At 51.9% G+C, this 142,870-nt stretch overlaps 1 protein-coding gene across 2 annotated transcripts; it reads right to left on the reverse strand.

Moving 5' to 3' along the window:
* Window positions 1–14,409: 14,409 nt before the first annotated feature.
* Window positions 14,410–109,082, reverse strand: ZFHX3 (zinc finger homeobox 3). 2 transcript variants are annotated; one of them, XM_063141447.1, is made up of 10 exons: window positions 106,306–109,082; window positions 101,180–101,676; window positions 81,662–81,736; window positions 69,269–69,500; window positions 43,679–43,786; window positions 33,910–34,040; window positions 33,433–33,633; window positions 26,538–26,640; window positions 19,423–25,023; window positions 14,410–18,165 (listed from the first exon to the last, which is right to left on the reverse strand). In XM_063141447.1, exons 1-10 carry the CDS (start codon window positions 109,046–109,048, stop codon window positions 16,523–16,525), a joined length of 11,334 nt encoding a protein of 3,777 aa, XP_062997517.1. In that variant the 5' UTR covers window positions 109,049–109,082; the 3' UTR covers window positions 14,410–16,522. The 2 variants fall into 2 exon arrangements, with proteins under 2 accessions (XP_062997517.1, XP_062997518.1); XM_063141448.1 differs by lacking the exon at window positions 81,662–81,736.
* Window positions 109,083–142,870: the final 33,788 nt, after the last annotated feature.

Here is a 142,870-nt window from a genome sequence, read left to right on the forward strand (position 1 = left end):
GTCCACCCAGTGTGTAAAGAAGGCAAACTCCATGTTAGGCAGTATAAGAAAAGGAATTGAGAATAAACCTGCAAGTATCACACTGCCCTTATACAAATCTATGATGTGACCACACTTAGAGTACTGTGTACAGCTCTGGTCACCACACCTGAAAAAAGATATTATAGGGCTGGAAAAAGTGCAGAAAAGGGCACTAAAACGGCACTCCAGCTGCTAAAATGATTAAGGGGCTGGAGCATCTCCGCTATGAGGAAAGGTTACATACTTATTTATTTAAATTTATTATTACATTTATATACTGCCCTATAGCTGAAGCTCTCTTAAAAACGTTTACATCAACTGGGATTGTTAAGCCTGGAAAAAAGGAGGCTAAGGGGAGACATGGCAGAGGTGTACGGAATTTTGCATGGTATGGAGAATGTGGATAGGGAGACATTTTCCCCCTTCTCTCAAAATACTAGAACCCAAAGAAGGACGTCTTCACACAGTGCACAGTTAAATTATGGAACTCACTACCACAAGAGGTAGTGACGGCCACGCATTTGGATGGCTGTCAAAGGGAGTTGGATAAATTCTTGGAGGCGAAGGCTCTCCATGGCTACTAGCCGTGATGGTCGTGTAAGCCCGGGTGCAGCAGATGCTGGGGAACATGGGTGGGAGGGTGCTGTTGCACCACGTGCTGCTTGTTCATCCCTGGCCATGGCTGGCTGGCTGGCCCCTGTGCGCGCAGAGCGCTGGGCGAGACGGGCCCTGGGCCCGGGCCAGCCTCAGGGGCCTCCTGGGGCTCTTCGGGGGGAATCCGCGCTCGCGCGCTCTCGGCCTCCTCCGCCTGCTCTCAGGGGCTCCGCCGAGGCATCTCCCCGCCGCCGCCGCCGCGGGCCCTTCCGTGGCCCCTTGCTGGCCCGAGGGGTGCGGGGCGGGCGCGGCCTTGTGCCAGGGGCCTTCGCAGCGGCGGGAGAAGAGCTGCCTTGAGGGCTCTGGCCTCCGGGCCCTCGCCCTCCTCGCCCTCCGCGGCGTCCGAGCGGCGCAGGCGCGCCCGCTGCAGCTCCGCCAACGGCAGCTTCAGTTCGGAAGACGCAGCCGGGCGCTGGGCGGGCGAGGCTGCGGGCAAGAGCGGGACTTCAGGCGGCGGCGGCGGCGGCGGCGGAAGCGAGCGGCCCGCGGGGGCTGCGAGGAGGGGAGGGGGAGGGGGCTCCACCCCCCCACCCCCGGGCTCAGGCGCCCCCTGCGTCGCGCCCCCGGGGCTGGCGGCGGGGCAGGGGCGGAACGCGGCGAGGGGCCCGAGGGACACCGAGCGGGAGGGGGGTCCGCCTCTCCCCCCTCGGCCCAGCGAGGGCCCCCTCGCCCGCCGCCCTCCGCAGTGCCCGTGGGGAACGCGGCGGGGCCTGCCGGGCGCTCCCGCCCGCCTCCGCCCCCCCCGCGAGGGTCGCCCCCCCCCCCCAGCAGCTCTCACCGGGAGCCGCCTCCATCTTCGCCTCTCGCAGGCGCTTCAAACGAGGCCGCCGCCGGCGTACGCCCCGCCCACTGCGTGAGCGACTCGCCCTTCGTCCAGCGGCGGCCGGCGTTGGAACCCGGCCCCGCCTCCTTGCTCGCTGCCGGCCAATCAGCGCGGCCTGAGGCGGGGAGCCGCTCAACGGCCCTTGCGCGACCGCGACCGCGCCGGCGCCTCGGTGGGCAGAGCCGGAGCGAACCATTGGCTGCTCCGGTCGTCGTCCGCGACCAATCAGGAGCGCCACCTCCTCCGCAAGCAAGCGCGGCCCAGGTCGCCATGGCGACCGTCCTGACGGGGCTCTGCGGGAAGGTACCCCTCCTGCCCCGGCTAGCCGGGGATGATGGCAGTTGCAGTCCAGCCCGTCCGGAGGGCGGCGTCGCAGGCCCCCAGCCTGCCCCCCCCCCCCGCGCTCGGCGAGGTGTCGAGCTGGAACGACCCTTCCTCCTCCCCCCCACCCCCGAGGTGAGGGAGCTGCGGCCCTGCAGGGGTTCCGGCCTACGATTCCCATCATCCCCGATCACCGGCTGCGCTGATGGGAATTGTGGGCCCAAACCAGCTGCCCCCTCCCCAGCCCTGCCTCCCGCGACCTCGACGGGGTGGGGGTGGCTTCGCCCGGGGCCCCTTTCCGGGAAGGCGGTTCTGATGATGCCCAGCAGCGCCCGTCGCTTCCGCCCCCGGGCTCTTGGGCGGCGCCCTGGCGGGGGCAATTGCTGGGGAACTTGCCCCCGGCCACGGCCCGGCCTTCTGCCCCAGGCCCCGCCCAAGGTCTCCGGGGCCGCGCGGCGTCGCTTGCCCCCCCCCCCCCGGGATCCAGTAGCCCTCTGGGCTCTCATCCGCTGACTGTTCAAGCTGCTGCTGTCCAATAGGGACCGCTTGGACCCACATGCACGTGTCATCTGGCCCTTGGCCATGGGGTGGGAGTGTGCGTGTGCGCGTGTATAAGCCTACAACATGGGAACTGATCTTGCTGGATTAAGACAAATTCAGACTTTAATGCCCAGCTTTGCTGCAGACTCCTAGAGTTCAAGGGTCAATATAGTAGATTGCAGGAAAGGGTTAGGTTAGCCGGGTCTCAACATTTTATCATCATAAACCAGATGTGAACAAAACACCAAGTTGTAGCCCATAAATCTATTACAGTGAACTGTCAATGTTCCCTGTAGCAGGGTAATTTGTTAATTCAGAGCTGGGTCTCTTTTTTCAGCAGACCTTGTAAACTCTTTTCTGAAACATCAATAAACCATCTGCTTTGACTAGTTAATCAAACGACTTTATTCAGGCCAAAGCCATTTTTTCCTAATAAAAACAGAGTATTTATCTCCATGGCTATAAAGGCGGATTGTTTTCAACTGTTCACTTATAGTTAAGAAGCGCATTTAGTCTGGATTGATTTCCAATGCCTTGGTCATATCCTGTCACTTTCCATTTCTTGCACACAGCATCTCAGTTTAGCTGCTTAGCAGGGGAAGAAAGAGCCCGACTTGGGCCTGGAGACCAGTGCAGGGAGGCAGAGAAGTTTCATTGGGGAGGGGGGGAATTAAAACCCACCATTGCCTTGGCAAACCGCAGGGCATCTCCTGCCTGCCTGCCTGCCTCCGCCGCTGCGCTCTCCCGCGCCCTTGGCATCCTCTGGTGGCCAACAATCCTCTTCCTCCAAGAACGGCCTCCTTCAGGGAGGACTTGTACCCTAGCATTGACTCAGTTGCGAAGCTGCCAGACGACTCCCAATTCCTAGGAAGCTACCATCTCACCCACCCCGAGCCTCATCCCAAGGAATTGCCTTTGCTTGATCTGCCTGCCTTTGACTGGGCCGAGCTGTGGACTCCCTCAGCCTACCATGGTTCCATGGTAGGCTGAGGGCTCCATCTCCTGAGCTCCTTGGAGACCGAATGCAAGAAATGCAAGCCAGCTTCGTCTGGATGAAGCGGGACACAGACTAACCATCCAGCCCACCCAAGTGTGTGTTTTGGGGCTGGCTGTCTACTTCCGGCACGGGCTGGCCATCCCTGGCAGGTCTGCCTTGTACTAAGGACCCGGGCAGCCATTCGTCCACTGGCAGCCCCATCAATCCATCAGAAGGCTGCCCTGGAGACCTCCCAGGCACCAGCATTTCAAGAGGGGCAGATGGCACATGCCCCTGGCCAGGTGACCCAGGCAGTCTCTCATGTCCCACACACCCACCGCAGACAGAGAGGTAGAGAAGGCAGAGTCATTTCTTTCATGTGCCTCCCTGCTGTTGAGCCTTGAGGTGGGTGGCTGGGTGGCTGCCCATAACACGCAGGAAGCTGCCCCCTCCCTCAATTCCACAGCTTCCACCAGGGAGAAGCTCTTCTGCTCTCCTTGCAGTGAAATGGCAGCTTGGGCCTCAGGGCTGCTCAAAGAGCCCCTCTTGCCTTCCAGGAATCTCCATCCTGCCTCCCACCCCACCATCTTAGGGCTCCAGCCTAGACACACATACACCCAGGCCAGGAAAGCTCAGCAGTGCCAAGGCAGCTCCTGCCGGCCTTCTCTGAAGGCGCTTGACACATAGGGAGTTTGGGCCACCCTCTCATTGTCAATTCAAAGCCCCCAGTGGAAGCATTTGCACAGAGAAATGGGCAGCTCTTCAAGATCCATGACCCCAAAAGCTGTGGAGGGTGATCTGCTCAGCATCCCCAAGAACACGCAGGGAGGGAGGGGAGGACTCCCTGCCGCTGAATGGCACTCCGGTGCCTCAGCCCCTGAAGCCCTTTGCCTCAGGATAACTCTCCACGTGGTGCTCCATCACGACCACCTGTGTCCCGACCCTTGCCAAAGCGGGATGGTGGCAGCGGTTTCCATCTGTACAGCTTTCAGAGGCTCAGGCGATGCTCATTTAAAGAACTTGTGTTTGGCTGCCTTTCAGTCATTTAAACGGGAGGCTAGAACACCAGCCACACCGGATGCACACAGAGCAAGCTGGCTCCTTTGAGTCGCCGCAGAGGAACAGGCGAATCCAGACACGTAACGCTGAAGACCTCCAGGGCAGAAACTGACCAAGGCCTGATCCCCTGGCAAAGACCCTCCCAACGAGCCCACACGTTCCCAGGCACCCCATGGCTTTCTGTGGCCATGAATGCTCCCCGGGGAGCCCGGGTGCTGAGCAGGCTCGGCTCCTGAGCATCCCAGCACAACAGCAACGCTTTGGTCACCCCTGCTCCACTGATATTGTGCAATAAGGAACAGAGGAGCCATGTCTCCATGGCGACGGAATAAACGCCATAGATCACACTTCATTACAAACGAGGAGGCAGGTTTCAAAAACGGTGCAGAGACACCCCACCCCCACCGACACACACGTCATGCAACGCTCTCCTTCCCAATAACCGCTCGCCTTCTCCTGCCAGAGTCAGAGATTGGCAGTGAGTGAACAGCTGGGCAAGGCAGAACAAAAGGCAAATGGGGCGACGGGGAGGGGGGGGAGAGCCTGGGCAACAGAATACGGAGCCCTGTGGAATTTTAAAACTCACAGATTTGTTGGGTTTTCATGTGCTAGAACCCATTTCACGACAGACCTGCAACTTCAATTCCTTTTAAAAACCATTTCTGGAGAATTCCCTGGCCAAACAAGCCCCCAGGCCCTCCTGAGGGCAGCACTTGGATTGGGTGGGTCTGGGAAACAGCTTAAAACCTCTTGATTTAATCCCACAAGCATCCTGTTCCCTCCACCATGCAAGCACAGCTGCTCCAGGGTGCGAGAAGAGCCCACCCCACCCCACCCCACCCCCCGCCAGGAGTATTGCAGCAACTGCCCCCCACCCCCTGAAGCTACTCCTATCAGCAGCATCCGTTCCAGAAGCAGGCAGAGGATTCGCCGAGACATTGGCAAGAAAAGCTGGGGGTTGATGCTGCGTCGTCTGTAAGAATATTAGTCCTGTCTGGAAAATAAGCAGCAACAGCAATATTCTGGAAGTACATCATCTTGAATGGCTGTCGCTCAAGGTATCCACCCATTCACTGCAACATCTCTGAAGAGAAGGATGCCTGTTCCAGGGAATTGCTGACCACGGATCAGGATTTGGCCTCATCTGGTCGCTGGTGTGGCATGCCTGAGGCTCGAGCCTTAGAGTACCTTCACACTAAGTGGGCTCCAGTCCACAAAAGCCTCTGCTTTTGTAGACTGGAGCCACCTGGGCCACCTTAACCATTAAGGTGGCCGAGGAATTATTTGTCCTTGTATCTCACTGCCAGAGTAGTCAGGGCTGTAAGGAGCAGAAAGCCAACACAAACCACTAGAATTCTCCTCTCAGGTTGGAAAGCAAGGACGCTGGGCCCAGGGCAGGGAGCGTGGAGTTTCCAAGAGCTACATAATACGCCCGTGTGTGAGGGGAGCTTGCAGAACATATCTGAAGAGGAAGGGGAAAGGACAGGTCATATTGCATGTGTTTTCAGAGCAATACAGAACAAGTTTCACTACTCTGGTCACCATCACATGGTTGGGTAGGATGGACTTTGGCCAAGGGAAACGGAGGACGGAGATCTTCCTGGCTGCACTTCTTGCACCTTCAGGCCCGGTCGTTCCTAGCTGTGACCTGAATCCCTTCTTCCCTTTGCCCATCCCCATCCATGCCTCAACAGGTCTGGCAACATACCATTAGTCTTTTCAAGATCAGGCCCAGTTTTCCAATGAGAAATGGCAGCCGCCTCTTTCACATATCCCATGTGTGTGCCTGGACAAGCGTGATGCTTCTGCCATCTTCCAAGCCCGGGAGTGAGAAAGAGAAGCTGAATCCAGGATTTCTGCCTTGGTCCCCACTAACTCTGCCGGCCCAGCGGAAAGAACAAGGTAATTTAGAGGCAGCTAAATTACTCCGCATTCCTGCCTCAGCCATCTGGTTCCCGTTCAGCAACAACGCAGCAGAGGCTTCCTCCTCTCCTGGCCAGTCCGAAGGGGTGGGCGGGAATCATACCGCCCGCCGCCTGGCAAGGAGGGAACAGAAGCTGGGATGGACTCAGGGCCCCGGTGGAATCTGGCGTGGAACATGCTGACCCAAAGCCACCCTTCCCCAGCCACACGGCCTTGTGGGGTGAGCCACTGAGCCATTCATGGCTCCTCCACCGTTGATCCAACGCTGCTCTGGATCAACGGAAGTGTCAGAGGAACTGGGACTCACCTTAAAAAGCCCCTCCCCCAAACTCTTGACTGGGGAGGGAGGGGGGCACTTTCCCATCCTGCGTCTGGCTGGGCAGCTATTCACAACTCTAACGCCTGCAGTTGTCCCGTTTGGAAACATGAAATTGAGGGGGAATGGGCTGCTGGGTCTGCATAAAATTACGGGTTTGCAAAGAAAGGAGCCGGTAAGCTGCTGCTTCTCCCCCACCCCTCCCCACGCCCCCAACACACCTTCAGCCCATACCCCTGAGAGGGGCCGGGGCTCCACGTCAGAGCCCTGGGCACTGCAGGCGGAAGGCCCAACATCCAACCCCCAACAGCATCTCCAGGTGGGGTTGGGGAAGCCCTCGGTCTGATCCGACAGTACTGGGCTCGAGGGACCAATTGGGGTGGGGAGAGGGGCTGGCGCAGGAGAAGTCCCCTACAGATGCTCCTACAGATGCAGGAGGGCAGCTGTGCTCCTTCTCCTCCTCCCAAAGGCAGAAATGCTGCTGACCCACTTCCTGATGGCTAAAGCAAAGGAAGCACAGCAGGGTCAAGAGCCAATCTTTTCTGATGTTGGGGGGGGGGCACACTTAAAAGCAGCTGCTGGGGGAGGGGCTGCTCTGGATTTGAGAGCAGCAATTTCCCTCATGCCATTTCCTCAGTTTAACCCACCACCACCACCACCACAAGGGAACACAGGCAGCCCCTGCAACGTGCCTCCCTTCTCTCTAGCAAGGTTTTGGCTAGGATTTGGGGTGTGTGGGGGTGTCAGTGAGGAAAAATGCAAGGGAAAAGAGCTAAATACCCTCCCCTCGGCTGTTTTTAGTGTCATAGGACCATAGAATAGTAGCGTTGGAAGGGGGCTATAAGGCCATGGAGTCCAACCCCTGCTCAGTGCAGGAATCCACCTTAAAGCATCCCTGACAGGTGGCTCTTGAAGGTCTCTAGGGTGGGAGAGCTCATGACCTCCCTAGGTCATTGGTTCCATTGTTGTACTGCTCTAACCGTCAGGAAGTTTTTCCTGATGTCCAGCTGGAATCTGGCTTCCTGTAACTTGAGCCCATAAGTCTGTGTCCTGCACTCTGGGATGATTGAGAAGAGATCCTGGCCCTCCTCTGTGAGACAACTTTTCAATTACTTTAAGAGTGCTACCATGTCTACCCTCAGTCTTCTCTTCTCTTCTCCAGTTGTTTCAGTCTCTCTTCATAGGGCTTTGTTTCCAGACCCCTGATCATCCTGGTTGCCCTCCTCTGAACCCCTTCCAGCTTGTCTGTGTCCTTCTTGAAGTGTGGTGCCCAGAACTGGACGCAGTACCCAAGATGAGGCCTAACCAGGGCCAAATAGAGGGGAACCAGTCCTTTGCACAATTAAGAAGCTATACTTCTATGAATGCAGCCCAAAATAGCATTTGCTTTTTTTGCAGCCACATCACACTGTTGGCTCATATTCAGCTTGTGATCAACAATTCCAAGATCCTTCTCGCTTGTAGTATTGCTGAGCCAAGTATCCCCCATCTTGTAACTGTGCATTTGGTTTCTTTTTCCTAGGTGTAGAATTTGGCATTTATCCCTATTAAATTTCATTCTGTTGTTTTCAGCCCAGCGATCCAGCCTATCAAGACCACTTGCTTCTGTCTTCCAGGGTTTTGTATTTTCACAAGAGTTTGGGGAGGGGATGGTTTAAACTGGGTTGAGGCCTTTTAATGGATTGAGGATGAGGGTTTTTAATGGAATTGTCTTAATGTGGGTTGAGGGTTTTTAATGGAATTGTTTTTTGTGATTGTAAAGTGCCACAATACCAGAAATGGTGAGGTGGTGCTATAAAAATGTTTTAAATAAAATAAATATTAGCTATCCTACCAAATTTTGTGTCATCTGTAAATTTGATACGCATTCCCTGCACCTCCTCATCCAAATCCAGATGTTTTGGCCGTTGGCTCTCATCAGTACAAGCCATCATAGCCAGTTGTGAAGGATAATGGGAGTTGAAAGCCAAAACCTTCAGGAGGGCCGCAAGTTGCCCACCCGGAGCATCCAAGTCATTAATAAAAATGTCGAAGTGCACTGGGCCCAGGACTGAGCCCTGGGGTACCCTGCTCGTTACCTCCCCCCAGTTTGAGTCCGATTCTGTAGCCAACTGTGGATCCACCTAATAGTTGTTCCAACTAGCCCACTTTTAATTAGTTTGCTGATCAGAATGTCAAAAGCTTTGCTCCAGTCAAGATATATTATGTCTACAGCATTCCCACAGTCCACAAGGAAGGTTACCTGATCAAAGAATGAGATCAGATTAGTCTGGCAGGATTTGTTCTTGACAAATCCATGCTGGCTTCTTGTAATCACTGCATTGTTTTCAAGGTGTTTACAGACTGACTTCTTTATAATCTGCTCCAGAATTTTCCAAAGGATTGATGTCAGACTAACTGGTCTGTAGTTCCCAGGTGCCTCCTTTTTGAAGATAGGGACATTATCTCTCCTCCAGTCGTCTGGCACTTCACCCGTCTTCCATGGTTTTGCAAAGATAATAGACAGTGGTTCTGAGAGTTCTTCTGCCAGTATTACTCTGGGATGCAGTTCATCAGGCCCTGGAGATTTGAACTCGTGTTAGGTGTTCCTTGACCATTTGTTTATCAATCTCAAGCAGCAATCCTGCCCCTTTTGGTAGAAGACTCAGCCAATGTAGGAATTGAGCACTTTGGCCTTATCTTTGTCATCTGTTATCATTTTGCCACACTCATTGAATAGTTGGACCACCATTTCTTTCCTCTTGACTTTTACTATGCATGTACCTGAAGAAAGCTTTTTTGTTGCTTTTAGCATCCCTCGCTAGCCTCAGCTCATTCTTAGCTTTAGCCTTCCTGATGCCATTCCTGCACTTCTGTGCTACCTGTCTGTGCTCTGGCCTTTCTTCCACTTCCTCTATGTGTTGGGAGACAAGATTGTGGTTCTCCTGAGTCACCTCTGCTTTGACATGAAGCTGCAGACAAAAGAATAGGTGTGTGGGTGGGTGTATGCTTGCACACACAATACAGCCTGTCCAACAGAGAGGACCTTGCATTGCCATACTTCCTCTCTGGTAAGATGTGGGCACACAGGGCTCCCCACTGAACGTCAGAGCTCAGGTTGGCCCTCAGGAATCAAGGTGCTCAGGCTGTCCTCCCAACCCAGACAGGCTAGCATGTTAATGGGTTGAAACATGCTTGGGGCGAAGAGGCTTGCAGCAAGGCTGGGTAGCGTGCTCCCCTCATCCCTACGTCCTGAAGCAAGTCTCAGGGCCACAAAGAGGCACAATAGCAACGCGGACACCATGAGAGGGGAACTCTAGGCCGGGGAAATGAGACTTGTCTCCAGCTTCTGGGCAGGAGGAGTGAGAAGAAGCAAAGTCAGCCCCTGGAGGCCTGGGGAAGAGGGGGCTGGAATGCCAAAATCAAGCAGTGGCATGTGCTTGAGGGAAAGGGTTAAAAGGAAGGGTTGCAGAGCACCACGAATGAATGAGGATTCATCTTAATGACGCGTCCAGGATGGAGAGGGTGACAAATCCGTTATTTTAGAGTGCCAGGAGACAGAGCAGACAGAATTCAAGCAAATACCCAAAGGCCATCGGCTGCTCAGATCGGAACATGTTTTCAACGCACTTGGTGAGTAAATAAAGGTGCCTGGGAAAACAAGCTAAGTGAAAAGGTGGAGTGAGGAAATTGGCAATTTGACAATAGGGATCTCTCGAATCACCTGAAAACCAAAGGAGACTCCTAATGAAAACAGAAGGAAGATGAGGCCACATCCAAGAGATGTACAAGTGGGTGGGGCAAAACCAGGCCGGCCGGCAGCCCAGGAGCCACTGAGCCTGTGCGGCACACAAGAGCATGAGGCGGCCGCCTGCAGGTGCTTTACAAGCAGGAGACCCAGAGCACGCGGACGACGATGCTGGAAAGCTCTTCACCTCGGTGGATCAGAGCCCTCTGCCCCAGTACTAACAAAGCAACAAGGAGCCCCCGACCCAACCAGACCAGGTCAGAAGGAACCTTTCCTTGCTGGCTGTACCCACGGAGACTTAGGCGTAGAGATGGGCGATGACGGTGACCCGGAGGATGACCCCCTGGCAAGGTCAGGCACCGAAGGAACGGCCTCTTCCAGAAAAGTCTGAATGGTGTCGCCTGGCCGGGGATGCTTCCCCTGCCTGGTCAACTGCTCAGCCGCGTCCACCTTGTCTTGAGGCAAGCACAGCCCTCATCCTTCCGGCTTCTGCCAGACCCCACGAACACTGGTGAGGAAAAGGAGGCGGCTTCTTCTTGCTCCTGTGGCTCGGCGCAAGAGCGGCCTGGGCAAGCCAGCGGCCTGCGCTCCAGCCGGTGGTTCTGTGAGCTTGCTGTGCAACTCGGGGCTTGCACGCCGCTCCTCCTGGCCCCCTCCAGCCTGACTGACATGGCAGCTCTTGGCTTTCCCTGCGCTCTTTATTCAATGCTGAGCACATTTCCCCCTATTTTCACAACATCACGAACTGCAAAAGGCCAGGGAGGGGAGGGGAGGGGAGGGGAGGGGAGGAGGGGGAAAGCTACAGGGAGGGGAGGGAGGAGGGGGCAACATGTTCCCCCCTTCTTCATATTCTGTAGGGGATCCATTTACTTTGGGATTGATAAATTCCACAAACTCCCCTCCCCCCATTGCTTGGACAAACCAAACGCTGTCCTTTGCAAATTAAAAAAATGCCTGTTGTGAATCAGCACCATGTACATTGATGGTGCTATATAAATAAATAATAATAATAATAATAGATGCAGGTCAGCAAGATGCCAGTTTGGGAGACGTTCATACCTGTGGATGTCTCTGGACAGAAGCCGGTCCCCTCCCACCTCTTCCAGGAAATGTCTGCACTTTTTGAAAACACTGCTTAAAAATCAAACAATTTACATTAGAAAGGCACCTGCACAAATCACATTACTGCACTTTCAAGCAGACCTGGTTCACGGTACTTTGGTGCTGGAAGTAGAAAGCCCAATGGGGCAGCCCCTCCCAGACTAAAAGCAAGTGAACAAATTAAACACTTACCCTTTAATTGCATCCAAAATCTGTCAAAAAAGATGGACACCTCACTCCACTCCGTGACAAGGGTTTTGGGAAAGCACCGGCTAGCCTTAATGGCAGCTGTTCCAGAAGAACGCCCTTTTCTGGACTTGGCTGGCCCTCCCCCAAACAGGCAGGCCCCTTGGGTTGCTGGCTGCTTCTAGCCCCCACCCATGCTGCATTCCACAACTTTCTGGCCTCCTCTTGTACTCGAGGGGATTTCGGATCCAGGGCTGCAAGAGGGCCGCCCACCCCCTAAAATGGTGCCCAGCAGCCTCTTCGCTTTCAGCACTGGGGCGATTCCAGATTCTGCAATAGGCCCCTTGGAGAGACATTCCTCGACTTAAAAGTCCAGCGAAGCCCCAGCTGCTCATGTTTGCCCAACTCTCCCCCCCACAGTGGGCGGTTTCCAAAAGACGCCTTCCAACGGCGCCCAAGAGCAAGGCGGGAAGCCAGCAAGCTGGTCCTCATTTTAGGAGGGAGACTGCATCCACCCGGATCGCGAAATCTGGTTTCGTCAGTGTGCTTCCAGGTCTCTTGACATTTCTGGCTCAGGCACTTGGTAAATTCCGAGTTTGGAACACTCCACTTCTCAAGCAATGGCGTTAATTCCAGTGCTGCCCCCCCCAAAAAAAAATTCAGGTGGCAAAGCACCACCTTTCTGGGAGCACGCGGGCGGGCCTGAGCACCAGCACCCCTTCCCTCCCCCCGAGCACAAGAGGAGGCCGCCCTGCCCTCCTCCGGGGTTTTCGCTGCCCCAGAGCTGCCTGCCCCGTCTCGCCCCCGCCCAACACCCCCCCCCCCCGGTGCTCCTTCCGGAGGAGAGAAGGGGGCACATGCATTCACACACACCCGGGGACAGCAGCAGAGACAAGAGCTTTGGCTCATTTTTTTAATGTATCACAATGAGCAGGAAACATACTTGATGAAATATTTTCAAAGGAGTATATTCAATTACCATCTACAATCAACTTAACTATGACAACAAAGTGTTTTGTGACAAAAATCTGGTTTTTTTTTTAGAGTTCCGTGTGGTTTGGTTTTGTCCGTCTCCAATGTATTTTGGTACAGTTCGAGATCAGCATCATTACAGTAACAAAAAAGCTAACAAGACCTTTACATTATAGAAAAACACCAAGAACATCATTTTTGGTTTCACTTGCTCTAGTCTTTGTACATTGCAAAGGCTGCTCATATATCCCTCTTCTTCACCTCAGTTATGCTTTCTGTTTTATCCAGACTTGCCGCTCCCCCCTCACCCCCAAGTCAGACAGACGAAAAATAGTCCAAAACTTTGTGTTTCACAGTGGGCAGGAATTTCAGCGCCATCAAACTAGCCAGGCGACTCTCAGGAGTTCTGCTTCTCTTTCAGAGGGCCCCAATCTGCCACCCCGCCCCCACCCCCCCGCGTTGTGCCGGCTTGCCCAGGGGCCTTGCTACACCTGCCTGCCTGCCTGCCTGGAGTGGCTTCCGTTGGGGTCGCCGCCTGCATCACGCCGCTGGTCCAGAGTGCTCTGGGCCGTGGAAACCACCCTCTGCTCATGAGTGCCCTGAAGGCCTCTCCCCATCTCTCTCTCGGCTTGGAGTTGCATCGGCATACAAGGACAACAGAGACTCGGGCAGAAGGCCAGCTCAGCAGGGGCGAGGCAGGGAGGGTTTCAAAACCGGCACAGAGGCCTCACGGTGCCCCCCCCCCGGCACCCCGCACAGCTTGGGAGGCGGCTTAGCCCAACCCCTCCTCTCACATGGAGGCTTCTGTGGAGCTCAACTGCCAGGCCACGAGGCCCAACACGGCGGGAGGCATGGGTCCTCAGGAATTCCAGGAAAGGGGGCGGAGGAGGGGGAGTGAAGAGGGGAAGAAGGGGAGGGAGGGAGGGAGGGAGGGAGGGGGCCGAAGAAGCTGCTCTGCCTTTGTGGGGTGCAGGCACCTTCCATCTGAGACTGCACATGCACACGCAGGGGGATAGGTCAGGCAATGCACAGAAACACCACTGGCAGGCGGGCGCCAGGAGGGGGGAATCTGTGCCTGTACTTAAGTGATGGGGGGGAGGAGAGGGGAAGGGGGGGGACAAACAGAATGACTTCAAAGCAGACCACCAAACCCGACAGGTAAAGCTAGTGTTAAACTGGCAACTGATACCACACAGAGAACCAAAAACAAACAAACAAAAAAACCTTCTATATGGTACAGAGTAACATACAACAGTTAAATGGCAATATATATATATCTATATATCTTCCATAGAATTACAAACAAGTTAAAATAATGAAAACCAAAACTGTACAACTTTAAAATTCAAAAAATGTTCATCTCAAGCAAGGGAGAAATACAAGGATCTTTGATAATGGGAAACGGCAACGCTTTGCCCACTGGCGCCCTGCTCTTGACACCTTTTGCTACAACCGGATACTGGCAGTAATATTCAGCGGTGCTCTTTTTAGTACGGCCTACTTAAACAACCCAAGAAGGGGCTAGCATTGTGCATCAGTCTAGATAGAAATGTGTACAACAGTTCGAGGTGGAGTCTTCCATCAAACTAAAGTCAAAAAGGGTGTGAGAAGAAAAGTCCCGGCTGAGGAGAGGGGCGGGAGGTGGGGGGGGGCGGGAGGTGGTCGGTCATTCCTCTCTCAGGACACAGCAGTTCCTTGCAGAATCCCTGGCACCTTACATGGTGGGAGGGGGGGTGGGGGGGTGGGAGCAGCCAGGAGGTGAAAGGGCAGCCCAGCCCAGCCTTCACAGTTGAGGTTCCCTTTTGAAACACAAGGATGACGGGGGTGGGTGGGGTGGAGGGAGGGGGAGATTCCATTCCTGGGACAGGTGGGGTGGGGTGAGTGGGAAGAAGGGATTGCTGACAGTTGGCTGGGACAGGCCAAGGCCACACCTGCTTGCCTCCAAACTCTACATCGTAGCAGCACAAAGTTTTCCTTCCAACGTCCGGACCAGAGAAGATGTCACAAAAGAGGAGCAGAGAGATTCACACCAGACCCCAGCCCTTGGGGGCGGGGGGGGGGGGCACACAGCACTCGCACTGCCTGGCACACAGAGACACGTCTGTGACACACACAAACACATCTTTTGGTTTGTCGAAGCTGCAGGAAGCACTTCTCGGCTTGCCGGAGAAGCACAGAGGACAACCTACGTGCTTTAGTCGTTTATGAGTTCCTTTATTTAAACTGAGTCTTGTGGCTGAAATCAGAAACAAATCCTCAAGTCAAAAGAAGAATCCTTTTTGCTCATTCTGCACCAGTGGTGAAAAGGGGTTGTCTTTGGATTTTATTTAAAGCATGAATTTCTTTTTGAGGAAACAAAACAAAAATAGAAAAACAAACCTGCCACCCGCCACCCGCCACGTAACAAAAAGTCCTTGGAAAACGAACAAGTGCACCCTAATCATTACCCAAAGAGGAAACAGAGGCCGACACTTCCAAAATGGAGCCTTCAAAACATTTACAAAATGAGGAAAGGAAGCCAAAAGAAGAAGAAGAAGAAGAAGAAGAAGAAGAAGAAGAAGAAGAAGAAGAAGAAGAAGAAGAAGAAGAAGAAGAAGAAGAAGAAGAAGAAAGAGTTAAGTGCACAAGGGTAACAGACATGTATACACCTTAAAAAGTTTTGAACCCCCAACAAAAATATTCTGCAAGGGATCCTACTGACCCCCTTTGAAACCCTTTGAATTTTTTTCTTTAGTTTTTATAAAATAATTCTGCAACCACCCTCTAAGAAATGAAGGCAGTGACCGTAAGTGGAAGATTACAGGATGGAGAAGGGAATCAGGGCACAAGGGGGTGGGCGGGGGGAGAGCTTCAGCGAATCCATGGGGCTGTAATCTACCTGGCTAGGAATGAACAAGACAACATCCAATGAGAAGCTGCCAGCTGACCATACAAAAGCTAAATGTACACAAAAGGAGGGGAGGGGAGGGGAGGGGAGGGGAGGGGAGGGGGGTTTCTTTTAAATCTACCATTACTGCTTCAGTTCATTTCCAATGCAACAATCTACTCAACACCAAAAATGGTCATATCTATCATAAATACAGAAAGTCAGTTGTTTAAAACTTATTTTTAAGCTCCAAGTCCTTAACACTCTTTGCGTTGATGTTTTTTCTCCTTTCCTTTTCTGAAAAGTGGGAGTGCTGAACTTTTCCCATTGAAATTGCCTTCAGCAGAAAAGCTACCCTTAAAATTCCCAGAAAGCTTAACTCAGTTCACATTGTTTGTCTCTTGAACACTTTCTGCCCTTTTTTAAATTAACAAAAAAATTCCTTTTCTTGGAAAAAAAATCAAAACCAAAAAAGAAATTATATATATATATATATTTATATAAAACAATGATTCCGAAAACTGAACAAAGTGTGAGCGATTGACCTGAGAATAAAAAGACGTTACACTTCTTCCTTCCTTCCTTTTTTTTCCTTTTAGCAAGCCATTGGTATCTGAATGCTAAGACAGCAAGAAATGTAAAACCGTAGCAAGGTGGTCCTGCTTTCCCATACAGTCATGCCGGCCTCTGCTGTGCTCTCAAGGGGGCGGTGGGGCGGTGGGGGGCATTATTGAGGGGGGGCTGGAGCTCCACAGACAGACAGACAGACGGACGGACAGGCAGACGGACGCTGGAGAGAGGCGCCTTTGAGATCCACACAGTGTCCCTCTCAACGGCCAAAATGCAAAAAGAAAGCCATGGAAAATCTGCCGGCATCAGTATATGGGAAAACAACCCACACTTCTCTCTTCTTTTTTCTTTTTCTTTTTTGGTTAGAAGCTTTGGAATTGCAGTTAGTCTATTTTTGAAATGGGTTTGTTAATTTTTTTAAAATTCTTTTTTTTTATTATTATTTTTTAATTGTTCATCTTCAAAGCTTACAATCTAAAGGTGTCCATTTCTATGCTCGCGAGGAGACCACCGCTGTCCTTGGGGCAGCTCGGCTCCTCAGGCCTCTGCGCCGGGCTCACCGGTCCCTCGGACTTTTGGCTAAGATCCGAGTCAGACTCCTCCAAATAGTCATCTGTTGGCATCGAGGGCTGAACCCCTGAGGTGCTGCACGAACTTGAGGTAACCGTTGAAGATGAGGAGAGAGGAGGAGGAGGAGGAGGAGGAGGAGGAGGAGGCGGTGGCGGCGGAGGCGGAGGCGGCTTCTTCCCTGGGGGAGTCCCCTGGGGGCCCGCGTGAGGCCAAGACTTCCTGGAGGCGTGGGGGGAGGCTGCAGACGGGGGCGAGGGGCTGTCATTTGAGTGAGCGGCAGGCTGCGAGGTAGATGCGGTGCTCGGGTCGGGGAGGCAGGCGGAGTGAGGTAATCGAGTGGGGTGCTCTTTGGCGTTTCTTGCTGCTCTTGGGATTGTTCGATGTTTGTGCGCGGCGGACTCGAGGTGCTGCCGGAGGGCTTCTTCCCCGCACACCGTGCTCTCGCACGCCACACACTGGTACGAGCCGCTGCCGCTGCCGCCGGCGGGCACGTGAAGCACCATCTCTTGCAGATTCACCACAGGCTGGCCAAAGCCGCAGAGGGACTTCAGGTGGTCGCTGGCCGCCTCCTGGCTGCTGAAGCCTGCCTGGCACGTCCGGCAGACCAGCCGGCACTGCGCCTTTGGGACAATGAAGGGGTCGCAGAGGGAGTCCACAGCACTCCTGCCGTCTGCTTCGGGCTCTTCGCGGGGTTTGGGCAGGTGGGGGGGCACCACGTGGGGTGCCGTTTTCTGCTCTTCCTGTTTGGGGGATTCTTTGGCAGGATCTTTTTCTGGGGTAGCAGCCCCCGAGGGGACTGGGGTTTGGCTTCCTTTGGGCTGCAGCTGTTGCTGCTGCTGCTGCTGCAACAATTTCTGCTGCTGCTGCGCTTGTCGCTGCTGCTGTTGCTGCTGCTGTTGCTGCTGCTGCTGCTGCTGCTGCTGTTGCTGCTGCTGCTGCTGCTGCTGCAAGGCTTCCTGCAGGCTCTGTTGATATTGCTGGTACTGCTGCAACAGGGAGCCAGGGGACAAGCCCAGCAGGGCTTGCGACAGTGCCGGACTGTAGGGAAACAGCCCTTCCATGCCGTACATGGGCTGAAGGTACCCGCTCTGCAAGGCCCCTGGGATCTGAGGGGCATAGTAGGGGGAAAAGCCAGGGACGAAGTAGGGGAGGAACTGGCTCGTCAACAAAGCCGTGGGGTCCGAATTCAGAGCCGCCTGCAGTGCCTGGAGCTGCGAGGCCTCCACAGAGTACTCCAGGGCAGGCAGGCTGGCCGAGAGGGCCGAGGGGGCCTCTGCTTTGTCCTTCTTGGGGGCCGGCAGGGCGTCGCCTTTGCCCTTGGCCCCCCTCTCCTTCTCTTTCAGCTTCTCGCTGTCCTTGTCCTTCCGAGGCGGGGGCGGGGGCTGCGGGGGGACGGGGGCCACGGTGGCTTGTGCTGGGCTAGGGGAGCTCAGGGAGGCCGACGAAGGCTGCTTATTTGGTAATCCAGAGGTGGGGAGGCCAGGCGAGGGGATGCTTGTGCCGGGGAGGCCCATCAGGCTGGGCTTTGGAGACGTTAAAGCTGGAAAGGAAAGAGAAGGGAGAAGGCGTCACGTGGGGGGATCAGAGCCCAGCCCGGGCCTCAGCCAGGCAATGGAGCTGAAGGGCCCTGGGAAGGGCAAAGGGCCCTCGCCTGCCTCAGGATGGGGGGGGGGCAGGCCCGGGGGGGGGACGACAATGGCAACGTGGCGGCGACAGCGGCGGAGGAGACGGAAAGCTCTCCCCTCCACCCCTGCCCTCACGGGGAAGCCGGGCTCCAGTTCCTGCCCTCTGCCACTCAGGACCTAGCAGAAGCCACTTGGAGGGAAGAGGCGGCGGCGGCAGCACGCAGAGCCTCCTGGGCCAGAGCGAGGGGACGTGATGTCCCCCGGTGGGGATGCTGGGGCTGGGGGACGTCAGGGGATTTGGCAGGCACTGAGAGAACGCCAAGCCAGCATCTGAGACCACCCAGCCCAGAGAAAGGCCAAACGCTCCCAGGCGGTGGGGGCTGTGATGCCGGGATGTGTGACCATGGACACAGGCTTCATGCGGCTCATGAAGGGCCTGGCGGGGGACAATCCGGTCCCCCCCACACACATACACACACCCCACAGCCCCGTTCTGCAGCCCTGTCCGGAAAGGCTGCCTAGGAGCCAGCAAGTGAGGCTGGCTAAAGATGGGCAGCGCCGGGAGCGGAGGGGCTGGTCCATCAGCGAGGGCCAGGTGGGGGGCTGGCTGGAGCTCTGCAGGCTGCCCCTCCCACACCAGCCAGACCCATCCTGGCCTAACGAGCCTGGGTCAGAGCTCTCCCCCACCTCACGATCATTCCATGAGAGAAGGGCTGGGGGGCTGGCCTAAGACCGTTGGCTGCCGGAGGCGGAGCAGCCGCAGCCGCCCACCTCCAGGCGCACAGGGTGCAGAGCCAGGCGCGCCACGCAAGCACGGGAGGCAAAAGCCCCCACAGGCGCCTTTCCTCGTCTCTAGCAGTACAAATCGCATATGAACCAACTGAGCAGGTAGCGATCTGCCGCCCTTCCAAGCCTGCTGCTGCCGCCTTGCGGTGGGGCCGGCCCCAGGTGGAGCAGCGGCACCCCTCAGCAGAGACTCTCCTGCCGTCCGAGTCCCAACGAGGCCGGCTGCCACTGAGGGCCTTGGAGCTGCCCGCCAAGGGCCTGTCCCCCTTCCTCCAGTTGGCTCAGAGGAGCCAACCACGAACAGGGTCTGGTGGGGTGGGGGATGCCTGCCCGCTGCCCCCTCGCTGCTCAGCCACACGGAAGGAAAGGGGACGGAAGCTGCTCACCTGTGTTGGAGGGCGTGTAGCCAGGCAGGGACGGGCTGTTGAGGCCCGGCAGCAGGACGGGAGGGATGCCCTGGAGGGAGGCTGGGTAGGCGGCCGGGAGGTTCAGCGCCTGCAGCGGGGGGCCATCGAACACGCCTTGCTGCTGAGCCGCCAGGCCGAGGACCTCGTTGGCCTTCTTGATCCGGTCCAGCTCCTGCTGCGCCATCAGCTGGCGGACTGTGGCCGGGTCAAAGTACTCCTTCTCCTTGTCCAGCTGGCTTCCGATGGTGTCCTTCACTTTGGAGATGTGCTGCTGGGAGAAGATGTGGTCCCGTACCGACAGGCGGGCGCTGTACTTGACGCCGCACAAGGCGCACTCCGTCTTGGGCCCCTCGTAGCTCGCTTGGTTGATGCCGAAGTGCTTGGCCATGCTCAGCTTGGACTTCTTCTCCTTGGCCCGAGCGTTCTGGAACCAGACCTGAACCACCCGCTTGGGCAGCCCAATGTCGTTGCCCAGGACTTCGCACTCCAGCATGGTGGGCGTCCGGTAGTCGTTGAAGCAGGACTTCAAGACCTTCAGCTGCAGGTTGGTCATCTGCGTGCGGAAGCGCTTCTGCCCGGGCCGATCGCCGCCCTCTCCGGACTTGCCCGTGGAGCCGCTGGTGCCGGGGCTGGGCGAACACGGGTCCGCCAGGCTGGAAGTCTCGCTGTAGTCCACGGTCCCCTCGTTGTCGTACTCCTTGCTGTAGAAGCTGGGGGCCGGGCTGACCAGCCCCGAAGAGAGCCGGTCTTCGTACTCGGCCATGGCCATCATGGCAGCCTTGGTCAGGCCCTCGCCGGCCCCCAAGGAGCACTTGGCTTCCGAGGCGAGCCCCATGGCACTGTCGTTGTCCGCGTTGCCCTCGTCGCCGGTGGTGGTGTCCGTGAGGGCCGTGTTGACGGAGGAGCAGTCGTCGTTGTCCAGCTTGGCTTGGTCAAAGCTCAGGTGGACGGAGGCCATGGAGGGGCTCTCGCCGTAATCCTCGAGCCCCTCGACTTTGATGGAGGACGGGCTCAGCAGGGCCCGTGGGGAGAGCTCGAGCGACTTGCTCGCCGGCGAGAGGGGGACGCCCTGGCTGTCGCTGCTGCTGCTGGGGGGAGGCAGGTGGGAAAAGCCGGCCCCGTCAAAGAGGTCCCCCTTCACCTGGAGCCCCCCGTCGCAATCCAGAAGCATGGCCGACAAGGTCAGGTTGTACCCTGCCCGCTTGGCTTCGTGCCAGTGCCGGGACCGGATGTGCGCTTCCAGGGCCGTCTTGGCTTTGAAGAGGGCCCGGCAGAACGGGCAGCGCCGGTGGGCCTGGGCGGGCCCCACCGCCCTGAACTGCCCCTTCCGCTCCCGGGCCCGAGTGTTCTGGAACCACACCTGCACCACGCGCTTCTTCAAGCCCACCTCGTGAGCGATGTGGTCGAGCATCTTCCGGGTGGGGTTGGAGTCCAGCAGGTATTTCTGGTACAGCACTTCCAGCTGCTCCGGAGTGATGGTGGTCCGGAGGCGCTTGTCCCGCTGGGGCTCCTCTCCGCCCGTGCTGCTGTCGTTCTCCCCAGGGCTGGCGCTGGCCTTCTCCTCCAGCTTCCGCTTCAGGGTGCTCATGGTGGACGTTGGGGTGGAGGGCGAAGTGGCCGAGCTCATGGGCAGCTGGGGGAGCGCCCCGGACAGCAGCTGGCTGGCCAGCAAGGGGTTGCTGGGGTCAAAGAGCATGAAGGGCATCTCAAGCGTCCTGTCCAGGAACTGGGGGTGGATGAACTGGTTCTGGGCACTCAAGAAGTGGAGCTGCTGATGCTCCTGCCAGTGCTCAAAGGAGGGAAAGGCCAGCTTGCACTGGTCACACTGGTACGGGATGAGCTGCGGAGGCAGGCTGGCCAGCTGCTGGGGGGTGGAGGTGTGGAGGGGCTTGAGGGTCAGGTGAGAGAGCTGGGAGGGGGGAGCAGGGCTCGACCGGGGCAGGGCGCACGGCAGGGGCTCGACCGGCGGCGTAGGGGGGGAGGCGGCCTTTGGGTGCACGGAGCCGGTCTTTGGCTCTCCCAGGTCCGGCGGCAGTGCCGCCGCTGCCGCCTCTGGCTTTGGTTGCGCCTGCTTCTCGGGAGTTTGGTTTTGCTGCGTGCCTGGAGGCTCAGGTTGCTTTGGTTTCTCGTCTGCAGCTTCTGCTCTAGAGCTGTAGGCGCAGGAGGAGGAGGAGTCGCCGTCCGCCTCGGCCACAGCGCCGTGTGGCAGGAAAGCGGAGGCGGAGCAGGCGGCTGCATTGGCAGAAGATGGGGGGGTGCCGTGGGCCTGGGAAGGCATCGGGGTGCTGCAGGAGGAGCTGGTGGGGGTCAGGAGCTCAGCGGCATCCATGGAGTCCTCGTTCTGGCTGTCCTCCTGCCCCTCTTCGTCCTCATCCTTGTAGCACAGCTTCTTCTGGTGCTTGATCAGGTCAAAGATGCGCTGGAAGACAAGGCTGCACTTCTTGCACTGGTAGTTCAGGTTGCTCGTCCGGATGTACCTGTCGTTCGTCAGCTCCCGCCGCTCCCCGTCTTTGCCGTCGCCCTGGTTCTCGTAATTCTTCCTGGCCTTCTGCCGGGCGTTCTGGAACCAGACCACGATCACGCGGGTCGGGAGGTTGAGCAAATTGGAGAGCTGCTCGAACTCGTCATCCTTCGGGTAGGCGTTGGCGTCGAAGAAGTCCTGCAGGACCCGGAGCTGGTAGTCGGTGAAGCGCGTCCTGGAGGACCGCTTGCTCCCCCAGTACTCGTGCTTCTGAGGCTCCGGCGAGGCCGGGCGGGAGTCCACCTTCAGGTCCTCCAGGCTGGTGATGGGGGGGTTGCTGAAATTGTACGGAGAGTCCTTGTTGCGCTGGCGCTCCTTGAAGAGCGTGTTCCGGAACCAGTGCTTGATCACCTTCTGGGGCAGGCCGGACTTGTCCGCCATCTCCTTGATCTGCTCCTCGCTTGGGGAATTGTTGATGTCGAAATACTGCCTCAGGACCCGCAGCTGGTCGTCGGTGATCCGCGTGCGCGGCCTCTTGTTCTGCTGCTGCTGCTGCTGCTGCTGCTGCTGCTGCTGGAGGAGGAGGCCTGGGTTGAGCTGGTGCTGGTACAGCTGGGCCAGGTCCGCGGGCAGAGTGTCCGCGGGGCCGAGCTGGGCCGGGAGCTGGGCGGGCAGGCTCTGCAGGGGCAGGCTCTGCATCATCAGAGGAGAGAAGATGGGCAGCTCCATGGGCATGGAGAGCTGGGCCAGGGGCAGCGAGGGCTGGGCGGGCGCCAGCGTGGAGGAGGGAGAGGAGATGAGGGGCGGGGCCGGGGGGGCGGCAATGGCGGGAGCGGAGGCGGCGGGCTGCTGGGGGGAGGCGGCGGGCAGGGGCGGGGGCGGGGGCGGCGGGGGCTCTGGCGTCTGGGGCCGCAGCGGGTAGAGCTTGTCGTAGTGCTCGCGGTATTGCTTGGCAAAGCTTTCCAGCCGCTGGAAGGGGAAGTAGTGCTGGTGAACGTGCTCCTGGTGGCTCTTCAGGATGAGGACGTTGGAGAAGAACTTGCCGCACGCCTCGCATTCCAGCTTCTCCGGGCTCTCGCCCTGCTCCGCCTTCCCGGCCTTCTTCTGCACCTTCTGCTTGTTCTCGTTGTACTGGATGACCAGCTCAAAGCCAAAGTTTTCCAGCAAGGCTTTCGTGGCGTTCCCACGGGCGTCGGACGCAATCCGGGGAGGGAGCAGAGACGGCTCTGCAGGGCCTGCCGCCGCCGCCGCCGCCGCTGCCGCCGCCTCGGGCTTGTCTCTGGGCTTCAGCGGGTCAGGCAAGGGCTCTCTCGAGGCGGAGCTGCCCTCCAGCTTCTCCAAGCTCTCCCGCTCCCTCTGCGCCTCCTTCTCCTTCCCCGTGGATTTGCTCCTCTTGTCCGGATGCTGGCCCTGCTGGAGGAGGATGCAGTGGGGCTGGGGCAGCTGCCCGTGAGGCAGCGGCGCCGGGGGCGCCTGCTGCAGGAGCTGCGGGTGGCTCGGCTGGGGGAGCTGCACCTTCAAGTCGTCCAGCAGGCTGGGGCCCGTCCCCGTCAGCGTCAGGGTGCCGCTGGTCACAGGCAAGCTCACTTCGGGGTTCAGCTGGAACTCGGCGCTGGGAATATAGAACGGGAAGAGGAGCTGCTGCTGCTGCTGCTGCTGCTGCAGCTGGAGGAGGGTCTCTGTGGTCATCGGGAAGTGAGGCAGGAGAGCGGGGTTGAAGAGCTGCGACTGCAGCAGGGCCGCTTGCTGCTGCAGCTCTTGCTGCAGCTGGGCCTGCACTTGGGCCTGAGCCTGCGCCAGGGTGTGGGCTGCTGCCTGCTGCTGCTGCTGCTGCTGCTGCTGCTGCTGCTGCCGGGAGGCAATCATGTCGGCCAGTTTCTTACGGTTGACCTCTTTGGGCTCAGAGGGGCTTGAGGTGGCCACAGGGCTGGCACTGGTACTGATGGGGATGTTGAGAGGAGGGATCCCGGTGCCCTCGCAGGAGACCTGGCTGAGCAGGCTGGGGACCGGGGCTGTGCTGGCAGCGCTTGTGTTGGTCATGACAAAGGAGGCGGCAGAGGCGGAGGCGGAGGCGGAGGCGGAGGCAGTGGCGGCAGCACTCACAGGACTGGGTGTGGAGGAGCAGCCCAGGGAGACAGTGCTGCCGCTGCCGCCGCTGCCGCTGCCGCCCCCTCCACCGCCGCTGCCGCCCACCGCCTCCAGCTTGGCTGCCCGTGCCTTGGTCTGGTGCAGGACGGAGCGCATGTGGATCTCCAGGGTGGAGCTCTGGCTGTAGGCCACGCTGCAGGTGCCGCACTTGAAAGGCTTGTTGTCGGGGCTGCTGGTGGGCTCCGGCTGGCCCGTGGTGGACTCCTGGAGGGCTCGTTTCAGCTTGTGCAGGTGGGAAACCGAATTGTAGTGGACCAAAAGGATGTTCTTCTGCGTGAAGGACTCCTTGCAGACGGTGCACTTGTACGGGCGCGACGGGTCCAGGAACTTCTCCATGGTGAAGTTGGGGCCCTTGCGGAAGGGCAGCGCCCGCTTGGGCTCCGGGCCCGAGTCCTCCTGCACGGACCCGGAGTCGCTCCCAACGGGGCTCTGCTTGTCCTCCGGGTCACTCTCCTCCTCTTTGTCTTCCTCGACAAGGAGGGTGTGGTCTTCGGCCAGCGAGGGGTCCCCCATGGCTAAGAGGTCTCCGTTGACCAGGAGCCCCCCGTAGAGCTGCTGGATGTCAGCTTCGCTCAGCTCCAGGTGGCTCGTCTCCAGGTGCTTCTTGAGGGCTTGGAAGGTGCGGAAACTGCGCTGGCAAAGGCAGCACATGGTGGCGGCCCGGATGACGTGGTACTGGGAGTGCAGCTGGAGCTTCTCGATGGTTTTGAAGGCCAGGCTGCACTGATTGCACCGGTATTTGTAGACGTGCCGGTCGGAGACAGGCAACTGGGGCCGCTTCGTGTGTGCCTCGTTGAAATGGGCCTGGAGGGCAGTGGAGCTTTTGAAGCCCTGGCTGCAGCCCTTCTTCCAGCAGAGAAAGCCGGCGTCCTCTCTGGCAGAGGCCTGGTCCGGTGGAGCAGCCTTCGCCTCTCCCCCGCGCTCCAGGTTCTCCGCAGACAGCAGCCCTTTCCCCAAGTCCTCCGAGAACCCTGCGGAGAGGGAGCCAAAGAGGAGGAGGTGAGACTGGCTGCCACCCAGGGCCCCCCGCTCAGGCGAATCCAGGACCTGTCCGTCATCGCCTGCTATTTTCATTCGGAGCTGCCCTCCTGCCCCTTTGGAGCCCTCCCTGGGACCTTCTCAGATGCCTCCAGGACGAGGGACGCCTGAGAAATCACCAAGGACTTTGGATTTCGAGGAATCCAACGTGGGGACCAACTTTTTCCAAGTCATGACGATTCTGCAGACTTATGGATCTTTCTGTTTTTTAAAACTTTCCAGAACTGTACACAAATTTAGTTGTACAAAAATACAAATACACTAATATATATGGCATTTTTAAAAACAAGGACATTTTACACATCCCTGATCTCCCTTTCAGCCTCTGCTGTGTGTAGCCATCTTTTTCTGCCTGCTCATTGATTGTACGCTGAGCTAAGAAAAATGTGGGAAATGTTACATGCGGGCAGAAGTTCTGTCATCTGTGGCAGACTTCTCCAAAGGAGGGGAAATCCAAATCCATCCATGAGTGGACGGTGGAGCAAAAGGCTCCTGGCCATCCGCGAAAGAGACGGAACCCATTCCACAAAATCTGCACACCCCTCCCTGGGTCAAGACCTCTGTCCTTCCGGCCGGCCGGCCGGCCGGCTCTCCACTCCCTCACTGCTCCCCCCTCCCCTCAGGGAGGAATGCCCCCCCTCCTTCATGCCTGCATCGGTCTCAGGCCTGAGGCTGCCTGAGCCTCTCTCAGGCCGCCGTCACCCTTATGGCGAACGTGCTGTGAGTATTGGGCCCCCTTCACGCTTCCCGGTCGCTGGGCCGGCTTCCTGGCTTTGCTTCAACTGCCCTCTTTAATGAGGGGTTAAAAACAGTCACAATACGGAATATTGTGATAGGTCAGCCATGTTGCTATTCCATTTGTAAAAGGACTGTGATCAGGAGGGGGGAGAGAACAGAAGGACTGAGGGAGAGTAAGCAAAGGCATTTCAGGCTACTCCATCTTGTGGAGGCAAACATGTCCCCGGTTGTTTGTTGGAGACAAGAGTGCGTGAAGCCACCCCGACCCGGATCAGGCCCCAAGTGGTCACAGCTCCCCAGTCACTGGAGACCACGGAAAGTGTCTCTCACACTCCACAGCTCCCACGTGGACCACAGGCCTGGGACAGGCTCTGTGTAAATGCTGACCAGTTGCTTCATGGCCCCTCAACAACCAAGGGGCCGCGCTCCTGAGAACGGCTGTGCCGTGGCGGAACAGCAGTTGCTCAAGGGCCCCGTGGCGAGCGGCCACCCCCAAGCCCCCGTGGGTGGCGAGTAAATACTCTTCCTACGCACCCTCAAAGCAAACGCAGGCCCAGGCTAGGTTTTGGGCCCCCTAAAAGTGACGTCTCACCCACCCACCCCCGCCCCCTGCCCCCTGCCCCAGAGGGCAGTGCAGAATCGCAAGAACTTGCCATGGGACCATTCTAGACTGGGAACCCTGGAGAAAATCTGCCTGAAAGAGACTGACCAGGCTGTTTGGCTGGTTGATCAGTGCTGGCATTCCCATCTCGATCTGGTGTTGAAGCTGGGATAAACATACTGCTAGGCATCATCACCTCTGGCGTGGTCACCTGTGGATGCCCAGGAGAGAAGAGGGAGGGAGACAGCCACGTCTGTGAAACCATTTGTTAGGGGGAGAACTTTTCAGCATCAGCAGAATGCAGTGTGTGTGTGTGTGTGTGTGTGCGTGCGAGAGAGTGTCTTTAGCCCCCTCCACAGACAAGGCTCAAATCAGTCAAGCATGTTTCTGCACTGACACTGTAGACATAATCAGGGGCATGTGCTCTTACAGAAAAAATATTATTAATATTTCCCCTTTATGCTCAATTCAGACTCTGATCATTGACCCCTTGTGCAAGCCTGTCGTTGAAAGGCCCGTCGTAAGGCGGCCCTCCATGAAACAGCATCTCAGAAAGCACACGCCAGCCTTGAGCCCTGTCCAAAGGAGCGGCCAGCCAAAGGAAGGCCAAAGCAAGGAGAGAGCTGACAAGGGGTCGGAGGGGGGGAGAGGCAGGAGGGACAGCGGGGCATGCTGGAAAGGCGAAGAAGGAGCCTCAGTGGCAGGAAAAGCAGCAGCAGCAGCAGCAGCTCCCCTGCCCCCCACCCCCCCACACACTGGAGCTCTAAGAACAAACAGCCTCTCTGGAGAGCCCAGGCCGGAGGTCAATGTGGAGGACACCCAGGCACCCCGAACCCTTTGTCATAGCTAAAAAGAATAATCAGAGAGCTCGCCCCCCCCACCGCCACTGGAATCTAAATCAGGCGGCCATGCAAAGGTCATCAAGCCCTCTTGGAAACATTGGCCTCGCAGCCAAAGAGAGTCAGATTCAATGCCGGAACAGCCCTGGCCGCTTCCCAAAGGACACGCATCTGCACCAGAGCCGTGGCGCCCCTTGCCAGCTGCAAGAGACCCCGAAGCGCCGTGGCGGCACCTCAGCTGAGCCTTCCCCGGCTTCTCACGGCACGTGGAGCCAGCAGCGTCATTTCTCCAACGCTCACAGTGAGCTGAAGCGGCAGCAGACGTTCAAGCAGACAGCCATGTTGGAAAGGCAACACAGGCAGCCATTTTGCTGCCAGAGGAAAGCTCACTAAGAGAAGAAGGGCTCAGAACGCTGAAGCAATGAAAAAATCAAACCCAGTGTCCGGAAATCATCATCATCATCATCATCAGAAGTAGTAGTGGTAGTAGTAGTAGTAGTAGTATCCCGTTTCCTCCCCCCCCCCAATGCTGGGACTCAAGGCAGCTTTACAAAATTAAAACATAGACAATTAAAATAAATAAATACAAATATACAAAAGTTAAAAATATAATTAAATCATCTATAGTACTAAAACATTTAAAAGATTAAAAAGCAAATGATAAATAATTTGTTTAAAATCCAGCACATTAACAGACATCCAGACTATTCCTGAAAGGCCTGCCAGAACAGAAAAAGGGAGTCCCAGAGCCCCGGGGCAGCCACCGAGAAGGCCCTCTGCCACGTTCCCACCAGGCATGCCTGGGATGGTGGACGGTGGGGGAGGGGTTCCTGCCTAAAAGAATTTCGGCTAGAGAAGTTTCCGAACCTGGCCCTGCGCAGGCGCAGAGCCCATATGTGTGATGCACAGACACCACGAAGAAGAACAAGACCGGGAGACGGTGGAGCTGCCGTAACAGGGGAGTTGTGTGCTGCCTGTAACCAGCCCTGGTCATCAGTCTGGCTGCAGCTCTTTGGACCGGCTGAAGTTTCCAAACACTCTTCAAAGGCAGCCCCACATAGAGCGGGTTACAGGCATCCACTCGGGATGTAACTAAGGCATGTGTCACCGTGGCCAGGTCCGACATCTCCAGGGACGGGCGCACCTGGCGCACCAGCTTTAACTGTGCAAATGCACTGCTGGCCACCGCTGAAACCTGGGCTTCCAGGCTCAGGGCTGAATCCAGAAGCAGGCCCAAGCTGCGGACCTGCGTCTTCACGGGGAGCATAACCCCATCCAGCACAAGCTGAATCCCTACTCCTGCCTTTCAACTACGCTATAGGAATTACTATAAAAGGGTATTTAAGAAAAATCATCTTAAAAAGTAGGCGGAGCAATGCCCCTGACCATGCCTGTGTTGGCTGTGCGGCCTGCTTCTCGCTGCGCCCAGCCCCAAACGGGTATCGCAGAGCTGGGAAAGGGCTACTCCAGCCATCCAGGGGCATCCAGAGAGCACCTCCGCCAAGAGGAGAGGCTCAAACACTCGGGCCTGTTGAGTCTAGGGGGCGAATGATGGCTGATTGGGTCACAGGACAGAGGTTAATCCAACTACCAATGGTGCCGAGACATATTTTTTCCTCCAGATACTTGAAATGTGGGTCATCCACTAAAACTAACTGACAATACTGTAGGTTGAGAATTGACAAACAGAAGCATTTTTTTATCCATTGCACACGTATCTTAGGGAATTCAAGACGCTGTGACAGCTGAGAGCTGCGGAGGACTTTAAAAAAAGAAGAAGCTTTAAACCAATTCATGGAAGGCTTGTCCAAGGTGCCAGGCCTGTCTGTCCATGGAAGCTCCACATTCACAGGCAGAACTCATCTGAAAAGCAGCAGACGGTGCGGAGAACGGGGGTGGAGGTGGGGTCTGTGTCCCCCCCCCTTCTCTACTTGTGAGTTTCCGCAAACACTCAGCTGGTGGAAGCTGCTGGAAACAGAATGCGGGCGAGAGGAAGTGGGCAGTTTCCTGCATGCAAAATCCCATTCTTGTGTTACTTTCTGAAACACGGGCGCAAACACACGCAGACAAAGAAGCGAGAATGAAAGCCACCGAGGACATGGAAACCCCCATCTGCCTGAGGCCCCAGGTGGGGCGGGTTCCTTTGGGAGAGGCTGGTTGATGTGTTCGGGTCCCTGCTTGGCCTGAGGCAGGAAGTGCACAGCCAGGAGGCCACAGAGAGGCAGGCTGCAGTCTCCAAGGCACCACAGCACTTCCCATTGCCTGCCGCTACAGACCACTTGGGCGGCGTTTCTGGAATTTTACCTTTCGGAAGAAGGAAACACGCTCTAACCCTTCTCCACCCGTTTTCCTGTTCAAGTACAGTGACCCTGCAGGTGGAACCCCGCTGCCCCGGTTCCTGTACGTTTCCATTGCAAGCGTTGTGTCTGTGGCCACATTGGGCCTTGGCCGCCACTGAACGGCACCCTCAGGCTCCACTGCGGGAGGGCGCTGGCCACCAATGCCCACAGGCAAACGCCCAACAGCAGCAAAAGCACGCGGAGGCCTGGCGCCCCCGCCTTGGAAAGGGTGCTCGGTGCAGAGGCCACTCAGGAAGGAGCCTGTCCTGCCTTCAGGTGGGGACGGAGCTAGGAACTTCCCAACCCGCCCCTCCCCAGCTCTGCCGTAGGTTTCATGGCACTAACGTCTCCGTCCCCCCACCGAGAGAAGAGGCTTTGGGCAGTTTCCAGGGTGGGGAAATGACGGAAGTGGCAGGCATTCAGGCAGGCAGGCGGGCGGGCATAAACAAATGCCCCACTTGGTACCTTGGTACCAGAGCACTTTCTCTGCCTCTACAGAAATTATGAAAACAATTCAAGAGAAAGTAAAAAAAGAAAAAGAAAAAAGGCCCAGTGGAGTAGACAAAGAACAATATTATCTAACCTCTGAATTGCACATTATGATAGCAAAGCATGGTCTTTTCCCAGAAATCCAGCAAGGTAGCCATCCCCACTAACAGATCCAGTACGATGGATCCGTAATTGTTTTCATACACTTTAATTAGAAAAACTCAGATGGCTACGAATAATAATGGAAAGAGAGGCTTTTGCACTTGAAAGGTTGAAGTCAATCAAGTGTGAATGACGGCAAAACCAAAGAGAGAGAGAGAGAGAGAGAGAGACACCAATTCATCAGGCGTCTGTTGTCTTGCCACGTCTTTAATCATAATTCCTGATTGGGATTCAAGAAGGCAGTAAGCAGCGATTCTTTGTCTGCCTTCACCTTCCGTCAATTAACTCTCCCTGAAATATAATCATCAAGCTCACGTGCTTCTCTGCATCTCAATTTGCTGCTGCTGTTGCTGCTGCTGCAAGCCCTCCCTCCCTCCGGTGTGCTTAACTCATCCCCTTTCTCTCCTGGCATCTTCCTGCGCGCTGCAAGACGGATAGAGGCGGCAGCAGGAGAGGGGCAGGGGCAGCGCCAGAGCCCAGGGAGACCCCAGCCGAACGGCCACTGTCCGGCTGCTGTCCGTTCAGCTCCCTCAAGGGCATGCTGCTCCCCCAAAAGAAATCAAGGGATTCGCACCCGGGGGACTGGGGTGTGGACTGAGAGGCAAGCCATCGGAATGGCTGCATGCAAGGGCTTTCATCATGCCCCCCTCCCCCCCGCTCCCCCGGATGCTGCAGGCGAAGCCACTGGGCTGCTCCTGAGCCTGGGCAGGCTTCAGGCTGCAGGGGCAGCTCCGTCTCCTTTGAGTGCCCCCCTTCCACCAATGGGATCCTGGTACCAAAGAATGGAAGAATTCCGAGGCCAGGAATGGCTCGGAGTGGGGGGTTCCCACCCTAGGACGCGGACTGAAGCACACAGCTCTTCCACACACACACACACACACACACACTCCTGGGAGGAGGAGGAGGGGAGGAGGACACCCCGCCATCTTTCTCATTTCAGCAGTATAATTCAGGGCAGGTCATTTTTCAGGGAGTCATTTTGCTGCTGCTGCTGCTGTTGTTGAACAACCCCCTCCCCTCCCCTCCCCTCCCCTCCCCATAGAGCTGAAACCTAATTGGCCCAAAATGAAATCTCTAGCAAGAGTCTGAGGAGGCACATTAACATCTCCTCTGTCCGTGCAGGGGGGTGGGGAGGAGGGGGGAGATGAGGTTCCAGAGCCAGACAAAGGAGGCGATTTCCATGACAAAGCCCGAGAGGGAGAGCGGGGCAGGCAGGCAGGCAGGCAGGCAGGCAGGCGCGCGTTGCGTGCGTGTGCGTGTGCGCGTGCGCGTGCGCGGGAGAGAAGAGCTTCATTAGGCGCAGAGAGGCAAAGCGATGGCACCTTACCAAGGTCACTTCTAATTTAGACCACCTAATTGGCAAACAGGGCTCCAAATGGCTATCATCTCACAGGGCTCAGAATTAATGAAGGCCGATTATTTTCATTACCTTCATCCGAGATGGGGAATGAAACGGGGGGTAGCGGTGGGGGGAAGGCGAGGGAGGGAGGGAAAAGAGAAAGGCTGAATGACAGTAGGAGGGAGGGGGCAACCAGGAGAGGGGGGGAGGCCGGTGGGGGAGGCGTGGGAAGCAGCACCTCGCCTGCAACCAAGGAGCCGGAGAAGAAGGAGCAGGGTGTGTGTGTGTGTGTGTGTGTGTGTGGGGAGAACAGGGCCCGGCAGCCGGGGCTCCTCTGCCCTCCTCCTTGGACCAAAAGCAAAGCAACACGGTCCTGCCGGCAGTGAAGCGGCCCAAAGCGAGCCCAAAGCGGGGAGGGGGCTCGGAGCCACGCCAGGAGGAGCCTTTGGCCTGCGCAGCCCCCCCCCCGCCTGCCCACCTGCACTTGGGGAGAGGAGCAGGCGCCCGGCCACAGCAAGGCCCCCCACTCAGCCACCCCGTGGGTAGAGCAACAGCCCAGGATCCTGGCTGTTCCCAGCAGGCCTCACGGGGAATGGGGTCCTCGGGCTATTGTTGATCAGGAAAGGAAAGGGGGGGCTGTGGGACACACAGATACGAGGCGCAGGGTATAAGCAAGCAGCCGTTGCTATAGCAACAGCCCTATGAAACATAGCAGGCTCCTGAAAGGCCTGCCGTGAGCAGAAAGGCCTCCTCCTCCTCCTCCTCCTCCTCCCCACCCGCAGCCTCAGAAAGGCCCTGGCTGGTGTGTGGGGGTGTGGGTGTGGATGGGTGGGTGTTTCCTAGGGGCTCCACCGGGAACTGCCCTCCCGCCCACCGGCCTTGGCCTTCCTCTCACCAGTATCTCAGGGCAGGCTGGTTTAAGGAGAGCAAAGCAGACAAGCGCTCCATGAAGCAGCTGGCCTGAAGGCCAGAAGACGTTTTCGAGCAACAGCCCTAGAAGCAAAGCACAGAAAGGGGAACGAGAGTGCCGGAGACGGAGGGCGCAAGAGTTGGGGGGCTGGGTGGGTGGAGAAGCAGGGATCTACTGGGTGGGGCAAAGTGTTGGAAAGCCAGGGCTGGACATGGAGCCACCAGGCGCGCATGAGGAGGGGCGGCCCACGGCTTCAATGGCCAGAGAGGAGAAGGAGTTTTGCAGCAGCATTCTGGATGGCGGCGGGCCATGGGCCCCCCAGGGAACATAGCACCGGGTCAAGGTCAGAGACGCTCAAAGCGGGGACCAACGAACCCCAGTAAAAAGGACCTGAAGAGAAGGGTCAAAATTGTCCAAAGGAGAAACTGTATGATTTGGCAACAGACTATGGGGACGCTCATTTGCAGGACGTGCAGAAAAAACAAGAGGACAACACAAATTTAGCTTGTGGGATTCGCTGCCCCAAGATGTGGTGACAGCCACCAGCTGAGGCCGCTTTCAAGAGGGCTCAGACCAATGCCTGGAGGAGAAGCCTATCAACAGCTTTCAGGCAGGGGAGCTAAGCCTCCATGCTCAGGGGCAGTCTGCCTCTGGAATGCCAGATCTGGGGGCAGAGGAAGGCAGCAGGAGCCTTCAGGTCCTCCCAGACCACCACTGTTCTCCGTTTCCTACGGCTGGCAGAAGTTAGTTATTGCCCCAGTCTGCCTCTCATGCATTTCAGCAGCTACTGGCACCTCTTGGCATACAGGCAGGAGTGCTGAACATGGGCAGTTCATGGAGGGGAGGAGCAGTTATCGCAGGTGGAAACGGAAGCCTCCTCCTCCTCCTCCTCCTCCTCCTGCTGCGGTGGAGAGCAGGGACTCACCGTCAAGATGAGCTTCTCGACGCAGTCCGGAGACACACTGTGGAGATGCGTCAGGTGCAGCTGCAGGTGGATCTTGTTGCTCAGCATGTCCTGGCAGAGGGGGCACCGGAGCATGGGCTGGACGGAATGCTGGGTCATGGCATGGACCCGCAGCCGGTTCACGTCTGTGTTACTGTACTTGCAGTACGGGCACTGATACACCTGCAGGGCAAGGAGAAACCACAGGCTTTGGTGCCCTCGAGGCCTTGATGCAGCCAGACCGTAGAAGGGGCGCCTTCCTCCAGCCCCTCGCAACACCTAGCCCGCTCCTCTAGGAACAGGCTCTCCGCTTCGTGGTCAGTTGTGCGTCCCACCATTTGACAGGGAGCTACCTCAAAGGCCCAAGTGGACTGAAAAGCAGACCAGATGGTTTTAAGAGTACAACGTGAGTGAGCCATGGCTACACACGAGCAAGTGGCAGCCACTGCGGTGTCTCACCTGCTCCAGCTTAGTCTCATCTGATGTTTTTGGCCATTTGGTGACAGGCGACTCTGAGCTTCTTGGAAATGAAAGACGTTTGGAGGATGCAGGGGTCTCAGAAAGCTCCTTCTCAGCCTGGGTAGCTTGTGCTGCAACAAAGGGGAAAGACACAACTATGTGTGAGCAGCGTGTGAGAAGCCGGCTCTGGGAGGGCTTATGTGGAAGACAGACATAAACGTGGAAGACAGACATAAATGGATCCCCCAGAGAGGAGAAGATCTCAGATTCTGGACTGCCCCTTGGGTCACTGCCATCACTCCACCCAAACATTTGTTGAACCCTCCCTCTGAACTAGCTTTCTTTGCCTTCCATGATGCCATCACATAGCCAAATCTGATTGGTTGCATGGCACTGCTGTTACTAAGACGGGCAATTTGGGAGGGAAAATGAGGCTGAAGCTGCAGCCAATTGGGGCTGTAAAGAGGGTCACAATGGAGCCACTGTCTGTGGGAGGCCGCAATAGATGCTGGTTGGTGCCCTTTCTCTGCAGGGCCCCTGAAAAAAGGGCGCCCCCCCCAGCACACCAAAAGGGCCATGCTTTGTTTAGAGAAGGAAAAATGTTGCAAACCACACCATCTCTCTCTCATACACCCACGGCTCAGTTCTATGGACCACGTTCTTTCCACGCAGCCCATATACCCAGCCTTCAGCAAGCAAGAGTGTACTTCATTTGGGGGTGAACCCAGATGAGTGAGACATTGTAAACTTCTGCTCTCAGGACAGCCCTGCTGCCTATGGCATTGTGCTTCGGAAGTAATTCCAGGAAAAGGACACAGGTGGAAAACATGCAAAATTGGGACACGGCACAGATGTCGTAAGCGGCCCCGGTCAACCAAAGGCAAACCCAGGCAGGGCTCTCTCAGAGCCAGGGGCTCTCCGCCCCCCCCCCCCCAAGGTCAGTCACATCATCCAGCTCACGTTGCATCACATCCCCCACGGTAGTTTAGAGGTGGGGATGCAGCTTTATGCTCAGATGCCAGGAGGACCTCCCAGACCTTCAGAAACGGGGAGGGAGGCAGAACGAACTGCAGAGAAGGTTCCAGGAAGTGGCGGTTCTTCCCAGAATGCCTACTTTGTGACCTCTGAACTCTGTACCCTGGAGCACATAAATTTGTAGGGCATCTATTATTTAAAAACTACAAGGACAAGCATATTATGCACAGCCCCCACCGGAACGCACACATTCAGAACAGTACTTTAATCTGTCTCGAATCGACTTCAAACCCATTTCACCCTTAATGGGAGTTATTCATTTTCACTTGGAAGGTAATATATGACAGCTGGATATTTAACATGATGGATTGGCTGCCGATTAACTAGGGCGGTTTAACGCTCGCGGCTTGTTCTCCCCCATCTCCCCCCTCCACTCATCCCCCTTAAAGATGCAAGGAGGCTTGCGGGGGGGGGGCGTGTTCAAAAATCACAAAAGAGGGCCCTGCATGAGGCGAAAGGATAGGAGGAATAACCAGGCCTGACTCCCAGCGGTAGTCCGCAGATCGCCTCCACCCAGGAGAATGGGACACCCGGCCGGGAGAAGGGAGCTGGGGCTCTCGCACAGCTCTGCTGACGTTTTATCCCTCGCCCCACAAACAGGCTCACTTACCATTTTGCCAAGGAGGCCGCAGGGGCAGGGCAGGCAAGGAGCATAAAGTGGGATCGGGGGAGTGGCATGCACTCAGACTTAGCGGCAGTGGGGTCAAGAGAGGAGGGGCGTCTGCCGAAGGCTTCCTGGAAAAGTTGAGTTTTGAGGAGGCCTTTGAAGGATGTGAGAAGCAGCACAGTAAGTTAACACCCTGGGAGGCAGTTCCAGGCAGAAGGGGCAGCCAGGGAGAAGGAGGGGAGCCCTTTACAGAAAAAGAGCGTGCCAGCCCTGGAAGGATGGGCGAGGGCCAGGAGCACGTGTCGAGCGGAGGGAGGCACCAGGACCAAAGAATGGAGAAATGAAAGCAGGGGCAAGGAGCTGGCGCTGGGCCCAAAGCAGAGAGGGGGCGGCCTGGGGGTTTAAGGAGCGGGGCGGGTGGGTCATGTGGTGAGACCCACCATGAGAGTGGCGAACCATTCTGGCATCCGGTGAGGGGACAAGGAGGAGAAGGCTGCCCTAAACAAGATCACCGGTTCTTGCCGAGGGGCCAGAGAGGACCGGGGGCATTTTTGCAATGTTGTCGAGGGAGAAGAGACATGACAGAGAGGAGGCCAGAGGTGGGTGGTGACATTGCCAATGGATATGGAGAACATGCGAGGAGGAGGAGAAGGAGGCTTGGGAGGTTAGAGCAGTTTAGCTTCGCACGTATGGAGAAGGAGGCAGCCACAAAGCCTTCAAACAGAAGTATCAGGCGGGCGACTAGACAGAGGGATGTGGGCAGAGGGAGAGAGGGAGGGAGAGAGGGGGGGGCTGTTATCCACCTGCAGGGGGTGCTGAAAGTGATGGGAGTTTATGACGGCCAGTGAGCATCACAGAGTGCCAAAGACGGATCCCCCACGGAGGGGGAAGGCAAAGAATAGCTTCTTGCCCTGTGGGAAATGGAAATACTGGAGGGTGATGGGACTGGTAGGATGAGGCAGACTCTGGAAACCAAGAGCAGGATAGGAGACAAGCAGAGGCGGCGATCAAGCGCCCCAAAGGGGACAGAGTGGATGAGGAGGAAGAGGAGGAGGTTTTAAGCCACAAATAGCCTCAATCTGTGCAGAAATCTCAAGAGTCACCAGTAATAAATTGAAGAAGTCAGAGGTATGTACGTAAGGAGGGAGAAGGACTGGCTGCATTCGGATGCCATGGTAGCCCAGGATGGGTTAACAAGCTACACACAGTCGCTTATTTTTTAAATAGCCAATGAACTACCACCACATGAACGGGCTAATAAGCTACTGTGAGCAGCTTATTAAGCTTCTGTATGTAATTTGACTCTCTCACACACACACACCCCTGCCCTGCTGCAGTCCTGCCGCCCGAACAGAGGCTGTTTCACCTCTAAAACGCTGGAAGTTTGCAATCAGGAAGCACCTGATCCAACATCAAAACCCCACAAGACCAGTCACCATGGAACAAAAATCCTGAATGCACCAAAAAGGGGGTGATGGCTATAAAACCTTGGGGCTTTGCAGGATCCAGGCAACACTTCACACACAGCCTCTCCGAATCAGGAGGCCCCCAACCCCGCAAGGAGACCCTGCGCAATTATACCTGGAGGAAGGAAAATCCCAGGTGCAGCAAAAAGGGGGTGGGGCACTAATAAACCTTTGAAACTTTGCAAGATCAGAACCAAACTTCATACACAGTCTCCCCTAGTGGGGACGCACCTGATCCACCTTCAAAATCCTGCGCAGTTACCCCCAGGAAGGGAAAACCAAATAGGGAGTGGCACAAATAAACCTTTGGAAAGCAAGCAAAAACAAAGAAAACAGCCAAAATTTGCAATTCCCCCATAGCCTGAAGTGCACAGTTGTGCAGGTATGAATTCACGCAAATTTGCATTTGCACAAATTCGTACTTTGTGCAATTTCACTGGGTGAAATTGTGCAGGGTTTTGAAGGCAGATCCCCACTAGAGGAGGTTGTGCATGAGGTCTGGTCCTAATCCTGTAAAGCTTCAAGGATTTATAGAGCGGCGGCCGCTACGTGATCCCATCTTGCAATGGGGCTCCACAGGCCACCAGAGTAAGCCACGGTGGGTTAAATAAACCCTACAGCAGACAATGGGCTATTTCAGGCAAATAATCCACCGTGGGTTAAAAAATCCCTAACAGATGACCCGATAACCCACGACGGATTAAATCATCCACGATGGGTCATTTAAGGCATCATGCATGGGTTAGCGTCTCGTCCAAACCCAGTCACAGCAGCTGCCACCAAAGGGCCATAGGTTCTCTTCACATGTAGTTGGCCTCCATCACGACCAGCCTCCTCATCTGACTTCTACCCTCAGCACAAAGCCGTGAGCCTGTCAGGCTGTAGAGGACAATGGGGGCCCTCAGCACACCTGGAGCTGGCCTTCTGCACAACTGCCCACGTGGGGACGAAGAGAGAAACGCGGAACACCAGAAACTCACGGCGGGCTCTCAACAAGGGCACAAAGCACAGCTGCTGCTGCCCCCGCCAAGGCTGACTGATTTGCCATCGAGCACGACCGAGAGCCCTGGTGGCTGACCAAGGTTTAAAGCCATTCTACAGACATCCAAACGTGCAGCCTTTAGTCAGCAGTTTCATTTACTGGCAATGCATTTGGGAAGTCACAGGTCTTCTCACGAGTAGCTCTCAGGGAAAGCAGCCGAGGAGGAACTGCTAGAGCAGGGGCAAGCGGCCAGCTGACTCCTCAACTGCAAAGGGAAACCTTTTGCTGAGAACATCTCCCATGCGGGGCATCAGGAGAAGCAAAGGCTGCCCTGCCTGCTTTGCAGCCATGAAAAGCACGCACCACCAACACACAGTCTCTGGCAGCCCCACCTTAAATACCTGGTGGGCAGGGACAGAAACAAACACACAGGCTCAGGCCCCAGCTCCACAGGTGAAGCTCCACTGGCAGCTCCTTGCCCACCAACTCTTCCCAAGCCCGGGAAGGAGGAGAGAGTGGCTCGAGAGAGGAAAGGCTTTGTGGGAAGGCCCACGGCAGACAGCATCCCAGGGGCTTCTCCAGGACAAAGGTGAAGCCCCCGACCTGCCCGCCGAGTTTCTCTGGAAGCTCCTCTGAAGGACCAAGACCTGCCACAACTCTACTGTTCCATCTACAGGTGTCAAGTGAGCATCTGGGGAGAGCAGAGTGTAAATAGTTCAGTCAAGAGAGAGAGGCACACAGGCTTCCCTCCAATGGAAGGCTGCGCTCACAAAAGGCAGTGACCCGACCCTAGACATTCAAAAAAGGTCGGTTTGGTGGCTCGCATCGTTTGCCTAAATGTGAAGGGAACTGTGAACCTTTCCCTCAGAAAGGAAACAGCACGCCCCCCCCCCCCAGACCATTTGCTGCCCGAAGGGTTTACTGATGGTCTTGGCTTCTCAGCCTTGGCAAAAGGACCTCCCTCTCCTGCCCGTGTGCTGGGAAAAGAGGCGCACAGGAGGAGCTCACACAGGCCAGAGCCAGAGTGGTTGGGGGGGGGAAGAGGGCTGACTTCACCTGGCCCAAGACAGCCCCACCCCACCCCGCCATCGGCTGCCCTCAGCTAGAGCACCAGGGACCTCAACCGACTGGCCCAGTAGCAGAACGGAGGAATCAATGGAATGATGATTCATTCATGCGTCTTTCCGTGAGCCGGGGGTCTCGGCTCTTGGCATTCCGAAAACCAACCCGCCACCCGGCCCAGAAATTCACAGCAGGACTCATGACGTTGGATCTTCTCTATCGATTCCGTCGGCTCAGCCGCTCCAAGGGGAAAGACAGCACTCCCACGAGGCAGCTGCTTCCGCTCCACCCAGTGGGAGGTCAGGGGCCCTGGCTGGCTGGCAAGGGGTGACATTTCCGGAAATTTTGAGGCTGGGGGGATTCCCACCCACCCCCACCGTGGTTTTTCCAGAAAAAAAATAATTTTTGGAAAAATGGAAAAATAAGCAATGTTTGCTTGGTTTTTTTTTTACCACTCTTTACAGATCTGAAGTCACTTTGTTGCTGTAAGATAGCATTCCCCAACCCAATGGCCTCCAGATATTTTGGAGTTCAGCTCCCACCAGCCTCAGGCAGCAGGTCAGGAATGCTGGACACTGTAGTCCAAAACACCTGGAAGGCACCAAGTTGGAGAGGACTGCTTTAGGGACATAACACAGTCTTTCAGGTCCTAAAGTTATTTAATGTATAACTTAGTTTGCTCATAAAATTATCATTATATTTTAATTTTGTTTAAAGGTAAACTCATTAAATTTGTAATTATTATCTGAATAGATCAGAACTACATTAAATGACTGCTACAGCATCAGAACCATGAGACTCTATAGAACAAAACCCAGACTGTCAAGAATGCACATTTAATGCCAAGCCTGAGCAATGGTGGACATGTTGGGAAATGGAGCCTAAATGTGGGTGAAATATACTTTAGATCAATAATTTTTCGTAAGGAATGAAAGAACGAACTATGCTGGGAATCTTACAGAGAGGAGGCTTTAAAAACAAAACAAAAACGTCCCCCCCCCCCATGGCTCCATTATTTCCAGACATTTTACATCTCTGTTCTTTCTATAAAAATGTTCTTATATTACATGGTTTTTAGGAATCATTTCGGGGGGAGTAAAGGCTGGCTAACAATATATTAATAATTTCTCTTAAATTCTAAAAGGAAATATTTCATATTCCAAAGTGGTTCAATTTTTCGGAGAAAAACAAACACCATCCTCATCATTCCCCCCCCCCTCGGGGGCTTCACATCTCTAGCCTGGGGGCGACGGGGAGCTGCTGGCAAGATGCCCTTCCGCCCAGAACTGGGGCCCTGGAAGAGGGCAGGGCCCTTTGGGGCAAAGGTGGGCCTCTCCGCTTCTCCGCAGAGCAGCTGCTGCCACGAGGAACAGCCGAAGCTCCCTTGTACCGGCCCCATCTAGCCCAGTGTGGTCAACACTGGCTGGCAGCAAGGGCTCTCCCGCCTTCCAGCAGCCCTGGGACCATGTGGCACCACGGAAACTTGATCAATATCTCTGCCAGGTGATGGCCCGTGGACCCAGGAAGGCAAGAGGCCGGCTGGAGGGGGGCTCAGTCTGAAGGACACACCAAGTGACCCGAAAACGGATTCAGGAGGGAGACTGATCTATGCCCCATGAATATATTGTGCTCGGACCGGTTTTGTAAAGGAACATGGGCAAGGAGGGACAACCGTCACTCCTGAGAAGCTGAAACCCAAGAGTTGCCCAACCCGTACAGCACCAAAAGCAGGGTCAGCAAGATATTGCAGAGGCAGGCTGGTTCAGAGCGGTGAATAGTCTTTTTAAACACACACACACACACACACACACACGTGCCTTCTCTGCCTCCGCCTGTCACCACTGACCGCTTTTATGTCAAAGAGCAGGAGCTCGTGTGGAAGCATCACACCGGGGGGGGGGGGACACGTTGGGTCCAGCCCATCTTCACCAATTCCCTGGACCACGTGTTGGCTGTTTGCCAAGGAGGCAAAATATGCAAATGACGTTTCATGTAATGGGCTAAACATCCCGAAGATTGATCTTGGTAAGCTGAGAAAATGGGCCAACCTGTCCATTCGGGAAAGGGCGACACTGGGAAAGCCTCACCCCAAGCCTGGCAGCCATCCACCACTGGCCCAGAGGGGGCGTCATCCCAAAAGGAGAATGCCGACAGAACCGCAAGGGATGCAGGAGCCCGAGGAGAGAAGGGGGCAGAGCCGGCCCCCACCGAAGCAGATGCCAGGAAGGAAGGCCGGTGCTAGACAGGCCTCTGTGAAGCACGGATGCTGAAGGGTGTGTATGGCAGGGTGTGTGTGTGTGCGTGCGTGCGTGCCTGGTACCCATCACAGAGGATGAAGAAGCAGGAAAAGACACTGGGCAACCCACACTTGTGGGTTTCAACACACAGACCCCCACTCCAAACACATGTCTCTGTTGAACTGCACTCAGCCTTTCAGAGGAGGGGGCAGTAAGACAGCCCAGTCAGGAACGGCCGGGTCCATTTAGGCATGCCTTGCTTTGTAACTAGCAAGGCAGGGGACCTGCAGGAATCATTCCTAAATGGCAAAAACTATGCCGCAGCCCTTCATGCCAAACACGCCACGCCCACCTGCGAGCCCTGCCCGACAGCGCTGCCCTCCATAAATGTGCTTCTCGGCTAAAATTTCCAAGCCCTTGGCAGCCCACAAAGACCTCCGTTAACGGCCATCAGCCACGGGCGGGAATTGCGAGAGCTCTCCCGCATTGACGGCTGCGTTAGGCGAGCCCTGACAAGGGTTACATGTGGGAGCGCTGAAAAGGCTGTCTGAGCTGGTCCACCGCAACTACAGCTCAGTTTGTGACAACCCACCCTATTGTGAGGGCTCAGGGTAGTTTCAGTGCTGGCATACAAATGAAATGCTTCTGCATCAGGCTGGTTTTTAATCGTTTATACCTCAAAGTTGTATGCAATTCCCAAGCATTTTAACTTCCTTCATCAAAAAATAAATATTCCTCCTCCTCCCCAGGAAAAGAGAGTTTGGGGAGAAATTTTCTAGGGCTCATTTTTATCATGGAGGAAGCATGCAAAGTCCACGCCACTTTTGGTCTTTCTGATGCAGCCCACGTTATACAAGCAAATAACAGTTGTATAACGTGGCCCACGGTTTGATAGCCCACGGTTTGATAGACGGTTACAGTGATTACAACTGGTTATACATGCTGGACGCCAGATGCTCTCCTGTTGCAGCCGGACACAGACCTCAGCTGAGAGACGGAGGCGCTGCCTGAGCCATCCCGAGTGCTGTACCTTCAGAGGCTTGGCTGGACGGAGACCTAGAACCGGGAGGTCTACTCGTTCTCAGGGCTACGTGCCACACCTCCAGCACCAGAGGCAGGAAGCCTCTGTCCAGCAGTTGCTGGGGGACCGAGCAGGCAGGTGCTAGCCACTGTGCTCACGGCCTGCTTGTGGGCTTCCCAGAGGCAACCAGCTGGCCACGAGGAAACAGGAGGCTAAGCTAGCTGGACCGTTGCTCTGATCCAACAGGCCTATTCCCACGTTCTTTTCGCCCTGGATCAGCCAGGGAGGCAGGTGTGCTACAGAAATGTGCCCACCTCGTTTTACGGTCCATGGGGACCTGCTTCTGCCTGACCCACTTTCTCTTCCTTTTTACAGCAAGGTTTTTTGTTTTGTTTTGACTGTAGATTTCCTCTATTAGGCCACAGCTGTTCAAGGCAGGCCCTCCTTGCAAATGGGATATTTATTAATGAAATGAAATGAGATGAAACAATGATGAACGGTGGGGGGAACCCTTCTTCTGTCCTTCTAGAAATTCATCCAGGATAGGCTACCAATGGCTACTATTCACCATGGCTATAAAGCCACCTCCAGCATCAAAGGCAGTAGCGCAAGGGCCGTACTTCACAGACTTGCCTGGATAAACCATCTAGAATATGGAAGTCATGATGGCTGCATGGCTTCTCCAGGGTTAGAGGCAGCATGCTTTGGAATGCCAGTTACTGGGGAACATGGGCAGGAGGGTGCTATTGCACTCAGGCCCTGTTTGTGGGCTTCTGGCAGGCAGGCAGCTGTTGGCCCATGCGGGGACAGAAAGGTGGGCTAGAGAGGCCTTTGGCCTGATCCAGCTGCAGGGCTCTTCGAATATTCTGATGTCAGCCGCCAGGACTGGCCCTGGCCCTAATGCCCACCGCCCTGGTTCAGCGCCAGGTGTCCCTGGCAGACCTGCTCCTTTTTCTCTGTAGCAACTCGGGTTTTCTTGTTACTTTCTGTGACTTCTTAGTAGGTAAAACATCTTCCTGAACGGTACGGTTTAAGAATTATTTCTGGGTTTTACACCATGTCACAAAAACCTTTTCAGCTTCAAAGTTTTCTTTCGTTTTCTTTAAACAGAATTCGAGTTCACTTTACGTGCCACTTATTTCCCGACACAAATCTGAACTACGGGCTTCAAAAAGGAGTCTGTTGCGGAGAAACAGCCAGCAGAGTGACTGAAGACCACCTGGACCAAGAGTTCGAGCGCGGCCACTTGGAGGACAGGCACCAAACGCACAGTAGGAGAACATGGGAACCAAGCAGCGCATGTGCACGCGCACACGCAGAACCCCGGCCGCCTCCCGCCCTGGCCCCCGGCTGCTCTACCTGTCCATCTGACGTGTTCCTTGTCAGCGGCGCCCTCTGGGTCTTTCGCAGGCTCTTCTGGATCGGCAGCCGCCTCGCTGGGGCCTTCTGCATCTTCAATCAGCTCCTCTGAAATGTAAGGAGGGAAAAGGCAAAGTCAAGCCACATTCGGCTCCTGCAGCTCCACTCTGCAAAGGGTTCCCTCTCCCCAAGATGGGCTCCCATACACGTGCGACTCGCAAGGGGCCTGGGGCCAAATCCCTGCCGGCCTGGGAATCCTCAGGGGGCCCACGAGGCATCCTGCCTGGGCCTCCCAAGCCCTTGCATGAGGCGGGTAGCCAAAAGGGCCTCCAAAACGGCTCCACAGTGCCTTGGCAGCTGCACAGTAGGGAAGCCAACCCGATCACAAGAAACTGTATCAAGCCGCTGCGAGGAGTTCAGATGGATAAAAAGGTCAGGCCAGGAGTTCATTGACCACACTGAAAATCCCAGGACATGATCCCCCAATGTCCTGGGATTTTGTTTTCCCTCTGGCCATCCAAAGCTAGCCCCAGCAGGGAGGTCACACAGTGCTCTGACCACCAATCTTTGGGCTCAGGCGTCAACGCTTGCCATGCCAAAGAAAGGGAGAAGTTGTTCTCTGTTGCTCTAGGGGGCAGGACTAGAAGCAGGCTCTGGCTTCATGCTAGGAGGAATCCCCTCCCCACGGAATCTGCCCAGCAGAGGAGCAGGCTGCCTCAGGAGGTGGAGGCGGAGGCGGGTTCCCCTTTGCTGGAGGCATTTAAACGGAGGCAGGAGGGCCGCCTGGCAGAGATGCTGTAGCTGCTGAGCAGGGGGGTTGGACGCAATAACCTCCAAGCTCCTTCTAACTCTATGAAATAAAACCTCCCTCTTTCCCTCCCAGTCTCTATGACTTTGGGCCCCAAGGGTGCAGCAACCTGGGCACAATTTAGGGGTACTCAGTGGGCAGGTAGCCGTTCAGGCAAACAGAGTGGTCTGTGCAGCTGAGCACCACCACCTTTCAGCAAGAGGAAAATGTGGACCTCCTGAGCACCAGCATCCCTCCTCCCCTTCCTGGGAAGCACCAGAAAAGGGCAACCTGGCGCCCCCAGAGAGGGGGATCCCGTGACGGAGCCCCTTCTGTGCCAGCTGTGCTGGCAGCTCCTGCAGTCCCAGCAGCCACCTAGAGGTGGCACTCTCTACATGGCGAGCCATGGGCCGCTGGCCCCGTGACTGGGCTGTCTGGGCTCCTCTCCGAAGCATGTGGAAATAATATACGTCTTCCAGCAAACTGTCTGGTTCAGAGGAAATAAAATAGGACATTCATAAGCAGTTACACCATCTGTCTTTATACCATCATCATCAACAACAAGGGGGGGAAAATAGCTCTTTAAAATGGATGAAAGCCCAGACTGACAGTAACCAGGAAAATGTGAGCTATGAATACCAATAAAGGTAGAAAAATTACTTAAAAAAAAAAAAAAAAACCACCAGAAGGAGACACTGCAAAATTCTCTCCTCTGCTCAGAAGCCTTGTTTTATTGGCAAAAGGTTCTTTTTGTAAACCGCCCAGAGAGCTTTGGCTATGGGGCGGTATAGAAATGTGGTGATGATGATGATGATGATGGAGCTGCTGTCTCTCAGGAAGCCATCAATGTGGAGAAGGGCACTGGCTTCAAGAGTGTATGGCGGGGGGAACTCACTCCTTGGGGGATCTGGACCCGCTCAGTATTGGCTTCAACCACTCTTTCAAGGGCTCCCAACATGCTTAACCAGCGGTGGCAGCTCGCCCGGCCAGGGCGGGACGCCCCTCCCCTGGCAAGGCCCCACTGCAGTTTCTTCCAGGGCATCTCTCCAGCCTAAAACCCACCAATCACTAGCGCAACAACACAGGCAACAACGGGCAGCATGTGTGAGCGGGTGTGTGTGTCCCCGTGACCAGAGGGAAAGAGACTTGGCCCTCAGCCAGCCGACCTAGCAGGCCTTGCCTCGGCCTTAGACGTGCCTGACTCCAAAGGGATTCCCTGGCACATATGGGCCTCGTCATTGTGGCGGCCTAGCTCCTCACGTCCTGAGGCAGTTAATGGGCACATCAGCCAGCCGTTCCCCAGGAACACAGTGGGGTGTGTGGCAGAAGACTGACCCACATGAAAATGCCCCCTGCCCCCGACTCCCATGGCTCAGCCCACACCTCCGTGCCAGCCCCTAGCGCTAGGACACCACCGCTGCCTTCCACCAGCCCCCCTCCCTGCCCCCGTTGGCTGCGCTGGGCAGAGCTGCCGACGGAACGCTCCCCCTTTGGCTAAGCCACGCTCACAAACCACAAAGGCCCCTGAAGGGGAGCCAAGGGGCACCCCTTGTGCACAGGCGACGGGATCCCACTCGCCTGCCTACGTCGGCTCTTGGAGCCAGAGCACGGAGGGCAGAACGTGGAGCGGCACACGGGGAGCAGCCACCGGGCGGGGGCGGGGGGAGGCCAAGGCAGCCATGCTGAACAGCGCCCACCCGGAAGAGCAGTGCCAGGGCATCTGCCAGAGCCAGCCGCCGGAATCGCCCTCGGAAGTGCCCCAAGGCCGGATCAGACACCACGGGTCCACCTAGACCAGCATTCCGTTCCCACATTGGCCACACAGATGCCCACAGGGAGACCCCCCCAGTGCAACAGCACCCTCCTGCCCATGTTCCCCAGCAGCTGGTGTACATAGGCGTACCGCCTTGGATACCAGAGGTAGCATACAGCCATTGGGACCAGTAGCCTTATCTATGGGGCTCGGAAATCCAAGGTCACTGAAAGTGCCCCACAAGGAAGCGGCTCAGTAGAATTTCAGCCCTGGAGAAAAAGACACCGCAGACAAACCCTCTTTCTCAAGAGGAGGCATCTCCTGGGCTTGGGCGGAGCACACAGAACCAGTCTGAGCTTAGGCAAGGAAAGGTGCCCAGGACCACTCACAGACCACAGGACTATGGGCCCCACAGCGCCTGCCCCTTCATGTATCATGACGGACAGCCCCAAAGCAGGGCACGCCCCACGGCCCCACACCCATTTGGAAAACAGCCAGGCGAGAGGAGCAGCGTTCCTCCGAGGTCCTCCCCCGGCCCCCCTCCCGGAACAGAAGAGCAGCCCAGATCCAAATGCTGCCGGGGTGGCGGCGGGGGGGGGGGGAGGGAGGCTTGCAGCAGGGGCGGGAAAGGGACCAGAGAGAGGTGGGGAGTAGAGCCGGTTCCCCCCTCCCCATTCCACTAGACTCAAGAGCGGAGGAGCAGGAGCTGTCACGAACCACAATCAAATCGGGTTTGAAATATTTAGCAGTGGCTTGGAAAATGCGCTGGTGCAGCTCTGACAGGCGAGATGGGCACAGACACCCATTTTCCATTATAATGGAAATATCCAGCCTGTTCTGAATATGTATAACCCAGAAAAATGTATTGATTTTTCATTCGACATTAAAAAAAAAAATTGAAATACCCTGCAGCTGTCAAAAGCCTTTTGTTAAAAGCTCATCTTCCTGGAATGAGGTTTACCAGAAACAAGTTTTAATTGTACACAGGCTGCTTCTCTGAAACACAAAAGGATCCCCCACCCCCAACTAGCCAGAAATACCCCAGCCACGACCTCCTCCCACCCCCATCCCTCCCACCACAAACGAGGCTGCTCTTTTCAGCAGACCGCTTGGCATGGCAGTAAGCAGGCTGCGGACCCAGGAGAGGAAGCCGAAATGCCACTGGGAAGCCTAGCTGGGTTGCGGCCAGGGCAGAGAGCCTTTTACACGCACCCCAATCCTTGGAGAGGCCCCGCCGTCAGCGGCATTTGGGCGCACCTTGCGTAACAAGCAGGGTAGAAATGAAGCGGAATGCAGAAATGCATAAAAGCAGCAGCAGAGCCAACAGAGACGCTGAGCGAGGGGGGCTCCATCGACTCCCCAGGACACACATCCGCGCCGGAGAGACGCCGTGTTGTGGGCCCGGCCGGAGGCAGGGCCCTAGAGAAGGGAGCCTGACGGGCCTGAAGCTCCTCCGTTCCCAGCCACGCTGCAAGGTCTGGCTCTTAACAGTCTTGAGAAGGGCTCAGATAGGTTAGGAACAGTTCTGGAGCACCGAGCAAAATCAGCAGTGCCCCGGAAAGCAGGCACCAGGCATCACTTCTCACAGCCGTTCATTTGTATGGTACTGAATTTATTAAATGCCTCATTAAATGAAATTCTCTTGGCATTGTACGGTATCACAGAAAATCACAATGAAAAATAACACCATATAAAGCCAACAGACATACCAGCACAGCACAATCGAAAGGACAGAGGCAGAAACTCAAACCACCGCCCGGCACAAGAGTGAAGCCCCCGGCGCTCCCCACCCCCGGGTCATCTGTGGGTGGTGCGCACTGCTCTGCGAACGCTGCCGGCACGCACAGCCGCCTTTGTGGCGCTGCCCTTCTGAGCACCTCCGGCAGCACCTGCAGGGCTCCCGGGGCAAAACCCGCCCCCTGCCCTAGGAGGGGCACACGCCAGGCACGGAAGAGGGGGAAGCAGGGCTGCCCAGGCGGCAAGCCTGGCCGCCGTTGCAAAGGGTTGCCCGAGCGCAGCGCACCCAGGCGCCCCCGCTCCCACTTTTCTGGGCAACCCCTCCCACATTTTTTTTTTAAAAAAAAAGGATGAACACATTTTCTTACCAGCCGAGCGCCTGGATTCTGAAATTTTGAGCTTGTCTGAAAAGCTGAGCTAGTCCAGAACCAGCTGGAGAAGGTCGTCCACATGCCCCAAAGCTGCCCTGACCGAGGCATCTCCACCCTGCGCCTCGGGGCGCTTGGGCTTTCATCAGCCAAGGTGCCACGTGGCAGCATCCTTGCATCCCGCAGATTCACCAGCCCCAAGCTTTCCTCACAGGGCAGGAAAAGCAGTTCGTGGGCCACTCCCCACCCCACGGACAGGGAGAGTGGTGCGCTCCGTAAGGGGAATCGGCGCGGTTATCTCCGGGGCAGCTGTTATCTCCAACGAGCAATGGGAAGGAATCAGTGGACTCCCCTCCCTAGCCTTCCGGGGCACAGCTGTGGGAGGGAAGAGGCCCGGTGGGCTGGACGGGCCCCAATCCCCCTGCGGGCCAGAGGCTCTCTCTCTACTTCCCCATTCTGTTGTCATTTGGGCACAAGTTAAGAACGTATTTGTGCAAGCTGTAGAGGTATGGGCAAGTGCTCCAATTGCTTTTCCTGTAGATTTTGCTGATAGTTTTATTGCATTGTACTTTATTATCTATTGTGATTATCTATTTCCAGAACATTTGAGAACTACAACTTCAATCACAGCTTTTAAAGCTCAACTAAAAACTTTTCTTTTTCCTAAAGCTTTTAAAACTTGATGTTGTGCAGACTTTATACTGTTAGTTTTACCCTACCCTGTGCCTGCTTACCCTACCCTGTGCCTGTTTGCATTCTCTTCCCCTCCTTATTGTTTTACTATGATTTTATTAGATTGTAAGCCTATGCGGCAGAGTCTTGCTATTTACTGTTTTACTCTGTACAGCACCATGTACATTGATGGTGCTATATAAATAAATAAATAAATAAATAAATAAAAATAATAATAATTTTAGAATTATGATTATAATGGTATCTGTGTGGTTGCATTGCGTCTTATGTAGGTTGTTAGCTGTTGTGGGCTCTTTGTGAGGAAGGGCAGGACAGAAAGCAAAGAAAGGAACAAAATTAATCAAATCTTAAAAGCAATTTTAGAATGGACTAGTAACAAAAGCAACATATATAATAAAAAACTTTCTATTAAAATTCAGTGGTTTTTTTAAACCCTCTTAAAAACAACAGACGGAGGCCTCCACCTCTCTCTTGGGAGGGAGTTCAAAGGGCAGGGGCCAGCACCGAGAAGGCCCTTCTTCTATCGCCCGCCAAACTTACAGAGCTTAATGGAAGGCAGTAAGTAGGATCTCCACCAATACTCTTATCGCATGCGGAAGTTCACAGGTCTGCACTCACTTGATAAAGATGAAAAGCAGAAGTAGAGCCACGTGTCATCAACACACTCCAAAACTCTGGATGACCACACTCAGCAGACTCATGTAGGTGTTGAACAGCGCGGGCGACAAAACCGACCCCTGCAGAACCCCACACTGGAGAATCCTTGGAGCCGAGCGATATCCCCCAAGCACCACTTTCGAGAGCCCAGCTTCCAAGCAGGGGCAAAGTCACTGCAATGCAGTGCCTCCCACTCCTAACTCAGGCAATCGTCCCAGAAGGGAGCCACGGCTGACGATATCGGAAGCCGCCAAGAGAGCAAAGAGAATCAGCCAGGTCGCACTCTCCCGGCCTCTCTCCCGACAGAGGTCATCCTACAGGCACCAAGGCTGTTTTCGTGCCCAAATCTGGCCTGAACTCCCAACTGAAATGGATCCAGATAACTGGTCTCATCCAAGAGAGCCTGGAGCTCGTTGGCCTTCACCCGTTCAAGGACCTTGCCCAGGAAAGGAACATTTCCCCCCAGCCTAAAATTATTATGCTCTTCCAGGTCCAGGGAGGGTTTCTTCAGGAGTGGTCTCACCGTGGCCTCACTACTGTCTTTCATAAGCCAAGAGGGGCAATGGTCCAATACAGAAGTGTTTGCACAAACCTGTCCAAGCACCTTGTCAATGTCCTCAAGCTGTACCAACTGAAACTCATCCGAGAAAACTGGACAAGGTTGTGCTCGAGTTACTTCACCTGAAGTAACACTGGAGCCTAAGACCCGGCGGTTGCAGGAGATGTTCTCTTGGAAGTGTATTAGAGCGGGACTCAGGCAGACCCACAGCGTCCGTACAGCCAGCATGCAATGAAAAAACCCCAGGTAACTCCGAAGAGGCTCCACCGGGCAAGTGGGCCTCCGTGTGAATGTTGATATCCTCAGAACCAAGTCAGGGGCACCTCAACACACCTGAGGCCAACTCATTTAGGGAGTAAGCTAAGGAGCAGAGTGGGGGGGGCGCTACCCACAGAATCCCCTGCCTGTTCTGCTGGACCAACACAAGGTGCAAACACTCTAGGCCAGAAGTCAGATGGACAGGGAGCCTGCAGAGGGAGGGGGAACTCCCATCGCCCACAGCAAAAAACAACAACACCAATCGCTGAATTATGACTCTCTTCAACGCCTGCTTCAAGACTGCATCTGGCATACCAGGGCCACGAGAAAGACACTTTGTGAACCAGCATGCAAAATTGTGATGCCTCCACTGGCAGAGTCCTCCTCTTCCTCAGAGGAAGAGCTAGAGGCACCAGAAGCCCAGGACACCCAGACCCCGGACCGCCGCCAGAGCCAGAGCCCTCAGGGGAGATGGTTGCAGGGCCACCCCAGTCAGGAGAAGGGGATTCCACCTCTGAGGCAAAGGCTGAGCAAACCCCCTCACCCCCGGCAGCATCGTTGACTCAAGCGACAGGCAAGTAGGGCGCCTGTGCGGAGGAGGCACGCTCGCCACCACAAAAAGGTCTCCTTGGGAGAAAGTGGCTCCTCAGGAGGAAGACTCTGGAAAGGGTGCTCCAGCTACTGCAGTTGAACTCTGGGTGGGATCCAGCAGCCTTTGAGCTTGAAAGCCTTCCCTAGAAACCCAGCCAGCATTGGAACAACTTCCAGCCAGCCAGCCGTTGTGCCCTCAACCTGGACTCCTGTAATGGATGTTCTGCTCCCTGACCTTTCGGACTGCCTAACGCCCCTGCTCCTGGGCAGTGTGAATAACCCCACTGATTTACTGTGTTTGACCTCTTGCTTGTTACCTTGACTATTCCTGCTCTTGCCTGATCCGCGTTGCCTGCCTGCCTGCCTGCCTGGGTTCTGACTTCTGCCTCAGTTGCAGCCTGAACCCCACTGGCTAGCCACCTCTGGGCCTGAGCGTTTGCTGATCCCACTGTGTTTAGAGTTCACATCCCTTCTTGCTGGCTGTCCTGGGTCTCCTTTGCCTAAATCTCCGAATCTGTTTTGAGAGATCCAAAGAGAGCTGGTTGGCAGCGTTGGCTCAAGTCTTCAGAGGGCACAAATGATTAAGGAAATGTAAGCCAGCAGAGACTGGCTGCCTTTGCTTCCTGCTATTTTCAGACATGAAACGCAAGAGACAGACTCTCGGAACAGGTTTCCAGTTGTGTGTGATGCAACTGTGTCTGACTTGAAGGAAAGGGCAATAACCACAGCCATGCAAGTTGGGCTTTAACATCAGGAGGGCAGCACAGGATGGACTGGGCGGCTCTTCGGGGTTTGTCCCTCTGGGACACCAAAACACTCCATCCTATTTCAGTGTAAGGCGGAGTTATGAAGTTGGAAGGAGCTGCAGCTCATTCGAGAGCCCCTGCTTTGCAAACAGAAGGTCCTGGGATCAATCCCCGGTCTCTCCAGGTAGGGTCCGAAGCCCTGGAAGGAGGAGAGCCACGGCCCCCATCCAGTGCCGAGTTTAGATGAACCAATGGTCTCGCTTGGAATAAGGCTGCTTCTGGTATCCTAATGTTCCTATTCCCCTTTCAGTAGGAACGGCCAACTGGGCGTCATCATTTCTCTGTACCCACGAGAGACTAGAAGCTTGTTCTGCAGAAGAAATACAAGCCAGAAGACTTTGCACCAACGGCCCCATGTGCTCACAGCCCCCTTCGGAGAGGCTGCGAATCGTCCCACCTGCTTTCAAGCAAAGGAGGGTGAGTTGCTGCCTATGGCTTGAAATGCCTATGCTGGCTCCTTTCGCTCTGAGCAGAGGAAGAGCTCAGCTTTTAGAAGGCCCCGTTCCGGAGCACCAAACAGACCAGTGTGGCAAGTCCAAGCCCACACAGAGAAGGAACCCTGCTTTACCTTCCCCCTGAGACACAGAGCGGCACGACTGGGAAGGCAGGTGGGCAGGTGGGCAGAAGGAAGGGCCACAAAACTGGCCAACACGGCCTTCAGAACGCAAGGCAGGCACAGGGCGCTGCGTCCATGGCAAAGGCTGGCCCTTGAGCAGCTGGGTCTGTGACTCCACAGGCCGGATGTCCCCCCATCCCAAGAATGGCCCCTCAGCCCTTCTGAAGCCCTGTGCAGGATGCAGTCACTAAAGCACCACAACGAGGAGGCAGCAGGGCAATCAGCCAAAGGAGCATCCCTCCTGGGCAACCGTGACATCACCGGGGGGGGGGGGGGCGCTGCTGTCCTTCGATGATGGGCCCTGGCAGCTCAGGCGGCAGCTCAGAGGGCAGCTCCACCGCCTGAGCCTGCTGATCAGCCGCCCAAGCCCAGGCGCTGACTCCAGAGGGGTCTGTGCCGAGAATCCCGCTCTCTCAATTACCGGCTCTTGCGGCCGGTGGCAGTTCATCAGCACAACACAGCCAAGTTAATGAAAGGCCCTCTAATGAAGCAATCAGATGCGCACGGGCTTTCCTGAACTTTGCTGGCTACTTACGCGAGGGGCAGCTGCCGCCGCCGCCGCCAGGCTCCTACTGATGGGAGCCCCCTGGGCTTGCTGTGTGTGCGTGCAGTAGCGCACACATCTACGGCCCCCTCCTGCTGGCCCAGAACCTCTAACTTCCACAGCCAAGGAGAGGCACGCATCTCTCCACGGCAACAACCCCGTCTTGAGCTGCTGGACGTCCCGTGGCCCCCCTCTGCCCCCAGACATCCAGCCGGCTCCCCTTTCTCCCCCTCCTGCACTTAGAGGTTTTCTCAAACCATCCGGTGCGCGTGGAGTGCAGACTGAGACGAGGACAAGCGCACCCACCGCAGCCTGCAGAGAGCCCTATTGATCCGACACACACTTGGTGCCTTCAAAGTTGTTTATGATCAATATGCAAATTGCTCGTGGCATTGATCTGGTATTAATTTTCAATTAGGGAATCCACAAGGGGTCCCCCAGGGTCAATACCTAACAATGCAAAGGAAATGCCGCCACGAAGCGTTGGCCTCGGCCTCTGGAGGCACCGCTGCCACTTCCTGCGCGTTTCTGCCTAGCAAGAGCCCCCCCTTGGGCCTTCTCAGACCCGACACCCTCCCGAGAAGCCAGCCACTGAAACGCCCCCCGCCAAACCCCAGCGATGCGGCATGGCCGCCCCTTTGCAGCGTCACTCTCCTCCTTCTTGTAAAGGGCCCAGAAGGTGCTGGTGCCTGCCCGCCCCTTGACAGAGTGATCTTTTAAGGAAGGCAGATGGGCTGTGGAGCAGTGGGCACACAGTCCAGGGCGGGGGGGGGGCACCAGGTTAGCAGCCTCAGCCCTACCCCAGGACAACGGCTAGGAACACATTTGGAGGGCACCAGGCTGGGGAAGGCAGTCCTAAGCGACCACAGGGGCCCTCAAGGATGAGGACGGGTGTCTTAACGGTGGACTCTGGCAGGAAGAGTGCCGAGGCAAGCAGCACGCTGCAGGCGGCGGCTCCATTGGGGTTTCATCGCAGCCCCTCAGCTTCCTGTTCCATGTGCCCAGGAGGCTGCAGGGGGAGATGATGCCACGGCCTGGAGCTCAGCATCTTCACTCCACCCTTCTGCCTCTGACCCGAGTCCCGCAGCGAGCGCGCACGCGAGCCAACTGGGCAATGCGCACAGCTCCCCGCGGAGGGCCGAGGGGAAGGTTGGCCGCGTGCAGGAGCAGGCCTGAAGGGACGGGCCAGCCGGGCGTGGGATGCCTCCATGGCATCCCTGCTTCCCAGAAGCACGGCGAGGGCCTCCTGCGGCTGCAGCACCCCCACCCCCCACCCCGCCTGCCATTCACGGAGCTAACCAGCACATTAGCTACCCAGGCTAATTGGTTTATGGATAACATTAATTACTATGTTGCTCATTAATGGATGAAATCTTTATTGGTTTCATTGATCACCAGGACTTGTTAGCTGGCCTAACCAATGGCAGATGTAACAAGCTCTCTTATTGGCATAGCAATTAATGTAATCAATTTCTGGCCAGCGGCTGCCATGTGCTCCCCTGCTTGTTGGAAGGTGGGAGCAAAGGAGCCGTTCTTTCAAGGGGTTCTCCTTTTCCACGCGCCAGTTTCCCCACAAACCCGTTTATTGCCATGTGTGGGTCCTCAGGCCCCAAACCATCCTGTCTGCCCAATAACAAGGCAAAACGGGCGTTTATCAGTCTACCAGACAAGGCTGGCTCTCCCACAGAGGATGCAACCCTCACCGCCTGCGGATCCATGCACACTTTCTGTGGATGTCTGGGGACAACCACCTATTCTTGAAATGTGGGGGCACCCTGCTGAGAAATGGGGGGGAAGGAGGGGAGGGGGAGACGGGCGCTGCTGCATTTACCCACAAGGAAGGGAGGGGTCCACCAAGGGAGCCATTCCAGTGGAGGGGGCGAGCAGAGAGGGTCTTCCTCTGGGGGGGGTCAGGCTGCCCTCCACCCCCACGGCTTTGCTTAGCAAGAGTGATGATGACATTGCGCTGGGACTGGAGAACAAGACGCCGTGAGACAGGGAGGGGGGAGGCGAGAGAAACATGGAGGCACTGATCTCAGAGAGGGAAGGCGCATCCCTGCTGAAGGACGGAATTGCCAAGGATTTTCCTTCGGAGGCTGGAAGTCGCTCAGAGCTCCTCTGCTACACTAACCACACGAGCGGCACCAATACTTCTAGCAACGCAGGACTGCCGGTATGTGACCTGTGGTTAATGCTCGTTTCGCTACGCACAGTTATGTGTTTCCACCATCACCATGGGCATTTTCAGCCTGTCCTTCAGCTAAAAAGGCTCCCAGCGCAGCTTACATATGATCAATAAAACGAGACCATCCCTTCTTGCAGGCTTACAATCTAAAAGGCATGACACAAAAGGAAAGAGGGATGGGGAGGGAAGAGGCAATAAAGCAACCAGAGGCATCGGCTCTTTCTTCATAGCAGCAACACGCTGGCACTGGGGCCAAGGTGGCTGAAGGGGAAAGGGCCCGGAAAACCTGCAAGCCAAGCTTAGGGCCTCCTTCCCCCTTTCCTTTCTGCCCTCCAGGAAGGACGAGTATCCACTCTGTACGTCAACGAAGGTACGGTGTCAAGCAAATTAAAACTGCAAAAGGGGCCGGCTCCACAGAAGCACTGTGGGTGACAATACAACTCCCCCCCCCAAGTCATTTAGTACTGGGGACACACTGGCATTCCCTGACCACCAAGCTCAGGTTGATCTTGAGCTGGAGTATGAAATCAGAGAGGCCCCCACAGGAGAAAGGGGTTGCAGTGGTGTCAATGCTTTAGACCAGGGGCAGGCAACTCTAGTGCCCTCCAGATGCTTTGGACTACAACTCCCATAAGGCTCAGCCAGCATGGCCAAACCCCAGCCATTATGGCCAGTTGGAGCTCTTTGGCTTAGCAAGAAGGCAAGTAAGAGGGGATATGATAGAGGTGCACAAAGGCATGTGCGGTGTGCAGAACATGGAGAAGGCGTGGTTTCTCTTGCGCTCTCCTAATACTAGAAACCAATCCATTATCCAATAAAGCCGATTGTTGGGGGATTCAGAACAGATAAAGGGAAGGACTTCTTCATATTGCATAATGTTAAACTATGCAATTCACTTCCAAAAGACGCAGTGGTGGCCACCAGTGTTGATGGCTTTACAGAGGGAAATCCATGGAAGATAAGGCTACCAATGGCTACTAGTCCAGACGGCTCTATGAAACCTGTAGGATCAGAGGCAGTATGCCTATGTACACCAGTTGCTGGGGAACATGGGCGGGAGGGTGCTCTTGCACTCATGTCCTGCTCATAAACTTCCCCAGGCATCAGGCTGGCCATTGCGTGAACAGAGTGCTGGGCTAGAGAGGCTTGGGGCCTGATCCAGCACGGCTCCTCTGATGATCTTTTTTGTTTTAGTTCCAGTGTTTTGCTTTGCATAGTTTTCGTGACAGTAGTGCCACTCAGTTCCTCTGCTTTACTGCCTACAGGCTTCAAAGCCTATGCGAGAGTAAGTCTTTTGCCACTCTGGGAGGTAAGCCGGATGCTCCTTTCGTCCCCTTTTATCTTTAAGGGAAGCTCCAGCGAGCCGGCCGGATTCCTCGGCTCGATTCAGCAGGCTCCAACCCTTTTGAGGCCAGGCCAGGCCAGGCCAGGCCAGCGGAGGCGAGAGGCTGGGCTCTTCCTGCTCCGGAATTCCCTCCGCCAGGAGGCTCATGCAGCCTGATCTTTAGCTGCCTTGAAGGCACTTCTTTTGGAAGGAATCCAGATGTCATTGTATTTCATGTGGTTTATTTATTTATTTATATGTCACCCTATAACAAAACTTTTAAATGGGCTACAGTATGGACTCCTAAATGATCACTTAGATATGCATTATTGTCCTTTGGTATTGGTTTGCTTGATAAATTTGTAACTTGCCAGGGCTCTCTTTGAGAGAAAGACAGGCAAGAGGTATTGAACCAACCAGCGAAGTCCACTGCACACCTGGCAGAAATGGGCCCTAGGGAGCCCTGGCACTTGGGGGCTGCCCAGCCCATGGGTCGACTTGGAAGAACAATGATTGGTGAGAAGTTCTAGCCGGTCTCTCTCTGGACAAGGCAGAGTGGACGGCAGGCAGGCGATTGCATTGCATGGGTTTGTGGGCCTTGGCACTGAGGCAGGCTCCAGAGAAGCGGCCCCAGCCATTCCCCAATAGCTCAGCCCAAGGAAACGGAGGCTTTTCTGTAGGTGGAGAAAGGATGTGTGGAGGATTTGGGCCCTTGAGCCATGAAAATGGGCCTCCCCACCCGCTGCTGGAAGTCACACCACCCTCCAGCGGCACTCTGCTCTCCCACGACCCCCGGACCTTCAGAGATCTACGACTCACCTACCCGTCAATACATCAAATCTGACCAGGGCTGGGAAGACTCCAGTCATTTCAACTCAGGGAATAACATCACAAAAGTACTTTTTAAACTAATTACTCGGATTCCAAATTGCTGCCCTTAATGAGCCTTCTTTCTGCCCAGAACTTATGAGAGAAAAAGCTACCTTTGGAGCACAGTAATTACCGCTTTCCCTTTCAAACTTCTAACTGGAGATCAATGCTGCATTTTAAGACTCATTGATTTACAATTAGCCTGGCTTTCCTGCTAAAGTGTTTTCAAGCAGAGTTTACTTTTATTTTATTCTGAAATCTCAGAGATCTGGTTCTTGGATTTCACATCCTCCTGAGACACAAGCTGGAAACTCAAAAAGGAAGAAACACATCCGAGAGAGGGAGGGGTGGGACAAGGATGTGGGTTATATTAAGACAGGAGGGGAAGAAAAGAACGAAGCAGCTAGGAGAGGAATCCGGGGAGGCCACGGAGCCAGGCAGAGCAGCCACAAATACCTGGCAGAAGCCAGAGCTGCAGCCTCTCAGGCTCACAGCGCTCGCTGCGCGGGCTTCCTTCCCACCTGCTCTTTTGTTGCATCCAGTGGAGGGAAGCTCCGTGCATCCTTGCAAAACAAGGCACCAGTTAAAAATAGTGTGGCGGCCATGAGGGCAAACCCTGCATTTGCACAACCCCACAAGGGGAATAGAAGCAAGCAAAGCAATTAAGCATTTCATGCTGATTGCTTCAAGCATTTTCTTCTTTGACATAAAAGAGCAAAGAGATGAGAGCCTCTCCGGCCTACCTCCACCTGGAGGCCTGCTCTCCATATAGACAGATGCGGGGTGGGGGGCCACGACGACGAAACGCACACCAGCTGATACGTATTGATCCTTGGCCCCACCCATGGCATTTGCCGGTACCCTACTAAGTCAGCGCGTAGGGTGGCATTCTCTGCAAAGAGACACTGTCAAGTGGCAGAGGGCACAAACCCGAGTCCCCTGAGCTGCATGAAGGCAGGCTGACGGACTTGCGTGGTGGGAAAACCAGGTTCCGTTTGTAGGTCTTTTGTGTGTGGAGATGCACCTGGACAGGTGTAAGTCGTCGTCGTCGTCAAGAGATCCCAGGGGCTAGGAAGGCAAGCAGCTCTTGTGCCCCGGCCAGCTCTACCGTTCCCCTCGCCTTTGTCCTCAGGCACTTCCCTCCCATCACTTACAGCATTGTAGAAGAGTAGAGCTGGCCGGGGCCTCCAAGGCCATCGAGTCCAACCCTCCCTGCTCAGTGCAGGAATCCATCTTCAAACCTCCCTGACGGGTGGCTGACCAGCTGCTTCTTGAAGGCCTCCAGGGTGGGAGAGCCCACCACCTCCCTACGCCATTGCTTCTGTTGTCATATTGCTCTAACAGTCAGGAAGTTTTTCCTGATGTCCAGCCGGAATCGGGCTTCCTGCTGCTTGAGCCCATTATTCTGGGTCCTGCACTTATATTAACCCTACTCACTCCTATCCCACTGCTCTCAACAAGAAATCTAAACAGGCTGAATTCTATTTTTTTTAAAAGACTTACGTAAGGGATTTGGAAGCATTCACACAGAGAACAGAGATGCAAAATGTATACCACATAAACTCATTGGAATAATTTATTCTGGACATAGAACCTGAGTGTTCTTTGGTGCAAAATATTCCATTCCAATGCAAAAATTAAACTGCATCTGTGCAACTGTCTCCTTCACTCAGATGCATTCACACATTCAGACGCACAGACACTCACATGCAAGATGTAGATTCACTTTAATGGTCTTCATATTTTAATGCAAGGAGTTTTACTGTAGTATCAGGAAGCCATGAATTATATATTCTCAAAATATACCTATCAGAAATACTGCATAAAATTGCACAATTTAGTATTAATTGGATTAATGCATCTACTTAGCATACCTTTGGCACAGAACACTCTCAGCCACTGCCCGGGTGATCGAGCTCAAGGACAAGCAGAAAGCAGATCAGGGTCTACGGGCAGAGCTCTAGGCGATCGCCAGTGGATTGGTAAAGTTTTATGTAATGTTTTATAATGTTTATAATGTTGTAGTTCGTAATTTTTGTGTGTAAATTGTTGTAATCTGCCCAGAGAGATTTGCCTACCAGGCGGTATAGAAATGAAATACATAAAATAAAATAATAGGAGCAACTCAACAGCTCCACCCGCCCCAAAGAAAACTTAGGTCCCTGAAAAAGAACACTTGGTGGAAAACTGGGAGTTGGACTCTCGTGAGAAAGGACTGCTGGGCTTGGTTCTTGTACCCATCATCACGCACTCCTGGGCAAAGCTGTTTGTTCACACTTCGCCCACATCTCCTTGCGCTGCGGTTTTACACTGGGCTTCAGTTGGGGAGATCTAGTAAACAACAAAGTAGATCCCACAGGCATGAAGCTTTAGGCCCATCCCTGATCCTGCGATGGACATGCTCTCCCAGGGCACGTTGGTGGGCACTAGTGGCCGGAAGCGAACATGAAGAGCTAGAGCCCCAGCTACAAAGGGGAGCCAGGACAAATACTTGAGGGACAAATCCTGAAAAGAGTCATTGCATCCTGAGAAAATGGCAAGCACTGGGTGGACAGCTCGCTCAGGTCTAACAAAGAAAGTGCTCGATCTGATCTAAAAACCTATTTTAGCAGGATCCCTCTCAGCAGCAAGTGATCCTCACATGCTTGGCTTAATTAGGGGGCAACAAATTACCATAGGTCCAAATCCAAAGGGGGAGAAGCCCCCCCCTCACAGAGGCACACAGTGCATGCGCGAGGGAGGGAGGGAGGGAGGTGCCAATGGCGGGGGGGGGCTTGCCTTGGTCAGGCTTCTCCCCACCCCCACCCACCCACAACCGTTTTCTCTGCCATGCTTCCATTTTTCCTCCCCCACCCCGGCCAGGAAAATGGGCTCCTGGCAGAGCAGCTGCGCCATCCACCCACTCCCATCACTAGCTCTGGCACGGAATACAGTGGGAGGCTGTGACAGGCGCGCTGCCCTGCCCAGCCCACCTGGGGGGGGGGGGGGAATCGGTGTTTTCGTTTCAGGAACGCCAGGCCAGGCCAGCCTGTCCTAGCAAAGGCTGATGGAATCCCTGAGCTCGGGCTGAGTGGGAACGGTGGCGGAGGGACGGGGAGGGGGCAGGGAGCCATTCCATTAGGCCAGGCAAATGCCAATTCATTCGGCAGAGAGGGGAGATGAGAAAATGGATTTGTGCTCAGCGGGGGGTAGGGGGGTTCTTGGCTTTTAGACCCCAAGACAACGGAGAGCAGTTGCTGGGCTTTGCTCTGCTAAGGTCCGAATCCGTGGCTGCCCTCAGCGGTACATCTGTGGGTTAATGCGGAGCCAAAACCCACCCCAAGGGCCCCTTCCCTGTTGCCCCTGGTGTTGCGCATGGCACAGGTGGTGCTGGGCCAATGAGCTTTCGGGGTGTGTGTGTGGAGAGGTCTGTGCTGCTCCCACAGGCAGGAGGAGGGAGGGCGGCAGCAGCAACGGCAAGGGAAAGGTCCAGGTGCCGAGGGGGGCACCAGGCCCCTTCACACGAGCCACAAGGGTGCACCGGAGCCCCTACCAGGACAGCCAATCCCCTGCCACCCCCGAAGGGAAGGGTCACGAGGGTGGCAGACCTGGGGGCGTGGCTGGTTGGAGGATTCCCCAGCAACGGCAAGGAGCTCTGCGGGGACTGTGGCGAGCGCTCCTCCTCCGCCCCCAGTGTCACAGAGTGGTGAAAGGAATGCAGCCGGCCAGGAGTCACCCCTGTTTGGGACTGGGAGAGAAAGCCCCTCTCCGCTGGCAGACGAGGCCCGGGATGGCCCAAGAGTAGGGTCAAGCTCTCGAGCAGAGATGCTCCGGTGCGCAAGCAAGGAAGCCCAACGGTCTGCAGGAGGCCAGATTTGCCGTTTGGCAGGGCGAAAGCAGCCATCTTACGGGGCGGGGTGGGCGCAGCGCCATTTGCAGCCATCAGCAGCAGAGGCAAGACCTCTTCTGCAAGTGGTTCCAAGAAGAGAGTCGGAGCTAATTGTGTGTCTTAGTTCACCTTTGACGAAGAGAAGGGTTAATGTAAGAACCACTTCTTCGCAAGGGTAACTCAAGCGACACTGATGTGAATCAATGTTCCTTTTGTGAACGCATTACTTGGCAGAAACTGGCTTTTTGTATTCCCCTTAAACGAAGCCAGGAAAACAAAACAAAAGAAAAAAGGGGGAAAAAGAGGGGGGGGTGAGGAGAAACGTCCTTCAAACAAAAGGATGAGGTGAAAATAAAGAGAGACTCGCCTGCACTTTATTCTCTTTCATAGAAGCAAATGCATTTGGTGCTTTTTATACATTAATCAATCAATATCACTGACTGTACATCAGCAGTGCAGCCAAGTTATGAACGACCTTTCTGGCAAAGAGGACACTTTTAATGCTCACAAGGCTGCTCGGAGCTTTGCAACTTTCCGAATTCATGCCTGCCTGATTACCCCTCGGAGGCCGGAGCCTGTGAGCAGCACACCGAGGAGGAGCGGATTAGAACTTGCCCAGTTCCACCGTCGGGGCCAGGGGAGTCACCGCCCACGCGTGTGCGCACAGCCGCCAAGCGGTCTGTGAAGGCTCCCGCCGCATCCCACGAAGCCTCATCCCACTGACCACGTTCACGTGCCAGAGGGAGCAGCAGCAGCCACGCCTGACCTGGCCAAGGAGAGCCCTGAGGCCGGATCAGGCCAAGGCTCCGTCCAGTCCAGTGGCCGACCAGCTGCTGACCAGGAACCCACAAGCAGAACATTGCGAGGAAAGCATGGCTCTGCCTCTGTGGCTAACTAAAGCCAAAAACGTGGCTGGCGGTGCCTCCCATCCCCCCCGCCCCGCCCGCCCCAAAGGCAAGATCTGCAAAACATGCTCCTGTCCCCTGGCCTGGGGCCGCCCCTGAGGAGCAGCAGCAGCAGCAGCAGCAGCAACAGAAGCCAGCCTCCTCTTTGGCCACCACTTAAATCCACGTGGGCAGCGGTCCACACGGCAGCCTGCATCAGCAGTGAGCAATCTTAATGCATCTAACAATCCACCCTCTTAACCGGCTCTGAAATCATCGGCAGAAATGGCTTCTGTACAGCCCATGAAGATCACTGCCAGGGTTTGCTAACGATACACCACCCAAAAATGGAGCAAAAATAGAGGGAAACCCAGAGTGTGCCTTTTAATTTCTTGTAAGACAGTGATAACATGGACAGATTTTATTAACAAATGACAACAAAACACTGGCATTTCTACTACTATTACAAAGAAAAGGATTTTCAACATGGTAATGTAGGTTTCCTAGAAACCTTTTAAAAAGCAACGCTACCTGAAAATATTCCAGCAACTTCAATGGATTGGGATCTTATTTACTATGTTTCACTTCTATTCAGTAAACAAAACTAAAAATATATACTTTCTTGATTTTACATGCTGAATAAATATCGCAAAACATTTTTCCCAATTTGAATTGAAAAATTTGATTACAGGAAAAACTTGATCCAGCACCACTCCAGCTATAATCCCAAACACACTTTGGAAGTGAGTCCCGTTGAATCTTCGTTGTGAGAGAGCCAGAAGGGGCCTAAATGTGCTAGTCAAAGAAATCCAGGGCTTTACTTTGAAATTACTCTTTTCAAAGGTGCCGTAGCTGAGTGGTCGATCACCTGCTTGGCATGCAGAGGGTTTCAGGTTCATACCTGGCATCTCCAGGTAAGACTAGGGGGAAAAAACCCTGCCTGAAACACCGGCCAGTCAGTGTCGACAGTATTGGACTAGATGGACCAAGGGCCTGACTCACTGTAGGGCAGCTTCCAATGTTCCTAGATTTTGACTGGAAATGTTTTAAATCATGCAATTCTTTTCGATTTTTAAGTTTTAACCCCCCAAAATGAGGCCACTAAAAACTGTTAGCATTCTAATTTTAGCATCCCCTGAAGAGATTTCCCAAGTACAAGCTCCTCTTCTCACATTCTGCGTCCACGTGTAAGGGGGGGGCAGGATCGTACCCGGCGTCTCTGTCCCCAACCTCCACCCGCTCAGCAAGAAGCGAGAAGAACAGGCTCTACGTGCATCTGCTGTTGATGCTGGGGGAGGGGAGGCCAACCCGGGGGAGGGGAGGGGAGGGGCCATGGCCACAATCCTGCTCCTCCTCCGTGCAATGCTTGAATACATAGATAGAACTTGAGAAGGGGACTCAAGTCATCTGAAGGAATGTTAATTGCAAACTCAAGGCTGCTCCGTTTGGCTGCTATCCTATCCATTCATCATGCTAGTAATCCCTATTACGAAACAATGCATTTTTAGAAACAAAAATTCCAGCCAAAAACACAGCAGTGAATTATTGCCTACCCCACACCACCGTTGTCCTGCCATTTTATGGCTCCCAGACAGCCTGGAGAGTGCTGGGGAGTCTTCTCCCACTGCGCCTCAGCAGACAGGGGCCAAAGCCACCCAAGTGCAAAGGAGGCGGCCACCCCACCCCACCCCCTGCCGCAAAAGCCAGCTCTGGCCTACACCAACCTCCCTGCCCTCCATCCCAAGGCACCAGGAGAAGACCCCCACCGCCGCCGCCGCTCTCCTCACTTCGAGGCGCCTTGAACTGGCCTGCACCAGCCCCCCCCAGCCCCCTGCACACAGCGGCCTTCCCCGGCATCCTGACACCACTCCAGGGGGAGAAGGGAACTCCTGGGAGGCGGCCTGGAAAGCAGAGGCAGCTGCACCAGTGAAGTGGAACAGACCGGCGCTGCCTGCCGGCCTGCCTGCCAGGGCTGGAACTAATGCTATTGTCCCGGCACAAAGGCGGCAGCAAAGCCAGCAGCGGAGGGCAGAGGACAAGCCCAGCCCAGCAGCAAGCCAAAGGACGGAGGAGGCCAGGGCCAAGAAATCGGGGCCAGCTCTTCCGGGCAGGCAGGCAGGCGCACGGGGTGGGGGTGGGGAGCTCTAGCAAATCAGAGGCAGTACAACGACGGCCCTCACCCGGGAGGCCCAGCGGTCAGGGCCGAACTACACGTGACACATACCAGGCGCACTGGAGGTGTGTGTGTGTGTGTGGCATGCTCGTCAGCATTGCAGCGTGAGGGGGGGGCGGTGCTAGAGCCTTCCCTCCCCAGTCCTAACGCCTCCTCCCACACAGGGAAAATCTTCCATTGGTGCCACGTGTGCCAAGTTGCACATGTTTCCTATGCATCTGCTGACGTGCCGGGAGGGAAGGTGAAGGAAGCTCACGGGATGGCGCGTCGGCTACTGAAGAATCCCAGGAGGCGCAGGAGTGGCTACCACATGTGCTCAGAGGCTAGCAGGCAAAGCCAGCCAGCCTGCTCAGTTCAAGAGCCAGCCCAGGCCTCTACAGGTTGGGCCGGGTGCAACTGGCAGGACACTCATCAGCCATCAGAAAGGCCAGGGCCCACATGGGCCCAAACAGGCTCCTGGATGCTCCCAGGCTCAAGGAGACCTAGCTCAAAAGGAGCTGCAAGCAGGTAGGGTCTAGCAGCCCAAGGCAACTGGCTGAAAGAGAAACCTCAGCGCAGGAGACTGGCAGGCTAGATCGGAGGCGAATGCATCCTCCCACTGCCTGCTGGCAGCCTGAGAACTGGGTGTGTGGGTGTGGGTGTGCGCACACGCATGTCTCCCTGCCTGGCTATGAAGCACAGGTGGAAGTGAGAACCTATGGCAAGCCTCCCCCTCCCACACCCCTCCGTCCACTCTGTCTGGCAGTGGCTTTCCAGAGACTCAAGCAGAGAAAGGTCTTTCCCACAGATCCTTGGGGACCTTCTGCATATGAGGCAGGGAGCTCAGTCCCTCCCCGTAGTAATGAATTCACTTTCTAGGGGGACGGAGCAGAGGCAGGCTGGCAGTGGGCTGAAGAGGCCCGTGGTTCTGGGTCTCGGCATCTCTGACGAGTGAGGGGCGGACGCACCCAGGCGGGGCTGGGAAGTCGACTGGCTGCCCGTGGCGGCAGCCTCCGGTTCGTGCCGCAGGGGTGGGGCGAGGCTGCCAGGCCAGCTTGCACCCCTCCCTCCCTTGGGCCGGAGAGCTGGCCTCGCCCGAGCCCAAAGGGAGGAGGTACAGGCTGGGCAGCCTCTGCGTTGGGGCTGACTAGCAGGGCCTCCTTGCCCACCGAGCCAGGCCAGCAGCAGCAGCGGCAGGGAGGCCTTCCATGTGGAGAAGCAGCCAGCAGAGGGAACCCAACTCCCTGCCAAGCCTGCTGACTCCACGGTCTGGCAGCTGGCGGCTCCTCCTGGGTTTAGGATGCAGCCGAACAAGGAAAACATTCTGGAACAAGTCAGCAGCTGGGGCTTCCTCTCTTGCTGCTTAATGAAAGCCATGAGCTGCCGATGATGACAAGTGTCTGGTGGAGCGAGCCGGGGGCTGATGAGATGCCTGCCACGTTTCGGAGTGGCGGCGGCGGCGGCCCTGCACTCCGCCTGCCACGATCCCGCTAACCACTTCCTTCCTGCCAGAGACTCGCATTCAACCAGCGCTTTGGGGAAAGGGCCCTGGGGGCGCTTGGGCTCCCTCCGCAGCGCCCTCTCCTGCTTCGGCAGAGGGGCACATGGAAAGGTTGCCCCGAATGGTAACAAACAGAGAAGGAAAACCACCCGCGATCCTCCTCTACCTGCAATCCTCCTCTGCCCGCTGGGCCCAGCTTACGGCACACAAGGCAAAGAGGAAGGAACCGCTCCAGGCGCCACAGCTCCAGGGCACGAGGCCTGTCCAGCGACGGCTCGTCCCGGCAGGCAAGAGGCACCGTGGAAAGGGCCCAAACGGCAGCCCGGAGCTCCGGGCCTTTTGCCCTCTCCTGGGCACGATCCTGAAGCCACAACTAGAAACCTGGCCGCGATTCAGCCAGGCACAAGCGAGGCAGACTGGCACCTTCTGATTCTGAACTCCACAAGGATCACATAATGCCACAAGGGATTTTGCCACACGCTGCAGGCAAAACATACTCAACCCCCACAGGAGGACAAGGCTCTTTCCACCTTATGCAATCCTGGCTCTTGCTTTAGCACGAAACTGGGAGGAAGGAAGCACCTTGGAAAAGAGGGAGTGCATTGCGACGGAAGACCCCACACACCACCAGTAGTAGAGCCTGCTGCCTCTCTCTACCTGCTCCCAATTATAACAGACAGAAAAGGGACATGCAGGGGCCAACATGGCTGCCCAGCAGCTTACAGAGACTACAGCTGCTGCACAAGTCCACCACCACACGCAATACGCCACGGAGACGCCCCCTGGCCGGCAGTGTTCCAACGGGTGGGGGCTGGGCGATGCCAGGGGAAAGAGGCAGGATGAAGACCTTCTCCATGATCCCCGGCCAAAGGAAGTGAGGCAGGTGGCTACCAGGAGGTGCAGGGCCTTCTCTGCTGTGGCACTCCGGTTGTGGAATGAGCTGCCCAGAGAGGTTCGCCTGGCACCAATGTTATACTCTTTTCGATGCCAGGTGAAGACTTTTTTTTTATTTTCCCAGTGTTTTAACAATTTACCTTCCTAGTTTTTTTTAACTTTGCTGTTTTAAATCTGTATTTTACATCTGTATAAATCCCTGCATTGCTGCTACGTTTTATCCTGGTTGTGCTTTTATATTGTACTTTTATATGTGGTGTATTTTATACCTTGAACTGTGCTTGACGGTTTTAATTTTTGTGAACCGCCCAGAGAGCTTTGGGAAGTATAGAAATGCAATAAATTAGTAAACCTGGGGGCTACTGGAACGGCTGCATCCCTGCTCTGCCCTGGTCCTCCACCCTCTGCTCACCAGCTTCCCTGGAGCAACTCTTCTGCTGAGCACACCCTAACCAGGGACCTAAGCTCATCAAGGCCCACCAGATTCAGGCAGATCCGTTTCTGAGTCAGATTGCAAGCTTCACCTTTTCTTCCTTTTCTTTTCATGCATTTCCCCACACATTTCCCCAAATTGTGCACATCAATTGTGCACATTTTTGGAAGTGTACCTGTGCGTCTGCGTCAGATGCACATGTTTTTCAAACACATTTCTATTGCAACCGAAGCTCAAAAATGCCCAAACTTTGACTGGGACTGTGTTTAGGTCCACGTCCTGTTCTGGAACATGCAGACTGGGCAAATTCTCATAAAAAATGGACTGACATGGATTTCTCATACATCTCTGCACACACACACAGCCACAAAGGCCAGGGAAGCCCCAAACCCCAACTCCGCTGCTCATCCCAGGGTTTCCAGCCCTGCCACCTCTCCCCTCCAAAGTGGCACTAGAACGGAGGGGGGGATTCCTGCACCAGAACCCCCCTCCCAATTCGGAAGCCGCAGCAGGAGCCACAGGGTATCGCAGTGCCGTCCGCATGAAAAGAACTGCTCCGCTGACACGGCGAGGGAGACGAGCACTGGCTAAGAGCAAGGCCAGGGCAGGACGCCAGCGCAGGCCATTCCAGCAACGAGCCCCCCCCCGCCCCCGCACATCTGACAAAGTGGACTGGGCTCTTCTCTTCTCATGAGCCCTGCTTGGCTAGCCCTCGTGTCAGTCACACCACCACCACCACCACCACCACCACCACCACCACCTCAGAGCAGTTTTCAAACAAAAGAGCAAAAAAAGATTTCCAAAAATAAAGTGTCAAAGGTTAGAGCAGAGAAACAAAGGGGTTGGTTGCGGTAAATGGCCCCCAAATAGAGCAGGCTGCCTGCCCAAAGCGTGGGGTGCAGAGCTGCCCACATGCTGGTTGGTGGAGGAGCTCTTTGAAGGCCTCTCGGGGTACACGGAGAGACTGTGCCGTCTGCCAACGCACGGTGAAAAAGCAGGGAGGTGGCTCTCGTCTCTGGCCTCCTGGGGGTGGGGGTGGGGGGCGGGTTCTAGCCCAAAAGCAACGCAATTCACCTGCTGCACCACATTCACTAGGTTCCACAAGGATCAACCGCGTGCATGAAGTCAGAGGAGGGCTGCCCATAAGAAAGGGGAAGGGGCTTGATGGCCAGGCAAATTCTGAAGGAAGCAGCAGCCCAAACCAGGGGTGGAACCTGAAGGGGAAGCCCAGTGAGGCCGTTCCTCACTCGTTATTGGACTCCGGGTTGCAGGTTGGTGGAGACAAGGTCTCTCTCCCACGCCCTGACAGCGGCACAGGGCTCCACCGGGGCCTACCTCTCTCCTCAGTGACCCCTCTACAAAGCACACTACGACAACCAGGCTTTGCTGTTGGCTTAAGTGCTGGGCTATTCCCTAAATAACCCAGCAGCCCGGGTTCACACGTCACGCCGCACACCTACGAAGGTGCCGATTGTGGGCTGGTGCTAAAGCCGTCAGCGCAGCCGCGCAACCCACTAGTTTTTAAAATGATGGGTTGACATTCTGCACAAGCAGCCCCTAAAGCAACGCTTGACTACCTCTGCCAAGTTGGGCAGATGGTAGGTCTGGGGTCAGTGTATTGCCCCTGCAGCCCCACTGCAGCACGTAACCCCCAGCCCCTTCTCTTAGTGGAATCTGCCAGAGCAACGCAGAAAACTGGAGCTGCCGATGCAATCGCAAGGAAAGCAAGCGGGCAACAGTCACCCATCTCCACGGGTAAGAGACGACTCACGAAGGTGCCTTCGGCACGCCAGGAGAATGATGCCGGTGTGCCTGCGAAGCCAATGCAGGAGACCGCCATATCCCAAAGTCCTCTAGCCAGACACAAACATGGCTGATCTGGGTCCCAGAAAGCAACTAGCAGGCCAGGGCAACCCACCTCCTTCCTCTTGGCAAGGGTGTGAGTGCTGGCCCAAACATAGCCACCATCCCAGCTAGCCTTCCCACCAAGCAAGGGAAGCCAACTTGCTCCTCACCTTCTGAACTGGACGGGGCAAAACACACACGCACCCACCCTGCAAAGGAACGGGGCAGCACCACGCTTTGCCCCCGTTAGAGAAATGCCACTCACCCGCCTCAGGCGCAGGGCACTTCTGGATGGTGAAGATCTGGCCCAGGTCCTCCTCTTCTTCCGGAAGGCCCTTCTGCAGGCGCTGCAGCTTACGCAAACTCTCGCTCCGCTGGTGCTTCATGGAGCGCACGTGCTGGATGAGGTTCAGCTTGGCTTTGGTGGAGTAGTTGCAGAGAACGCAGTGGTAGTAGCAGCTTTCCCCCTCCACTCCACTCTCATGATGCTGAAGGTGCTGCAGAGGGCAAGCGGAGCAGGGGATGAGAAACACAGACCTGCTTGGGCAGGAAGCGCACGCGGGGGCACGGCTGGCACCCTGCCAAGATCCTGGGTGCCTTCCACAGCCCACAGGGGCTTGGTGTGCTGGCAGCCACAAAGGCGCGCGTGGGGGAAAGAGGGACCTATCGGCAGCAGACCTCTTTTTTGAACCATTTCTATCATGGCAGGCATCTCTTAGGGAACTGGGCTTTGAAAAGCAAACACAAAGCCCCGTTGGCACCTGAAAGGCAAGCAACGAGCTGGGTTTTCCTTTACTCTTTCAAGGTACCGCAGGACCAAGTTTTTACTGACTTTCTGGAGAGTGTGTGTGTGTGTGTGTGTGTATACACACATATACATATATATATACCCCCACCCATAATATGTGATTGATGACAGATAGATGCAATTTATATATATAAATAGTGTCTCAAACGGCTAGTAGGGCATTCCAGAGGGGCAGCCATGTCAGCCTGCTGCAGCATGGAGAGCATTTTGGAACCCTACAGGCTAAGTGAGCGTGGCAGATGTTTCCGTGGCCCAGAGCTCACTTTGGGTGTCTGAGGAAGCAAGCAATTTGTACACACTTTGGTTTGGGGACTCTGAGGGATTAGTGGGAAACTTGGTATAAATCCGCCCGCCTGCCAAGCAGCCCGCCTCCTTTGGAACTGGCAGCCCCTGCTTGCCAGCCAGACAATCCAGGCCACATGCCCAGCCTCAGGCTCTTGAGGCACAAGAGGAGGGGGCGGGCCTGAAAGCCCACCTCAAAGCCTGGGGGGAGAGGAGTGGAAGGAGTGGGGAATAGCCACAGGAAGACGCTTTCGTGTTCTGAGCCTCCAGCCACCCTGCTACGGCCCTCACCGAGCACACCTGCCTGAATCTGTCCGGGAGCGCATGGCTGAGGAAGCAGCGCATCTGCCCACAGCTCCACTGGATCCAGACCAAGACTTCCCAGAGAGGCTCTTCTGCCTTGCAGGCAGCTCTCCGGCTCTTCAGCACCTGCTGGTGATCCAGAGCACCCACCAGCAGGTAAGGCAGCCCACAAGCAACGCTCAAGGCGCACCACCTGAGATCTTGGCCCGTGGGCTGCCATCACCACTGGCGCTTCCCTGCAACAGCCTGCTGAAGCGAAGCTGGCAAGGAACAGGCCTGCTGGTCACTACATGCCAGTTCCGTGAGGGGCACAGGCGTGCGCGCGCACACAGTGCAGCTGCCCCTCATGGGAGATGAGGTGGCCCGAAGAAGAGACCTGCACTTCTCAGCAGGTCCCTTAGGAAGACAGGCAGCTCGACAAAGAATATTCTCCTAACTCATCTGGACAGAATACCAAAAGGAAAAGAGTAAACAAGAAGTCTCATCAGGAAGGCATTCCTCCGAAGGAATAGATGCCTTTTACTAGTTACTAAGAAAGCCAACCAACTTCTGAGAGGGCACACTGATTAATCCCATCAACCTGAGAGGGGCACGGCAGCTGCACCCCTCCCACACGCACAACAATTGGAAGCTTCTAGCATCTGGTTCTTCGCACATGGAATGCAAAAGATTGGCCATGGTTAGTCAAGGCCTCACTTTTACAGCAGAAAGACACAGAAAGACACTCTGATAAAAACCCTCCCAGAGGACTTGGCTTGCTCCTTGATGCAGATGGTGCAGCACGAGGGGGCTTTTGGACCTCTCAGCGGCTTTCGATACCATCGACCATGGTATACTTCTGGAATGCCCGAGGGGATTGGGAAGGGGGGGCACTGTGCTTCAGTGGTTCCGGTCCTACCTCTCGGGCAGGTTCCAGGTGGTGATGCTTGGGTACAGCTGCTCTTCCAAAAAGGAGCTGCTGTGTGGCGTACCACAAGGTGCCATCCGTTCCCCAATGCTATGTAGTATTTACATGAAACCGCTGGGAGAGATCATCCGGAGGCATGGGGCGGGGTGCTATCAGTATGCTGATGACACCCAAATGTATTTCTCTCTGCCTTCGACAACAGCGTCAGCTAAGGATAGAGTGTCTCCTCTGAATGAATGCTTGGAGGCGGTAATGGGCTGGATGAGGAAAAACAAACTGAAGCTGAATCCAGACAAGACGGAGGTGCTTGCTGTCAAAGGCTGCAGCCTGGGTTTGGAGGGGTGTCAACCGCTTCTGGATGGGGTTACACTTCCCCTGAAAGACTGTGTTTGCAGCTTGGGGGTGCTTCTGGATCTGTCGCTCCAAATGACAGCCCAGATACATGCGACGGCCAGGGGTGCCTACTATCAGCTTCGGCTGATACGCCAGCTGCGCCCTTTCCTAGAGTTGGGAGACCTAAAGACGGTAGTGCACGCACTGGTAACTTTGAGGCTCGACTTCTGCAATGCGCTCAACATGGGGCTACCTCTGTCCAAAATATGGCAGCCAGGCTGGTCACTGGTACACCTAAGGGTGACCACATTACACCAGTCTTAAAATCTCATCAGTGGCTGCCAATTAGTTTCTGGGTGACGTACAAAGTGTTGGTTATTACCTTTAAAACCCTACATGGTTTGGGTCCAGGCCACCTGTGAGATCGCCTTCTCTCGTACAATCCGCCCCGCATACTCAGGTCCTCTGGGAAGAATCTATTTCAGCTAGCAAAAACTAGATTAACAACTGTTACCCAGAGGACCTTCTCTTCTGCTGCTCCCAGACTGTGGAATAGCCTGCCGGAGGAGATTCATCAACTTGACAGTCTTTTAGGATTTAAAAAAGCAATAAAGACTGATCTATTCCGGCAGGCCTATCCAGTGAAATTTTAGAAAGTTTTTAGGGTGTTTTAAAGATGATTTAATCACGTATGGTATGTTTTTAATCAGTTTTTAATGTGTATTTTATATCATGTTTTTATACTGTTTGTTTTATACTTTGAATGGTTTTAGTTTTTGTGAACCGCCCAGGGAGCTTTGGCTGTTGGGGGGAATAAAAATGCAATACATCATCATCATCATCATTCCTTGGCCCCACCAGGACCACTTGCTGCCCAAGAGAGGAACTCAGCACCGGAAGCGAGGAGAGCGTCAAACAGCCCCGCCAAAGCGCCGTCCTCGCCACAAAGACCTTCAGCGATGGGCCTCCAAGACGGACTGATGGGGGAGTACATGCTTTGCACTGATGAGGCCTCACACCTTCCAGAAAGGAGAATGGAGAAGGTTCTACCCAAAGGATAAGCGAGAGCCAAACTCATGCAAAGGTCTAGATTGCATGGTGGTGGCAGAGCTCGAGACTCCAACACAGGCTGGCAGGGGTGGCGTGGTGGTGGCTCAGGCACACGAAACAGTCATAGACAAATGACTGAGAAAGAGGAACTTTTAAGGAGGCTCAAGTGGGGAATCAGGCTTGCGGAAAGGTCAGAGAAGAAAGGAGGTGAACAAATGACACAGAAAAAAACACTGCTTAAGACGAGGCGAGGAAGGAGAGAAGAGGGCCAGGGAGACTGACCAAGAGGCAGGAACTGGGGCAACGTGGGGACGGAAGGGAGCAACGGGGGGTGGAGACATGGGACTGATGCCAACTTCGCCGGGCCAGCCCTACCATTAGGCAGGCTGAGATAGCTGCCTCAAGCAACTGATTTTGAGTGTCATGAAAGGGCAGCAAATTGGTAGTTACTTAATTTATTGTTGATCCCCCCCTTTTTTTTTACTGCTGGGGGTGAGGTGGGGGAGGCATTATTCTGCTTCCAGTACTCAAGCAACTTGAGTGGTCTTGGGAGGGGGCATTTCCTACTCCACCTCAGACCAGTCTTAGCTAGTAATGAAGCCACGAAGAAAGCAGAAGTAGGAAGGACGGGGTGCGGATGAAGTGATGGGCCAAGACCTGCCAGGCTGCTGGGCCTGGGGCAGAGAGGAATTCTGCCAGGGGCAGCCTGGTGCATGTTATATTTACTGTTGTTCCCACTTCAATCAAAATGGAGAGGTGGGTAAGGAATAATAATAATGATAAAATAATAATAATAATAATAATAATAATAATAATAATAATAATCCTCCTCTATGGCCCCTGCCAACTGTGAGATAGTAACCCTAAGGGAGGGAGGGAGGGAGTGTGTTTGTGTGTGTGTGAATTTCACAGACTGATTTTTGAATTCTGATTTTGGCTTACTGATGATATTCTGATATTCTGATACCCATGACATTCTAATTAACAAACTAGCTAAAAGTGGGGTAGATGGAACAACTATTAGGTGAATTCACAGTTGGCTACAGAATCGGACTCAAAGAGTGTTTATCAATGGAACCTTCTCAAACTGGGGAGAGGCAGCGAGTGGGGTAGCACAAGGCTCAGTCCTGAACCCAGTGCTCTTCAACATTTTTATTAATGATTTGGACGAGGAGGTGCAGGGAATGCTTATCAAATTTGAAGATGACACAAAATTGGGTGGGATTGCTACCCTGGAAGACAGAAACAAACTTCAAAGTGATCTTGATAGTCTGAAGTGCTGGGCTGAAAACAACAGAATGAAATTTAATAGGGATAAATGCCAAGTTCTACATTTAGGAAATAGAAACCAAATGCAGTTACAAGATGGGGGATACTTGGCTCAGCAATACTACAAACGAGAAAGATCTTGGAGTTGTTGTAGATCACAAGCTGAATATGAGCCAACAGTGCGATATGGCTGCAAGAAAGGCAAATGCTATTTTGGGCTGCATTAATAGAAGCATAGCTTCCAAATCATGTGAGGTACTGGTTCCTCTCTATTCGGCCCTGGTTAGGCCTCATCTAGAGTATTTCGTCCAGTTCTGGGCTCCACAGTTCAAGAAAGATGCAGACAAGCTGGAGCGTGTTCAGAGGAGGGCAACCAGGATGATCAGGGGTCTGGAAACAAAGCCCTATGAAGAGTGACTGAAAGAACTGGGCATGTTTAGCCTGGAGAAGAGAAGATTGAGGGGAGACATGATAGCACTCTTCAAATACTTGAAAGGTTGTCACACAGAGGAGGGCCAGGATCTCTTCTCGATCCTCCCAGAATGCAGGACACGGAATAACGGGCTCAAGTTAAAGGAAGCCAGATTCCAGCTGGACATCAGGAAAAACTTCCTGACTGTTAGAGCAGTATGACAATGGAATCAGTTACCTAGGGAGGTTGTGGGCTCTCCCGCACTAGAGGCCTTCAAGAGGCAGCTGGACAACCATCTGTCAGGGATGCTTTAGGGTGGATTCCTGCACTGAGCAGGGGGTTGGACTCGATGGCCTTGTAGGCCCCTTCCAGCTCTGCTATTCTATGATTCTATGAAAAAGGAAGACAGGCAAGTGCACCATGTATGAAGCTGCGGGTTCAGCCGATAGCAGTCAAGTCACTAACTGCTTCTGTAAGGGTCTCTCTCTTCGTGACAGAGGGGCCTTAACTCTGCAGACGTTTTAGGATGACCCAGAAAGAAATCCATGCTGATTCAATGCATGAGCTCACCTAGTTATGACCTGATTGATAGGTCCATTTAAGGACTTCAGTCAGTCAGTCCAGTTTTATTGTATATAACCATACGTTTTTACAATCTTGGTGCAACAACAACAGAAGGAAAACAACCATAAAGGGGGGGGGGAAAGCTGAACAGGCCACTCAAATCAATTCATCATGTGCCCAATCTATGGGATGGTAGCCACCTGAATTTCAGAATGGTCACACTTCAGCGTAAAAGGAAAACAGCAGCCATTTAGAAGTAGCAGCCTCATGCCTACCTGCAACATCCATCCATCTATCTAAACTTCTTCCTTGGCCGCCTCTAAGGGTGAGACGCTCAGGCCCTCTCTCAACTGCAACTCCTAGAGCGCAGGACTCTAAGCGCCCTCCGCTCGCTACGTGTGTGGTCACTGTCAGGGCACTGTGCTGAACGGGCTCCTTGGCCCCACGTGACGGGATGGCCTGTGGCGAATGCTCCCTTAATGGCACCACGGGAGAGCCAGTACAAAGGCCCTCGAGAAAGGCAGTGCCACTCAGAACACGGCGGCGGCGGTGGCTGCCGGAGGCATAGAGGCCTCCCGGGCCAGACAGCACTCATTAACCGAACACCACAGTTAAGACAGACAAAACCACCGCTTAAAAATGAACAGATCCCTCCGCCCCAACAGTGGTTGTGCAGATTGTAGCTGACCTCAGCATGCACCACGTGTGCATTTGCATTACGGTTAGGCGAGGGCCTGCGATCAACCCTTTTATACACCAGGGCTGGTATAAAGTCGCATCTGCCACGGGAGCAGCCAGAAGGGAAACCTCTCCCCTCCACCCACCGCCCTGGAAAGACACCGAGCGAGGGCGAGGCAGCGACCGAGGCCACGATGACACCTGCTGGGGCCTTCCGCAGGACCAGAAGTCACATCCGCCATGGGTCAGGCTCGGCCACGTCTCTTCCCTGCTCCCCTGCATCATGGGAGCGGCCAGCCAACCCAGAGGCGATTCCTCCTCCCACACCCTCATGCAAAGGAGGCCTCCAGTCCTGCTGGCTGCTCTGAAGCTCTATCAAATTCCCCCATAAATAACAAACCGAAAACAAAACAGCCGGCAGGTGGGTTTCTGCTCCACCCTTGAAGCCTCATTAAAAGCCAATATTGCTCAGCCTAAAGATGGAAAGCTCAGCATAGATTTCACTGAACGTTAAATCAACCAGCAAGCACAGCCAGCAAACTCTGTGGCACTTTAACTTTAAATAATGCAATAATTATTGAATTTCCTTTTTATAACTGAAGTGCTGGAATGTAAACAATGGGGCTGTAATTGCAGGAAGGGGGGATCAATAGAGGCAATCGTTTTCAGCCATGTTAATTGTAAATACAATTGCTCCAAGATGTCAGCCTTGTTCCTCTCGCTCCCAGAATCACCCTAACGGATGACAGAGTCCAACTTTCCCATTACAGCTGTTCGTTCCTTTAAGAGGTTCTCAATCAGGTCTGATCAATCTGTCAAGATAATGCATGGAGTAAGTAAGACTCTTCCAAACACAAATGTCCAATCAATAGCCCCAACCAGCTTAATGAGGAGGGGCTAAAGCCCAGAGGGAGGCAAGAGCTCGACTTCAGCAGGCCAGCTAAACAGATCAGTCCTTAACGAGCCTGCTCTGCCGGCAGGGCTCAGCAGCCGCACAGACCCCTCCCCGGGGACAGGTGGACCAGGCGGCCCGGGATGCTCCAGGCGCGACTCCTCCGACTGCACAACAGGCCAAAACGCACTCATTAATCATTCACGGTGACCGTCCCGAAAGACAAAAGCCTCCCCGGCCTTATTGCGAGCACAAGGCCCCTGGTGCTGCGCCGAGTCAAGACCCGGGCCCTGCAACAAACACGGCTTTCCAGCAGCCGAAAGACCACGTTCCCCGAAGAGTGCAGAAGCTCCACCAGCAAAGGAGCAGCTATACCTGCAGGCATGCTGGGCTGCCTTCCAACTCCTTGCTCAGAAAAAGGGTGGAGCTGGGAACAAGCTCAGAGGAGGAGGAGGAGGAGGAGCGATAGATACAGAAGGGCCCTCCATGCCCTTGACGTGCACCACTGGGGGCTCCTCTACAGCTCTTGGGCCCCAGCAGAGAGGGCAAGGGAACAGGCTTTTGCATGGCTTCCCCAAACTCCTGAGCATCAAGGACTGGTCCCCTCCTCAGGAATCACCAACGAATCCTGGCAATGGACCCACCCAACTGACCACACCATGTATTTATTTATTTATTGCATTTATATACTGCCCCATAGCTGAAGCTCTCTGGGCGGTTTACAAAAGTTAAAAACAGTGAACATTAAAAACAAATATACCATGTTTAAAAACATAAAAAGCATAAAAACCACAGTATCCTTATAATGCTGTTTGACCAAGATGAAGCCCCACGCAGTCACTTTTGCTTCCAAAAGAGGAAACTTTGTAAAAATGAGGGGATCGGTAAAATACAGTTGAAAAGTCAAATGGGTCAAATCGCTCTAGAACATTTGCCATTTACTCAAAACTACAATAGTAGAGAATGGATACCGTGGGTAAGGAACGCTACCGCCAAGTCCAGCAGGTCACCAGAGTGGTTAATGAGAAATGCATAAAGGAAGCCATTAGAGACAAAAAGGCTGGCTTCCTTCAGAAAATGGAAGTGTTGCCCAAATGAGAACAAAAAGGAACTCATACTTGCAAAAGAGAAATTCAAGCAGACAATAAGCAACACAAAGAAGGGGTTTTAAGGAGCAGGTAGCTAATAATATTAAGACCAACAATAAACAAATCTTTAGAGACATCAGAAGCAGGAAACCAGCTAGGGAGGCAGTTGGACCATTGGATGACAAAGGAATTAAAGGACTACTAAAAGAGGATAAGGAGATTGCAGAGAAGCTGAATGAATTCTTTTTGTATGTCTTCACTACAAGAGATGTAAGGCAGATATCCATGCCTGAACTAATATTTTCAGGAAGGGAGTCTAACGAACTGGGGCAAATAGCTGTAATGAGAGATGAAGTCCTAGAATGTATAGAAATATGGAAAACAAAGAAATCGACTCTGAAATTGCTGATCTTCTAAGAAAAATATCTTAACACATTTCTAAGATCAACTTCTGTATCAGCCTACTTGGAAGTGGCCAGTGTAATACTGGTTTTAAAAAAAATGATCCAGAGAGGATTTAGGAAATTACAGGCCGATTAACTTACAGACCATTAATTTATGGTCTGTTCCAAGTAAATTGGTGGAAAGAGTTATTAAAGATAAAATTATCAAGTGTCTAGAAGCTAGCATGGTGCAGTGACTAGAGTGTTAGACTGGGAGTCGGGAGAACTGGGTTCTAGTCCCCACTCGATCATGGGTGACTTTGGGACAATTACACCCAGCCCAACCTACCTCATAGGGCTGTTGTTGTGATAACATAGAGAGGAGGAATAAATATAAATAAATCAATAGAAGGACAAGTCTTGCTGAAGAAGAATCAACATGGCTTCTCCAAAGGTAAGTCCTGTCCCACTAACCTTTTAGAATTCCTTGAGTGTCAACAAGTATGTGGATTGGCATTTTTTTACTTGCACTTTCAAAAGGCTTTTGACAAAGTCCCTCACCAGATTCCTGTGCAACCTTAGCAATCCTGGAATAAGAGGAGAGGTCCTCTTGTGGATCAGTAACTAGTTAGAGAACAGAAAGCAGAGAGTAGGAAGAAATAGTCAGTTCTCTCAATAGAGGGATGTAAACAGTGAGATACCACAGGGATCTGTATTGGGACCAGTGCTTTTTAACTTGTTCATAAATGATGTGGAATTAAGGGTGAGCAGCGGGGTGGCCATATTTGCTGGTAATAGGGACAGCAAAGAACTCCCAAAGAATCTCTCCAAACTGAGGGAATGGACATTCAAATGGCAAGTGTGGTTCAGCGTGAGTGCAATGCGATGCCTCTTCACTCTAATCCGCTCAGGGGTTATGTTGTGTGAAACCAGTGAGTGTGGATTATGTGCGGGTTGTTTAACCCATGCCCTAAATGGAAGTTGGATATGCAAAATGGTGCTTGCAGACACCGTGGTTCATTATGGGTTATATAACCTACGATGAGCAGTGCCATGTTGTGCAAACCAGGTCACTGAACCTTACACAAGAAAAGCCCTGCTAGATCAGAGCAAAGACCTATTGAGTCTTGCATTTTATTCCCACAATGATCAACTAGAAGTCTATGGGAAGTTCACTGGAATATATATATATATATATATATATATATATATATATATATATATACACACACACACACACACACACACACACACACACACACACACATATATATATATATATATATATATATATATATATATGAGAGAGAGGGGGAGGAGGAGAAAGAGACCAGGCTAGTAGTCATTGATAGCCTAATTTCCATAAATTTGTCTAATCCCCTTTTAAAGTTGTACAAGTTGGCAGCCATCACTACATCTTGTAGTGGCAAATTCCATAGTTTAACTATGTGCTGTGTGAGGTACTTCAAAGCATAAGAACTTCTCCGTGTGAAGTAGTACTTAAGAACCTAAGAACTTTATCAGTTCAAGCATATAATGTGCATTTTATCACCACTGTCTACATGTTTGCTGACAAAGTATTTTAAAAGAACGTAAGACTTCCTTTTCCAGAACCAAGCTGATTCTCCCTCAGCAAGGCTTGTTCTTCTATGTTTGGCTATTCCAGCCTTACTAATGCTTTCCACCAATTTACTTGGGAGAGAGGTTAGACCAATGGGTGTAATTCCCTGCATTCCCTGGAGTATCTTCCAGTCTTCAGAAGGGAAAGTAATTTCAGAGATACTGCATATTTGATATTGCATATCAAATCTGCAGTTTACACAAAGCTGGAAATGATAGCTGACACCACAGATGATGGAATCAAGATTCAAAATGATCTTGCCAGGCTGGAATACTGGACGGCATTTAGATACAAAACCAAAAAGGTGAAGAAGGCACAAGTACAGGTTTGGGGAGATCTGGCTTAGCAGAGCCTGTGACAAGATCGAAGTGTCCTAGTTGATCACAAGCTGAACACGAGTCAGTGGTGTGATACGGCTGCTAACGCAGCTAAGGGAATCTTAGGCTACATTAACAGAGGCATAGACTCCAGATCACAGGAAGTAACGATTCTATTCTTTTCTGCACTGAACAGGCCACATTCCAGTTCCGGGTGCCATGACTGAAGGAGGACATTGGCAAACTGGAATGTATTTATTTTATTTGAAACATTTATATCCCGCCCGATATCATTAAGATCTCAGAGCGGCGTACATGTGTCCAGAGTCGGGCAACCAGGATGGTTAGAGATCTGGAAACCATCCTGTGAATAATTTTTGAAAGAGGTGGGTCTGTTTAGCCTGGAGAAGAGAGGTCTATGGGGAGACATGACAGCGGTCTTCAAAATATCTGAAGGCTACCATGCAGAAAATGGAGCCGACTTGTTCTTTGTTGTTCCAGAGGACAGGAATAGAACCAATGACATTGCAGGGAAGCAGGTTTTGGTTATACTGGATTAGACCAAAAGTTTATTAATCCAGCATTCTGTCCCCACAGGGTCCAAACCGATGCTTGTGGAAACAGCACCCTCCTGCTTGTGCTACCCAACAACTGGCATACAGAGGCACACTGCCTCTAATACTACAGGTGACATATAGCCATCAGGACTAATGGCCATCAATAGACATCCTCCAAGAATTTGTATAATCACCTTTTAAAGCTGTTCTAAGAACCCTCCTAGTGGAAAGAGTTGTTCAACAATGGAACAGACAGCCTCTGAAAGTGGGAGGCAGTCCTTGGCTCAAGGTTGGGTGGCCCTCCCTCAGAAATGCAGAGTAGATCTTGCATTAAGCAGGGGGTGGGACTAGATGACCTTTCCAGGACCCCCTTCCAATTCTAAAATTCCATATTTTTGTTAAAAGATGAGCAATCCACAATTCTACTCTTTCATGCCAATTTATGTGTGATGTGTATGAAAATAGCACGCAACCTCTCTGCCTTCTGCTCTTCCAAGCATTTTTTCCTCACGTGTTCACATACATTGCTCCCTTGATCTTTTTAACCCCTTTATCCCTCCCCAAACAGTAGCAACACATCAGATAAACTAGACACACCATGCTGTGCTGGCGATTTCATTGCCCACTAACGCAATGAAATCGCCAGCCCAGCAGAAGCAGAAAGTGGATGAAAACACATCCACAGTCCACGTTGCGCCCCCAATAGCAAGAGCACGCATAAATGGCTCAAGGTGAGGAAGGGTCAGCCCAGTTGCCTTGGGAACAGGATGCGTCCTCCCATGCTGAAGCCAAAGGCCCAGGGCCGAGGGGGGGGGGGAGAGAGAGGCCCCACAATGACACAGGTTTGTGAATCCTTATCCCCATTTGGCTCAGCACTAATCCAGCCCAGTTGAAATGTCAGTATTCCATCAGCTTCTTCTACTATGTCAACAATTTGTTCTTTAGATACCTCCTCCAAAAATTATGGCTCAGGTGTGGTTGTTTCTCCAACACCTGCACTGAAGACTGAGGTAAAGAGTTTATTTTGCTTCTTGACAGTTCCTTTTTAATTCAATCCCATATTGTGTGTTTTTTTTAGAAATCCCATCTTTGAAAACTGACTGTTTTAAGACTTTGGGGCAATTCACATGTATGCAGGTAAGAATATATGATAGCATTGCGGTCATTGTTTTCAAACAGTTTAGCAAAACTTACATCTTGCACCAGATCCAGGGCATCACATAGGATTAAATCAAGAGTTGCCTCTTCTCTTGTCGGTTCCATGGCTAACTGTTAAGACATAATCATTTATCATGTCTAGAAATTTTGACACATTATTAGGCCCAAATGTACATTTAGCTGGTCAATGTGAGGATATGTGAGGAAATCACCCAGTACGAGTCCTAGTTTGGAGGCCTCCCCAATTTCCTTCTGCATCAGTCCTGTTTAGAGAGAGAGGCTACATCCCCAGAGCTACTCTGCGGTGGGTACAAGAACGTAACAAGAGCCCTGCTAGGCCGAACGGTAATGCCCAGCCTGCTGCTCACACGGGGGCCCACGGGAAACCCACAAGACCGGCGTGAGTGCAGTCGTGAGTGCAGTCGTGCCCTCCCAGTCACGATCCTGGGAAAATCCGAGGCCCCAACACAGGCTGTGTGTGTTCCCTCTCCCCAAAGCAACGGTGTCAGAACATTTCCAGTAGGCAGCGGCTGCAGCATCTGCTCAGTCCAGCTGTGCACACGAGTGGCCTAATGCTGCCCAGGCCCTTTCAGAAAGAATTTGGGGGGAACTACTGGTAGCATCAGCCCTCTCTGGCCTTACATGGAGGCACAAGTTCTTAACAAGAATGCAGCCCAGCTACGAGGAGGAACGTGGAAAGCAAAACTTCTCTCTTCCAACCTTTTTGGCAGAGTGACTGCTATTTGCTCTACCTGGGCTGCCTTTGAAGAGTCTTCAGAAATTGCAGTTTGTCCAGAACGCAGCAGTGAGAAGGATGGTGGGGGCGCTTGAGCGCAAGCAGGAATGGGGAACATGTGGCCCTCCAGGCATCATTGGGACTGCAGGTCCTATCACCCTTCACTCCTGGCTCTGCTAGCTAAGGGCTGATGGGAGCTGCAGTCTACCAACCTCCAGAGGGCCGCACTTTCCACACCCTTGGCTTACAAGGGCCCGTCGCACCGTCCTGCAAGTCAGCCGCACTGACCACCCATTGTTCCTAGGCTCAACCCAAAGTGTTCGCGATGACCTTTGAAGTCCTAGAGGGCGGAGGTCCAGGACACCTTTAAGACCGCCTCCTGCTGTACCAGTGTTTCCGTGTCCTCAAATCTGAGAGAGAGGCCCCTCCTGATGCCCCAACTATGGGGGAGGCACAGCTGATGGGGACAAGAGAAAAAGAGCCCTGTCTGCAGCTACACCTCTGCTGTTCCTTATTTACTTTATTTACATCATTTATATACTGCTCGGTTATCTAACACAGTTATCTTCACAGAGCAGTGAACATAGGTATAAACAGTCAAAGAAAGAAGATTAAAACTCTTCCATTTAAAAACAAAGGAGCCAGCCAAACAGGAGCTAGTCAGTTGGTGAAGGGGCTTCTCGAAACAAAGTGGCTTCCAGGAGGAGCCGGAAGCAGCCTTGTGTTGGCGCCTGCCTGACCTCCAGGGGCAGGGAGTTCCACAGGGAAGCGCCTTGCCCTGGTAGACGCAGCTGGCACCTGCTTTTGCAGCATCCCACCATTTGGCAATGGTCTTGTTTAAACAGGCGTTTGTCTTATCGGATGGTCAGTTTTATCCCGGGTCTCCATTTTATCTGTTGTATTTGTTTGATTTTACTCTGTTTTCTCGCTTTTGGAATGTTGTTGTATTTTATGATTGATTTGAATTGCTGCTATCTGCCCCAAGTCATGCATAAGCACCAGAAGGATGAGATATACATTTTCATATAAATAAAATCTCATCATAACACTGGAGATCAGTGAAGTGGAGTTCCCAAACAATTTGAATTGTGTTTTTCCCCACTGCTCTAAGTCAACTGAGAACTTACTTGGGCAGAGTCATTTGAGTTACATTTACCACGCAATGTTCTATAAGTATCTGTAAAGATTCTTTCCAATAGCCCAAAGCGATTGAACTGAAATAACTGGTTAGGAAGAAATAGTGCACTTAGGCTGCAGTGCTATACCCACTTATCTTGGAGTAAGCCCTATTGAACTTAGTGGGACTTGCTTCTAAGTAGAGATGTGTAGGATTGCACTATTACTCTGAGTTCCACAATCTGGGAGCAGCCACCAAAAAGGTCCTGTCTGGGGTTGCCATCAATCACACTCCTGAAGGCAGCGCACTATTCGTGTGGTTTAAATGCTATATTCAAATACAGTCAAAACTTTACTTAGAAATGATTTTTAGTGGAATATTTTAAAGTATTTTAAAATATAACAGCTCAATAGTACACACTTCCCTTACATTTTAAGGAAAACATGAAAGCACTAAAACTATTAACATACTAACTTTTGCATGCCTAACAATGACACACATAAATATCTGTACTACCTAGGAAGATTAACCTGAAAAGTGTGTGGCAACTTTGCTTTTAGATTTGATTGGTATTGTTTCCAGTCCAATTGCTCAATTTGATTTGTACGGCGTTCACTTGTTCTGTTATTAATTAATTTAAAGTGGAACACTTTCTGCAGAAAAAAATCAGAAGCGAAAAAATGTCCGTTTTGAAAACATTTCTGCCCTACATCACTGCTGGCCACACTCCTACAAGGGTAATCAAGCCCTGATCTCCAAGGGCTTGTCTAGGAGTCAGTGAAGACATAGCCATGACTATAAAGATGCCACCATTAAAAAACTGTGAACATACACTGATGGTGCTGTATAAATAATAGAAATAATCATAATCATCATCATCATAATAATGCAGACTCATGCCCTTTCTCCTAAGCCTGGAGCAAATCTGCCCACCACCACCCTGTCCAAAGTCTTACACTGGCAGCAACATTTATTTAATGTTGATCGTATTATTTATTATTTGATTTTTTTTCTACCAACAAAATGGGACTGAAGGCAACTTACAGGGACAATTAAAAGATTTAAACAATAAAACAATACATCAAAATATAGTAAAACATAACAATGGAATAACCTGTTTTAACCTGTTGGGTGTTTTACTGTGGTTTTAATTTTTGTGAACTGCCCAGAGAGCTTCGGCTATTGGGCGGTATAAAAATGTAATAAATAAATAAATAAATGTCACAGTAAAAGTCTAAGAACCCTCACCTGACCCAACAGACCCACTAATAGGCCAAAGTCCGTTTTGAAGGCAGCCGTCCTTGCCTGTCAGTGAAGGGACAGCAGGGAGGGAGCAGACGGGGCCTCCTTTGGGAGGGTAATTCCACAGCCTGGGAGCAGCCACCGAAAAGGATGACACCAAATACGCCCCTGAAAGCAGTGGTCTCAAAAGAAGGACCTCTCCACCTAAAAAGCCTCCATGCAATGGTGGAGGAGAAGTACAATTCCTTCACTGCTCTCATTGCCACAGAGTAGACTTTCACATGAGCTCTAGCCCGTACTCGATCAGAGTTGTCCCAAGTTTTCCGCCGAAGTCGCTAGTCAGGGTTGCCCTTTAACCATGATTTTAATATCTCAAGTAGGAGGCTGATAAACAGCCAACTGCTGAGACCACACCAGGCTAGAACCAGCCCCTGCCTTTGACGCCCAGTTTGGCAAAAAGGGGAAGTCAAACAAATGCCACTAACCTGCCTGGAATACAATGAGGTCTCTTTGCTAACATCCTCATGGGGAGGGCTGTTAAACGTGTTCAAGAAGGAAGCGATGCCATGTATGGAACTAGCCACACTCAAGAGGGATTTGATAAAAATGCACAGAGATCAAACCAGAACACAGCAATAAAGGTCAGCGCTGAATCTGGTGGTCTTCAATTTGTTCATTAATAACTTGGATGAAGTGTCAGAAGGATAAAACCCTTATCCGGTCTACAGATTATGCAGAAGTAGGAGGGTTTAAATACACAGCAGAAGATGGGGGCTCTAGTGTTTGTAGCTAAAAAAAATAACTTGGTAGATAAGGGACACACAGATGTAAAGTCTTATACCAGAAAAATAAACCCATATTATTAGGGGAAAAGATCTCAGTTCTTTTAAAGCAATTGTTTTAAAGCAATTCTCCCTAGGACATTTTAAAGACTGGGATACGTCTGAGTCTCTTTATAAATGACTACATTATTAGAACAGTGTTGCATCTTGCCATTACATTTACTCTGTTTTAAATTCCAGCTGCTAATTTTGTATTATGCATCTTGCAAATAATAAAAGAAATGCTCAGAAACGTTGGGAGGGCTTCAAGTATAGGACATCCCAACTCAGTGCTGAAGTTGGCTTCAATGATTCAACCGCTTTCCTTCCAAGCCTTGCAGGACTTATTCCTTGGCCCTGACCTGCATCACTTCAGCGTGTGATGTTTCACGCCCTGTCTGCTTGAAAAGCTGCCCCTTGTGTCCACTCCCCACCACCGACACACACAGAGCACCTTGTCAGAATCTTACAAAGCTCCACGCCTTAGGGACCTTCAGGAAACAAGCTGCACACGCTGACAAGTCAGCCTCCGCAGCAACTGGGAAGTTGTGCTGGAAGACGCAGCTGGCTGGGCCTCTTGCTCTGCAGGTATCTCCCCTCTCCAGCCTAGAGCAGCCCTCCGGGGGCGGGGGGGGGAGCAGCCCTACTCCCTCACCTCATCTTAGGAGAGGTGCAGCAGCAGGCGAACCTGTGTCGGAAGGCCTTGCTCCGAGAGAGGCTTTGACCAGGAAACACAGCCCAGAGGCCCTCCAAAAAGGAGCAGCTTCTGGGTGCAGGCACAACTCCAAGCAGCCAAGCAAAGGAGGTTCACTAGACACCCAACTGGGGCCTTTCTGCTCAGGCCCTAACAAAAGTGGCCTTGAGAGCCATGTTCTGATAGGAAAGCAGAGCACAAGTTGAAGGAATGAATGAACAAACTAACTAACTAACGAAGGTCTCTCTTGAGATCCAGCTGGTTATAAGAGTCACTACTTCATGGGAAAGGGACGGTCCCAACATTTGCAAGAATATCATTCATTCAGGCTCGCTCAAACAGGTCCAAATGAAAGGAGGTGGAGGGGACACAACAATGCTGCGAACCGACCCGAGAAAGCAAAGGCCGCTTGACCTGCCATCACTTGAACTTTCAAACACCAACTACAGAATCGGACTCAAAGAGTGCTTATCAACGGAACCTTCTCAAACTGGGGGGAGGTAACGAGTGGGGTACCGCAGGGCTCAGGGCTCTTCAACATTTTTATTAATGATTTGGACGAGGAGGTGCAGGGAATGCTTATCAAATTTGAAGATGACACAAAATTGGGTGGAATAGCTAACACCCGGGAAGACAGAAACAAACTTCAAAGTGGTCTTGATAGGCTGGAGTGCTGGGCTGAAAACAACAGGATGAAATTTAATAGGGATAAATGCCAAGTTCTACATCTAGGAAATAGAAACCAAATGCACAGTTACAAGATGGGGGATACTTGGCTCAGCAATACTACAAACGAGAAAGATCTTGGAATTGTTGTAGATCACGAACTGAATATGAGCCAACAGTGCGATATGGCTGCAAGAAAGGCAAATGATATTTTGGGCTGCATTAATAGAAGTATAGCTTCCAAATCACATGAAGTACTGGTTCCTTTCTATTCGGCCCTGGTTAGGCCTCATCTAGAGTATTGTGTCTAGTTCTGAGCTCCACAATTCAAGAAGGATGCTGACAAGCTAGAGCGTGTTCAGAGGAGGGCAACCAGGATGATCAGGGGTCTGGAAACAAGGCCCTATGAAGAGAGACTGAAAGCACTGGGCATGTTTAGACTGGAGAAGAGAAGATTGAGGGGAGACATGAGAGCACTCTTCAAATACTTGAAAGGTTGTCACACAGAGGAGGGCCAGGATCTCTTCTCGATCCTCCCAGAGTGCAGGACACGGAATAACGGGCTCAAGTTAAAGGAAGCCAGATTCCAGCTGGACATCAGGAAAAACTTTGACTGTTAGAGCAGTATGACAATGGAACCAGTTAGGTGTTCCTTGACCATTTGTTTAATATTTGTTTATCCGTCTCACACTGCAATCTTTCCCTTTCAGCTTGAACTTCACTTTTGCCAGGGGTGTCATAGACTGGCTTTTGGGAGAAGACTGAGCCAAAGTAGGAATTCCGCATTTCAGCTTTTTCTTTGTCATTTGTTATTAATTTGCCATCTTCATTAAACAGTTGAAACACCATTTCTTCCCTCTGTCTTTTACTATGCACATACCTGAAGAAAGCTTTTTTTTAATAGCTTTTAGCATTCCTCGATAGCCTCAGCTCATTCTCTGCTTCTTGATGCCATTCCTGCACTTCTGTGCTACCTGTCTGTACTCTTCTTTTGTAGCCTGGCCTTCCTTCCATTTCCTATGTGTGTCTTCTTTGTTTTCAGGTCATCTCTAAGCCTTTTGTGGAGCCACACTGGTTTCTTCTTTTGTCTTCCATCGTTTTTTCCTTGTTGGAATTGTTTGTAATTATGCCTTTAAAATTTCCTTTTTTAAAAAAAACTCCCACCCATCTTGAACTCCTTTTCTCATTAGGGCCACTTGCCATGGGACCGTACTTATCATAATTCTGAGTTTATTAAATTTAGCTTTCCTAAAACACAGAGTACGTGTATGGCTATACTCAGCTTTTCCTTCTTTTAAAATCAAGAATTCAAGTATGACGTGGTCTCTTTCTCCCAGAGCTCACATAACTGCCACTTTATCCACTAATTCATTCCTATTGGCCAGTATTAAGTCAAGGATAGCTGATCCTCTAGTTCCTTCCTCCACTTTCTGTGGGAGAAAGTTATCAGCCACACATGTCAGGAATTTCTTGGAAGGGTCACTTTTGTCAGAAAACAGATATCGCGGTAATTGAAGTCCTCCATCACTACTACATCGCACTTCCTTGAAACACTGGCAATTTGCTTTTCAAAAGTTTCATCCTCATCTTCTCCTTGATTGGGTGGTCAGTAGTAGACTCCAACTATCATGCTCCTTTTATTCCTTGCCCCATTTATTTTAATCCAGGTGCTGTCGATGGGGCTCCCAGGCTCATCCTGCTATATTTCTGTGCAGGGATAAGTATTTTTAACATATAGTGTGACTCCACCACTCATGGAAGTCGTCCCACCAAGTTTCAGTTATTCCTATCAAGTCAGATTTGTCTTCATGTGTTAAGAGTTCAAGTTCGTTCTGTTTGTTGCCCGTACTCTGGACATTAGTATATAGAGATTGAAGACCACGTGCTTTATGGTCTGGCTTCTTTCCTATACTATTGTGAAGACTATTCTGGGGCGCTGTTAGAGCTGTTCTCTCTACTATGGTGCATAAGCCTTCGTCCTTTGTTCAAGTTTACGTCCATTACTGATACTACTGCTTTCTCTGGATCAACTGTTTCCATATCCAAACATAGTTTTACACATCACTATCATGTCCTCCCTTACTTGCCTTTATTCTGTGCTATGAAGCCCCAAACTTTATGACATCTCCTTATGGGAAAGTTGCAATCATTTTGCTTGTCCTATGTAAACCGCCCAGAGCGCCCCGGCTATGGGGTGTTATACAATGTAATAAATAACAACAACAACAACAACAACTCAACCCTTTTCCAGTTCTGTAACATCCTTTCTGAGCTGTGATGACTAGAACTGCACACAATAGAGTTGCACCATATATTTGCATAAAGACAATACAATATTGGCAGTTTTATTTTTTTTCATTCCTTCTGAATAATCCCTAACACGGAATTTGCCTTTTTTACAGCAGCCACACACACATTGAGTCACCAAACCCCAAAGATCCCTCCCTTGGCCAGTCACTGCCACCTCAGACTCCAATCCACATATATGTGAAGCAAGGATTTTTTGCTCCAACGTGCATCATTTACACTTGCTAACTTACACAGAACTGCACTTGCCGTTTTAATGTCCATTCTCCCACTTTGGAGAGGTCCTTGTGAATTCCTTAGCTTTCCCTAAATAATTTGGTGTTGCCAGAAAATATGGCCACTTCACTGCTCACCCCTAACTCCACATCATTTATGAAGAAGTTAAAAAGCACTGGTCCCAGTACCGATCCCTGTGGGGACCCACTATTTACATCTCTCCATTGGGAAGATGTACCATTTCTTCCTACTCTCTTTCTGTTCTCTAATCAGTTACTGATCCACAAGTTATCGCCCCTTATTCCAGGATTGTGAAGGTTGCACAGGAATCTGTGGTGAGGGACTCTGGCGAAAGTCTTTTGAAAGTCCAAGTAAACAACATCTACCATATCACTCTAATCCACATGCTTGCTGACGCTCTCAAAGAATTCTAAAGGGTTAGTGAGAGAGGACTTACCTTTGCGGAAGCCATGATTATTCTTTTCAGCAAAATGTGTTCTTCTATATGTATGATAATTTTATATTTAATAACACTTTCCACAAATTTACCTGGAACAGACATTAAGCTAATTGGCTTGTAATTTCATGGCTCCCATTTTAAAACCACATTACACTGGCCACTTTCCAGTCCCCCAGTACAAAGGAAAATCCTACATTAGATATTTTTGTTAGAAGATAAGCAATTTCACATTTGCCTTAGGACTTCTCAGATGAATAATATCTGGATCTGGCGACTTGTTTTCATTTTGTCAATAAAGCCTAGAATTTAATCCCTTGTTACCACTATTTGCCTCAGTTCCTCAGACTCCTTCCCAGAAGATATTACTTCAGGCATGGGTATTGGCCCTACTTCTTCTGTAGTGAAGACAGACGAATTAATTCAGCTTCTCTGCAATCTCCTAATCTCAAGTACCCCTTTCATTTCCTTGTCATTCAATAGTGCAACTGCGTCCCTCGCTCATTTCACCTTCTGATGTATTTACAGTATTTCTTACTGTCCTTTCTAATAGTATTAGGAATGTGCTCCTCAACATCCTTTTGGCATCTCTTACTGGTTACTTGCATTTCCTTTTGCAAGATTGTGTTCCTTTTTGTTCTCCTCATTTGAGCAACACTTACATTTTCGGAAGGAACCCTTCTTTTCTCTAATAGCTTCCTTGACACTGCTCATTAACCATGCTAGTAACCTCTTGGGCTTACTGCTACCTTTCCTGACCTGAGGTATATATACTAGCTGAGCTTCTATTATTGTAGTTTTGAGTAAAGCACAAGTGTTGTGGAGTGATTTGACCCTCTTGACTTCCCCTTTCAATGCCCTTTTCCCCATCTCCTCTATTTTACGAAGTTTCCTCTTTGAAGTCAAATGTGACTCTATGTTGGATTTTCCGCTAATATATAAATCAAACTGTGATAGCACTGCACACACTATTTCTAAGCCACATGTTAGAAAAAGAGGGCTGCAGCGCATCACCATTAGCCCATCTGACTTTGGGGGGGGGGGGAATATCTTTGTCAGCCCATCTACCACCCACCCAAAAAAGAAAAATATGAGAAGCATCTCCAATACTGTCCTCTGCTGGCTATGGTGGTTTGTTTTGCAAGAGAGGAAAATATCCGCTTTGTTGAGCCCAGAGAACCACCACTGAAGCATCCTTTATAATGGGATCTACATCAGTTTCAAGCATAGAAAATTTGTCTGGCTTTCACCAGTTTTCCATGGAGAATATTCCAGAATTATAAATACCTGCTGCTTATTAATGCCCTTCTACATGGTCTTGCAACCACAACTTCCAATGTACAGGATAGGGAAAACTACCAAAAACGACATGCAGTTTTCAGAAGCCTACTTTCCTGTTGCAGCAGCAGAAAAATGCAGACGAGAAAGCAGGAGACCAACGAGTGCACTGAAGAGAGCATCTCCCCTTCTTTGGTAAGGGAGCTTCCTACATACATCTGGCCCCAGCTGTTTCTGCTCTACTCTGGTGACGCCAAAAGGGGAGCTGCCTGACACAAAGCCATTCCACAGCACGCATTTGCCTGGGAACCTCCACGTTTGGCAAAGCCCCACGAATGCCGCCACAGCCACAGAACAGCACCGCAGGAACGCTGCCAAGCTGAGAGTGGGGACTGGGCGACTCCCTGCTTGCCCTCCAACCTCCCTTCATCACATGCTCAGCCAGTACGCGTGCTTCCATGCCAGGCACTCTGCCTGCCGAAAGAGGAAAGCCTGGCGCTTGCTCCCCACCCAGCACCCCAAGGCTAACCACAATCCTTTGAGCGGCTCATGTATTTACAAACGGAGGCATGTCAAAATCAAAGGGGTTACCATATGACATAATTCACAGTAAATGCAAACAGGCTGACAATTTATAGCACCAATCCACAGAAGGTGGGGAGAGCTAAGACTTGGTAATTATTTAATTCCTGCTTAAACCAACAGCAGCTTTGCCTTCAGGAGCGCTGAAAGAGGCAGGCCTCAGGGGCTGTGCTGGCAGCCAGCTGATGCCAGGCCCAGCTGGCACGAGGCCAGGACTTAGATAACAGGCAGCTTAACTATTTATAGGCACTTCACACCAGAATGTTGAAGAGAGGAGGGGGCGCCCCGTCCACCTGCACGCAGCGGCTGCTCAGGAAGAGGGCAGCGCCAGGGGAAGGCAAGCCCCTACCCAAGCAGCTTTTAAGGGCGACAACTCCGAGCACCCCCCCACCCCCCGGGCTCTGGCATGGGGAAGCCTCAGCCGGTCAGAGACCCCCACATCCCAGGACCCTGGACCCTTCCCACCAGCACCCCCTCCTCCTCTCAACAGATGCACGCTTGCCCAGTGAAGAGGAATCGGGGCCTTCCCACGCCACTTCTGGCTGGAAGCAAGGCAGAGACCCTCAGACGACGAGGCCTTCTGCCTCCAGCCACAAAGCATCGCGTCCGAGGCGTCCCTCTCCGAAGGCCACCGGAGCACCTCGCCCCCAGGAACGCGTCGCCTTGCACACAGCATGGGTGGGGCCTGAACCCGAACCCGCCCTGCGCAAGCATGAGCCGGAAGAAGGAGAGCCGAGGCGGTGCAATGCCCAAGAGCGGCTGTATCCATGCCGGTGGAGCCGTCATCCCAACTCTGGCTGTGTATAAATGGTAACACCTCGTCCTCTCTTCTACCTCATTAACTGAAACACATTAAAACAAGGGTGCACTGGGAGTAGAAAATGAGACTGTTAAACCAAGCTGATATAATCCTCATCAGCTGTGGGCAACGAGGCCACATCAATTATGCACTTGATTCAGCAACCGTGATTTACGGGAGGTTGTAAGACCCCAGCAGCACTCTGGCGCGCCTTGGAACGTATTTCTCTCACTCTCCCAGCTCCTGTCAAGTGCCACACACCAGCTCTCCTGCTCCTAACACCTGCTGGGTGCTTCCAAAACCTTCCCTTCTCCACTATGGACACCGGGACCTCCAGGCCAAATCCACCTCCAGGCACAGGTCTTGCCATCAGGATAAAAACTCAGTGAAAAGAGGGGTCTTGTCCTCCGTCCAGAGTGCAGCAGAGTTGCCCCTCTCGCTCCCTCGCCAGCACAGAGGCAGGCAAACCCGCCGCCGGGACAACAGCAACGGGGCTGGCCGGGGCAACATAGGCGTTCTCTGGTGTGGGAAGTCACCACAAAAAGACTACGCCACCACCGACCGCTGCAGCTCCCTTAGGCGTTGACGGCACCGGTGGGAGTTTTATTTTCCCTATCCCTAACCGCCGAGAAAATAATTAAACTTCCCCTTCCTGCGCACTACAGTCTCAATCCAGATCAGAGGACCCACCCTTACTTTGGAATAAGAAGAAAGCACAGGCATAGCTGCAGGCTGCGTATGAAAAGCAATGCGCAAATGCTGCCTTGAACGTCTCCCTATCTTGGCAGCCGATCCAGTCGAAGCCTTGGCAAATCTCTGGAATGAGACCTGTGGAGACCATCTGGAGGATTGGACACGCTTACTCCAGCCTACACTCTCCCACTTAGTGAACCCAAGTCAGCACCTTGGTTTACTGGGAGGCTGAAGGCAATGAAACGGCTAGAGCTTTGTTAGCAGAAGGGTTGTGATGAAACTGACCAGGCTTGCGCTAGAGGCCATTTTAGGGATGATGCTGTGGCAAATAAGCCTTACTTTGCCACCACTATTGTGTCCACACACGAGTCATCCAGTGGAGCTATTTCATGTGGTCAAACACCTATTACATCATGGCCCTCAAGGTGGAGGAGGATCACTCTGTAGCTCACTGTGTAGATTAAATCACTCACAATGCCTATTTCAATGCCTTGCTGACTTAGCATGGGTCCTGTGCAGGTACCTCGGGCAGATGTTCTGCCACTTTGTGGGTACTTTTCTAGTTGGGCAACCTGAGAATCCTTGGGGAGGGGAGGCCTGATGCGTATGGCAGGGTGGGGAAGCTGAGGCCCATTGGCCATCTTGGCTGGAGCTGATGGGCGTTTGAGTCCAGCATCATCTGGAGGGCACAGATGCCACACCTCTGATGTCTGTGGAGAACTGGCCAGTGGGCAGGGAGAGTGGAAAATGCCTCCTTATGGGATGATGTAGTTCCACAGACCCCAAGAGCGGTGATGGAAAGAACATTATTAAAACACACTCTTCCTAAATTCCGCCATATTTGATCATTTTCAGCCTGCCCCCTATTTTGGCATGGTTCTCAAGTGCATGGTGCTCCCTCAGCATCAACATTTTCTGGGTGGAATTGATTATCTAGATCAGGAGTAGGCAGCCTAGTGCCTTCTAGATGTTTTGGACTACAATGCTCATCAGTTCCAGCTGGCATGGCCAATGGTCAGGAATTATGGGAGTTGTAATCCAAAACATTGAGAGGGCATCAGGCTGCCTGCCACTGATCTAGATTCAGTTCGGTTCAGTTTAAGGCCTGGTTATGGGAGAAGATCAATGACCTACACCTGCTGGACCTTTCAACAGCTGTCAATACCATCAACCACAGTATCCTTTTGGATTACCTGACTGGGATGAACCTAGGGGGACACACTGTTTTATGTGGGTTCAGGTAATACCTGAAGGGCTGTTTCCAGAATGGGGTGCTTGGGGATCCCTGTTCAGTACCTTGGCCATTGTCCTATGGTATTTGATAGGCTTCTTCTATTCTGTTCCCCATGTTGTTTAACCTCTACTGAAAACCAATGGGAGAAATTGTACAGAGATTGGTACCAATATGCTGACACCCAATTCTTTCTCACTATTTGCCTTCACATTTCAAGGAAGCTGTATAGGTCCTAAATCAGTATCTGAGGTCGGTAATGGATTGAATTAAGACGAACAAATTGAAACTTAAACCAGACAAGGCAGAGGTGATCACAGTCTAGAAGACTCTGGATCGGAAAATGGGTGTTCAACCTGTTTTAGACTGGGTTAGCCCTACCCTTGAAGAATCAGGCTTGCAGTTTGGGAATACCCTGAACTGTCATCAATCTTTAGTGATAACAAAAGATGAAGTCCTCAACTTTATTGATAAATTGAAAGTAAATAAATCACCAGGCCCAGATGATATCCATCCTAGGATTCTCAAAGAACTCAAATATGAAATTGCTGATCTTCTAACCAAAATATACAACATGTCCCTAAGATTAGCTTCTGTATCAGAGGACTGGAAGATGGCCAATGTAACACCATTTTAAAAAAAGGAATCGAGGGGGATCTGGGAAATTACAGGCCGATTACCTTAACATCTGTTCCAGGTAAATTGGTTGAAAGCATTATTAAAGATAAAATTAGTAAGCTTATAAAAGGTCAAGCCCTGCTGAAAAAGAATCAACATGGCTTCTGCAAAGATAAGCCCTGTCTCACTAACCTTTTACAGTTCTTTGAGAGTGTCAATAAACTTTTAGACAGGGGTGATCCATTAGACATAGTTTCCTTGGACTACTAAAAGGCTTTCGACAAAGTCCCTCACCCAAAGACTCCCGAGCAAATTTAGCAGCCATGGAATAAAAGGAGAGGTCCTCTTATGGAGCAGCAACTGATTAAAGAACAGAAAATAGAGAGTAGGTAAATGGTAAATTCTCCCAATGGAGGGAAGTAAGTAGTGGAATCCTACAGGTATAACCTGATGAGATCTTAGCTAGTGCTGCTTGACCAAGAAAGAGATCTTGGGGTTGTGGTGGACAGCTTGACCAAAATGTCAACCCAGTGAGCAGCTGCTGTAAAGAAAAGGCAAACTCCATGTTAGGCATAATTAGAAAAGGAATTGAGAATAAAACTTCCAATATCATACTGCTTTTATTCAAATCTATGGTGCGACTACACTTAAAATACTGCATACAGTTCTGGTCACCACACCTAAAACAAAATATATTGTAGAGTTGGAAAAGGTACAGAAAAGGGCAACTAAAATGATCAAGGGGCTGGAGCATCTTCCTTATGAGGGAAAGTTACAATAGCTGGGATTGTTTAGTTTGAGGAAAAAATGAGGCTAAGGGAGACATGATTGATGGGTACAAAATCATGCACAGTGCAGAGAGTGTGGAGAGGGAGACATTCTTCTCCCTCTCTCAAAATACTAGAACCCGGGGTCATCAGGTGAAGCTGATTGGTGGGAGATTCAGGAGAGATTAAAGAAAGTACTTCTTTACACAGTGCATAGTTATACTATGGAATTTGCTACTACAAGATGGCTACCAATTTGGATGAATTTAAAAGGGGGTTAGATAAATTCCTGGAGGAGAAAGGCTGTCAATGGCTACTAGTCCTGAGAGCTATATGCTACTTCCAGTAGCAGAGGCTGTAGGCCTATGTCCACCAGTTGCTGGGGAACATGGGCAGGTGGGTGCTGTTACACTCGTGTCCTGCTTGTGGGTTCCTGGTCGACAGCTAGTTGGCCGCTGTGTAAACAGAATGCTGGACTAGAGGGACCCTTGGTCTGATCCAGTATCAGGGCTCTTCTGATGTTCTATGCTCTAGACCCCAGGCACAAGGGACAGTTTTGCCTTGAGTGAATTTGCACAGATTTGGCTAGCATGCCAAATGCATCCTTTCCTTGAGAGGAAAGGATTAGACTTGGCCATGATAACACAAACTGTAGTTACTTCTCACTTGGACTACTGAGAAACACTCTATGCGAAGCGTCCTTCAAAAGGTGTTTGGAAACTGCAGTCGGTTCAAAATGCTGTGGCCAGACTGCTGACTGGGCAAGGTTAGAGGAAGCCAGTGACTCCCTTGTTGCAAGAATTGCACTGGCTGCTAGTCCTATTTCTGAGCCCAATTCAAAGTTCTGGTTTTAACCTTTAAAGCCCTAAATCACTTAGGACCAGAGTCCTTGAAGGACTACCCAGGCATTAAAATCTGCAGGGGAGACTCGCCTACGTCCCAATGATATCCAAGGAGCATTTGGCACAAACACGAGGGGACGTTTCCGTGGCCACATCCAGACTGTGGAATTCCCTCCCTCTGGAGGCTTGCCACACACCCTCCTTTCACGGCATTCAGCCAGGGGTGAAACTTCCCTTTGTCAGCTGGCTCTCAGCCTATCAGTGGATTTTAATCAGCGGTTTTGAATTCCTGCTGCTTGTAGAAATCGTGAGTGCCGTCTTTGTTTTCAGTGCTAATTCTTTGGTGTGTGGTATTTGTGACGTATTTTAATTGTTTTGATGAATTTGATGAGTTTGTATTTTGATGAATTTTCTTTCCATTATTAGCTACCTTTGGCAACATTCTGTTGGAAAGCTGGGATATAAATGTTCTTAATAAATAAGTAAATAATAAACGCTACCACACCAAACTGAGCACATTAGTAATGGCATCGTTAATGAGATGCGGAGTACTTGTGCCTCTATGGAATTTAAGAGCGAGAAGAGAAATGGATTTCTACTATGCTGGGTGCAAACGCCTGACACGTGTCGGCTCACGCTTGCCCCTGCAAACAAGGGAGCCAGAAAAAGACCTCTCTTGTAGATGGAGAAGGGGTGGGTGGGGTGGGCGGGGGCAAGGGCTGCTGCCCCCAGCTCTCAAGGCCGTAACCTCAATGGGGTCCCCGGCGCTCTTGCTCTTAAAACGATACGCACAGAATGTGTGCTGAGGCACTCTGAGCAGGGCGCTGGAAGCTTGCTTAAGTAGCATGGTCGGTACCAACAGAGAGCAACATCTGTTGGATTAATTAGCTGTGTAATTAGCATCCCCTCAGTTGAGAGGATGCACTTTCTGCTTCCTGAAATGTTCCCAGTGTTTTTATCATCTTCATTCTGCACTCCAGACAAAACCAAAGTGTCTTTGGAGCATCTTCTTACCCCCTGCATCACCAGGCACAGCAGGGAATGTCTGGTCACTGCAAAACCATCCAGGTCCCAGGGAGCATCGTGGGAGCACAGGTCAAGCAGGAGGCTGGTAGGACAGAAACAGCATCGTAGCTCAACCTCTCAAGTGGAGAGCCCCTAGTAAAGGAGTGGCAACAGAGGAGGAAGAAGAAGAAGAGGTGGGGCACAAGAGAAGAATCCAAAGGCAACCTCCAGAGAGTGGGGCAATAGCCCAGTCACAAACCCTCCAAGCAGAGTCGACGTGCAGACGGCATGCACAGAACAACACAGATCAACCCTGTCTGGAGTGGTGTGGCAGCTGGACCCAGCCCCACATCCCCCAGTGACAAGGAGCTGAAGGACCATACAGCTGCTTATGAACAGACCTCAGAAGGAGCACAATGCCACCTGCCAAGCCAGATCAGGACAAGCAAGAACAAATTCTTGCTGACCCAAGTCTTCCGGAAAAAATTCAAGAGTACCCAGACTGTTGGCAGCCCTAAGGAGGAAAAGGAAAGCCAGCTTTTCAGTAACCAAGGGTGGGAAACTATGCCAGCAGAAAGACTGCTGGGCTGAGAAACGTGCACAGAGTACTCAAACATACTGGGGCTCCCGTTTTACCTGCTGGAGACCATTAGCACGGAGAAGCAAGAAACAGGCTGCTCCAGAAAAGCCAACACACCCTTGCAGGCTGTGCCAGAGCCAGCATGCCTGTTCAGCATCAAAGAGGCAGCAAGAACCAGTTTTCTGAATCCCAGGTCTGGCTGAAAAGGTTTTATCTGTAGATCCAGGAGACCAGAACCATGCACTGAGAGCACTAGGAAGAAATTAGAGAGAAGGGCACGGAAGCCGTTCCAGAGAGTGACCACTCTGAGGAAGCCAGACAAGAGGAAAGGTGCAAGCCATCCCTTCTCTCAACCTGACCCTGCAGTGCAACATCAGGAGGCTCAACCTCATGCCCGACCCATCTGGTATGGGGCACCTAGATCACTTGAAGCCATGCAGTTGACAGGTTGTGGAGCAAACATCACAAGCTGACACTTTTAACCTATGATTTTATTTACTTACGTTGGGGGGCGGGGACTAACTGCAGTGCTCAATGATTCCCTCGTCTTGGGGATTAGCTGGAGGGGCCTTTCTTTCCTCAGCCGTGCAAGGACTGCTCAATCTCGCATCCCGCTCCCTTTGGGCATCCAGGGCTTCCAACACGCCTGCCTTAACTTAACTGGCCCTGTTTGTCAGCTGCTGGTGCTTGCAGGTTTCACATCAGCGCCACAATGGCCACCTTGATAGCATGAAGCCCCACCAGGCCACCTGCCCAAGGAGGGAGAGCTCAAGGTTCCTTGCGCTGCTGCTTGACAGCTGCACACACACGTTTCAGGCCCCTTTTGCACCACACGTGGACGCCAAGGAGGAGCCATTCGGAAGGAAAGTGGCAAAAAGGCAGAGTAAGGAGGATTGCAGGCCTGATAAGCTTTGCGCTCTCTCACCCAGGCAGCATCTGGAGAGGATTTTCTCCAGCAGAGAGGCAAGAACTCGATTACATCCAGTTAACTGCACTCTAAACTGATTATGCATGTGCCAGGCTAATGGATTACATTAGCAAGAGGAAAAATAACAGCCCTCCAAGCTCCATTTTAGAATATAACACATGAGGTCCTGAGAGGAGAGGAGAAAAGTGAAGGCAGCCCTTGGACACAGGAAGAGCCAGAGTAAGGGCGAGCTCCAGCACCTGTGGATCTGACCCACACACTCGAGGCCCGCTAGGCCAACTCACACAGTGACTAGGTTCGTACGACACGGCGGGTCAGTAGTGGGGTTATGCGGGGGTTGTTAACCCTCAAACGACCCACGGTGGCTGGTTCCGCACGACACAGCACAACCCCGATCGCCCGAATTGGGGTCTGCGTATTCAAAATGGTGGCTGCACAGCCCGGCACATGCCGCATCTCATCATGGATTAAATGATGGCTCGGCTGTGTTGTGCGAACCGGTACAACGTCTTATGCATGCCACGCCGCTACCTCCCCCAAGTCAAGCCTCTTTGAAAATTGGAACACAGCCCAAGGCAGGATGCAAGCTGGGAGGGGCTACACCTGCTAGCTGACACCCTCTGACTACACACATCAGTTGAACATGGAACTTGCTTTCAGACTTCCTTTCCTGGTGATCTGGAAGCCTCAGAGATGGTATTTTATACCTGGGTGACATTCATGACACGCAGAGCACCAGCTGCCTCCCTACCAGTTCACTGCACTGCCAAGGAGATCTATCACCCACCCTGTCTGTCTGCCTGACTTCTTTCCCATCCATTCTAGCAGGAGGCCGTCCAATACTCATTGCTTATACCATTGTACAGGCAGACTGTGGTTCCGAGCAAGCCAACCGACCAGTTCGTCATGCAACACATGTATCAGCAAAATCTCTTGTCACAGTTGCTTACTGGGGAACTTCCACATTCTCACTTAGCTCAGGTCCACGAACGCTTCCTGAGCTTCATTTTCAGAACCAGGCTAGGCTGTGCCTGCTCTACTAGCTAGCAAGGCCTACTTGGAAGAGCTCAGAGTCTCATCAGCACAGGTGTGACAGGCCCTATACTTGGCAGCAGGTTACTCTCCTCCCTTGAAACCTCAGAGGAAGCTTATTCTGGGCCCCATTGTAAAGAACCAGCTAAAGAAAGCAAGGTGGGGAGAGACGCAGACCTGCCCCCAGCACCAATGCCTGGAACCCATCTCAAGAGGAGGACAAACCCCTTTAGGGGATGAGGGAGGCAAATGGGCAGCAAGCAAAGGAAGGAGGCAAGAAAGACAGCAGAGGAGGGAAGTGAGTGGACGGTCCATGAAGTGAAGCTGCTTAGATTTATGGCAATTTGTACCTGATTGTTCATACTAAAGCCATTATGGGATGATTAGAGAAAAAGGTGAAGCTTTAAGTCCAGGGAAAATCAATAGAAACGTCTGGAGCGATTCTGCCGCGCAAGTGAAAGGACTATTTACTGTATGCAGAGCTTCTCGATTTCCAGGCTACATAGGAGGAGGGCTGGGGTGGGGGAGGAGCAGAAATCTGCAGCCAGAGGCAGCAGCCAGAGAGGCAGGGCAGGGGCCGTGAGGGCCTGCAAGAGAAAGAGAATCGCCCCCTTGGCAGCCGGCCCCCAAGAAGCACAGCCCCACTGGTGTGATCTGCAACCCCCTGTGTACCTCAGGGCCCATCTGGAGAAAGGGCGTTCAAGGAGGCCGGTGCCGCCTGCAGCCAACGCCGGCAAAACAGGCGCCAGTCCATTTGTGCCAACCCAAAGTGTGGGTAGTGGGGAGAGGAGCAGCTCTGTGGGGGCTGCACGACTTGCCTCACTCGGGCAGCCGGGATCGGGACCCCCCCCTCTGAAAAGGCGGCCCCTCCCTGGGAGCCACGAGCGCACCTCGGCCGCCTGCCCCCGCCCCCAAAAGAGGCGAGAAGCCGGGACTGCCTTACCTTGTAGAGTTTCAGGCTGGCCTCGTGCCTGGCGTTCACTGTGTGGAGGCGCAGCTTCTCCAGGCTGTTGGTGTAGTAGTCGCAGGCATTGCACTTCAGGTGCACGGGATTCCCGATGGCCACACACTTGAGCCGCCACTCGTTGGCCTTGCCCCCCTCCTTGATGTGGGCCACCAGCTGGAACTTCTGCACGTGTTTGTCCGTCTTGCAGTGCAGCTGGAAGTTGGCCTTGAGCTGCGTGTTGTAGCGGCACAGCTTGCACTGATACGAGTCCCCCATCGAGGCTTTCCATTCCTCCTCCGGCAGGCTGCGCTCCACGTTCATGTGCAGCCCCAGCAGGTCCAAATTGTCCGTGGTGAACTTGTTGCACACGGCACACTGGAAGAGCTTCAGCGAGGGGTCATTGGTCTGCGTGAAGGTCTCCCCCAGGTTCATGAGCTCCTCAGACACCAGCTGCCCACCCCCAAGCCGCATGTCCAGAGGGATCTCTCCACCCACTGCACAGAGAAAGAAGAAAGTCAGTCAGAAACGCTAAAAGTCGCTGGGGGGCAGCCCGGCAGCCCTGCTCCCGGGCCAGCAGGGGCACCTAGGAGAGGCCTGGCGGGCCAAGCAAGATCCCCAGGACCTCGAGACGTGAAGCGGGAGAAGGGCAGGGCTGGAAACGCAAGCCCAGCTCCTCCTCCCCCTTTATGCCGTGAGGCCTGAAATGGACACGCTGGTCGTTGAAAAGAAACGCTCACGAAACAGTTGTCTTTCACAGTGAAATACAGCATTTAAAAACCAAACCAACAAATGCTGCTTAAAAAAGTTACAGGTAGTTCACGCAGCTGCAAGTCTCTTAGATTACTACACAAAGAACAGGGAGACGATGTCCGAAAAGTACTTTCAGGCACTGCAGAAATACCGGGACATCTTCAGGGCTTTGCTCTAATCTGGGAGTCTTGCCAAACACATTGCTCCAGCAGCACGGGGGCAAAAAGGCCTCTGCCCCACCCAGCCTCCAAGTTCTCTTTCCCCACTTGCCTGAGATTCCTCCATCTGCTACATCAAGTGAAGTAGTGAAGCTGAAGAAATGCTTGAAAATACACACTCAAATCAAGGAACAAACATACAGAAATCTTGAGCTTGTTTCAATCCAGGCTTACAATCCTTACATTTTCTGAAATCCACAAAGCTCAAGGTAAAGGTTTGGGTTCAGAAATTATGGATCATGCACACATTGAATCTAATGAAAATAAACAAGTAAGTTATGGCAGTATTTTCAAGGATGTATTTATGGAGATGGACCAGGATATAAATTAAACAAAGATGAGATCAAGACGGCTAATGTTATCTACAGTTACTACGTCACTTGCAAATTGCAATCCAATGGTATGCATGTTTACTCAGAAAAAAAAGGTCCCTGAGTTCAACGGGACTTACTCCCATGTAAGCGTGCAGAGGATTATAGCTTTAGCATGCATGATGATATACTCCTGAAGAGTTCAATCTTGTTGTAAAGATTAACTGAATATCCAGACTTATTGTCACTGCTTAATTATTACATTACAGGGATGATTATTTCCTGAGCGCGCTCTCATAGTTATAAGTTCCTTCTGTTTTGGCATGATGACACTAAAGGTCTACATACTTTCTAAGCCCAGCTAATAAACCCTTTCTTTTGTTGACTACAATGTTAATGGCTTCCGCTTTCAGCTTTTATTTTATTCCTATTTTCCCCACCTGGCAAAATTAAAATACATTTAGTACATGATGGTTTGTCAGTTTGTAGTTTCATCTGTGACCTTAGGTACGTTTGTAATTATTGTTTGAATGAAAATCAAAGCATTTTACTATTATATTTCATATACTAAGCTACAATTTAATGTGCTACATTATACAAAATACATTTCACATTTGCAAAGTAAACTCAGAAAACAAATGCTGCATATATTTAATTTCTCCCCAAATCCCCCCAAATCCCACAGTTTTCTTCCATGGCATCAAGGTTTCCAGCAATTTTGCGACTCTATTCACCACCTGAATCTTCTGCCCTCTTGAGTACTTCAAACTGAGGATAGAAAGCCCCAGTACTCCTCACCAGGCCAGAACACCTCACACCAAGCCATGTTTAAGAAAGTGTTACTACAGTTTGGTAGGATGTCTGAATTGACAAACCACAGGCTTAATTAACCAGTGCCCGGCCTCCACAGACTGCTGCATCATGGAAATAATAATAATAATAATAACAACAACAACAACAACAACAACAACAACCTGCCTCTCCATTTGGATCGAGGCGGGGAACAACATTAAGTATAAAATACATAAAACTGAATTAAAAACATAGTACACATTATTAAAACATTCTAAAAACATCCTAAAATTCCACTAGATAGGCCTGCCGGAATAGATCAGTCTTTATAGCTTTCTTAAATGCTAAAAGACTATTAAGTTGACGAGAAATGGCAGCACACCTATGAAGTCGAGCACTGAGAGAAGAGAAAACAGAAGCAGACACAGGCAGGCAGCTCTAAACCATGACTTGCGAGCTGTACAGTTGGACCACCAAACTATGTTTCAGACTCTAAGCCAACATGAGTGCAAGCCAAGCTTCGGCACAGGGCCCGAACTGCATGGGTGTCACCCTTCCTAGCCCATTTGTCAAAGCAGGAGCAAGATCAGTGCGTTGCCTTCTCAGGCAAGGGGCCCAGGCCAGCAGGACCAGTCTAGCGCAGAGAGCTATTGGGTGGGCAAGCAAACAGAAAAGAGCCAAGAGCGCTCCAAGCACAATGGCCTAACTCCGGGTTCAAATGCTAGTTCAGCCATGGGTAATTCTCCATCTCAGCTCCCCATCTTTAAAGTGGAAACAGGCACCCGACCTGCACATAGATATGATGAGGGCTTATACAGCACATTAAAAGGGCAGCAGAAACAGGAGCAACTGAGTGGGAATTCAACGGGAGAGATGGTTCATAAAGTCTCATACGTGCAATACTTTCCCTCACCCGTCCCCCATGTGCACAGTTTGTCATTTTCCTACACAATAATTATAACATATCAGAGTGTTAAATGAGCATGTACGTACACCATGCAAGTGAAATATTGCTTGGACTATTGGGCATGAGAACTTCATTGCTGTCACAATTTCAAACACAATGAGATACAAAGGAAAAGCCTTTCTCGTCTGTATCTGATGCTCCTTCGATCAGTGGTAGAAATCTTGTATGCATTACTTATCGCTCTTCCTCCCGCCCAGCCCAATATTTTTACAGCAGGTTATACTAACAGTCATTGCTTTATATCGGACAAGGAAAGTTCTTTGTCCCCTAAAGAACTCCTGATATGAAGACGTCTGCAGGCAGGCAACGGAAAAGGGAAAGCCGCGGCAGCCAGCCTCTGCCACTCCTACCTCTTTCCCCCCATCAAACTGAGGGCAATGCTCTTACAGAGCCCAAAACAGCCCTTTCCGGACCCCTTCCCCCCTCTCCGTCCAAATGCAACCCCAGGCTGGCCTTTTTCACATTAGACCCATTCACAGAGAGGGGCAGAAACTGCTTTGCTTACCAGAGGGGTCATGCGGAGGTAAGACCTCCATGGTCTGGAGCTCTCCATCTCAGCTGGCCAGCTGTTCAGATTGGAGGTCAGGAGGCAGATTGACAATTACATCCAACAAAGAGCACCTTGCTGGTCTGCAATGCTCAGAATTGCAGTATTTCACAATTTACATAAAATACTGACTTAGGCATTCAAGTGATGTTCAAATCTTCTCCGAAGAAGGAGCAAAGACCATTAAGAAGCTATATATTTCTCAGCCCAAATTTCAACAAAAGTCCTCCCTACAAAAGCATAGATCTGATTTTTCATGAACATCCAAATAGGTAGCAAGCTAGCCAAGGGGAACCCTTCCATTCAAGCCTACTGAAAGCCCTCCACCTAAGTACATTTAACACTGGAAAAAGCAATGCCTAAGCCATTAATGTCAAGACTTAATTACAGAATTAAACACAGGCATTCCGAACAATGAGGTTGCTCTAAGCAGCTACCGTTATTATAATCTGGGAGAAGAGTATGATAATAAGCACACAAAAGGTGGTGCTACAATAAGCCCTCCTGACTCGAATGCATCACGCTAGTTTCCCCAGAAATCCACTTGTAGAAATGCAACCCTTTTTTTTGCCGACGCGTCTGAAGCGCCAACCTGCTTGGGCAAATTCCCCATTCAGAAGCAATCGCCTCACCTCTCTGACTTTCTCTCACCACCACTCAGGTAGACAATGGAGATGGATACGGACTCTGCCAATAGGGCCACGAGCAGGATTTGGGCAATGGTTCACATTTATAAACTGAAGGTTAGACTTCAGCGGAGTTGCTCCCTTGACAACTGCTACCCAAAGAAGGGGGTATCCCTTCATATTTCAGGTCTCCAGCCAGTGCCAAAGATCCACCTCATCTATCACTTCACATGTACAACCAGGGCTGACGCACTGCACGTGCACAAGGAACAAACCTGAACCTGCATGCTGCCCTTTCCCTTTCTGAGCGCACATCCAGCCCTCCTGGCGACAGAAACGTTCAGGGCAGCTGTCGGAGGTACCCCACTCAAGAGGAAAGCTTCCAGGAGGGAGGAGGCCAGGACTCTGCCCTGAGCAAAGCTCTCCCTGCCCTCAAAGGCCGAGAACCACTTCCACCCCCTTGCTGAAGAAAGGAAAGGTTGCAAATCCCAAACCTTCCTCAAAAGCAAGCATGCGCATATATGTATACATGAATGTGTGTGCCTGTATACAGGTCTACAAATGTGTGTGTGTAAAATGCACAATGCATGACTGACACACTCACAGATATGGCGTGCTGACTGACAGAGAGATACAACGTGACACTTCTCTAACACATCCATGTCTGGAGGGCCCCCGGGGGCATTCTGTGCTCATCACCCCCTCACTGACAGCACTGAGACCCACAACATGTGTGCAAAGTCACAAACACTCTGTCTACGGAAGAGAAGAATCTTGGGCACCACGGCATGCCTTTCATTCATGGCGGCTCTCTAGCAAACGAATGCTGGCCCCTCCTCATGGCAGACCCTGATGGAGAGCGCCCCGGTGCAACCCCACAGAGAATCACCGCCCACACACCGTTCATCTCACCTAGAGATGGGGCCATGGATGCTATTGTGTTGGTGGGGTCCAGCTGGAAGCCGCTCATCATGAACTGAGCCTCAGAGGCAGCGCTGTCCATCTTCAGGTTGGGTAGGGTCATATTCTGTGCCAGGTAGTACTGGTACAGCTCAGCCTCGGCAGGCAGGCTGCCCAGGCCCAAGTGGCGGTTGTGCTGCATTTGGCTCATGTTCTGCTGAAGCAGCATCATGTTGTGCATGTGCTTCTCACTGGTCATGTGGATGCGCAGGTTCCTGGCGACATTGGTCTCATAGTCACACACTTCACATCGCCAGGTAGGTTTGCTTTTTGGTTTGGTGGGGGAGGGGGCCCCACAGCTGCTACCCATGTTGGCTGCGGCCGCTGCGGCTGCGGCCGCTGCAGCTGCAGCCGCAGCGGCGCCAGCCGTGTGGCTGAAAACTTGCTCCCCGCCTCCATTCTGCAGGTTCTGCATGTTGTTGAGGTGCTTGTCGGACTGCATGTGAATACTGAGGTTGCCTTTGGTAGTAGTGGAGTAGTTACAAACCTCACAGCGGAAAGGCTTGTAACCACACGTGTAGCTCTCGCCCCGTGCCAGCCGCGGGTGGGGCTGCCCGCTTTTGCAGTAGGCACACGCACCCCCCGGCTCCGGATGTTTCTCCTTCATGTGAGCCTCCAGCGTCTGCTGGTACTTGTAGTGCCAATTACACTTGGGGCACTTGAGCGTCTTACAGGAGTTCCGCGAATGCATCATGGTCATGTGGCCGCCAAGCGACCGTGAGGAGCCCAGGATGGTATCGCATTTGGGGCATTCCACGCCACTCCCCGAGGGGCACTCCCCACCCCCGAGTTCGCAGAGGGGCCCCACGTGCTGGTGATGGGAGAGGCAGATGCCCTCCTCGCCCTCCACGCTCTCATTTGGTTCTGGTACTGTAGCATTGTCTTTATTGGCACTTTCATCGCTGAAGTCCAGCCGCCTGCCGCCGCCGCCCTCGCTGCCTTCACTGTTAAAGCTTAAACAATTCCTCCTGTTTGCACCATCAAAGACAAAGGAAGAAGCAGAACTAGAACTAGAAGAAGCCGTGCCCCTGGACATCGTCTGAAGCACGGCAGGCATTAAGGGAGAAAAGCTTTGGTTTGAGAGAGCAAGGTCCTTTTGGTTGCTGCTGCTGCTGCTGCCGCCACTGCCTGCCACAGCCCCGGACTCCTCGGGAGGCCTTTCCTCCAGTTCATCCTCCAGCTCGCTTGGGAACAGCCCTTTGCACCCCTCCATGTCCTCCTCCTCCTCCTCTTCCTCCTCCTCCTCCTCCTCCTCCTCCTCGTCTTCTTCTTCCTCCTCCTCCTCCTCCTCCTCCTCCTCGTCCTCCTCAGCTGGCTCTGCTTTCTCTGAGAGGCTGTCCGGGTCAGCCTGTTCTTGACGCTCACACTCTAATACCCCGGGGTCCTTCCCCTCAGAGGATATGGTAGGACTGGAAGCCAGTGGGCCCAGGGGAACTGAGGTAATTGGTGTCTTCAAAGCTGAGCTCGTTAGCCCTCCGAGGTTCAAAAGGCCCCCAGGTGCTAAGAGGCCCGACTGGGGCGGTTCCGCTCCGCTGGCAGCCCCCACTTGGGTGCCCTCTTCCCCTTCCATGCGAATCCCGCTGAATTTGCCATAGAAACTGTGTCCAGGGCCTATGAGGTTAGGTGTGGAAACTAAAGGGTGTGGAAAGTTTTTGTTTTTTGGTTCCAAAAAGCTTACAAGGGGTTCCTTGTCTTTGCCTATCCCTTGAATGATAGCGGAGATGTTCTTATTGCTAAGAATTTTCCGCTCCTCTTCGCTCAGAGTCATTCGATGATCATGCACCGCGTGGGTCACAAAAGAGCGGACATACCCAAAAGACAGCTTGCACAAGAAGCACATCAGGATGGGCTTCCGCTTCCCATAGAGCACAAAGCTGTCAAATTTGGACAGGTCCACATTGTTGGGAACATCTTTGGAGACACAGGAACTTTTGGCAGAACCGTCGCTGTTCAGGTAATCCTTGTTGCTTTTGTGGCGCACATCAAAAACACGGAAGCTGTGCAAGACAGGGCTGACCCCTGTCAGGGCTGAGGTATTCGGGAAGGCCTGGTCTGAGCCCTCAAACCACTTCCCAAAGGATGAGGCTATGTGGAAAGTGTTGATGATCTGTGGGTACACAGGGGCAGCTGACGTGGCCTCGCCTTGCTTGCCCCCCGTGCTGGCGGGGGAGCTCATAAAGAGCGGCGGGAGTGCCCCGCCGCTGCCGGAACCGTTGCCAGCCCCACAGCCCCCCCCACTTTGGATCAGCTGACCGATGCTTTCGACAATGTACGCCGAGCCATCCGGCTGGTAGACAATCTCCCCGGCCAGATTCTCCACATCGCTTTCCTCATCCCCCTCCTCGCCAGTGTCACTCCCACAGTCCTCCTGCAGCGGGAGGAGCGGACGGGCACTGGGGCAGTGGTGCTCCATGTAGGTCTGCAAGCTGGCGAAGGAGGCGGAGCATTCGTTGCAGCAGACCTCCTTGCTGCCTGGCTCAGCTTGGGAGCCAGAGGGGAGGGCACTTTCCGGAGAGTGCTCACTGAAGGAGGCCCGCCGGTTGTCTAGGGCTCCATGGTGCGGCACGGCAGGCGGTTCCATGTGACAAGGTTTGCTGGGGAGGCGGGGGCTACCAAATTCAGTCCATTGCTGGTGCTGAGGGATAGCGCACCCATTGTCCTTCCCCAAGATGACAGGTGGGTCACAGCCTTCCATGCCGAGGCCTGCATGGAGTGTTCATTGCACCCAATATGGCTTGGACCTGAAGGCAGAAAAAGAGGGAAGGGAGAGAGAAACAGAGAGGCAGGTCAGTCAAGAGGAAGCACAGGCTGCATTTCCACGCACAGCAGTCATGGCATGCACACAGCCCACCACACCCCAGAGGGCAGCTACTGCCCGTCGCCAAGCCTGGAAAATACAGAGGGAGGAAAGCCTGGATGGGCAGAAGTGCACAGAGATCCTGAAACCCGTCAGCACCGCAGCAGCCAAAGCAGCAGGGCTGGGCAGGGCCTCTCGGAAGGCCCACCCTCCTCCGTGTTCCAAACGCCCCTCTGCCTCCTGAAGCTTATTGTCAGCTCATGAGATCTGGAGGTGACAACTGCAAGAAGGCCGTGGCATACGCGTCCCAGGGCTTGTGGAAGGAAGCTCCAGCTTGCCGTCTGCCTCATAAAAACCTCTAGACAAGGTTGAATCTGAGCAGCTGTCAACCCACCGATGGCTCTGAATAACAATATCGCAATGTGCTGATGGTAAGAGGAAGTCCACCACTGGGCTGCCCCTTTGTGAAGGCAGCACCCCAGACCCCCACCCCCAGACTACATGCAAGCCAATACATGCATCACTGGCTCCCCAAGACCATCCCCGCATCTGCCCAAGCAAGGTGCCAAACATCTCTTCACACTCATGGCCTTATTATGGACCCACAGGATAAGGCCTAGTTCCAAACGGTCCTACTTTAACCACCACCATCACCACCAATCCGCACAGCAGTTTCAGGACCTGTTCAGCCAAGCAGAAGTCCACAGATCACGTTGCAAGCTGAGGATGGAACATCAACCTAGATGGCACGGCAGAAATAATAAGGCAGAACCATTCCAGCCTTCCCGTGTTACTTCTCCCAGCCCCCTTGGACTACTCTGAGCACAGGATCCCTGCTGGAGCCCAATGGGTCCGAGAGGCAGGCTGCAGACTCTTAGCACACCATGGCCAAGCTTGATTAACTGCAGGCTGGCAAATCCTTCCTGCCTACAGCTGCTGGAGAAGGGGAGAAAAGGAGCCGGAATGCAGGGCGTGAAGCAGGTGAGGCACTGGGCAGGATTCAGGCAAAGGCAGGAGGGAGCGAGGTGCGGGGTGACCACAGCCCCGACTTCGCCACCGGCAGTGCCTGGGGCTTTCCCCAGCACACTCCCGCGGAGCCCTCCACAGGCCTTCCCCAAGCCCCTCAGCACTGGCACCTCTTGCCAGCCTCGTCACACGGGTCCATTCCTAACAAGCTGGAGTCTTCAGGGCTGGCACCCGACGACGACAGAGAGGCCAAGAGCCGCTCTTCACCCCGAGTCAGGTGCCCCCCTCGGTAGCCAGTTCTGCCGCCTCTCAGCCCAGCTCTCTGGGTGCTGTGGAGCACACTGCTGCTCTATGGAAAGAGGCAAAGCAGCTCCTGGCAGGGGGGCCTGCTGTGGCTACGCTCCCTTCTAGACCCAGCCCTCTCGGGGCACCTCTGCAGCCTCTCAGCTCGCTGGCCCAGAGGGCTGGGCAGCCCTTTGACAAATTCCCTGCTTTCAAACCATGTGGCGCTGAAGGGTCAACTAAAGGGCTTTGTTGGGGCAGGTGGCAAAGGCACACGAGGCTGCTCGAGATCAAAACCCAGGAGGACACACACCTGGCAGGCCCAGCAGGGCTGCGGCTGCAAATCCACCCAATTGGCCGTGAGCCCCCTGATTGACAGTTTGGACCAGCAGGGCTGGCAGAGCTGATGGGGCGGGAGGGTTAACAGCCTGATTGTAAAATCAATGTCATAAATGCTTGGTAAGTTACAGGAACAAGCGGGAAGAGGAGGCCTCGATTGATAAAGGACTGCGGCTTTGATGCTGCACCAGGGACTTGTTTATTGACAGGAAAGCCAATCTCCTCTGCAGGCCAGGCCAGGCCAGAGAAACCGGCAAATGCTTCCCAATTAATTGGTGGGCTCTTTGGCCTCCCAGCCGCTCTGCTGCCCCCCACCCCACCCGGCTGCTGCCGCCCAGCAAGTTAACCAAGGAAGGAAGCACACGCTCTTCCCAGGCTCTCTAGCCTTCACCCTTTCTGTTCTTATTGGTTGCCAGCAAAAGGTTCCAGGAGCAACATCCACAAACAATGGCCACAGCTCCCTTCAGGGATCATGGGGGCCTCCATAGCCATCACCATTCGGGGCTCCTGGTCAGTGAAGGGGCCACAGGTTGGCTGTAGCCACTGACCCTGAGAAATGTTCTGGCTGAACCCATCATCCTGAACAGAGACTTGGGCATCTTGGCTCATTTCTGAACCCCCCTAACAAATGCACCTTTTGACAGATTTGTAGGGGACTGGCAGACCTTCCTATCCAAATTCCTCCAGCACTACTTCATCTCCCTCCATCAGCCAGTCATTAAGGAAAAGGTAGCTCTTACTTAAGGAGGCAGAAGTCAACTATTCAGGTCGATCAGTGCACTGTCTGTAAACATGGTTTCCCGTAAAATCAATGATCTTCAGTTAGAGAGAGCAGGGACTGAGAACTGAAAGCCCCCCCCATCAACCCCCCCTCCCGCCCCCACAGGCTTCTACTGTTCACAGCTCCATTAAAGCCCAGCTCCTGGAGCCCCCTGCCTCCCTACGCTTAAACTACTGTACCCCGAAGGTCTTCCACAACTGAATTATTAAAATATTATATCCTGCCTCTCCAAGATGGAGAGGCAGGATACCTCAAAGATGGCTCACAAATATAAAATCCAAGCAACGACAACGATGATGATGATGGTGATGGTGAAGAACACAGATCAGAAAAAAGTGTAACTAATTGATTAACCAGCAGCCAAGCAAAGGAACCCCTTAAAACTCAAGACCCAAAAGGCTCTCTGGAAATTCAGCAACTTTGCCTTGTGTCTAAAGAGTCGAAAAGCCAATGCAGGAAGGGCCACAGCAAACTTCCCCAAGGACAAAAGTTCCACAACCTGTCTGTGTGTCGGTGTATTTATGTAATCAATTTATATCCCACTTACTGTATCTAAAGAATATAACTTTAAGCAGTTTGCAAAATCAAACATTTAAATACACCATAATGAATACAAAAGCTCAGTTTAATAACTTTGCATTATACTTGGATGCATGGACTACCGTGGCCAGTGGACATCTTTTGTGCCACTGATGAAAAGGCCCCGACAGCAGATAACCCAGATGGCAGCAGGACCCAGAACAAGGCCTTCCCACTAAGGGAGATGTCAAACCTATGGGAAGGTTCATATGGAAGATGGTAACCTGGGGCCCAGACCATTTGGCGTATTAACAGTCAAAAACCAGCAGTCTGAATCCAGCCTGGAAACCTCAAGGAAGACAATAAAGTGGATTTAAGGTGGGCCTTATATATCCCCTGCAGCTCAACCCAGTCAACTTTCTGAACCAGGTCTAGAATTTTCAGAAAAAAGCAACCCCATCCTGGACTAGTTTGTGGGTCTGTATGGCGTGGTGACAGTGGCTAAGTTGTTCCTATCGTTAAGATTAAAAACGTTGAAAAGTAAACTCAATATATTTGTTATTGTCTGAATAAACGATACTTTTAAATTCAATATACTAAACATGACTGATTTTATGAGCAAACCAAGTTATAAATAATACATTTTAGGGACTTCAGCAAGTGGTCCCTGAAACATCTGAGTCATCCTAAATCCCAGAAGAATCAAGAAGAGCTAAAGGCAGAGGAAGGCTGGTGTGCAACATCTGCTCCTGTTTGTGAGGAATTGGTTGCAGTGGGGTTTAGGGAGATCTGGTTTGAAGGAAGCTTATTTAGCTTGGGAAGACTCTCTTACATATCAGGAATGCTGGGGGGGGGATCACAAAATTTTGTCTGTGTGTGTGCGCGTGTGTTACCCACTCTGGTTGGTCTCTCTCTCTTTCTCTTTCTCTCTGGTTTTATATTATGGTTTTAACCTTTCATATTATATTTTAATGCTGTACTTATGGTTTAACTTTTATGAACTGCCAAGAGAGCTTCAGCTATTGGGCAGTATAGAAATGAAATAAATAAATAATATTCTTTCTTTCTTTCCTTCTCTCTCTCTCTCTATCCCCTTCCTTCCTTCCTTCCTTCCTTCCTTCCTTCCTTCCTTCCGTCTCTCTGGCTTCTCTCTCTTTCTTTCTCTCTTTGATTCCTTCCTTCCTCTCTCTCCCTCTCTGTACATCCATCTGTCTCTCTGGCTGCCCTTCCTTCCTCTCTCTCTCTCCCCCTCCCTCACCCTGCCTTCTCTGACTCCTGCCTGCCTGCTTCCCTCTCTCTCTTTCTGATACCTCTTTCTCTCCCCACTCTTCCTTTTCTCTCCCTCTCTCCCCATCCTCATGAAACTGAATGGAGCAGTTTCTCCATTCATTTGCTTGGGGTGAGAAAAAGGCCCGCTTGCAAGGCCCACCCTTGCCATGAATCCAGGGACCCTGGGTAGGGTGTACACTTCACACCCAGCCCAGAAGTTTTTCAGCATGGGGTTTTGCTCCCCATACTGGCTTAAATGGGGAGAAAACATAACTTTGGGGGCGCCTCAGCTGGGTCTTGTAGGTGTTACACTGGAGACCCCTGAATTGGATCGGTAATTTTGATAAGGACAAGTAGAAATAACTATGCTGGGAATTTTACAGAGAGGATTAAAGAAATCATTTCCCCCCATGGATTCAACACTTCCAGAAATACTACATCTGTGTTCTTCCAATAAAAGTCTTCCCTTTACATATTTTTTAGAAAACATTTTTGAGGAGTCAAGGCATAAACACCATTCTTAAACATTGATTGGGTTCCAACAACACGATAGCCAGCGTTGATTTAAATAGTCGACAGTTGGTTATTTAACCCACCGTGGGTTATCATGTTGAGTGGTAGGGAGTTTTTTTTAATTAGCGGTTAACCAACCAACACGAATAACCAACGATGTGCAGAGTTGGCTGTCTGAACCACCGCTGATTATTGTGTTGTGTGGCGGGCACTGTTGGTTACTTCAACAGGCGCCAATAGTTATTCTGCCAGCCACTGAGTTGTAACGCAAGAGTAGTCAAAGGGGCGGCTGCCACTCTAACCCAGCCGGCAGGATAGTTTTTTGGCAACAATGGCTGATTGGATACTAGTGGGAGGACTGAGGGGTGGGAGAGAGGGCAGGGGATTAGTGAGTCAACTCAGCGTGGATTAATAAACTCACTGCTGATCCTAACCTACACCATGGTTGATTATTATCATGTGGTGTGGGGAGTACCCCCTAGATAAACAACTGTTGAGTTGTTTATTACCCCACCGTTGACTATCATGTTGTCCGAACGCAGCCATTCTTTTTATCATTTTGAAAGAAACGGTTTCATAATCCAAAATTATTCAATGTCCCAATGATTCCGGGGAAAGCCAAAAAGACCTACTTGCATACAGTGGCTTTCAAGACAAGGGTGGTTACTATATTTGGAATTGTGACCAGAGCAACCATCACTATGTCAATTTCCTAGTGACTGTGACCAATCAGGAAGTGAAACTTTTTGCTTTCTCCGCTTCTATGAAACTGGTAATATAACCCACCTCTGACTTTCATTCTTCCGTTATTGTTCCAAACCTATCTGTTCAGCCCCACATGTGACCACTCTTGGCCACTAAAACCAACCTTGGCCCCCTGGGCCTCAGCTTCCGAAGACTGCCCTGCCATTACCCAAACACTTCCCCTGCAAACTAATTCCCCATCACTTCCTGTTCTGTCGCTGCTATTAGGGTCCGTCGTGGAATGCAGTGCTGGTCTTGTGCTAAGCAGAGTGCACTAACCAATCTTTCCGTTCTAAAAACACTTGTGACAAAATACAAGTACTCTTAACCCTGAAGCTTGCTGGTGTTCTTCAGTTACTTTCCCCAACTTTGTCTTAAATTTAGCATGCAGTTTAAGCCTCGACAAGAAGCTTTACATTTAGCCGCTGCAAAAGATCCCATTATTTCCACATCGTTTGCGTCCACGCGTACAGACGTGTGTTTAGATATGTATGTGTTCGAGGACATGTGGCACCACTAAGCACCTTAGACGAGAAGTCTTCCCCAACTTGCTGCCCTCCAGATGTTTTGAACGACAGCCCCCAGCATTCCTGACCATTGGCCATGCTGGCTGGGGCTGATGGCAGCTGACATTCAAAGTATCGGGAGGACTTCTACACACAATTGTAGCAATTGCCTGAGCCATTTCGCCATTTCAAATGGGTAGCTGTGCTCGTCTGTGGCAGCAAAACAGCAAGGGTCTTGTGGAAACTTATAGGCTAGTAAATTTATTCTGATTTAGGCCTAGTCTGATGCCATAATAAACGTGAAGGGGGTCCCAAACACCACACCCTTCATTTTAGAAGTCAGCTGGGAGTTCAACAGGTCCAGCAATCCACCAGCAGTGAGAAAGCGCTCTGTGCACAGCAACCTCTGGGGATGGGCTAACTTAATTAGTTCACCACCCCCGCAGAGTTTTGGAGTGATACAGGAGACATCTGATGTATGGAAGAGGCCAGGCAAGAACTTCCCTCAGAAAGCCAGGGAGGAAGGGAAGCCGCCAGGGCCAGGGGGAAACAAGGAGCTGCAGACTTCAGATGCAGCCAGCCCCCCAACCCCCAGCAAGGAACCAGAAAATGGAGGCAAACCAGGGCTGAGCCTGCTTGCTTTCAGCAAGGTTCCAGGTTGATTCAGGACGCAACTTGGGACTAAGTCCCAATTAACTCAATGGAACTTACTTCTGAGTAAATGGATTGTGGAACTACTTCTGAGTAGACATCTATAGGATTCTACCACCAGGCACCCATTTTCCCTTCAATGAGCAACAACTCCTTCAGTCCCAAAGAACTGGGAAGTGGACTACGTTAAGGGTTCAAACGTAAAGCTCCCTTTTTTGGAGACCAGAGTAAGAAGTTTTGCTGCAGCAACATTTAAAGAGAAACCAGAGCCTGCCATTCTGCAAACAAGGCTCACATTCTCCTGCTTTGCCAGCAAGCACAACAATGGCTTCTAAGTGGGGGTCAGTCCCAGAGACGTTCGCTCGGTGCCAGAATCCAGGCACAGCTTCCTCAGCAGGGCTATTTCCAGCACAAATATACACTCGGCCTGGAACTGAAAGCAGCCAACTCAGCTCGTTCTACAGCAACCTCTGTGCTGTGGTTACAGCACACGCCAAAGCATAACCAGGCACGAAGCAGCCCTGGGGATCTGTGGGAGGACAAGGAAGCGCAGGAGACAAGAGCCAGCATCAAGGCAAACGCCACAGAGTCCCTTCCCCACCGGGCCTGACAAAGGAGCTGGACTTCCCCAGCCAGAAGGGGAACCGCTGCTCCCCGCAGGGCCGTCGTCAGTCAGAATCAGGAGCGGCGTGCTCCTTGCACCCGCTCCTCCAGGCCCAGAGCGCAGGAAAGCCCAGGATTCAGAGGGGTACGTGTCTTCAAGCAAGATGGACTTGGAAGAAAGCGGGGGCTTTCCTCCCAGCAAGACAAAAAACCCTGCGGGCTTGCCACAAGCAGCTGGAGCCGGCAAATGGGCAAAACACACCAGAGCTACACCACACAACCTGCCCAAGTGGGCACAAGACACAGACAGACGGATGCACAGCAAGGCCATCAGATCTTCCAGCTGCCTCGCGCACGCAAACAGATTTCCACGCCACAGGAAGCCGAGGGAAATGCTTGACACCCCAGGACAGAATGCAGCAGGCCTCAAAGCCCCTGGAGCAGGAGCGCCGCTTCCCTGGTCAGGCCAGCCAGGCTTCTCGGACAACTCTCCCCCCTGGGGCCATGTTCAAGTAAGTGGCCCAGACTGCAAAGAGGAAGTGCTTTTCTTTCGCATCGAGAAGAAACATTTGCTTTTTACTAGAAACTTGTCTGTCTACTACGGTGCTTTTCAGCCAGCAAAAGCACATATACGAGCTTACTCCCCGTAATCTTTATAACAATGCTTATACGATAGAAGTCAAAGCCAGGCAGAGAATCTAAAGCCTTCTGGCTGCACAGGCTGCCTGTTCCTCCACGCCCACTGAACATTTGCACGGCCCTTTTCTGTAGAGCTGGAGGCGCCTCCCAAAAGGCAAGTAAAATGATCAAGAGACGGGAACACCTCCCTGGTGAAGGGAAGTGGAAGCGTTTGGTGCTGTTTAGGGTAGGGTAGTGCACAAGGGGGCGGATACAGAGGTGCAGCGTGGAGAATGGCCAGAAAAACAGCAATACTATAACTCAGAAGTCACCCAATACCCCACACAGTGCTTGTGGAACTCTTTGATTTTTAATGCAAATAAAATTGGCAAAGCCAGTCTTCATCTAATTTAACTTACACAACAACTTTGGCACAGTATCATCTCCACCCTGGTTAGTTTGTATGCGGAGTATGAAATTCAAAGCCACAAGTGCAGTGTAGAAAATCGCTGAACATCACTTCCTGCACCAGGGACCGTTTGCCTCTCAATCCCAGTTGCTGGAGGACATAAGCAGCAGGCTGCCGCCAATGCCGCGTCCTGGTTGGCCAGGGCGAGAACAGGAGGTGGGACTAGAGAATTCTTGGGTGTGATCCATCAGGGCTCTTCTAGCCTTCTAATATCAACGTGTTTAAAGAGAGTCAAGGAGGCGACTACGAAAGCCAGCCATCCTTCAGCTACAAAAAGGAAAGTAAGGAACCAGAGAAAGAGAGAATCCCCATCATATGTTCTCAGCATATTTAGAAGTCTCTCATGTCTGAGTAAACACATCCCATGCCTCCTGCCTACTCACAGAACCACAGAGTGGGGAGGGATGTCAAAGGTCACATATTCTACCCCCTGTCGCTGCAGGAAACCCACTGCTCCACGGTCCCCGATAGGCGGCCATCCAGCCTTTGCTTGTAAACCTCTAGCGAAGGGGACCCTACCACCTTCCTGGGCGCCATGCCTCAAACCATCAGTTCCTAAGGTTCAGCTGAAATCCCCTTTCTTGCCATTTGAACCTGTTGGTTGGGGTCCTGCCCTCTGGAGCAACAGAGAACAAATCGGCTCCATCGGGGTTCTACCTTATCCCTGAGGCTATTTAACATATACTGTACATGAAAGTGCTGTATGTTGCTGACACCCAAACCTTATTTCTCCTTTCCATCTAAATGTGAAGAAGCTATTCTGCTTCTGAATCAGTGCCTGGCGTCAGTAATGGACCAGATGAGGGCAAAGAAACTGAAGCTTAATCCAGACAAGACACAGGTGCTTTTGGTCAGTCAAAAGGCAGAACAGGGAATAGGGGGTTCAACCTGTGCCGGATGGGACTGCGCTCCCCCCCTGAAGACCCAGCTCGCAGCTTGGGCATTCTTAGACACGGCTCTGAACCTGGATGCCCAGGTCGCTAAGGCTAGTGCACCAACAGCACCCGTTCCTCGAGACGTCTGATCTGGCCATGGTCATGCATGCCTTAGCTACATTCCCTGTGGACTACTGTAATAACACGTTCTATGTGGGACTGCTTTTGAAAACTGTTTGGAACCTTCATCTGGTCCAGAATGCTGCAGCCAGACGACTGACTGGGGGCACACGAGTCCCTTGTTACAGCAGCTTCACTGGCTACCAGTCAGTCTCCAGGCAGAATTTAAAGTGCTAGCTGACCCATCAAGCCCGATATGACCTGGGACCAGGCTATCCTGAAAAACAGCCCACCTGGTTCTTAAGAGGAGAGACTTTTCCTTTTCTGGAGAGGCCTTTCTTTTGAGACCATCACCTTCACGGGCACATTTGGTGGCAACTCGAGAGGGAGCCTTTTTGGTGGCTGCTCCCAGGTTGTGAAACTCCCTCCCAAGGGAGGCTAGGTTTGCTGCCTCCCTGCTGCCCTTTCACTGGCAGATGAGACCCGCTTTCTTCAAGCCTTTGGCTTGTAAGTGGTTGCTGTTTTTTAGTTTTTATTCTGTAACACTTACGTTATATAGTATTCCAATTACTGTTTTAATTGTCCCTGTAAGCCACCTTGAGTGCCATTTTTTAGTAGAAATGCAGGGTACAAATCAAATAAATGAATGAATTCATTAAATTAATGAATTACAGGCAAACAACAGAGGAAGAAGGGAAATGGTAAGCAGGGAAAGAATATGCAATTACTTTAATTACTTCCTTGTGCTTGGCCACATATTCCCCCACAGCCATTTTGTGACACTTTCTCAAAATTCCAAATGTGCCTACAGACCCCAAAATATTGAGGGTGCATAACCTTTGCCCATGAGAGGCCAGAGGAAGGGAGCTACTTTTCCCATGGCAGGGGTGGTGCAAAGAGGCCCCCATGCTTCCCAGCCTCCTGCTAATTGTAGGGCTTTATGTTTTATTTCTTATTATCCTCACACACGCCTGATGAGATTATATTACCGGCACTGACACTGCTGGAAGCAACAGCCATACGTGGAGTCTGTGAGAAGGTGATGCAATTTCATTTTCATTGATCAGAAATCAGCAGGGCAGCAAATGATGGGAAATTCCATTAAGAGCAGGACTGGGCCAGAAGGCCCCCTGTCCAAACTCCATTCAGAGTATGTGAGGCCCTTCATTTCCCTGGCCAGGTCCAGCCTTGTGCAACAGCCAGCTTCAGAAGAAGAAGAAGAAGAAGAAGAAGAGTAGCAGCAAGCCCTCAAATCCTTGTTTTGTAGGATGACATGGAACAGGTAGTGGCACGTGCCCAGCAGCATCAGCAGATTTCAGGATTTGCATCAAGCAGGCATGCAGGTAGCACAGCAAGCACCAATTCCAACTCCGTCTTGGCTCAATCAGATCTGGAAACTGTCTATCCCACCAGGAGGAGCCCGGAAGCAAAGTCTTGATCCTAAGAGCAGATCAGCAATTTGGTTCCCCGAAGGAGTCAAAGGCAAGAAGAGGCAGCATCCAGGCAACGGGGCATAGACCGAGAACCCAATCTGCCCTTCATGCCCCTGAGAGCTGGATTAGAATCCTCAAAAGCCACCGTTGCCAATGCTATGCCTGACTCCCAGGCATCTCGGGTGAAGAGCCACACCTGATTGGCTCTGTTGGCTGCCCCTCAAATTCCAGCACTGCCTGGCTACAAGCAGAGAGTCTCCTTTCTGTGTGTGTCCCCCCCCCACAGGAAGGAAGGCCCCCACAGCAGTCCAGGGGTTAACAGAAGCTGACCGCAGCTGCACAGCTGTTAAGGTAATCAATACCACTGAGATACTAAAGCAGCATAAGCTGCATTATTGATTGCCAAGCAGATGATAAAACTGTTTATTATGATAATTGCAAAGCCCCTGCAAGAGTACCTAATGCTGCCTTCAGCCAGTTGCACAAAGTAATGGAAGAATTGTCCGGGCATAAGAGACCAGCCGAACCGAGCCAAAACCCTCCAGCTACCAACTCAAGATCAGCTGCTTTCTCTGCACAGACACAGCCCAGATGCTCTCACATACACCTGAGCCCCAGGCAGCACTAGACTTGTGCTGGTCAGACCTCCCTGGGCAGAGTAGCTGTGAAACCTCAGCACAAGTCCAAAGGCTCCAATGGGGTCTTTTGAGTGTTTGCCATTTGTAGAGGATAGGAACTGACAGCACATGACTGAGAACTACTGTGGTGTAGTGGTTAAAGCAGGCATGGGCAGAAAGTAGACCGGAATCCACTGGTAGATCTCTAGGTAATTTGTACTAGAATAGCCAAGCATGTCTAGCTGCCAATGGTTTCACAGCAGCAGTAGCAACAGTCCTGGGCCCAGTGCTCTTCAACATTTTTATTAATGCCTTGGATGAGGAGGTGCAGGGAATGCTTTTCAAATTTGCAGATGACACAAAATTGGGTGGAATAGCTAATACCGTGGAAGACAGAAACAAACTTCCAAGTCATCTTGATAGGCTGGAGTGCTGGGCTGAAAACAACAGAATGAAATTTAATAGGGATAAATGCCAAGTTCTACACCTAGGGAAAAGAAAACAAATGCACAGTTATTGGCTCAGCAATATTACAAGCGAGAAGGATCTTGGAATTGTTGTAAATCACAAGCTGAATATGAGCCAACAGTGTGATGTGGCTTCAAGTAAAGCAAATGCTATTTGGGGCTGCATTCATAGAAGCATAGCTTCCAAATCACGCAAAGTACTGGTTCCCTTCTATTCAGCCCTGGTTAGGCCTCATCTTGAGTATTGTGTCCAGTTCTGGGCACCACACTTCAAGAAGGCTGCAGACAAGCTGGGAGGGGTTCAGAGGAGGACAACCAGGATGAACAGGGGTCTGGAAACAAAGCCCAATGACCTAGATTGACAGGGCCTTACGTCTTCTCAAAGTTCTGTGCCTTGGCTCAGCACCTTATATCGACCGCAGTGGCAAAGTTTAGTGTTAAGCTGGTGCACATTTGTGTACGCTGCTTATACAGCTAATACTGCACCTGACTTTTTGTTTGCTTTTTAACCGTTTGACTGTACTCGAGAAAAACGTGTATTTAAATAGAAAACTCAGTTCTCTGTCCTGATTCTATACCAGTGTGGCTCCACCTTATGAAGGCCTAATATACCACTCTTGCATAAGCTGCTGAACTGCGAAAGCAGGAGTGAGGAGGCAGTTCAGGAGGGAGAGCCAGCACGAAGGCTGAATGGGATGCCTTGAATCCACACCAATCGCAGCGTTCCTCCTGGCTATTTGGGCTTAATCATCTTTGCCAGACTGTGCAGTTTTAGAGAACATTCTGAGGAGCAGCAGATGCTCAGTAGTTACTACTTCCACTTTTAAATCACATTTCCAGTCGTGCCTGGTGGCTCCTTGGGGCTCTGGTTCCATGACACTTTCCCCCTGCGGGAACAGCGACTTCAGCACAACCTGCTTGGAATCCAGGGTGCAAATCTCTCATTTACCTTGGATAAGCCACTGCCCTTATCATCACCCGTTTGGCCCTAGATGATGCAGAAGGTCTGACCTAAACCCAGGGAAGCAGCCTCTTGCTTAGTCCTAGGTTACTTGGATAATATTCCTTAGGAGGAGAGACAGACAGGCTGGAACGCCTCCTGCGTTACATCAGAGGAGTCGACAGACCTTGTGTCAACTTGGCACCTGCTTGCATTAGTCAACCAGATGTCTTTACGCACACCTGGATGTAGAGAAGTGGCAAAGTGGTAGCAGCCAAGAGCCACCCTAGATATGGGTCAACTTAGTGGCTCCCTGGATCCATATATGGGGATAGGGAAAGGAGCACATAGAGCATCCCTATATTTGATCCTCCTAGTAAAGACAGTGCCAGGATGAGAGAAGGCATGACATACAAGAATGGCCCTGTGGACAAGAGTCTTTCTCTGAGGTGCCACAAGCCCCAGACGCGGTCCTCCATGGCAAATTAGTGGCACTCTGCAGCATACAAGAGGACTCCTGAACAAACTCTCAAGAGCTTTGGAAAAGAACCAAAACAGGTAACAGCAGCAGCGGCAGCGGCTTCCGGTTTTGATGGATTCAGATACAGACTTATTGCTAAAAACAGGCTAGCAAAGTAATCTTTCTGCTGAAAGGGCTTTCTGCATGGCCCACCTCCACTCCACAGCCTTGGTTCCTGGATGCGACTCCAGTTTGCCTTTGCAAGCTCTCTGCTTTGACAAGGCCTTTCCACAAGGAGAGCTGAGCTGTCACTGGAGGGCAGTTCAGTGAGAGGCCCCAGGCTGACCTTTGCTGGCAGCCTCCGAGCTCTCCATGTAAAGTGATCTAATGCTAGGCAAGGCAATTAGCACCAGAGCAATAATTGCAGCTCCTAACTAAACAAGACCAAGATAGCAAAAATTCTCCAGGGGGCCCCCAGTGGGGACCCTAACCCACACACAAAGGCATCTGCTTGCATTCAAAAGGAGAGACTCAGCAACATTTCTGCAAGACACTGGCAGTTCCCAAGCATTTAATTAAAGGAAGCTAGACAAATGGAAACTCTGAAGACAATCAGGGCTGCCATCCTTCCCTTTGCAAAGGCCACGAGAGTGGAAAGCAGGTAGTGCAAGGATGGTGAACTATTTATTTATTTACTGCATTTCTATACCGCCCAATAGCAGAAGCTGTCTGTTCGAAACCACAGATCGAGGCATACCCAAATACCATCACTGGACAGACCAGGGCTCAACCAGAACGGCCCCATAATAGAAGCCTCAGCCCCCTAGGGCTTATACTCCTCCCCAATTTACTTGGGGGACTAGAGTGGCCCAGTTCACACATAATGAGAAGCCAGGGTTCTGGGGAACAAGTCTACTGTCCCTGATTTGCTTAGTGTTCTGTGCAAACTGGGAAATCTAGCTTATCTCTCCCCAGCGAGAAGCTAGAGTCATAAGCCAACAACAAACCATGGCTTATGACTCTGACTTGTCAGGAAAGAGACAAACCAGGATTCCCAGTTTGCATATTACACTAAACAAAACACAGTCAGAAGATCCATGGGTTAGGTGCACCCACTACGAGTGGAAGCAACTGGGCAGTATACATGATAAACCAGGATCCCCCCAGAACCCTAGCTAGTTGTTACATGTGAACTGGGCCAATGTGTAACCTTACTCCAGTGAATTCATCATAGGATCCATGAAGATGTCTTTTTGTGGCATGACACATCTAGCAGCCAATCGCTCCCATAAAACATAATGCTAAATATCTGTGACTAAATTGTTGGGATCCCCTTATTTTGAGACCAACAGGGCAGCCACTTATTGTAACTACTTGAGAACTAAAGCTCTACCACGTGGAATCTTGTTGTGGCCCCAGAGAGCATTTCTTCAGAGGGTCCTCAACCTTGCACCTCTTGTCCCCGACCACAACCCACAGGTTCCAGCTCCTTTGCAGTTAACTGTCTTCACAACATCCACCTCAAGAAAAAGGAAAGGGCCCAAGCATCTCAGATGTTCATGGCCACAATTAAACTATAGGGGAAATGCTGAGAGAAAGAATATTCTTAGCTGCTTCGTTTGGCACCAGGGCTGGGATCAGAGAGAAACATGACTAGGCTGGAATCAGTTCTGAAGTGCCAAAGAGAACCAAGCTGGCTCCCAAACCAAGAAACATACAACTGGAAGGATGGACAGCAAGGCATTTCAGGAATGAGGACCCACTGCCCGACATTTATTTTGCAGGCTGAAGGGCAAGACGCACCCCCGCACCCCACACACAAACACCACCCAAATGCTGTCATCGTCAGAACCATTTGTTGCAATAGAAAGAGAACGAAAAGCCTCTGAATCTTGAAACCAATAGGCAAGATCAAGAGACAGCTGAAACAAGCAAGGGGAACCCAGGAGTGGACAACCTATCACCAATAGCTTTGACAATCAGGTTAGGAAGATATGGCCACATCCTAAAACGGAGCAGGGTATCATGCTCTGTACAAAGAGGGGGCATCTAGCAGCCCCTCTTTTATGATCACAAAGAAGAACAGCATCCATAGCGGCAACGTCTACTGTTGCCAGGTTTGGAAATGAAGCAGCTTTACTCCCTCTCAAACACCTATGAAAGTGCCTAAGCAGAAGAGAGCAAGCCCTTCGCAGCAATCCTGCTGCATTCAGGATTCTTTCAAGCCTAAAGCCCACAAAATCCAATCCTATTCAGCTCATTCTGCAACCCTACGTGGACTGCGTGGCTCCAGCTCTTATTCAAGAGCCACATGAACGATGAGCTACCCACAGGGAGCAACCATTGTTCTGCCTGTATCTGAACAAGTGCAAGAGCTGACAAGCAAAACTGATGTGTATTAAAGTGTGCAGCAATAGCTGGGCATCTAAATCCAGCTACTTCCTTCAGAGCCTTTCCTGTACTCTGCAGAACAGACTGAACGTAAACTCTCAAGTTACATAGGCACTGAGCTATATATGCATTCCCAAGAATTATCCAATGAGGCCAATGCAAAACACAACGAAAGAAAGAAAAGAAAAGAAAATGTGAAGCAAAAAGATGGCAGATGTCTCCCATAATGCCCTAAAACAGGGGTGGGCAGAATCATAGAATCATAGAATAGCAGAGTTGGAAGGGGCCTACAAGGCCATCGAGTCCAACCCCCTGCTCAATGCAGGAATCCACCCTAAAGCATCCCCGACAGAAGTTAGATCTGGATCTACTAGCAGATCTGTAAATCATCCAAAATAGATCAGCAGATTTTTGACTCCCAACTGCTTAACAGCAGCATTCCTCTCCTACTCGAAATGATACTGTTGAAATGAATAAAGTTTAGGATTTGTGTGCGGAAGGATTGTGAGTGGAAGAGCCATGGCTCAATGGTAGACCACATGCTTTGCATGCAGAAGGTCTGAGGTTTGATCCCTGGCATCTCCAGATAGGGCTGGGAAGGAATCCTGCCTGGAACCCTGCAGAGCCGCAAAGCTAGATGGACCAGGGTTTTGACTCAGTAGAAGGCTGCTTCTGATGTCCCCATGAGCTCCATTTGGTTCTGGCATTCAGAAGAAATTCCTGGGTTCAAACACCTTCCGTGCTAAGCATGTGTCTTCTGCACCAGGCTCCAGCTGGTGGGTCTCAGAGTTCCAGTACAAAAAACAAAGAACCTGCACGGCTGAGGTCTGCCCACTCCTGGCCTAGAACAGCCAGCATCTCCAGCTACTCTGCTATGGAACTGGAAAACCTTCTTGGCTCTGCTGCCAAGCCCTGAGAGGTGGTGGCATCCTGCCTGCTCCAGTGGCAGCCCCAGGCCATCTACTTTCTCCCAATCTTTGCAGCACCTCCAAACGTGTAATGCAGGATGCAGCTGGCTGCTGGCCCATTCAGATTTCTTAACAGTGCTGTGATCTCAGGTTTCCAGGAAGGCCTTTCAGGCCTCAATCACCACCAAGGGAAAACAAAACCAACACTGCCTGTGTCAATACAGGTTGTTGCGGCACATTAAGAGGGCCTTTCCCAGCCAGGTGCTTCGTACCAATCCTGAAGACTACTGCCCTTGAGGAGATGCAGGCGATATGTGGGGAGCACTGAGCTGAGAAAGCAGCGCTGTCAGTCAGCGCCCCAGCATGAGCCTGCTAGCTCACCTGCCAGAGGGCTAGTGCTCTCCCTGTCACAGCCAACGTGGCCTGCTAGCTCCTCATGACTCAGCTCCATCCCCCTGTGGCTGAGGACGGAGATGGCTCCCAACAAGAGCAGAGAGGGAAGGTGGGAGCCACGCCCCTTGCAGGGGAGCAGCTAGGAATGGGCAGGGCTCTTGGCACGCGCACACACACACACTCCGCTCTAGGTTATTCCCAAACAAGGCTCGGCCCCGGCCCCACGTGTGATGCACAGAGAGCAGCCCAAAGACAGACAGCCGACAGTCCTGCCTGCCACCCACTAGACACAGAACAAAGACTATTCCCGAAAAGAAACATTATGCCAAAACTGCTCCCCATAAGCAGATTGCCAAGCAACACCCAAGAGGGAGGGAGGGAGGGAGCCGTCCTGTTTATCCGGCTATCCCCCAGTCATTCAGAGCCCGACAGCACAACCCCCACGGACCCCTCACCGAAGAGACAGCCTTCCATGCAGACGTAACAAGGGAGGCCACCATCACCACAGGAAAGCCCCAGGAAGGAGAGGGCAGCGGTCTGGCCACGAAGGGACTCACATCAGCCCAGAGCTGCCTCCCTACCTGCCAGGGAACAAGGGGGTCAAGCCAACGGGTGCCTCGACTTACTAGGCAAACACGCTACCTCACTCGACACTTCAGCCATCTAGCAATCACAACCTCTGATCCAAGACTGCTCTTTACACACCAGCTCCAAGGAGAACAGGGGAGCTGGACCTGTTCCCATCAGAATAGTGGAGACAGTCCCACTGCGAGAATCCCAAGGAGTTCCTTGAGGTATCAGAACCGAGAGCCCCTGCAGAGCCCACGACCATCGCCCTTTCTGCAAGTTGTTCATCAACCTGGTTTGCACCTGGGAACTTCTCTGATGTAGCTCCAGCCACCTAGCAGCATCCCACATCCATGACAAACCCAGCCCCAGAAAACTTAGGAACACACAGGGAGGTTGACTGCACTCCAAGTCCCCCATGAGACCAGGGGTGCGGGGCAGGGGCACACTCGGAAACTGAAGGTGAGCAGTATCTTTATTAAGAGCAACTAGAATATGTCTCACTATTTTGTGACATTTTAGTTGGTTCTAATAAGGCATTTTCTCTTGTTACTTTTAGAATGAAAACAAAACGGCTACTGACCTAAATGCAAGAGCAGGACATGGCTGCGAGCAACTGGCGCCCCAGGCGAGCCAGGCCATCAAGGGCAGATCTAGGCTGAGGGTTTCGGTAAAGGGGGAAACCCTTTGCCCCTATTTCCCATTTCATGAAGGAGCAACCCCCACCGCATCTTCGGAACAGAAATATTATCATTTATAACAAAACATATCCCAAATGGTTTTTTTTCTAAGCACAGAGGATCTGATAAAAACTGCAAAGATGATGAGCACAGCCATCCTCCCGTGAAGGAACAGAAGTCCCATCCACAACACCCAAGGGAGCTCCCTGGAAGAATGGTCCTGGCTGCACCCTCCTCAGGGCAACATGACCAGCAAGGTGCCGCCAGCCCCAAGGCTCAGCCCTCCGAGGGCGAAGGAAGCAGCAGCTGCTCTGGAGGAGCCTCTCCCCGCACTGCCTCCGACTGGGATCTGCAGTGGAGCTGGAGGCTATTGTGCGTCGCCCAAGGGAGGACTGAGTCCCAAAGGCAGGCGGCCTGACCTAGCCCCACTGCATCAGTGGTCCCTTGCTCACCTCCACAGCCTTGGTCATCTTCCCTCCAGATGTGCACAAGTACTGAAATAATGCCATCTTTGTTGTTTTATTTGTATTTTTTTAATTGTATTTTTGTAATCAAATTTATTTATTTTTAATTTTTATTTTATTTATTACATTTTTATACTGCCCAATAGCCGAAGCTCTCTGGGCAGTTCACAAAAATTTAAACCATAATAAAACAACCAACAGGTTAAAAACAGAAACACAAAATAAAGTATAAAAAGCACAACCAGGATAAAACCATGCAGCAAAATTGATATAAGATTAAAATACAGAGTTAGAAAAGTAAAATTTAAAGTTAAAATTAAGTGTTAAAATACTGAGAGAATAAAAAGGTCTTCAGCTGGCGACGGAAGGAGTACAGTGTAGGCGCCAGGCGGACCTCTCTGGGGAGCTCATTCCACAGCCGGGGTGCCACAGCGGAGAAAGCCCTCCTCCGAGTAGCCACCTAGGAGGCACCCCATTTAACTCTGCACCCTAAGTGACCGCCTAGTTCGCTTACATGGACCGGCCACCTCTGTCAGGACAAGAGCATTCGTTTATTCCTCACACACCACTCATTTACAGACAAGATCTTAGGATCCACAAAAAAATGTCAGCGTGGGTGGGTGGGAGACAGTGACAATATGCTGGCTGGCCAGGCACCCCTTTGCATTCTGCAAAGACACAGCAGCCTTCCACCCCAAAGCCTCCCCATCCATTTGTTCATGCACAAAATAATGGGACGCAGCAGAACCCTGTGCTTACGGACCAGGCACAATGAAGCGTGCTTTCTGGGACAGCCTAGAACGTATGGCATTGAACAAAGTGGCTGACTGATCACAAACGGTTGAGGGTGGAGTGTGGGTGGGGAGATACGGCTGCAGCAGAACTCCTGCTCACCCAAATCATCGCAACATGCAAGTAGAGCACTTTTAGACTGCACTACGGCGGGCCGGGCTGGGCATAGCACTCCGCCACCAGTGCACGGCCCTCACCTCCTCCTCACCAGTTGAATGGACCTGCACACTTTGCCCATCTGTGCTTGAGTTTCAGTTGTGTCCTACAGAGTATGATTTCAGACCCCCCAAGATTAGCACTTTTCCTGCACAGCAGCTACTGACCCCCCCATCTCCAGAGGACATGGACTTTGCTGGCATCATGAGTCATCCCTGCTCTTAAGAAATGTTTCACTCTGTAATGTGACCAAGCCAGTCTCTAGAAAGCGGTATGTTCCTGTTGGATGCTGCTTGTGTGTGAGGTGGCTTAGTTGTCAATGAGTGTCTGGATCCTCCTCCATATTCTAGAGCCAGTGCAGAACGCAGCAGCAAGGCTGTTGTCAGGAGCGGCCTCTTTTCAGCATATAACTCCTTTGCTGAGGGAATTGCACGGGCTGCCCATTGGCTACCGGGCCAGGTTTGAGGTTTTGGTACTAGTGTACAAAGCCCTAAACAACTTTGGACCAGGATGCCTAAGAGAGCGCCTTCTCCCTTACCAATCTGCCCGATCACTGAGGTCATTGGAGGGCATGCTCCTGGACTTGTGGCCTGACTGGAATCCAACAGGAGAAGAGCCTTGAGTGTGGTGGCCCCTTCTCTGTGGAACTCTCTGCCCTTGGAGGTCAGGCAGGCACCAACACTAGGCTGCTTCCGGCGCCTCTTGAAAACATCTCTGTTTCGAGACGCCTTCCCCAACTGACTAGCCACTGCTTTTCTGGCTCTTTGTTTTTAAATTGAATTATTTTAATTTGCTTATTAAATTTCCTTTTTTTACTGTTTATAACTATGTTCACCACTCTGGAATCTGTGTTAGATAACTGAGCGGTATACAAATGTTGTAAATAATAATAAATAATAAAAATAACAATTCTTTCATCACCACACTCTTGTTCTATTCCCCTGCTGCTCTTTGTCTCTCAGAGAAGGAAGAACACCAGGCTCCAAAGAGGAATACGTTGCTGTCTGCCGTTTTAGTTCAACGCCAAGGAAGTCCTCCTAGGAAGAAAGGGAAGAGTGTCCCCTTCCCCACTTCCCTAGAGCATCCTCACAGCTCTCGTGGGAGTCCCCACGGCCACACCACCTCATGCCCCCCCTCCTCTGAGAGTGGAGTGGGGAGCAGCCCTGAAGCCAGAGCAGAGCAGAGCAAAGGCTCGTCTAGTCCAGGTACTTGCAGCTAAGATATAGCCAGGAAGTGCACCCTACTAGTTTTAGGGTTCCAGAGACTATAGGCTCTGTGCCTTTCCACAGCGTTCCAAACTCCAGAGACTCGCCTCCTTTGGCTGTCACCTTAAAAAGCACTGAGAAGCAACTCCTTGCACCTAAGACACTGCTCTCAAGGCCCAGGGCAGCCCTCTGCTCCACATAGCGCCTTGCGGGCCAGACTTTCCTGTACAAAAACTGGAAGCCCTTCAAGCGAACGAAACCAATTTGGACTTTGCAGAACACAAAACTGGGGAAAGCAAAGAGCTCCAACTTTTCTAGTAAAGAGGAACAATAAAGAACAAATATTCCTTTGATTTCCGTGAAAAGCAGAAAAAATACATTTTGTTCAGGAAAAGTGAAGCAACCAGATCTGAGTTTTCCACTCACCCACAAGACAGAAAGAGGAGCTGAATGCTGAGCACGTGCACACAAAGTAGTGGGTCAGGGCCATCACCAGAGCTGACTGTCCACAAGAGAGAGTTCAGCCACTAAGCAAGACCAAAGTACCACTTTTCATATTGTTCTCTCAACCATCTGACTTAAATCCATTCCACTGTGAAACTAGGTGTGCTTTATTCTTAGCACTTTGTAGGCACTGTTTACTTGGACTTCCAAGAGGTTTTTGATAAAGTCCCTCATCAAAGACTCCTGAGCAAACTTAGCAGTCATTCCAAGAAAAGTCCTCTTATGAACTGGTAACTAATTAAAGAACAGAAAGCAGAAAGTAGGAATAAACGGTCAATTCTCACAGTGGAGGGATGTAAACAGTGGGGTCCCACAGGGATCTGTTTTGGGATGAGTGCTTTTTAACTTGTTCATAAGAGACTTGAAATTAGGAGTAAGATGGCCAAGTTTGCTGATGACGCCAAAACAAAAGGGGATTGTGAAGGATCTCTCCAAAAGGATCTCTCCAAAGGAAGTGAGGCAGGTGGCTACTAGGAGGAGGGCTTTCTCTGTTGTGGCACCCTGGCTGTGGAACAAGCTCCCCAGAGAGGTCCGTCTGGCGCCTACACAGTATTCTTTTCATCGCCAGCTGAAGACCTTTTTATTTTCTCAGTATTTTAACACCTAATTTAACTTAAATTTAAACTCTGCTGTTTTAATTCTGTATTTTAATCCTATATCAATTTCTGCTGTGTGGTTTTATCCTGGTTGTGCTTTTTATATTGTATTTTATTTTGTTGGTTGCTTTATTATGTTCCTCGTGGTTTTAATTTTTGTGAACCGCCCAGAGAGCTTCGGCTATTGGGCGGTATAAAAATGTAATAAATAAATAAATAAACAAAATAAAAAATGGCAAATGCAGTTCAATGTAAGCAAATGTAAAGTGATGCATGTTGGAACAAAAAAATCCCAACTTCACATATATGCTGATGGGATCTGAGCTAGCAGTGACTGACCAAGAGAGAGCTTTTGGGGTTGTAGTGGCCAGCATGATGAAAGTGCCAGCCCAGTGTCTGGCAACTGTGAAAAAGGCTAATTCCATGTTAGGCATACATAGGAAAGGCACTGAAATGAAAACTTCAAGTATCATATTGGCCTTATACAAATCTATGGTGCAACCATACTTGGGATACTGTGCACAGTTCTGGCAGCTGCACCGTAAAAAGGATATTGTAGAGTTTGAAAAGGTGCAGAAAAACTCAGCCAAGATGATCAAGGAACTGGAGCAACTCCCAATGAGGAAGGGTTACACTGCCTGGTACAGTTTAGCTTAGGAAAAAAAGGCAAGCACAGGGAAACCATGATAAAGATAACTTCCAAGTCCTTTCATTTGAAATACAACTACACCGTGCAAATTTGTGCAAATCTGAACTATCCGTTTCTATGGTCATCAAGGATATAACTCAACACAACTGTGACTCTGGAAGATAGGAAAGGGGGATGCCAAGACCCAGCCATGCTTTTTATTTACAATTATTTTTAGGCTGCCTTTAAGTGTGGAACCCTCTCGGGGCGGTGTGCAAGATAAAAATCATAGAAAGTGGATACAATTAATTCAAGAAGTACATATTCAATAAAAATCCATAAAAAGAGAGTTTACCAATAAAAAAACAATAAAACCAGAAATTACCAATGAAAGCAGCAGCCCAAGACACTGCAGGAATGCTAGCAAAAATAGGTGGGTCTTCAGAGCTTTCCTGAAGACCTGCAAAGAAGGAGCCTGAAAACTCCTGGACAGAAGCTGATTCCAGAGGTGCAGAGCCACCACTGAGGAGGCCATATCCCTTGTGCTCAGCATCCTAATCGCCCTTGGCAGAGGATATGTGAGGATATGTCGACAACCTCAGAGAGCAGGCAGACTGGGGAAGGCAGCCCTTCAAGTAACCCAGGCCCAGCCCAGCTTCGGTAAATTTCATTGGCTTTTGCACATGGCTTACTACTGGCTCTAGTTAGCATTTTCCAGATCTAGTTATGTATATGCATTTAAATAATAATAATAATAAAAATAAAAATACATTTCTTACCCGCCTCTCCATTTTGATCAAGGCGGAGAACAACAGCAAACGGTAAAATACACAAAACTGAATTAAAGCATAATATACATTGTTAAAACATCATAAAAGCATTCTAAAAACATCTTCCACTTCCCCCCAGTAAAGTTTTGCCCTGTTGCTCTGATTTATTCAGAAGCTCCACCCTAAACCCAAATAAGCCTCAATTATTTATGTAACAGTCTTTAAGGAGTGGGTGATGAGGTTTGAGAATCCTTAGGTCAGCCACCAGCCTGCATGGCCAATAGTTTGGGATGATGGGGGTAGTAGTCCAAAACAACTGTAAGGCACCAGGTTGGAAAAGGGTACCTTGGTTTCAGCATGAAATGGAACCAGGACTGCATCCACTGCACACCCAAATGGGTTAGTTACGCGTGGCAAAAGCAGTGGCAGCTGCCAAGGGTAAAAGCTGTGTGCTAAAGTCAGCCCAGAGCCTGAATTAGAAGCACGGTGACTTCCCTAGACCACCCTTGGTATCCACAGCATGAAAAGGCAGTGACTGAGTTCATACAACACGAGTTGCCATTGAAGCATGGTCATTGTGTTCTCTGAACCCGGCTGCAATAACCACGGACAACCCAAAGTTCACAACATCAGTTGTTTGTGGTTAACAAACTATGGTTTGTTAGCATAGCTGGGTTCAGACAACAGAACAACCCATGGTTCAACAACAACCCACAGTTTAACAACAACCCACACTCAAGGCTGAGTGTGGGTTTTGTCATGTCTGTTGTTATGTCAGTGGCAGTTTCCCGAGACGACTTCTCAAAAAAACTACCACTTCATTGCACCATGTAAACGGGCATGATGCAGCTCTGTATCATCGACAGAAGTGTCCCCAGAGGAAACAACAAACTGAGAAGGTAAAGAGAGGGGAAGAAGCTTAAAGACGTCCGTCCTGGGCACAAGCAGCTCGGGAACCCAGACTGGTCGAGTTGAATAACATTCCCCCTTCCGCAGTGCATCAGGAGCCCTTAATTTTTGTGAACCTCCCAGGTAGCTTCGGCTATTGAACAGTATAGAAGTGCAGTACATAAATAATATAAATAAAGTTGTCTACCCTCAGTGCCAACTCAGGAAGAAGCCCTAGTTGGGCTGTGGAAGCACCTTAGCCAGGGCCATGCGGAGCAGGGGGAGGGTCAGTTCAGAACGCCTGTAAGCCCCAAAGTCCAGTGGAGGGGGACTCACACAACGGAAGGCAAGCACTTGCGCCCCCTCCTCCATGTATCAGGTAAGGGGGCAGCCAGCACGGCAGGTTGAGAGAGGACACAATGGTAGTTTTGCAGGAGCCGCACCTCAGGGAATGGATCTGATGTCAAGTGTCAGCCAGTAAATTGCTATTGGCTTCTCAATAAGTAGGAGCAGTGAGCTAAGTGTTTCCCTGCGTTGTGAAGGCTCGCTCAGACTCAATACGGTGGTATTGACAGCACAATCACCCAGTAATCCAGGCCTCACTAACGGCTCAGCACTTCCACACTGAAAATACACTTTCCATTTGGACATCAGTCCATTAGCTGGGCCTGCAATCACAAGCGTCCCGCCCACCCCCCACCCCCAGAGTTGGCACTGCCCTCTAAAGATGGCCTTGGGAGGAGGAGGAGGGCGGGAGCAAAAGCCTCTGGAGAACAGCTCAGCTGCCTGTGGGCAAAGTGTGCGCCCTTCTTGTGCAACAGACCCTCAGTCTGTGAGTGTAAATACACACACACACACACACACGTACGTGTACCAGGGAACAAAACCCTGAGTCTCGAGTGCCAACTAAAATGCCCCCACCCCCTGCAGCTCACATTCCTCCTGAATGGGATGGGGTGGGGTGGGGGGCTCCTGTTTGCACGGCTGATGCTTCAGAGACATCCTGGGCACAGGGGTCTTCCGAGCGTGCTCTCTGTCTCTGCCAGCTGAAGGGAGAGAACACCCCATTGGGATTCTGGCAGCCCTTGGCTGGAATGCCCCTTCCGACAGAGGAGAATCTTCTCCTCTGCTCAGCCCTGGGGAACAAACCCTCAGCTAAGCCCTGGGAGAGGGAGCAGGTAAGCAGAGCAAGCCCTCCGTCTGCCTATCACAGAACCACGACAGGAGACAAGGTGAAGAGAGAGCCTACTTCCCAGGCCCAGAAGCCTCCCTTCCATCACCGGGGCCTATTCTGGTAAGGAGCAGGTCCCTGGGCAGGAAAAGGTTAACTCCATTGCAGGCTGCCATCTGATAAATGGCTCTGTGGAAAGCAGGTTCTCTCACTTTGAGATATGATGTTACTAACCTTTATTGATCCACCATCAGAGAACTTTGCTTATCTCTCACGGGTGATCGCCTGCCCTCCCGGACTCAACTAGTGTTTAATACACTGCTGGCCACCTCGTGCTCTGTAGAGCGCAAGACACAACCACGAGGGGCAACATTTCAAAGACTGTGGCAGCACGAGGGGGGGGGAAGACACAGCTGGCTTGCACACTCACTCCCCCCTCCCCTCCCAGACCACCATCAGGGTGCCCCATCATGGGCCAGAGCAACGCATCCTGGCCAAGCTCAGGCCCATTTCAAAGTCCTGAGAATCACAGACGACTTCACCACCCTGGTTACTTCTGCAGGGTTCTACCGCTTTCAAATTTAACATCCCAAAAAGGGACTGAATTCCAGGAAAAGGGGGGAGGACCTTCATCCTTGAGCCCAACAGTGTATTGCTTATTTTATTAATACAGAAACTGATACCTTTCCCCACCCAGTGGAGGTGACCAAAGCTTCCCCCATGAAGCCTAGAAACAGCAAAGCCCTGTGTGATGCAGTCCACCCACTCTGTAGGCTGGGAGGTACCCAAGCTCAGCAGTAACACTCTTGCCTTCAGAGGTATAGACATTAGCTACACACAAAGGGGATTTAATCATTTAGTTCTACCTGCTCCCAGCCCTGCCCAACCTGGTGCACTTCAGATGCTGGGAACTGTAGTCCAACAATCTGGAGGGCATCAAGTTGGAGAAAGCTGGCCAGTTGGGCAACCACTAGGCAATCCCACCCCACCCTCCAGCTTATGGCCAAATTCAATATTAAATCACAGGAGCCAAACTCTGTCTAATAACATCTCTTTCCTCCAGAGGACTCATTCTACAGAACCAGGACTGCACCTGCCTCCAAGGTCAGTGTGAGCGGCCTTTCCTTTTCAATCCCTCCTATATGTGGAGGTGCTGCTGGAGGTAGAAACACATGAAAGTCTGTTGAACAAGAGGAAGGATTATCCCTCCCATTGATTTTTGCTCTGGGGTATTAGAAGAACACAGCATTCATCTGGAGATTTCTTCCCAAAGCCTACAGTGGATGAGACTTGAAAGGCGCTTATCAGACAGCGATCTGCTCAAACAATTGCCATTCAAAAACAGGACCTCCAGTAGGGAGCTAGATGATCTCACTGTTCCTTCTTGGACCTCGAGAAGCAACTCTGCTTCTTGTCCAGCTTCAAACAAGCAGCTGAGATTGGGGGTGGGGAGAGAACTGGAGCTACAGAAAAGGGGCAGCTCAGCCTCCCCCCCCCCACCAAGACCGCTCTCAATGCCACTTTAGCAAAGGCCCGCCTCCCCACACTGGAATACCCTGCTAAGACCTACACATGCTGCAATGTTTAGAGAGAAGCAAGACAGACAACAGAGTAAGTGAGAGATCTGAAACATCGCTCAGTGCATTCTGAATGCCTAGGAAGGTGAACGCCGGCATGTGGCCTAATAGACGAGGTTCACCAAGGGGAGCAAACTAGGGAGATGCCCCTGCGTCTGAAAGGCGCAGTAAGAGCAGCCTCGGCTGTTGGGCAGCATAAATGTGTAACAAATAAAAACAAGAATAAAAGAATAGTTATGAGCGGTGACTGGTGCTGCTACTCCTTGAGCAGCCTTGGGCTGAGAGCATCTTTGGCCACAGAATTCCCCTCTGGAATTCCAGCCAAGTTAACTTGCTGCCAGTAACGAGAGCAGCATTTGGTCACAGAAGCACTCCAGACAGGAATTACCAGGGGTCTACCACACAAACAACGTTCCAAATAGTGGTAATAAAGTTATAGAATAAGGCATCATAAAGTGGCTTTGCCCCCTCTTTCCCTGCCCTTCAGCAAGCACAGGGAATGGCCCTCCTTGGATTACATGGCAGGGCAGCCACAGTCCCTCACACGCAAACAAACCCCTCCTCCCTGCATCGCATCCCGACAGCGCCCCATGCGAGACAGGGGCCCGAGCACTGCGCCTGCTTCCGCGCCTTCCTCAGGTAGCTGGAAGGTTGTAATTGGTGAGGCAGGAGATTAGAAATATCGGCAGCCTCTAAGTAAGACTTTAATTTACTGGCAGATCAATAGCACGAGGGTTATATTGGCAAAGTGTCTACAACTCTATTGACTCCCGCAATTCCTCTTATCAATTTATCAGAAATCTGGAAGCCAGAAGATATTGTTTGAAGAAAAAGGCAGGTAAGAATGCAGCACTTTGCCTCAGCTGCCCAATCGGAAGCTCCAGACGAGGCCTCTTCGCAGCAGGTCGACATGCTGCAAAGGAGACAGGAAGCCAACAGCAGCTCCACAATTAAGAGCTCACCCACCTTCCCTTGAGTCTTTTCCCAAAGTGGTGGCGGCAGCGCTCCCTGGGCCTCAGGGCTTCTGACCCAGTCAACCACCCATTCCTGCTCCCCCTGGCGTTTTGTGTCGACTGAGGTCCTCATTCCAAGGAGGGACCCTAGCTCAGTGGCGATTCACCTGCTTTGCACAGTGAAGGTCTCAGCTTCAATCCCTGCCTTACCTGCAGTTCACAAAGAATCAGGTAGCAGCAAGTGAGTTTAAAGACCTCTCTGCCTGATACTCTGGAAAGTCAGGAGCAGACCATCCTGGGGTAGCTGAAGAAATGGGCTGACCTCAACTCCTCTGTGCCTCCTCTCCCCCCTCCTCCAATGTATACTGCTTTCAAGTTGCTGATGGAGCTGCAAAGCAGATCTTGCCTTGAGGCTGGGCTGCACGTGCTCTTGCTCAGCAGTCTTTGCAACTCTGCTTGCCCAGAATCAGACTCCCAACCTCCAATTCATAGCAAAAATTGGAATTCCATCCCTGCTATGACACTCAAGAGCCCTGCCTACTGCTGAGGGACACAGGTCAGGGCTGAGAGGAAGAAAAGAAGTCAACGGCAAATTCTCTTCCCTTGCTCCATACCCAAAGCCATTTTACACCCTGCTGGCATCTTGCTGAGACATGCAACACACCGTGATTTAAGCGTGTCGAGACAAAAAAACAAACAGCCCTACACTGAAACTATTTATTTCTTTATTAAATTTATATACCACCCTATAGCCGAAACGCTCTGAGCAGTTTACAAAAGTGACCCTACAAATCAAGGGAGGGAATGGCCTAGTCCCTGCCCCAAGACCCACAAGCTCCTAGATTCGCTCTGGGGCAGCCTGCACATGAGGAACATATGGCAGCCTAAAACCAAATAACTCCCCCCCCAACTCCTGTGAGAGAAAGATCCTTTTGTCCCACAGATCTACGGTGATGCCACAACCACACACACTCACCCAAAAGGGATGCCTAGGGGCAACCAAACTGCCGATCAAGTCCAAGGAGAAAAATCCGAAATCTTGAGGACTTTCAAAATGCCACCTCCTGCCATCTCTGGTTGCTGCCCACTCCAATTCTCTCCAAAGCCTGCTCAAATTTCCAGCTGCACTTTCTTGCCCAGTCTGCAGGCATGTGGATGCCTGCACACAGGTTGTGGTAAGGAGGTGTCAGTAATCCCTGCAGTGTGAACCATCTAGAACAGTGGTTCCCAACTGGTGGTCCGGGGACCCCAGGGGGTCATAGAATCATAGAATAGCAGAGTTGGAAGGGGCCTACAAGGCCATCGAGTCCAACCCCCTGCTCAATGCAGGAATCTACCCTAGAGCATCCCTGACTGATGGCTGTCCAGCTGCCTCTTGAAGGCCTCTAGTGTGGGAGAGCCCACAACCTCCCTAGGTAACTGATTCCATTGTCGTACTGCTCTAACAGTCAGGAAGTTTTTCCTGATGTCCAGCTGGAATCTGGCTTCCTTTAATTTGAGCCCGTTATTCTGGGTCCTGCACTCTGGGAGGATCGAGAAGAGATCCTGGCCCTCCTCTGTGTGACATCCTTTTAAGTATTTGAAGAGTGCTATCATGTCTCCCCTCCATCTTCTCTTCTCCAGGCTAAACATGCCCAGTTCTTTCAGTCACTCTTCATAGGGCTTTGTTTCCAGACCCCTGATCATCCTGGTTGCCCTCCTCTGAACACGCTCCCGCTTGTCTGCGTCCTTCTTGAATTGTGGAGCCCAGAACTGGACTCAATACTCTAGATGAGGCCTAACCAGGGCTGAATAGAGAGGAACTAGTACCTCACGCGATTTGGAAGCTATACTTCTATTAATGCAGCCCAAAATAGCATTTGCCTTTCTTGCAGCCATATCACACTGTTGGCTCATATTCAGTTCATGATCTACAACAATTCCAAGATCCTTCTCGTTTGTAGTGTTGCTGAGCCAAGTATCCCTCATCTTGTAACTGTGCATTTGGTTTCTATTTCCTAAATGTAGAACTTGGCATTTATCCCTATTAAATTTCATCCTGTTGTTTTCAGCCCAGGACTCCAGCCTATCAAGATCACTTTGTTTCTGTCTTCCAGGGTATTAGCTATCCCACCCAATTTTGTGTCATCTGCAAATTTGATCAGCGTTCCCTGCACCTCCTCGTCCAAATCATTAATAAAAATGTTGAAGAGCACTGGGCCCAGAACTGAGCCCTGCGGTACCCCACTTGTTGCCTCTCCCCAGTTTGAGAAGGTTCCATTGATAAGTACTCTTTGAGTCCGATTCTGTAGCCAACTGTGAATCCACCTAATAGTTGTTCCATCTAGCCCACTTTTAGCTAGTTTGTTAATCGGAATGTCATGTGGTACTTTGTCAAAAGCTTTGCTGAAGTCAAGATATATGACGTCCTCAGCATTCCCATGGTCCACAAGGGAGGTTACCCTATCAAAAAATGAGATCAAATTAGTCTGACAGCACTTGTTCTTGACAAATCCATGTTGGCTTCTAGTGATCACTGCATTGATTTCAAGGTGTTTACAGATTGACTTCTTTATAATGTGCTCCAGAATTTTCCCAGGGATGGATGTCAGACTGACTGGTCTGTAGTTCCCAGGTTCCTCCTTTTTGCCCTTTTTGAAGATAGGGACAACGTTAGCCCTCCTCCAGTCGTCCGGCACCTCACCCGTCTTCCATGATTTTGCAAAGATAATAGACAAAGGTTATGAGAGTTCTTCCGCTAGCTCCTTCATTACTCTGGGATGCAATTCATCGGGCCCTGGAGATTTGAACTCATTCAAGGAAATTAGGTGTTCTTTGACCATTTGTTTATCAATCTCAAACTGTAATCCTGCCCCCTCAACTTCTGCATCACTTTTTCCAGGGGGGTCAAAGACCCGTTTTTGGGAGAAGACTGAGGCAAAGTAGGAATTGAGCACTTCAGCCTTTTCTTTGTCATCTGTTATCAATTTGCCATCCTCATTAAGCAGTTGAACCACCATTTCTTTCCTCTGTCTTTTACTACTCACGTATCTGAAGAAAGCCTTTTTATTGCTTTTAGCATCCCTCGCTAATCTCTGCTCATTCTCAGCTTTAGCCTTCCTGACGCCATTTCGGCACTTCTGCGCCACTTGTCTGTACTCTTCTTTTGTAGGCTGGCCTTCCTTCCACTTCCTATATGTATCCTTTTTTGTTTTCAGGTCATCTCTAAGCTTTTTGTGGAGCCACATTGGTTTCCTCTGTTGTCTTCTATCTTTTCTCCTTGTTGGAATTGTTTGTAACTGTGCCTTTAAAATTTCCTTTTTTAAATACTCCCACCCATCCTGCACTCCTTTTCTCATTAGGCTCATTTGCCATGGGACCTTATTTATCATAGTTCTGAGTTTATTAAAATCAGCTTTCCTAAAATCCACGTAATCCACCTAGGGGGTCCGTGGCATCATTCACCTATTAGCTCTGCAAGGCCTGCATTTTAATAAAAGAAAACACGCCATCTCCCGCGCTCCCTTTGCTTCGACAGTGACGTCATGCGCGAAAGCACCTGCGTGATTTAGCGACTAGCTTCAGAGATCACTTCCCTGCACCTAATCCTGAAAACTCATGGAGAAGGAATCCTTTTGAATGTGGTGATGTATAACTAACAACTCTATCTGTGGAAGAGCAAGATGCACTTGTTGACGTGACTGGTGATGGTTTATTGAAATCATTTTTCAAAGAATATAGACTGGACCAATTCTGGGTGAAGGTTTTTCCTGATTATGTTAGGTGAAAAAGCTTTGAAACATCTAGTTCCCTTTTGTTCCACATATCTTTGTGAACAAACATTTTCGACGTTTTGTTATATGAAGAACAAGCATTGAAATCGGCTCGATGTTGATCCAGATTTGAGATTAAAGGTAGGAAATATTGAACCAGATGTGGAAGGGATTGTTCGGGACAAAAAGAAGCATGATTTCTCCCATCACATTTAGGTTTAGTAGCTGCTAGACATGTCATAATTTGTTCAATTGTAAATTGCTTAATTTTTTGCAAATCCAAGGCACAATTTGTACAAATTACACAAATTACAGCTGCAATTTGCATAAATGGTGATTGGTGGGGTGGAGAACAGAAATCTGCAAGCTGGCTGGACTTATACACTTCAAATTGGGCCAACTCATGGATTAGGGGGCAGAGCTGCTGAAAGCTTGGTGAACTTGGTGAACCCCCTGGACAGATGCCCCTGACATCCCCCCCACCCAAATATCTCTCATGTGGACCCCAGGGGCACACTGAGGAAATTAAGATGGCAGGCAGCTGGAGCTTCGGCTAGTGCTGCACTTCATAGTGCACTTCTGCACCTGAGGAGGAGGAGGAGGAGGAGGGTGTCTTTATCTTACCAAGTGTAAGGGGAAGAGGAAGGAGAGCTCTTGTTGGGGAAGCTTGTAATAAAAGGTGCACGTCCACACAAGTAACTTAAATGCACCTAGCGAAGTACAATGACTACTGCTGGGATGCAACAGTGTACACTTGTGTGGCCTCTTTATAACAGCGGGGGTCAACTCTGGCGGTAGCGTACGGGGCCTGAAAAAAAACATGCAAGGGAATTCAGCAAAGGCTCATAGACATTTCCGTATTTAAAGCAGCTGATGACCGACCCCCACATGCAGACCGGCTTCCTCCGCAGAAAGCGCCTCTTGTTAAGCAGCCTAGACATCCCGCAGGAGCCACTCCCGTCCCCTTCGAGAGAAGGCGGCCCCAGAGCAGCAGGTGCCACTCGAGCCCCTTTCCCCTTGCAAATGGAGCTAGGCTAGAGGGCCGAGCATGTCAAAAGGGCTGCCAAGGGCTGCCTGACCCAGCTGACCCCAAATCCTCCAGCAGAGCACGGGAGCTAGAGTAGCAAGGCTGAGGCAAAAGCCCCGAGGGAACACCCTCTGGAACTTGCCAAGTGGCATCTGGAGAGAGACAAGCCACTTCCTACCTCACCAGAGCGCAGCCCCAGCCTTCCCCCTCCGGTGCGTTGACCTCCATCCCCATGGAGCATGGAGACGGCTGCTACAGGGGCCCAGAACCAGACGCTCACTTGTCCAGAGGCAGGCCCCATCCACAGGTCAGAGGCATCCCAAACTTTGTTCTGTCCAGGCCTGTCGAAGAGTGGGCAAGGCGGGGGGAAGAGGCTGGCCTCATGGCTTCAGGCTGGCCACACGCATGTGCCTGAGGAACTCGAACACAGGAGAGCAAACCAGGCCCACAGCCCCTCTTGCCTCCCCTGGAGCCAGTGGCTCACGGCATGATGAAAGGGCCTAAGGAAACAGGCCTTCCCCTCTTCTGCCTTACCATGGAGACGGGAGTCCTGAGCCCATGAATTCCTTGCTACCCCCATCAGAGGGGAACGCTGTGATCTTGCACAAGGTTACCATGGAGCTCAAACAGTTGCATTCATTCATCAGGCCAGGGAAGCGTGGAGCGCTCAACCAGCGATTCCAGAGGAGGCCTGGGCACTGGGGAGGCCTGATTTGCCAGTGGCACACCGTCTGGGAAGCGGAGCCAAGGAATCACTTAGGCAAGGGACCACCCCAGCCCCCAAAGGGGTTTCCCAAGAAGCTTTTTGGCAGTCAGGCTGGCCCCACGGAAGGCCAGAAGCCCCATTTCCCTCCTGAGCAGTTGGGAGGGCAAGCCAGCCTGCCTGAGACCTAAACACAAAGGGGCCAGCTCAACTGCTTCAACCCAAGAACGTTTCAACTTGACCCCAGACGTCACACGCTTTAATGGCCTGCTGCCTTTTAAATGCAGATGTGAACTTTTCACCCAAGGTCGACAGCTGCTGCTCTCCTTGTCCCAGCAGGGACCAGGCGCCGCTGCCACTAAGCAGGGAGCCCCCCCCCCTCTATCAAACGGATCTGCAAAGGGCTCAAGGCCAACCACCCAG

Source organism: Elgaria multicarinata, chromosome 14, assembly GCF_023053635.1.
Source record: "Elgaria multicarinata webbii isolate HBS135686 ecotype San Diego chromosome 14, rElgMul1.1.pri, whole genome shotgun sequence".
Taxonomy (NCBI): domain Eukaryota; kingdom Metazoa; phylum Chordata; class Lepidosauria; order Squamata; family Anguidae; genus Elgaria; species Elgaria multicarinata.

Coding starts and splice junctions, on each gene's coding strand:
- ZFHX3 (XM_063141447.1), bottom strand. CDS start 109,048: ATGGAAGGCTGTGACCCACCTGTCATCTTGGGGAAGGACAATGGGTGC. Junction 101,677..106,305: donor ATCCATGGCCCCATCTCTAG/GTGAGATGAACG, acceptor TTCTCTGTGCAG/TGGGTGGAGAGATCCCTCTG. Junction 25,024..26,537: donor TCAACCAGCCAAACAGCCTG/GTCAGTCTCTTT, acceptor CCCTCTCCGCAG/GGTTCTCGGAGGACTTGGGG.